The sequence below is a fragment of the Muscardinus avellanarius genome, assembly GCF_963383645.1.
Source record: "Muscardinus avellanarius genome assembly, chromosome: 1".
Taxonomy (NCBI): domain Eukaryota; kingdom Metazoa; phylum Chordata; class Mammalia; order Rodentia; family Gliridae; genus Muscardinus; species Muscardinus avellanarius.
This window is the reverse complement of record NC_137786.1, coordinates 162,244,864-162,389,042: the sequence shown is the minus strand read 5'-3', so window position 1 is coordinate 162,389,042 and position 144,179 is coordinate 162,244,864. Positions and strand designations below refer to the sequence as shown.

General features: G+C 38.8%; 3 protein-coding genes across 3 annotated transcripts; 1 reads left to right on the top strand and 2 right to left on the bottom strand.

The window, feature by feature from the left end:
- Positions 1-44,158: 44,158 nt before the first annotated feature.
- UBTFL1 (upstream binding transcription factor like 1) lies at positions 44,159-45,412 on the bottom strand (the record flags this gene model as incomplete). Its single annotated transcript, XM_080689153.1, has 1 exon — positions 44,159-45,412. The coding sequence occupies one exon, from the start codon at positions 45,410-45,412 to the stop codon at positions 44,159-44,161; it is 1,254 nt and encodes a 417-aa protein (XP_080545279.1).
- Positions 45,413-59,703: 14,291 nt separating this feature from the next.
- On the bottom strand, positions 59,704-85,750 carry LOC308258512 (tripartite motif-containing protein 43-like; the record flags this gene model as incomplete). The annotated part of the gene is made up of 8 exons (XM_080689141.1): positions 59,704-60,197; positions 60,595-60,692; positions 61,836-61,858; positions 62,488-62,718; positions 63,288-63,383; positions 64,683-65,097; positions 85,177-85,386; positions 85,599-85,750. The coding sequence occupies 8 exons, from the start codon at positions 85,748-85,750 to the stop codon at positions 59,704-59,706; spliced, it is 1,719 nt and encodes a 572-aa protein (XP_080545267.1).
- On the top strand, positions 85,740-132,330 carry NAALAD2 (N-acetylated alpha-linked acidic dipeptidase 2; the record flags this gene model as incomplete). Its single annotated transcript, XM_080711494.1, has 19 exons — positions 85,740-85,830; positions 86,561-86,672; positions 90,521-90,707; positions 92,658-92,759; positions 94,035-94,160; positions 99,029-99,215; positions 102,494-102,587; positions 104,287-104,385; positions 109,055-109,140; positions 109,403-109,522; positions 109,623-109,705; positions 110,788-110,851; positions 112,552-112,619; positions 116,612-116,703; positions 120,143-120,233; positions 123,025-123,289; positions 127,412-127,493; positions 128,866-128,958; positions 132,141-132,330. The coding sequence occupies exons 1-19, from the start codon at positions 85,749-85,751 to the stop codon at positions 132,328-132,330; spliced, it is 2,223 nt and encodes a 740-aa protein (XP_080567620.1). The 5' UTR covers positions 85,740-85,748.
- Positions 132,331-144,179: the final 11,849 nt, after the last annotated feature.

Sequence of the window (144,179 nt, the reverse complement as noted above, 5' to 3'; positions counted from 1 at the left end):
AAAATGAAGGACACTGGTGTTTCCCACTAAATAGTCGATAGCAGCCTCCTTATCTATTAAAATTCTTAAGATGTGGTCAATTTGTGACCTGTCCCTGATCATCCGGTTCATAGAAAATGAAAGGTCTAAGAGGGAAAGTGAAGAATTGTGAGAGGAAACTAAAAATGAGGGAACTTTGGGCAACATTAATAAAGCTCACCAAACCACATTCATAATCCAGGAAGACCCCTATGCAGCGCTGGGGTCTCTGAATATAGTGACGAAGTATTGGCGAAGTGGAGAAGAGATGAAAATGATCATCCACTTTGACACAGAAAAACAGAAACAGATCTTTAGAGTCAAGTCTCATGTCACTTCTTTCTGCCCAGGAATTTTTGCAAAATCCTACAATCCAATTCTGAGAGTTCCCTATGTTTACTTCCCAGTAATGTTTGCCAGCCATGAAAGTCTGAGCTCCCCATGAAGAAGTAGACTCTGAACTTGCAAGATGACGAGGCACATCTGGATCACTGTAGCTGTACTGCAAATTTCTCAGGTCTCTCAAAAGAAATACCTGATGCCTACAGGTCTCGGGGTCCAAGGTGATACACTCTGTGGTAAAAAGAAAACAGTGAGTTCAAGGACAGAGTGCAGAGAGTCAGAGAAAATGTGGTGATACAGCAGAAGTTGGAGTGATGTGATTGCTGGCTTCTGACATAGAAGAGGCCATCAGCCAAGGAACACGTATGGTCTCTGAAGCCAGAATCCTCTCTAATACATAAGAGTAGGAAGCGCGTCTGCCTCACAGCTGGGCCCAGCCCAGGCCTAGAGCTTCAATCAATGCTTGTTCAGCGAATGGATGAATTGCAATTTAGTTGACTTGCATGAATAGCAGAACCCCAAAGCACATAAAAAAAGAAGAAAAGAGACAGCCATTCTGTCTGTCTGGGGACTTTTACTCTCAGAGGTTCTGAAGAGGCTGCCACAAGCAAAAATTGACTACAGGTAGCAGAAACCAAGAAAACTCAAACTTTGGAGAAAAAGGAAGCACTGTGTTTTCTCTTCTGAACCAGGCAGGAAACAGATGGAAAAGTTAAAGATTTGTCTAAGTTTAAGTGCCCTTTTAAAATGCTATAGGGAGCTGGAGTAATGGCGTATACTTCTAATCCCAGTACTTGGGAGGGAGGCTATCACAGGAGCATCACAGATTTTAAGCCAGCCTAAACTACTTAGAATGATTCTGAGCAACTAGGCATGGTGGAAGACACTTGAACTCCCAGTCCTTGGGAGGCTGAGACAGGATCACAGGTTTGTGGCCTGCCTCAGCTACTTAGCAAGGCCTTCTGCAACTTAGTGAGATCCTGTTTCAAAATAAAGAATAAAAAATAGGGCTGGAGGTATAGCTCAGAAGTAGAATACACTCAGTTAAATCCCCAGCCCCACAGGAAGAAAGTTAGGAAGGAAGGAAGGAAGGAAGGAAGGAAGGAAGGAAGGAAGGAAGGAAGGAAGGAAGAGATTCTGAGCAACTCAGACCCTGCTTCAAAATAAAAAAGGAGTGTACCTCAGAGGTACAATGCCTCTGAGTTCAAAAATTAAACTAATTAAAATTAATTAATTTAAAATGCTGTAGGGCATAATGCAAAGCTTAACTCCTTCATTCACTTGTGCTGTGATTTACGATTTACGGCAAGATACATAAGAGCTGGGTGTCGTGGTATATGCCTGTAAGCCCAGTACTTGTGTGACTGAGACATGAGAACTGCAGGTTCATAGCGATTCTCAAAAACTTTGCAAGACTCTGTTTCAAAATAAAAAATTAAAAAGGTCTGGGGGATGTGGCTTCAAAGTAGAATGTCTGTGGATTCAATCCCTTGTGCCACACACAACACATACATACACACAAAAGGTAAAGTAAATGAGACTTAGGTTGTATGTATTTTTTAAAAATTGCGATGTAAAAGTTTAGAAGGACAAGAATGGTGGCTGTCTTCACAAATGGATTTCCACCTCACTTTGTTATAGTTCAAGCAATAATTATTAATTATTGATAATCTTTCTCTCAACTCTAAATCATTTAGTTCAGTTTCATGAGTCACTTGAAGCTGGTTTAGTCACACACTCTGAACAGAGTATATTACTGGAAAGAGGGAAGCCATTCAGCAAGGACTTCTTGTCCACTTGAATACATCTCTAATCACAAAAATAGGTGAAAGGACACTTTGAGAATATAGAAAGAAGATTTTAGGATCCGACTTTATTTTCATTAAGTCATTGAAAATTTGCAGACTCACTCATCAGATGCCAAGCAAACACCCAAAGGGTCCTTATTTTATGTAAGCCATCTCATTTCAACTTTCAGAAAACAAGATAAATATTGTAAAAAAAAAAAACATATTCGTATAGGGCATGGGATATAAAGCAATTTTCAGGAACTCATAAACAACTTGTTTACATGTGCCAGCATATAGCTTCAGAAACTTGTCTGGACATGTCAGCATAGGGCTCACACCAGCACTGCATGGTCACTGCTGCAGTTGATAACAGACCCTTGAACCATAAACTACCTTCTCGTCTCTGATGGACTTATGTCATCAATTCATTTGGATTACTAACAGAAGTCTAGCAGGTTTGATAAGCATGGATGAGCTCACCTAAGACACTGGGAAATGTCCAAAAAGTCATAAAAACACTGGCCTTCCTATGAGCAGTGCACTGAATTTTGCTTACGCCATGACAGTCTGCCTGTGTTTATGACTCCGATCCAGTGGCTTTCTCTATTGTCCTGCTCTTCTCTCTGGCCTGGTGGAGGATCACTGAGACTCCAAACTGCTCTATGCCTGGACCAACTCCTGAATTTCCTCTTCCATTCTTGGACTTAGTTCATTATTCTCTATACCCTGTTTGTTTGTATTATTTTGCTAATTAATTGAAGTGCTCTAAGTTTTAGAGTTTATGTGCTGTTTAGCAAATTTATTTGACCTAAATTGTTAGATTTATTAGTATAAAGTATATGTTTGATTCTCATTCACTGCTAACTGGATTTGGTAATGCAGCCACCCTGAAACCCACCTTAGCTCAACTTTACTAAGACAATTATCTGTCAAGTTCCTGCAGGCTATAACCTTTGAGTGTTGAATGAATCTTGTGGCAATGTGGAAAGACACAAATTGTGTGTGACATGACCTCTTGGTTTTAGGACCGTGCAGCCCATTGCTCACAACAATACTATTAATTACACTTAAATTATGATATTGTCACTGCTATCACCCTAAGTAGTGACTACTTTGCCTAAGCTTCACAATTTGCAAAATTGAGATGAGCCGTACCCAATTTGTGCATTTTTTAGAAGTGGTTTGCCTCTCAGAATACCGTACTTTGGCACCACTGAATCAGAATTCTGTTCCTCCCATTTCACAGCTGCTTCATGTGTGTGTGTGTGTGTGTGTGTGTGTGTGTGTGTGTGTGTGTGTATTACTAGGGATTGAACCTGCAGGCATTCTACATTAAAGCTATACCACCCAGACCTCCTTTGTATCTTTTATTTTGAAATAGGGTCTCTCTGCCGGGTGTGGTGGTGCACGCTTGTAATCCCCACGCTTGGGAGGAGGAGACAGGATATTGCAGGTTCGAAGCCAGCTGTACTGGCTTAACAGACCCTATTTCCAAATTTTAAAAAAGTATAAAAATTGGTCTGGGAGTGTAGCCCGGAGGTAGAAGGGTTTCCAGGAACCCCAGTACCACCAAAATAAATAAATAAATAAGCAAATAAATAAATAAATAAATAAATAAATAAATAAATGAAATAGGGTCTCACTAAGTTGCTGAGGCTGGACTCAAACCTGTGATTTTCCTGTCTCAGCCTCCCAAGTCCTGGGATTAGAGGCATGTGCCTCCCAGCTGCTACCCTTCTATGTCCCAGACTTATCCTTCATTTCCATTTAGTTTTACAGCCCTTTACAGCATGAATCATGAGTTCAATCTGCTTTATAGCTATCCATGTTTATACAGACATGTTTTATGTTTGTAATTTTGTAATTTCTCAAACACATTTCTGGAGAATTCAATATTTATGTCAACATTTAATTGGCTTAAGATATTCCTAAGAATCTGAACATCCAAATATGACCACACTTGAAAGGCACTGAACGAATACACAATCTTATATGATACCTTGAAAAATTAATAATTTATCATGACAGCCTTCCAGGTCTTTTCCTAATTGTATTTTCTTTTTGCTCATTGTTTTCTGTGATCATATAGCAAACTCCCACAATTATTAATACTAATGCATACAGTTATAAACCAGGTATATTGTCATGTGTTTATTGTCTCAACTACTTAGAAGTTGTGGTAGAAGGCTTATTTGAGCCCTGGGCTACATAGTGAGACCCCATCTTGAAAAAAATTGAAAAAGGCCACGTACAGTGTCATGAGCCCATAATCATATTACTTAGGAGGCTGAGACAGGAGGATGATAAGTTTGAGGCCAGTGTGGTAATTTAGAGAAACCCTGTTTTAAAATAAAAGACAAAACCAAGAGTAGTGGCACACGCTTATAATCCCAGCACTTGGGAGGCTGAGACAGAAGGATTGTGGTTTGCGGACAGCCTCAGTTACTTAGTGAGGCCCTTTGCAACTCAGTGAGACTCTGTTTCAAAATAGAGAATAAAAATAGAGCTGGTGGTGTCGCTTGGAGGTAGAATACCTCTGGATTTCATCCCCAGCACTGCAGTAAATAAAAAAATAAAAGACAAGACAAGCTGGTTTTGGTAGCACATGTCTATAATTTCAGTACTTGGGAGGCTGAGATAGGATGATTACAGGTTTGAGGCCAGTCTCGGCAACTTAGTAAGACCTTGTTTCTTGTAATCCCCATGTTTGGGAAGTGGAGACAGGAGGATCACTCAGGTTCGAAGCCAGTAAGAGACCCTGTCTCCAAATAAAATATAAAATAGGTCTGGGAGTGTAGCCTGGAGGTAGAAGAGGTCCATCCCCAGTACCACCAAAAAAATTAAAAAATAAAAGTTATAATAGGGCTGGGGGTGTGTCTCAGAGGTAGAATTCCCCTAGGTTCAATCCCCAGTACCAAATAAATAAATGATAAAAGATAAAAAGGGCTGGGGGTATAGCTTACAGATAGAATATCCCTGGATTCAATCCCTCGTACCACCATAAGTGAAAATGTAGGTAAAATTTAGAAAATACAAAGGTCATTATAAAAGTTTGATATTACCCTGCTTCTGTGTTCTCTGAAGAATAGTAAGAAGTGTCAACAGGGCATCTCGTGAGTGCGTTTACATAGGTAGGAAGTATCACTGCTGTCGCACTCAGAGTGCTTCCCTTACCTCTGAAGTAGTCCAGCCTTTCTGACATCCCAGTGATGGGCCAGGAGCTGAGCTGCGGGTTCAGCGGCTGGGGTATTAACTGCTTCACTTCCTCACTCCTGCAAAAGCAAAGGCCTCCTTGCCACCAGGCCCAAAGGTTTCATTAGCCCTCTACCACAATGTACTTCATCAGAACCTTCGCACCTACCTACCTACCTACCTTCCTTCCTCCTTCCCTCCCTCCCTCCCTTTCTCTCTCTCTCTCTCTCTCTCTCTCTCTCTCTCTCTCTCTCTCTTTCTTTCTTTCTTCATTCTTTGTTGTCTTGAGGACTGAACCCAGGGGAATTCTACCTCCAAGCTAAACTCCTAGCCTTTTCTATTTATTTTTATATTTTTATTTTGAAACAGGGTCTCTCTAGGTTGATGAAGGCCCTGGTAAATTGCTGGGGCTGGCCTCAAGTCTGAGATTCTCTTTCCTGTCTGAACCTCCCAGATACTGGAGTTACAGGCTTGTGCCACTGTCCCCACTACAGTTAGGTTTCATGTATATGAATTACTGTTAGTGAACTAGAAATACTACAGTTGTCACTGGGTTTTATAATCTTCTTCGCTGTCTTATTACCACAATTGTAGTAGAGCATGACATCTTGGTCCCTGCAGTGCCTGTGTCCATTTTTCTAGCTTCTCTAGGGGAGCCAGAGGAGGCACACAAACATTCTCACCTAATTCACTGAGATTCAAAAGTTGTCAGCTTCTTGGATCATGCCAATTGAAGCCTCAGCTCCACAGTAGGTTTCTCTCTTTTTTTTTTTTCATATACATTAGGAAATTTCCCTTTTTTCTCCTCTCCCATCCTCCTCACTTAGGATCCTCCTTATTTGCTCATCTAAGGTTTCTCCTTCATCTAGAGTTCCTTTTATGACTCATTTTTTTCCCATAGCTTCAGCATATTACAGCGAGTGGCTGATTTCTTATTTTTTGTGGCTAATTTCACTCAGCATCATGTTCTCCAGTTCCACCCATGATATCTTAGTAGGTTCCTCTTGATGAGTGACCCTTTCTCCTTTTCTCTTCACCCCACTAACTGCTAACCCTGAGATTATATGCTTTTCTCACAGAAGACTTAAGATAACTCTTGAACCATTAGGATTTTGAAAATTAGAGTGCGGTACCATGGCACATACCTCTAGTCCCGGTACTTGGGAGGCTGAATCAGGAGAATAACAGTTTTGAGGCTAGCCTTAGCGACTTAGTGTGACCCTTAGCAACTTAGGTAGATCCTCAGTAGCTTAGTGAGACCTTGTATAAAAATTTTAAAAAATTAAGAAGGGCTTGGTGTGTAGCTCAGAGGTAGAATGCCCCTGGGGATACTGGCTTTATCCCTAGCACCTAAGAAGAAAAAAATAAAAAACAGAGATCAGAAGAATAGTTGTCATATTGCAAGTTCTACATAAAGCTTTATAACTAAAAGCATCCCCAATCCTTCACTTTCACTTAAGGGGTGTCAGCATGAAGTCTGAGTGCCTTTTAGAAAGGGAAAACGGAATACAAGCAGAAAGTTCTGCTGAAAAGTGTGGGCCCATTTCAACAAAAAGCAAACAAAAAAACAAAACAGCTTGCTTACAAGTAAGCATAGTTACTACACAGTCTCTACTGTAGAGAAAGGCAAAATTACCTTCTCAGTATGTCTTCTACACCCTGCAAAGAGAGAGATAGGAATGGTTAGTTTTCTGTGCCAGATGGCTCTACTGTCCAGTATAGGCTGGGGATTAAGACAGGAAACTTCAAGATCTCTACTTTCTTTTTTTTTTTTTCTTGATAGAATAGTTATTTTTTTAACCTCATAAAGATGAGACGTAGCCTCTCATATGAATGCAGCTGATTAAATCATTCCCTTGATAAAATGTAAGATAACAAGCTGCTCTTAGGTTAACAAATAGGGAGTGAACAGGAAGCTGATGTGCTGGGTGTCCATCTAGAATGACACTAACAGTGGTCTCTCTAAAATATTATAAGAAGAGTACAGCTGAGCATGGTGTCACAAGCCTGTAATCCCAGCACTTGCAAGGCTAAGACAGAAGGATCAGAGATTTGTGGCCAGCCTCAATAATTTAGTGAGGTCTTTCATAATTTAGTGAGATCCTGTCTCAAAACAGAAGATAAAATTGAGCTCAGTAATATTGTTCAGAGGTAGAATGACCCTGGGTTCAATCCCAATCCCAAGCAACACACACACACACACACACACACACACACACACACACACAGAGAGAGAGAGAGAGAGAGAGAGAGAGAGAGAGAGAATGACTGACAGTGACAATGACTGAACAGTGTATAGGGTCCCAAATCCAGAGCTTCAAAACTCAAACAGTAAAACTTGTGATCTATTATTATTGATGCGATGGGAAACAAACTGTATTATCTCTTCACTTGCTGTTTTGTTACAGTTGGAAAGAAACTGTGGGTAGAGCAGAACAACTCTAGAAGTGGTTTTTCCTTGACCTGTTACTCAAAACTTTCTACACAGTTTCCCTTATCTTATACAAGGAAAGAGGGAGCCTGGGACTGTAGGATACTCCCACAGAAGCAAAATCTGCCACTACAAAATCAGGGGAGGAAATCTGGATTTTACAACTATACAGAAAAAAAAAAAACCCTCTAAAGTCAGAGGGTATTGATTTCAGCTAGTATGAAGGATCTTCAGGGCCAGCTGGTGTCCAGAACTCTTCCTCAGTTCTCACCTGGAGCAGGAGCTCATCGGGTTCATAGTAGAATTGCTTCAGTTTTTGATACATTCCATTCAGAAGTTTCCTCATCTTTGCCATTTTGGCTTTGCTTTCTTTCAGTTGGGGAAAAAACATCTTGCCTTCTTCTCTCAGTCTGTCCAAATGTCTTTGCTTTTCTTCACCAAGATATTGGTACACCTTGGGATATTCAGCCCAAATCATCAACATCCGCCTAGACAAAAAGATCTGTAGTGGCACTCGGTCATTAGTTCATGCATTTATGTAGTTTTATTCTTTCTTATGCCTTTTGCTATCTCTTAAATTTGAGACTACTGTTCTAACTATAGCTTCATGCCTTTCTTTTTCCCAGTAAACCTCAAACATACCTTTCCTTCCTTTCTCCTCTCTATCCTTTCCTCTCTTTCTGTCTATCTGTCTCTCTTTTAGGTACGGGGTGGATAGAACCCAAGGCCATTCTACCTTTAAGCTACATGCTCAGCCTCTCCTCTTTTATTTTGAAACAGGGTCTCACTGGTCTTGCTAAGTTGCTAAGGCTGACTTAGATCTGTTGATCCTCTTGTCTCAGCCTTCTAAGTACGGAGAATATAGCCATATACCACCACACTCAGCTTCTTCCATCTTCCTTCTTTTCCTCCTCTTTTGTGAAAAACTGTTTTAAGTCTAAAAAGTATTAGTTAAAAGATTAATGAGCTTTATTTTTTTTAGTATTAGGAATTGAACTCAGAGGCATTCTACCTTCTACCTTCGAGCTACACCTCCAGCCCAATATTTTATTTTTTATTTGGAAACAGAGTCTTACTAGGTTGATGAGTCTCACTACTTGCTGAAGCTGTCGGTGAACTCCAGATTCTCCTGTCTCAGCCTCCCAAGTACTGGGATTGCAAGTGTGTGCCACCATGCCCAGCTTTAATTCTTTATTTATTTTTATTTTTTTTATTTTTGATGGTACTAGGGTTCCTAGAAACCCTTCTACCTCCGAGCTACACTCCCAGACCAATTTTTATACTTTTTTATTTGAAAATAGGGTCTCTTAAGACAGCACAGCTGGCTTGGAACCTGTGTGATCCTCCTGTCTCTGCCTCCCAAGCATGGGGATTACAAGTGTGTGCCACCACACCCAGCGCTTTCATTCTTTATTTTGAAACAGGGTCTCATTGAGTTGCCAAGGGCCTCACTAATAGCTGAAGTTGGCTGGAATTTTGTTTTTGTTTTTGGTACTGGGGATGCTACAACACAGCGTCATTCTACCTCCGAGTTACATACCCAGCCCTATATTTTATTTTTTTAACAGGGTCTCACTGAGTTGCAAATGACCTCACTAAGTACCTGAGGCTGTCCTCAAACTGCAATCCTCCTGTCTCAGGCTCCTGAAAGCTAGGATTACAAGCATTCACCACCACACCTGGGTCTGTAGTCATAACTCTTAGTGGTATATAAGATGGTAGAGGCATATATGCACACATCATTCATTTAGCCCTTCCCCACTTCCCACCCAATTCCCTCCCCCTTCCCTCCGGTTCATGTTTGGTTTAGTGATTGACTTTGCTATGTTTGTGAATGTACAACATTTACATTAGGAAGTTTTCTGCTTCCCCCTCCCATCACCTTTAGTTAGGTCCCCTTATTTGCTCATCTATGGTGTCTGATTGCTTTGGCAAAAGACTGCTTTTCTTGAGGGAACTGAAGGTGGTGACCTTGATACATCTCTGCTATCTAAGCTACTTCACTCGCTTCTATAGCTGTTTCAGCTTGCTTTGCGGAAGATGGATGGGAAGCTGCCCTAAGAAGAAAGCTGAAGGCAGCGATCTCCAACACCCGTGCAAAACTGCCAGACAAAAACATACCTTCCAGCCGGGCGTGGTGGCGCACGCTTGTAATCCCCGCACTTGGGAGGCTGAGACAGGAGGATCGCACGGGTTCGAAACCAGCCTCAGCTACTTAGTGAGGCTTTCAGCAACTTAGTGAGACCCTGTTTCCAAATAAAATATAAAAAAGGTCTGGGAGTATAGCCCGGAGGTAGAAAGCTTCTGGGTTCCACCCTCCAGTACCACCCAAAAAAAAAAAAAAAATACCTTCCAAAACATTACTAACACAATGCTCTACTTCTATAGCTGGAGACAAGTAAGAACTTGATGCCCTGATTGTAACTTTGTAAGTATAAAAGGGAAAGCTAAGTTAAGCTCATTGAATTGGCTCTCTTGCCTTCTCCCCATTCACCTCTTTGAGGCCAGTGCTGTTTAGGTCTCCTTCAGAAATACTGGCAATCTTTGAGAATAAACATGAAGTTTAACTTACTGCTTCAGTGTCAGATACTCAATTCATAATTGTGAACCAATGAATGATACAATACAAAATCCTGAGGTTGGCATTCACATTGCAGACCTGGCCATTATTACATTTCTAGTTATAATTCTCATCACTAACTGCCTCATTCTTGTAGTAGCCAAGAAGATCTACTTACAGGTCCAATAACTTCATAGATTCTCTCAATTTTAGTTTTCTGGTTTCTCAAATCTTTCTGCCTACATACCCAGTATTTTCAAATTCTAACAACACATTAGCATCACATCACTCTTCTTTGAACAGCGTGTGTGTGTGTGTGTGTGTGTGTGTGTGCGCGCGCGTTACTGGGGATTGAACCTGGAGGCATTCTGAAACAGGGTTTTGCTAGGTTGCTAAGTGTCTCAATACCATGCTGAAAAAGGCCTTGAACCTGTGATTCTTCTGTATCAGCCTTCAAAGTATTTGGATTACAGGTGTGTAACTACCATGCCTAGCTTGAGCAGCATTTATTAATATTCTATGTCTACTGAGCTCCTGTAGAAGCAATTTTTTACCTTTATTCTAGCAATCTTTTATTTTATTTTATGAAAAAGTATTTTTGTCACTGTGGATTATTATAGGTAGATAATGCTTTATCCAGATAATCAGGGAAAAAATCTCTTAGGTACATATTAGATTCAGCCTGAAATCTCATGTTAAGAATTACATTACCCTGTAAAGAAGTATGTAGCTATGTTTTTGACCATCCCAATCAGGAGACATTGCTATTCAATTTAGGTGTTTCCCATGTAGCTTGCCCTGATATCTGCCCCAAGCTGATCCTGAAGAAAATGGGGCCAACACCTCACCTTCCATGTTTTGATTATGTAGATTTCTCTTGTTAGATTTCTCTGATTTTTCTGTTTCTTCTTCCAAATAGATTTCATTTGCATCAGAATTTTCTCCTGTAAATGAACTAGAAATGTGAGTTAAAGAAAAAAGCAAATATAGTTCATTTCAGATACATCAAAAATATATAGATGGATAGACATGAAGCAAAGAGGTAAAAGAATAGACATGTCAGTGCTTTTTCTTAAGAATCTGAATTATTAAATCTAAGAGACCCCTTAAATCAAAGGTAGAGTTCCTAAATTGGGCATAATGGTGAATGCCTATAATCTTAGCACTTGGGAGACAAAGACAAGAAGATAGCAGGCCTGAGGTCAGCCTCAGCAACTTAGCAAAACTCTGTCTCAAAATAAAAATTAAATAGTGCTGGGGAAGTGTGGTTTGGTGGTAGAATGTTCCTAGGTTCAATTCCTAGTACCAAAAAAAAAAAAAGGCAAAAGTAGAGTTCCTAAATTTAGAAAATGTGATCCCTTATTTGAGGTATCTGGGACTGAAATCCTATATAGCTCAGTCAATTCTCAGAAGTAAATATTGCTCCATACTTAATTTTGAAAGATTATTTCTTAGTTTTCCTTTGATAGCACAAGAAGATGTTGTCCAGTGTTTTTAATCTGCTGTCAGCTAATAATGGCTCTAGTAGCCGAGGACTGTCATAGCCACTAGAAACTTATCTTCACTGTTACTTATACTGAAATCCCTGAACCTTCATCCTGCTCAAATTCCTTATTCTTCCTCACTCTCACTCTGAAGAATTTAAACTTCAAGTGAACAGGGGAGCTTGTCTAGTTTCTTCATTGCCTCATCTGTAGAGCTGAGAACATGCCTTCATGGAGTTCAGTGAATCTTTCTGCTGACTGTATGAAAGAAAGGATCAAGGCACACCTGTCCTCTTTTATTTTTTGTGGTACACAGAATTGAGCCTCAGAACATTCTACCTCTGAGCTACATCCTTAGCTCTCCTTCATCATTATTACTATTTTTTATTTTGAAACAGAGTCTCACTAGGTTGATGAGAGTCTCATTTCTTGCTGAGGCTGTTCTCGAACCTGAGATTCTACTGTCTCAGTCTTCCAAGTACTAACATTACAGGTGTGAGCCACCACACCTGGCTTGTACCTGTTCTCACTGTCTGGAAAGTCCATGGTTCTCACAGTTTAGAGTGTGCCAGTTCAATTACTTACCCTGTAGTACTCAGCCACCTGATTTATTGGCCAGTGTCTGTGGGTGCTATGCTCTAGGGAAATAGAGCAGAATAGACACACCAGGCTATTGTCCCCTTCACAGACGAGGTTCATGATCATCAGGTGGATCCTACAGAGCGGCATCGCAGAATTTGGTAATTGGTAGCCGGCGCTTGCTGTGTCAGGAGGGACTGGGTTTGTAGATAAAATGACACTTTTGAAGTCCATTCGCTGTGAACTTGCCTGGCACACAGGACAGTGAGCAGGAACTTGGAGATTTTCCCATAAGAGGCAGAGACAGGGACTACAAAATTTGTGCTTGCACTCAAGGATGACAGGGTCTGTAAAACTGTCTATGCAGATACGACAGACGGGCCGATCTGGCACATGATATTTCATAGCAGAATCCATGTTTCTGAGAAGTAAAATGTAAAGGTTCTTCTTGAGTTCTGAACATATGAGCTGAGCTTAAGACTCCTCCCACTGACATATGCATGTGAGGTAGTGGGAAAGGCATTTTTGTTGTTGTTGTTTTGAGAGGTTTCTTTGGTGGGAGGGGGGTTGGTGATACCGAGGATTGAATCCAGGCACATTCTACTTCTGAGCTACAACCCAGCCCCATTTGTTATTCTTTATTTTGAAACAGGGTCTCACTAAGTTGCGGAGGGCCTCACTAAATAGCTGAATCTGGCTGCAAACCAGCAATCCTCCTGTCTCAGTCTTCCAAGTACTGGGATTACAAGCATGCACTACCACACCCAGCTATAACAGGCAATATTCTATACATGATAGAAGTGGTATGGCCAGACAACAGGGTTCTGTGCATGGATAACACTCAGTATTCCATGTTAACCCTGGCCTACAGCACCACTTTCAGATCTCTACTAGAAATCCAGTATTTTTCATATATGTTATCTTTTCTACAACAGTATAAAAATCACAGGCTCTGCGCTCATCCTTAGACACTAGAGATGGGTCCTCTTTTGTGCCAAACTACTAAGATTTCCCCATTGATTTCCCTCTGACTGGTTAGAAAAAGGTATGTACTATACTCATATGTGAAATCTAAAAACGTTGATCTTGGAGGGATCTCAGGTTTGTGGCCATCCTCAGAAACTTAGCAAGACCCTCCACAGTTTATTGAGACCTTATTTCCAAATAAAAATAAAATATGGTGTAGCACAGAGATAGAATGTTCCGGGGCTGAATTCCCAATACCACACACACACACACAGAGTTGATCTTATTGAAGCTGAGTAGAATGATATCTGCCAAAAATTAGGGTGGGGCCAGGAGGAAGAAAGGCCAGGGAGCGGGTGATGAATGAGTATACTAAGTTGCACTTGAAAAGGAATAAGAATATCTCATTGGTTATTACACATAAATAATGATAATGTACTCTATCTTCCAAAAGTCTAGAAAAAAAGATTTTGTTTTTACCATAAAGAAATGATAAGTGTTTGAGGAGACAGACATGTTTAATCTGATTTAAATATTACACAGTATATACATGTATCAAAACATAACATGGTAGCCGGGCATAGTGGCACACGCTTGTAATCCCAGCACTTGGGAGGCTGAGACAGGAGGATCGCACAGGTTCGAAGCCAGCCTCAGCTACTTAGTGAGGTTCTCAGCAGCTTAGTGACACCCTGTTTCCAAATAAAATATAAAATAGGTCTGGGAGTATACCCCAGAGGTAGAAGGACCTGGGTTCCACCCCCAGTACCACCAAAAAAAAATAATAATAACATGGCAATCCACACTTATGTATAATCATTGTTTCATGTATCAAATAAAAATTAATTTGGAGCTGGGAGTAGTGGTGCATGCTTCTAATCCCTGAATTTGGGAGGCTGAGACAGGAGGATCACACAGGTTCGAAGCCAGCCTCAGCTACTTAGTGAGGCTCTCAGCAACTTGGTGAGACCCTGTTTCCAAATAAAATATAAAATAGGTCTGGGAGTATAGCCCAGTTGCAGAAAGCCTCTGGGCTTTATCCTCACTACCACCAAAATAAATAAATAAATTTGGATTACATTAAAAATAAATGAGTAGCTTAAAAATACAACTGATTTCACATTGGATCTTCTCTCTCTCTTGTATGCTATCCCTTTCTCGATATATATAGAAGCAACCTTTTCAGTTAACTCTTTATATCTCTTAGCATTTCTCCCAAGGGAACACAAATTTGAGTTTATGCTGAAATATTAATAAATATTAAAATATTAACAGAAATTAGTTACATGTCACAGACTAAAGTAATTTAACAGGCAACTTATTTTCATTTTATGTTTTGTGATTTTTCTACAAGTAGCACAAACATGTGTATTTGGTTGTATTGGGAGAGTAAAACAGACAGTACATCTCTGTTGTGCGCTTTGAATGACCAATAGCAAAGCTTCCATCAGTAGAAGTGAAGCCCCCTGGAACCTGGCAAGGTATGCTAGGTGGGGGTGTCTCCAAGTACAGAGGGCAGTCCTCATTCCAGCTCTCTTTTTTTGAAAGCTTTGGAATAAGGACCAGCATCAAGGGTGCCACAAGTGAGACTTTTCCACATCAACATGTGAGGAGCTCTGGTCCCATTTCTTTCAGAGCAGGCAGAGTTGAGGCTGGGACTCTAATGAAAGGCTTTACCAAAGGCTCTGTAAAAACTACAGAGAAAGAAAAGCAAACAGTAACCAGAAGCCAGGTAACCTGGTGAACACGACTCACTTTTCTCACCTGCCAGTTGGTTTCACCTTGAAGAACCTGTTGTCTGATCTTGTCTGCCCCGTCTACCTGGACCCAAGGTTCTGTATCTATCAGGCCTCTCTAGACCCAGGAAGGGGAGGAGCTTCAAAAGGCTAAAGAAGCCTTTGCCTCCCGGCTGTGCTGCATTTACCTTCAGAGAAGGGCCCTTCTGAGATGAACTTCCAGGCTGATGAGTCACCTGGGGGCTACATCAGAATCACCTGCAAAGCTTGTTCATACACAGGTTGCTGGGCCTCAACCACATGAAGTCCTTACTTAATAGATCTGGGATGGAGCCAGTGATTTGCTGGTCTCTGAACCATACTTGAAAATTTTAACTCTAATTTAGCACCGTGCTCACTGAAATGGCACTCCTAGTTTGCATATGGATGGGTAACTCTTTTTTTATATTGGTATACCATGGTCTCACATCACAATGTGGATTGTGTTGACAATGGCATATATTCACACGGTAATTGGTGCCCCTTCCCCATTTCCATCCCTCCTGGGACTGAGTATCCAGGTTAACAATGTTATATTCACATGTATACACATAGTCACATGTAGCTTTTCCATTAATGAACCTCAGCTTTCTTTCTCCCCTCCCCTTCCTTTCTGCCTTTGCTGAAGTTTCTTCTCCATTATCTGGAGTCCTTCTGGTGTTCCAAATACTCCCTAGCTTGAGCATATTAGAGAGAACATACATCCCTTCTCTTTCTGTGCTTGGATAATATCATTAATATTAGGTATTTCTATCTTATCAGTGACATAATTGTGTTCTTTATTGCTGAGTATAATTCCTTTGTGTGTATTTCCCATAATTTTGCAATCCATTCATCTGTTGATGAACACCTACGTTGGTTCTATGTTTTGGCTATTGTGAATTTTGCTTCTATGAACATGGGTATGCATGTTACTGTAGTTCTCTGATTTCAACCTCTTTGGAAAGATACCCAGTAGTGCTGTAGCTGGATAGTATAGTTGATCCATTCTCAGTTTTCTAACAAACCCCCATACTGATCTCCATAGAAGCTGAACTATTTTGCTCTCCCACCAACAGCATAGAAGAGTTCCTGTTTCAGCGAGTGTCATCTTACAAAATTATCAAAATCTGTTTCTGAGAACCTTGGAAGTTTATAAAATCAAAGTTATTTATTAAGTACTGGGGATGAAACCCAGGGACATTCTACCTCTGAACTATATTCCCAGCCCTATTTTTTATTCTTTATTTTGAAACAGAGTCTCACTGAGTTGCAAAGGGCCTCACTAAGTAGCTGGGATTATAAAGGGCCTCCAAATGCTGGGATTACAAGCGTGTGTCATCATGACCAGATTTCAAAGTTATTTTTGTAATAACATTTATGTATTATTTTCCTTTTGCACCTTTTCTGTTTGTGTAGTATATAGGGATGTGTTACAGGGACTGCATAACATTACATCATGAAAGACTGAGGGGAGAAGCAGAAGTGTGAATCCAGATGTCTTCCATTAAGCTATGTAAGAATTTATAAGAATGTACAAAAGTGCCACCCTTTAAATTTCAAGAAACAAGACAATCAGGATATGGAAGAGATATCTATACTCCCATATTCATTGCAGCACCCTGCACATGAATCAAGCTATGGAACACAACTGGGTGACCATCCATGGATTAATGGATAAAGATGTGATATTTGTACACAATGAAAAATGACTCAGTCATAGTAAAGAATGAAATCCTGCTATTTGTAACAAAATGAATGAGCTTGGAGAACATTCTGTTAACTGAAAGAAGCCAAGTGCAGGAAGACAAATACCACATGTTTTCACTCCTATGTATAACCTCATAAAGTTTATCTTTACAAATAGAACAGAAGCACAGTCAGAAGAGCATGAGAAATGTCAGGGGAGGGGAACAGAGACATTGATTACCAAGTACAAAATACAGTTAGGTATGAAGAGTAAATTTTATTGTTCTCTATCACAGTAGGTGAATAGAAAATTTCTAAGAAGATTTTGAGCATTCCCAAGAAAAATTATATGTTGTATGTATATACTGAAGTATTTCTGTATTTCATATGCACGTAGGGTTATTAGTCATTTAAAATATTTAATACATATATATTGTTGCAGACAGGTACTGTGTAGTTGGTCATACAATAGTTGAGACTGTACTGAATTTGTGCAGATTTTATTTTCTACAGCGTAAAATAAATTTTATGTACCATTGAAATTACATTTGATATGAGGAATCAAAAGATAATTGAGTACACAAGAAAACTGCATAGGATATATGTAAATGCAACACCATTGTATAAGTGACTTGAGGCATCACCTGAATTTTGATAACTGCAGGGGTCCTGGAACCAACCATCTATTGGTCCTGAGGAACAATTGTGATGTAAACCTCAGTTCTGCTCAGTGGGCTTTATTATGTACCCACAATCCATTATTAGCCACTCTTTCACTCCTCATAATCTTTTTGTTCTGATATACAGTGAGATTATATTTTTGAGGATAGTCAGAATATCATGTTATTAAATATGATCTGTTCTGTAGTGAAATGCATTATTTCTGTTGAAGCAAACCATTTTTTCAACTTCATCTGTCATTAGACCTGTAGATCAGTTCCACTACTCATGGGTGCCATCACCCTTCCTTTTACTTTGCTCAACAATACAGTCCTAGACATTTTTTGTTGACTTAAAACAAAAAGCTCTCAAAATCACATAACAAACTCTGAGTATGTTTGTCTCCCATACCTCTAGTAATTAAATTAAATACAGGAATTTTCACCAGGCGTGGTGGCGCACGCTTGTAATCCTTGCTCTTGGGAACCTGAGACAGGAGGATCGCGCAGGTTCGAAGCCAGCCTCAGCTACTTGGTGAGGTTCTCAGCAACTTGGTGAGTTCGTTTCCAAATAAAATATAAAATATGTCTGAGAGTATATCCCGGAGGTGGAAGCCTCTGGGTTCCACCTCCAGCACCAAACACACACACAAAAATAATACAGGAATTTTCAACATTATGTATAAGATTATCTGTATCATCAGTGTGATAAAGGTACCTGTACAGGTATTTCTAGTTAGGTTTCTAATTTTTTTTCTGGGAGCTTCTATTTCTGAGCTATGCTCTCAGTTCTTTTTACTTTGAAGCAGGGTCTCTCTAAGTTATCATGTCCTGGCCTTGACCCTGCCGTTCTCCCATGTCAGCCTCCCAAGTGCTGAGATTACAGGCCCACATCATGGCTCCCCACTTATAAGGATGTATTGTTGCACCATTCCTTTAAGATATCTATGACCTAAGTCAATCTTCAACCTTATTCAAGTGGAATGTGGCTCCATTCTGTGCTTTCCAAAACAAAAAGTGAGTTGCACTGTCTCTTCCAGTATGTATGTGTTCAAGGTATCCATGTCTATGATGGTGTTATCACTGAAATTACTGAAATTTTTACAGATTTTCAGTCTTGTTATCTGTATACACCATTGTTACTTTATTAAGATCTGAGTCTATAGAGAGTTTCTCAGCTATAGAGAACGTACCAGTTTTTTGTTTGTTTATTTTGTTCTTACCTCTACTGGCTTAGAAATCAAGTAAAATGTTGGGTATGGTGACACACACAATTCCTTGTTTTGGGGAATCTGAGATGGGAAAATTGCAGGTTGGAGGCCAGCCTTAGCAATTCAAAATAAAAAATAAAAAAGGGCTTGAGGTGAAGCTTGGAAATAGAAAGTTCCTGGATTCAGTCCCTAGCACGTGTGTGCGCACGTGTGCACACACACACACACACACACACACACACACACACAGAGAATGAAAAGAAGAGAAAATAAAAGAAACAAAAGGTGAAGACTCAGTAAACTGGGCATGATGTCATACACCTGTAATCCCAGGACATGAGAAGATAAAACAGGAGGATCACAGGTACAAGGCCACCCTCAGCAACTTAATGAGACCCTTTAAAAAAATGGAACTGGCCGGGCATGGTAGCACACGCTTGTTATCCCTGCGCTTGGGAGGCAGAGACAGGAGACAGGTTCGAAGCCAGCCTCGCTGGCTTAAGATACCCTGTTTCCAAATAAAACTATAAAAAATAGGTGTCTGAGAGTGTAGCCCTGAGGTAGAAGGGTTTCCAGAAACCCCAGTACCACCAAAAAATAAAATAAAATAAAATAAAAAATATATTTAAAAAATGGAACTGAACATGGTGTCCCACACCTATAATCCTACTACTGGGGAGGCTAAGAAAGGAGGATCCAAGGTTTAAGGTCAGCCTTAGCAATTTAATGAGACACTATTTCTTTTTCTTTTCCTTTCTTTCTTTTTTGTTATGGTAAAGGGGATGAAACCCAGGGGCATTCTACCTTCAAACTACACCCCCATCCCTATTTTTTAGTCTTTTTATTTTTTGAAACAGGGTCTCACTAAGGGTCTTGCTAAGTAGCTGAGGCTGTCAATGAATTGCAATCCTCTGGTCTCTGCCTCCCAAATACTGAGATTACAAGCGTGCGCCTCCACACCCAGGTTGAGACACTATTTCTTGTCTGTCTGTGTGTGTGTGTGTGTGTGTGTGTGTGTGTGTGTGTGTGTGTGTTATTGGAGATTCAACTTAGTCCTCTAAGCTATACCTCCAGCCCTGTGTTACTTTTATTTTGAAATAGGGTCTCACTACTTTCTGAGGCTTTCCTCGTACCTACAATCCTCCTGTCTCAACCTCCCAAAAAGTGGGATTACAGACATGTGCCACTGCATCCAGCTAGTGAGACTCTATTTCAAAATAAAAAATCAAAATGGTGATATATCTCAGAGGTAGAATGCCCATGGATTCAATCCCCAAAACCACCCCCTTACACAAAAAGATTAAATTAAATAAGTAAATAATTTTTTTTACATGGGCTGTTGAGATGGGTGTGGTGGAACATACTTATAATCCCAGTCTTTGGGTGATTGAGACAGGATGATAGCAGGTTCCAAGCCAGACTCAGTAATTTAGTGTGATCTTGTTTCAAAATAAAAAATAAAAGAAGGGCTATATGTAGCTCTGAGGTAGAATGCCCCTGGGTTTAGTTCCCAGTAACAACACTGACCAAAAAAATTATTCAACAGTATTTATTTTAAAGTGAGTCCTTTTTTCTAATGAGGTGAAACAAATTTATGAACATAACATCAATACTTTAAAAATAGTACAAACGGTATGTTGTATAGCCATGGGCAGAATTAAAAAAATAAAAAACAAGATGGTTATAGAATGGCTTTCTCAGGAACCGGGATTCCTACATGTGGCCAGGTTTCTGACTTGTCGTTGATCAATTTGGGTCCAAGCAAAAGAAAGGTCTGATAGGAGAAGAGAAGGAGCAGGAGAGGAGGCTACAAATGAACGAACTAGTTTCCACATGAACAAAACTGACTTTGTCAAGGTCATAATCCAGGAACACCCCCACGTGCCCTACAGGCCTCTCCATGTACTGAGGGGACAGTGAGGGGTAGGTAAAAAGATGACACTCGTTGTCCTCTTTGACACAACACAGTAGAAAAATTCCCTCGGAGTCCGAGAGCATCTCATTCCTCATAGTCCATGAATCCTCACACAATCCAACGGCCCAGTTGCAACAATCTCCCACATCTACTTCCCAGTAATACTGTCCAGAGGTGAAGGGCTGGTGGCCCCAGGCCAGAGAACACTCAGATCTTGTAGGACAATGAGTGGCGTCTAGATGATACTGACCAAAGAGCGAACATCTGATGTCTTCTAGCAGGGAGATGTGACAAGTGTCTATTTCATTATCCCAAGAAACGTGTACTGCAGGAAGTAAAAAAAGAAAAAAAATATATATCACATATATAATCGCTCTAGTATATCACTAAAAAACATGGGTCAAGGGAGGAAGAATTCTAGAAATTTACTGGTGGTATATGTCTATGAGTTCATACGTATAAAAGCAAATACTTAACCTTAACCAGAGAAATGAAGGAAATTCAATAACTTTTGAAATATATAAAACAAGAATATTGTTAATTTGTGTTTCTTCCCCTGGAACATTTAAATTGTTGGGTCATTAAGAATTAAATGTCCTGAACAAAAACATTCTAGAATATTAATGATAATTATTATCCGAATATATAGCTATTCACCAACAAGCACACTAACTGAGTGTTGAAATGTACTGAATGTAAAGAGATTGATATGCATAATGGAAACAAGTTAACATTACACCTGAGCATGCTACAATCCATACAATTTTTAATATATTGCTGAGTGAGTAAGGATGTGTGTGTGTGATATATTCCTTTATTCTAAATGTTTACTAGATTTTTCACTTATATTTCCTATAATGGCAAACTATCTCAGGAAAAAAAGGGAGATATATATATATATATATATATATATATATATATATATATATAGCAATGGGAAAGATTTCCCATGAAACATTGATTGGGGGAGGATTTACTGGTGTTCCCCAAAGGCTGATGATTACCATGGAATACTCTGATCATGGTCTTCAGTCCAGCGACAGGCCAGCAGCTAAGCTTGGGGATCATCAGCTGCGGCAGGCACATCTGCACAGTCTCACTCCTAGAAAGAGAAAAAATCAGTGATTCTTTACACAAAGTTTCATCAAAATGGATTCATTTCTCTCCTTCTGAAGATGCTTCATCAAAATCCATATATTAGGATGCAGAGCTATGAATGGAATGCCACATAATAAGTATGCAGCCAACAATTAATTATCTCTTTTATGAAAATCCAGTGAAACCCACTCCAAGCCCACATCTTAACACTTGAATCTTAGGAGGCATCCCGACAATCATGAGGGCACCCTTCTCTTCTGTCTCAATCACAAGGCTCTAAAAAGTGGCCTGAAATGGAGAAGGACATTCAAAGAGGTCCCTCTGGCTTGTCACCTATAATGATCCTCAGGGAAATACTCAAAATAACCAGGAGCCAGGGCTTGAGGGGCGGGGCCTAGGCTGGGATCCTGCCTTGCCTAGCACAGACAGCCGCCTTTGCATTTGAAGTTGGAGCCTGCCACGTGCTACACGTGGAATCTGCAAACCACTGAGGACCTTGTTTTGGCTCCTTTATATCCTAACTTTACACTTGTGTGAAGTGTCTAACTCTCCACTGGATCCTGGCATCACTTTCAGCCACTACAGCAATGTCCTTCTGCTTGGAACATTAGATCAGAAGTGGTACTTTTCTTCATGTCACCTCCATAGAGTCCCTTCTGAATACTACCCCGCCCAACTCCATCTTAGACTAGAATGTCCTTTGTATCGTTGAGAAGGCAAGGCTGGATCTACTATGAAATAGTGAGGGTTGGTGATACAGACCTGTAAACCACAGTGCTTAGGAAGCTGAGGCAAGAGGATCTCAAGTGCACAGTCAGTCTGGGAAACTGAGACCCAGTCTCAAAATAAAATATAGAAAAGGCTAGGGTGTAGCTCAGTGGTAGAGCTAGAGTGCCACTGATCAAACCTCCAGTACAGCAACACACACACACACACACACACACACACACACACACACACACACGATAGAGATATTACTTTAATACATAAATTATGCTCCTGCTACAGTATCAAGACGATGACCACTACTATGATTCTCAATTCTTCTATGTAACTATGAATAAACTTACCTTTGCAATATGTCTTTAAAATTCTGTAAGAAGAAAAATGAGAGCATCTTAGTATCCAGAACAAAATTTATAATGCAGGTTTAATTTCTTAATTCTAACTATGGATAACCCCCAGGTTTATAGCAATTGGTATCAAAGACATGGGAATAGAAAGGGAAAATACATTTCATGGATTCCTAAATACCTAAATATCCAAATATCTTTAAACAAAACCCCAAATACCTTCAAAGACATTTCTGGTTTTGTTTTCAGTAATCCAATACATTTTTTAAAGACAATTTTCTGAGGTGCTAACTCCTATTTTCTCCACAAAGTTACTTATTTCTTCTAGATAAGGAAACCCTGACTTGGTCTCTATAGCTACCTGGACAGGCAGTAGCCATGCACAGCAGGAGAAAGTGTCTTTCCTAGAGTGGGATGGTAGGCACAGACCATGAGAGGGGTATTTCCCAGCTGCACCATGTCCCTCCCTCCTCAGTCCTTACCTGGTTCAGCTTCATGTCTGGTCTCTGGCACATTTCCTTCAGTTGCTCATACATTTCTCTTAGGAGTTGCCCTTTTAGAACCATCCTGTCTTGTTTTTCCTTGAGTTTTTGGTAAACCTCTCTGCTTTCCTTTTCCAACTGCTCCAAATGCTGTTGTTTATTATAGATGAAGTGACATGCCAACCAGTACTCAATACTGACTACCTTCTTCTGTGTATTCACATAATCCTGTAGGGACAAGATTCCCAGACCATGTGTTCAAGCTTGTTTTATCTATGGCTTATTTGCCATTGTTATGTCTTCTAAGACTTACCAAATTGCTAGTCATTAAACAAGATATTTATGAGCTCCTTTTTTAACCTTTCTTACTTGTGTTTCTTATTTTCCTCTTATTACTAACTGTATTGCACCAGAAATCAAAACCTTGCCTCCATCTACTTTCCTTCAAATATCCACGTTTATTAAAATAAGTCAATAAATTTACAATTATTAATTAATACATTTTAAAATTAATTAGTTACATGTTATACTGGACCTACCAGTATATACAGGTTATACTAAAACCACTTAACCTGTTTTAACTATCTTATCAGGCTGATTCTTCATTCTAAGAAAATAATAGTAACATTAATTTGCATGATAAAATCAGACCCTTTCTAAAGTTTTTAGTTTCAGATTTACAAACTGCATGCTCATCAGAACCTTACATTTATTGGTGTACCCTCTTCTTGCCCAATATTGCACACTCTCCTTCCTTCTTTCCTTCATTCCTTCCTCCTTCCTTCCACTTATAGTACTGGATATTGTATTTAGAGGCATTGTACCTCCAAGATATACCCCTAGATGCATTTATTTTTCATTTCAAAAAAGGGTATCCTTAAGTTGCTGAGGCTGGGCCCGAACCTGTGATCCTTCTGTCTCAGCCTCCCAAGTAACTGGGATTACAAATGTGTACCATCACACCCAACTGAGCACTCAATCTTTTCCTGTTTTCTCCACTGTATTTAAAGATCTTGTTTAACAACAGACTTCTAATGTTTCTTTTTTTGGTTTTCTTTTCTTAATTCTTCTCAAGTTTTAGACATGGCTTATTTATTTCTCCTGTTTTGAATCAAAACTAAATGTGCATATTCCTATTATTACTAATTAATTTTTATTATTAATAATCCTTCTGTCTATAAATCTCATATAATCCTGATTTCAATAAAAAAAATCTCCACAAAACATAACTTTCTCCTGTATTCCTTCTATCGACTTTTATTTACTTAAATTTTTTTTTTAACCAGGTCCTTTTCCCAGCCTGGCCCATAAATACAGGAATCTCTTGTTATTTTTCAATAAAAGCTTTATTTTTTTCTCTAAAAATTCTCATATGTGTTATTGTCTATTCTAATTCTTAAAACAAAATAGGTTGGTAATTGAGAAATAATCTTGCCAACATCGAATCTTGCCTTTGGCCTGCAATTACAATCATCTAATTGCCTATACATTTCTTCTTAAGTTACAGGAACTTAAAATGTAACATGTCTCAAGCCAATTATTTTATTCTAGGCAATCAAACGTTACCTCTTCCATTGCTAGCCTCAATAATACTCTAATTTAGAAGCAATGTGTCCTATTCTTTATTATATTCTTTCAACATTCCATATTATGCCAATCATTATTTTTAAATTTTTTCATGATAAAAATGTATCTTGAAACTTTTCACTGCCATTTATCTGTGGTCAGTTTGTTACTGCTCTTTTTTAAGACTACCAGTTATTTTCCATACAACTTGCTTTTTTGGTTTTAATTTTAGCCTTTCAATCAATTTTATTCTTTAATTACAGTATATTGATCTGCTTTTATTTCACCTTGTGCATCACTGGTGTCCAATTTATATTCATGAGGTAATATCTGATAAAACCCAAATTCCCCGGTAGGCACTGGCCCTTGTTACTTCTCCAACATCTCCTAGCACCACTCTCACAATATACACTGTAACATCAGCTGTGTGGAATTTCCAAAGTCCAATAGTTCTCTAAGACTCTACTTTTAAAGGCCAACAGATTTACTTTCCACACAGGCCCATATATTTATAAATTCAAATTTTTCTTGGCACCAAATTATTAATTACCCAAGAAAATATTCCTAAAAATGCAAATTGCTGTACTTCTATAAAATACTGTGTTCATCTTGTATACTAATTGTTTTTCATGGGGAGAATTTCTTTTTTTTTTTCATGCCTATTGCTTTATGGTATGACCTGGGATATAAATTTTGGTGCGTATTTTATAAGAGATTCTTTTAAAAGATTATGTTTATTTATACATAACTAACGGAATCTTTTTTTCCTATGGCTCCACCTGCTCATACAAGCCCAAATCAATGTACAAACTTCTTTGTACAAATTCTTATTGCATTATTTCTCTGTGTCCCAAGCTGAGGCTAAAGGAAACAGAGTCCCTTACTTACAACCCATTTTGGAGTGATGCTGCTCTGCCGGTTTAGATTTCTCTGGTTTTCTTCTATCTTCTCCCACAAAGACCTCATTTGCCTCAGGAGCTTTCTCTGTAATGGTGAATATTAGCAAAAGAGAAGATAATAGTTTAGATCCTGCCTGATGGAAGAAACAGTAATTTGAGGTAAATGAGTACTTAAGAGGTGAGGAGTCATTTCATCTCCATTGTAAACACAGACTGCAACATGTAAGAGAGTTTTGTAACCATAAACCAAGATCTTATCATCTGAATGATGTTCTGCCATTGAGGAAATGGACCAGTGTTTGGCCTACAGACCCATTTTTAGAAATGAATCTTGGCTTAGAATTAAATTGTCCTGGTATTTGTTCTTATTCTAGCTAGAAGATGAGTGTTTCTAAATAGACTTCCTTAAGACCAATTTTGGAATTTTGAGCATGGTGTCTACTGTCACTGCGATTAACAGGCTATTCACAAAGGTTTTACACTGACTTATTAGTTCCAACCATGACCAGCATCATCACAATCAATGCAAGCCATAAAATTTATAACCACAAACATTTAAATTCTTGGAGACTGAGAATGTTCTTCAAGAATTTACCCTAGTGCCTGCTTGTCACACAGTGCTCAGTGAGTGTCTGCCTCATGTGTTGCATTAGCAAAGCATCTTAATATCATCTTCTATTTCATGGTGTCTCTCTTAGTGGATTCCCGCCATGAAACTTCTTTTAGTCATCGCTTACCCGGTATAGCTCAGCCGTCCAATCGGTGGCGGAGTGTGTGTGAGCTCTGTGCTCCTTCAACCTGGAGCAGGACAAACACACTGGCTCTTTGGCCACTTCACAGAAGTAGTCCTTTTTTTTCAAATGTATTTCACATATCTGTTCTTGGGAACGTGGCAGGTGGGAGGCTCTTGCCCGTCTAGCAAGAAACACCCGTGTTTCCAAAACGAGATTGGTTTTCAGGTTTTTTTGCTGTGCTTTTTCTTTGCACAAAGGGCAGCTAGGAGGATGTTGGGCTTCCTTCCAGCAGGTACAGAGACAAGGCCTACAAAAGCTGTGCCCACAGCCTATGGTGACTGGGTCCATGAAATAGTCCTTGCAAATGGAACAGGTGAAATTATCCTGAAAGCTACTAGAATCCATGGTTCTGAGGAGAAAAAAGAAAAGGAGAAATTATTATTATTCCAAATTATTATTTTAGTATTAAGGATTGAACCCATGGTATTTTTCTCTGAGATACACCCTCAGCATTTTTTTTTTGGTTGTTTTTATTTTTAAATAGGGTCTTGATAAGTTCCTGAGGGACTTGCTAAGTTGTTGAAACTGGCTTCATACCAATAACCCTTGTCTCTGCCTCCCATGTACTGGGATTACAGATGTGTGCCACACACCTAACAGGAGAAAATCCTTTACTGAGGGCCTCCATGGAAAATATTTTCAATTCCCATGGCAAAACTACTATGCAAGGGAATTATTTAGTCCTTGTTGCTATCAATATTCTAGCTCATATAACCGGGCAGGGAGTGCATGGCACATGACACAGAGCCTGAGGAAGAAAGAGTCCTCAGGATCTTTAGCAAAGTTCGTTTATCAATCGTGGCCCTTCTCACCTTGCCTCCATCTCCCCAAACTATTCCAATTCTATGTATTTATGTCCTCTCCGTTAAGTGCACAGGAGACTCCGAAGTTCTAGTCCAATACTTAGCCACAGAAAGGGGGTAACACTCCACCTAAAAATTATTGTCTTTTCCAAATGATTTGTTATAACTGTAATTTGGCCCTGTTCTAGCCAATGAAACAATAAAGTCAGCCTACTAGAATCCTATGACAGGTTTGCTTCCTTCTGAAAGGAAACACAAGGAGGAGACAATGACTTTTCTTTCTCTGGACATAATTTGAATATATGGCTCAAAACTGTCACTTTATGATCAAGTATGCACTAGCTTAGTGACAAAGAAAATACCCTAAGTATGACAGAAACTGAAATATCTCATCTTTGGTATTGGATTGAGATATTAAATTAACCATCTCTGGTTCTGCAATATGTGTAAAAGGATGGACCCAATCTTCTCTCTCTCACCACATAAAAAATGGACCAAAGACCTAGATGTAAGATCTGAAACCATGAAAGCACTAGAAAAAAAAGAAAGCAAAAAACGACCTTAAAACATGAGTATAGGCGATGCTTTTTTAAAAACATTAAGACCACAGAAGCGCAGGAAAGAAAATAAAATATGAACAAATAAGATTATGTAAATCTAAGAAGTTTCTGCATAGCAATAGATGAAAACATGAATAGAAAAAATATTTGCAAAGTATTTATTTAAACATAATACCCAGAGTACAGAGAAGTATATACACAAAAACTCAGTAACAAAAACAAAAAATTGACTAAAAATTAGTGAAGTATATGAATACACATTTTTCAAAAATATGTAGTGACCAATAAGTATATAAAAATTCTCAATATCACTAATCATCAGGGAAATGTGAAATAGCTTCCCATTCCAGTTAGAATGCTGATATCATAAAGACAGAAAATAACAAATGCTGGTGAAGATGCAGAGAAAAGGAGAATCATACACTGGTTTATACTTGTATATAAATTCGTACATCCAGCCATGATGAAATAAGTTGTGAAGTCTCCTAAAAAACTTCAGACTACCATATGATCCAAGCAAGCCCATTCCTGGGGATAGATTCAGAGGAAATGACATCAGTAAACCAAAAAGATAGTATTTAATACTGCTATTCTGTGTGTGTGTGTGTCTGTGTGTGTGTGTGTGTGTGTGTGTGTGTGTGTGTGTGTGTGTGTGTTACTGGGGATTGAACCCAGGAGTATTTTATCTACACTCCCAGCCCTATTTTTTTATTATTATTTTTTTATTTTTTGAGGTACTGGGGATGGAACCTGGGGACATCCTACCTCTGAACTAAATAGGCCCCAACCCTATTTTTTATTCTTTATTTTGAAACAAGGTCTTACTGAGTTGCAAAAGGCCTCACTAAGTAGGAAAGCTGAGGCTGTCTGCAAACCTCGATCTTTCTGTCTCAGCCTCCCAAATGCTGGGATTACAAGTGTAAGCCACCACACCCAGCTTTTTATTCTTTATTTTTAAACAGAGTCTTACTAACTTTCAGAGGGCCTCAATAAGTAGCTGCTGGTTGCCTACCTGCAATCCTCCTGTCTCAGCCTCACAAGTACTGGGATTACAAATTTGTGCCACTACACCCAGCTCAATACTACTTTTTTAAATAGCCAAGGCATGGAAGCTATTAGCTGTCCAATAATAGGCAAATAAACAAGAAGTGAATTATACATATAATGGAATATAACTAAAACAGAAAAAGAATAAAATACTGACATTTGCATCAACATCTTTGGAACTGCAAGTCATTATGTGAACTAAGCCAGGAACAAAAATCAAACACTGCAAATTCTCACTCCTATGTGGAAGCTAAAATATTTGAATTTACAGAGGTAAATACTATAATAGTGATCTGGGTGTGGTAGCACACATCTATAATTCCAGTACTTAAGAGCCCAAAGCAGAAGAATCTCAGGTTCGAGGACAAGCTCAGCAATTTAAGGAGACCTTTAGAAATCTAGCAAGACCCTGTTTCAAAATTAAATAAATAAATAAATAGAAAGGACTTGAGTAGCTTGGAGGTAAAATGCCCCTAAGGTTCAATCTCCAGGACAGACTACAATAGCGGTTACAGAGGAAGAGGAGGGAGGAGAAAGGTAGAAAGGTACCAAAATACAGTTACACAGTACATAGAACTTCTAATGTTCTACAGCATACTAGAGTGATTATAGTATTCTACAATTTGTACATATATATATATTTATCACAGGCATGCACTACCATACCCAGAAATTTATATTTTATAAAGAATTGAAAGAAGCCAAATGTGGTGGCATACACCTGTAATTCCAGCATTTAGTAGACTGAGACATGAGGATTGCAAGTTTGAGGTCAGCCTCAAAAATTTAACAAAACTCTCAGCAACTTAGTTAGATCCTGTTTCAAATAAAACCTTTAAAAAGGGATTGGGCATGTATTTCGAAGGTGTAATGCACCTGTATTCAATCCCCAGTGTTTTCCCAAATTAACTAGAAGGGAGGAGTTTGAAGATTTGAAACACAAGTAAATGATAAATGTTTAAGGGAATAAAAATACTAATTTTGGCCAGGCGTGGTGGCGCACACCTGTAATCCCAGCACTTGGGAGGCGGAGATAGGAGGATCACGCTGGTTCGAAGTCAGCCTTGCTGTCTTAAGAGACCCTGTTTCCAAATAAAAACATAAAAATAGGTCTGGGAGTGTAGCCCGAAGGTAGAAGGGTTTCCAGGCACCCCAGTATCACCAAAACAAAAACAAAACAAACAAACAGCAAATATATATATATATATATATATATATATATATATATATAAATGTTATTCATTAAATAATTTGCTCAGACTTTATCTAAAATGGTCTCATATAGCCGGGCATGGTGGCGCATGCTTGTAATCCCGGTGCTTGAGAGGCTGAGATGGGAAGATCGCACAGGTTCGAAGCCAGCCTCAGCTACTTAGTGAGGATTTCAGCAAAACTTAGTGAGACCCTGTTTCCAAATAAAATATTAGAAAAAGGTCTGAGAGTATAACCTGGAGGTAGAAATCCTCTGGGTTCCACCCCCAGTACCACCAAAAATAAATAAATAAATAAATAAATAAATAAATAAAAATAAAATGGTCTCATATATGAGTATTAGTTTTCTGTAGCTTCTCTAGTTGCTAAACTAGAAAAGTGAAAGATTTTTTATTTTATTTTGGTACTGAGAATTGAATCCAGTCTACCTCTAAGCTACACCCCCATCTTTTTTGTTTTTATTTTTAAATAGATCTTGATAAGTTTCTGAGGCTGTTCTCAAACCTGTGATGTTCCTGTCTCAGCTTTCCAAGTACTGGAAATACAGGCATGTACTACCACAGCCTGAAAAAAAATTTTTTTTTTTGGTGTTATTAAGGGTGAAACCCAGAGTCTTTCTACCTCTGAGCTGTACTCTCAGACCTAATTTATACTTTATTTGGAAACAGGGCCTCACTAAGTAGCTGAGGCTGGCTTCAAACCTGTGCGATCCTCCTGTCTCAGCCTCCCAAGCGCGGGGATTACAAGCGTGCGCTACCAAGCCTGGCTGAAAAATTTTTTAAAAACACTCAACCTTATGTTGAGGGTTTTTTTTTTTTTTGTAGCATATTAAATAAACTATAATTTTGAGCCGGGCGTGGTGGCTCACGCTTGTAAACCCAGCATTCGGGAGGCTGAGCCCAAAGGATGGCGGTTCACGGACAGCCTCAGCTTCTTAGTGAGGCCCTCTGCAACTCAGCGAGACCCGGTTTCAAAATAAAGAATGAAAGCCGGGCGTGATGGCGCATGCTTGTAATCCCCGCGCTTGGGAGGCAGAGACAGGATGATCGCGCAGGTTCGAAGCCAGCCACGCGCGCTGGCTTAGGAGGCCCTGTTTCCAAATAAAAATGTAAAAATAGGTCTGGGAGTGTAGCCCGGAGGTAGAAGGGCTTCCAGGAACCCCAGTACCACCAAAAGAGAGAAAGAAAGAAAGAGAGAAAGGGCAGGGGTGAAGCTCAGAGGTCGAATGCCCCTGGGTTCCATCCCCAGACCCTCAAAAAAAAAAAAAAAGCTATAATTTTAGTATATATTGTAACTTGGTACACATGAATATACCTATGAGAAATATACAATTATCATATTTAGTGAGCCAGCTAAAAATTTTAACATATGGTAGCAGTCATAGCTTATCTTCTGAACTTTTGCAATATATTTCAGCCAGTTTATTAAAAAAAAAAATAGGGCAAGTGTGGTGGCATATACCTGTAATCATAGCAATTCAGGACGCTGAGACAGGAGGATCCCAAGAACATGGCAAGTCTAGGCAATTTAGCAAGACCCTCTCAAACTAAGAAATAAAAAGGGCTAGTTATATAGTTCAATAGTAGAGTGCCTCTGAGGTTGAAGTGTTGCAGGTTGAAGACCCGTGTGGGAAATTTAACAAGATCCTGTCTCAAAATAAAAAAAAATCAAAAGGGCTAGAGATATAGTTCAATGGTAGAGTGCCCTTGAGCTTAACTCCTAGTACCACAAACCAAAATCTAACTACCACAATAAATAGAGAGCAAAACAAAATACCATCTTAATTCTTAAGAAGTTAAAAAGAAATTAATATATAAAGTAAGTTTAAGTCAGGAAAAATACCTGACTACCAAACTACTTGAAAACAGATGAAGAAAGACAGAAAAGGCACAAGTTCTCATTTTTAAGTGATAATAGTAGATATTATTTTTTAATTAATTGTAGACTTACCTGTCAGTAGCGGTAGTGGTTTTTTCCATTGTTTTCTATGAAAAGTTTTGTTAAAATTAGTTCAACTGGGCAGTGGGGGCACACCTAAATCCCAGGGCTTGGGAGTTTGACACAGAAAGATTGAAGGTTCGAGATCAGCCTCAAAAACTTATTGAGGCTCTCAGAAGTGTAGGAAACTGCCTACAAACAAAAAATAAACAGGTCTGGAGCGTAACTCAGAGGTAGAATGTTCCGGTACTGAAAAACAAAAAACAAAAATGAACAAAAAAGAAAAGAAAAAGAAAATAAGCTTAAATGCTCCCCCAGCGGTTGAAATAAGCTTCCAATGTCTCAGGAGTCCGACCAAGTCCGAACACAGGAGCTCTGGAGAAGAAACTTGGTCCAATTGCGTGGTGCTTTATAGTCTACAAAGAGCACACCCTTTCTCCAAAGTGATTAAGTAACGGAGCTTCTTTTACTAAGTCACCCTAATCAGATTTTCAAGGTGAAAGACCCACCCTAGTTCAGTGATTGAACCTTTAACCTACTTAGTCCAATGACCACCTCCAATCTCTAACCAGAAGAATTCCTCAGTCCATGTAAACCATAAGTTTCTTCTACCTCCAACCCATACCCCCAGTCCTATTCTATTTTTATTTTGAAAAGAGTCTCACTAGGTTGATGAAAGTCTCTCTACATGTTGAGGCTTTCCTCAAACCTACAGTTCTGTTTCAGCTTCCCAAGTACTGGGATTGTAGGCGTGCACAACTACACCCTACTTCATTAGTTTCTTATATTTAAAAACAGTTGATAAACCAGGTGTGTGGGCGCTTGTAATCCCATCATTTGGAAGGCTAAGACAAAAGGATTGCGGTTCACAGACAGCCTCAGCTACTTAGTGAGGCCCTTTACAACTCAATGAGATCCTGTTTCAAAATAAAGAATAAAAAAATAGGGCTGGATGTGTGGCTTGAAGGTAGAATACCCCTGGGTTCCATCCCCAGTACCGCAATAAATAATTAAATAAATAAATGAAACTGCGTGTGCTGGTAGATGCTTATAACCACAGTAGTTGGAAGGAAAAAACACAAAATTTGTAGGTTAGAGGCCAGTCTCCACAATTTAGAGCCTTAGTGAGACCCTGCTTCAAAATAAAAAAATAATATTTAGCCGAGCGTGGTGGCGCATGCTCCGAATACCCGCGCTTGGGAGGCTGAGACAGGAGGATCACACAGGTTCAAAGCCAGCCTCAGCTACTTAGTGAGGCTCTCAGCAACTTACTGAGACCCTGTTTCCAAATAAAATATAAAATAGGACTCTGGTCCCAGCCCATCACACTTTATGCTGGAATCCTTGTGTTATACAGTGGACACTCACTCTACTAAGCTGTTCTTAAATTGGCCTTTTTCACTTTCCAATGAACTTTTGTTTCTCACTTTTGAAGTTTTCAAATCTACCACATGTTCTATTCTGTCCTGTGCTTCACCCTGAACATATTCTAGTATTCTACAGATCTTGTGGTGGTTTCTCTTTTATCTGTACCCCTGTTTATATTTTGGGAGGTAGGCTGCCAATTAGTTTTGTTAAAGACATTCCTTGTTCATGAGTTTTCATTTTGTCATCCTTGTTTTCTCTTCACTTTTATTTAAATATTTGAAAATAAGCCAGGCGTGGTGGCGCACGCTTGTAATCCCAGCATTCGGGAGGCTGAGACCAGAGAATCGCGATTCGATTCGAGACAGCCTCTGCTACTTAGTGAGGCCCTCTGCAACTCAGTAAGACCCGGTTTCAAAATAAAGAATTAAAAATAGGGCAGGGGTGTAGCTCGGAGGTCGAATGCCCCTGGGTTCCATCCCCAGACCCGCATAAATAAATAAATAAATAAATATTTGAAAATATTCTGAAAGTACACTGCACTAAGTTTCCATAATTCTCATATGTAACTTTGTTATATAAACTATGCCTCCAATCTGGATCTCCATGTTTTTAGCACTTTTAGTAGTTTTTTTGTTTGTTTTTGGTTTTGTTTTGACTCCTGATTTTATTATTCAGTTTCATCCATCTATAGGATATGGGTCCCAGGAACTTTTAGTAGTTTATCCAAGATGTACATGACTGGCCAGGACAAAGGAACTGAAGAAAAAGTTACCCAAAGAATCATTTCTCCTTCTCCACTGAAGTCTGGGCCATGCTCTTTTCTTTGTCTTAACATCATTTCCAACACCTCCTTTCCTATCTAGCATTTATTTTATCAACAAAAAATCTGGTAAGCCGGGTGTGGTGGCTCACCCTTGTAATCCCCGAGTTTGGGAGACAAAAACAGGAGGATCTCGCAGGTTTGAAGCTATCCTTGCTGGTTTAAGAGACCCTGCTTCCAAATAAAAATATAAAAATAGGTCTGGAAGTGTAGGTTTCCAGGAACCCCAGTACCACCAAAAAAAAAAAAAAAAAAAAAACTGTGTTAATTTTCTTTAAGATTATTTACATTTTAAAAAATGTGTTGCTCTTCCTAGCAATTTTTTTTTTTTGGGGGGGGGAGACTAGAATCTCCTATATATGTCCCAACAACACAATTTTTTTTCCCGGTACTGGGGATGGAACCCAAGGGCATTCTACCTCCGAACTACACTCCCAGCCCTATTTTTTATTCTTTATTTTGAAACAGGGTCTCACTGAGTTGCAAAGGGCCTCACTAAGTAGTTGAGGCTGTCAGGGAACCACAATCCTCATGTCTCAGCCTCCCAAATGCTTAGATTACAAGCGTGCTCCACAATGCCTGGCTTCCAAAAGCAGAATTTTTAACAAATATTTGCATTATTACTTTGGTTCTAAGTTGAGACCATATTCTAGAAGATCATAGTTCTTTATGGCATATACAGTACGGAGGAATTTCATTAATTTTATTTTTATTTTTATGTAATTTATCTTTTTATGTGTTATATATTACTTTAAGATATTTTGTTGAAATTAGGCAAAGAAAATGTGGCCAATGGACAGAAGAAAGAAAGAAGGAAAGAAAAGAGAAGAAGGAAGGAGAAGAAAGAAAGAAAGAAAGAAAGAGAGAAAGAAAATTTTGTGAATTTGTGAGACAAGCACTTTCTAGACAATAAGTCTAATTTTCCCTTATATCATACTAAATGTAATTTTATTTCTAGTTAATAAAGGAATGAATGAATAAAAAGATAAGCAAAACCCTAGTTATTTGAAATAATGCAATTCATTATAATTGCAAATTTAGAAGTTTAGACAACAGTTTTCCAATTACACTATTGTCAGTTTTTCTTAATGATTAATGTTTCCTCTTACTGAATCATTACATTCATTCATCAGGAATGTAATTTTTACATGCATCCCACCCATGAGGACAATGTTTAAAAAGCAGCTGGTATTGATAGAATTTAAAATTGCATTATTTAAAATCACAAACAGAGCTAAGCATGATTTTACAGGCCCATAATCTGAGTACTTGGGAAGCTTAGACAAAAGGATGGTAGGTTTGAGGACAGCCTCAGCAATTTAGCAATTTAACAAGACCCTGTTTCAAAATAAAAAGTAAAAAGATCTAGGGGTGTCTGAACATAACAGTGCACACCTATAATCCAAGTACTTGGGAGATTGAGGTGGGAGGATCATAGGTGTGAGGACAGCCTCAGCAACAGAGAGAAACTCTCAGCAATCTAGTGAGACCTGTTTCAATATAAGCTCTCCTGAATCAGAGGTAGAATATCTCTGAGTTGAATCTCCAGTATAACACACACACACACACACACACACACACACACACACACACACACATGCTGATGACATAGCTCAGTAGAATGTTCCTGGGTTCAACCCCAGTATGAAAAATAATTAAAAAATAAAACTAAAAGCAGAGCTCTAATTGATTTATTTAATCTCACTATCTAGCTTATTATCTTGGCCTTATACTACCTAGTGACTTATGTGTTCTTAATTAATATAATTTACTTATTTATTTTGTGGTACTGGGAATTAAGACATGGGGCAGTCTAACTCCAAGCTACACTCCTTGGCCCAATTATATTTTTTATAAGAATCTCACTACTTGATGAGACTGTCCTCGAATCTGCAATTCTCCCGTCTTACCCTCCCAGGTACTGGGATTACAAATGTGCACCACCATGCCCAGCTTATATGTTCTTATTTTAAAATAAAAAGAGCAAGTCTTGGGCTCAGAATGCAGCTCAGTAGAATGCAGCTCATTAGAATGATTGATTGACCAGCATGAATGAGGCCCTGGATTAGATCTTCAACAACACACACAATGAGAGAGATGGAAAAAGAGACAGGTAGGGGTGTGGGGAATGAATATCAGGTATTTAATACTAATTTCACAAAATTAATGTCAGAGAGGGAACCGAAGGTTGCAATCTGCTAAAGCATTTTTTTAAAATCAATTCAACATATCAGCCATATAAAAAAAAATATATATATATATATATATATATATATATATATATATATATATATATATATAAAAGCCGGGCATGGTGGCGCACACTTGTAATCCCAGCATTCGGGAGGCTGAGACAGGAGGATCACAGTTCGCGGACAGCTTCAGCTACTTAGTGAGGCACTCTGCAACTTAGTGAGACCCTGTTTCAAAATGAAGAATAAAAAATAGGGCAAGGGGGGTAGCTTGAAGGTCAAATGCCCCTGGGTTCTATTCACAAACCTGCAAAAAATATATATTAAAAAATATATATATATATATATATATATATATATATATATATATATATAATTTCCCAGAACAAATAAGAAAATAAAAGCATTCATTTACACACACACACACACACACACACACACACACACACACACACAATTTTCCCTCCAAGTCTAAAGGCAGTGAGACTATGAGTCATTTTAGAAATTTCAGTGTTGTGTATACTACTTCCATTTGGCTTATTAAATAAAAATTCAAAATATCTTTAGTTTTAATAAGATACAGAATGGGAGAAGAGCTGAGTTTTCATTGTATAAAATGTTACAAATATAAAATAAAGCTTTCAAAGATCTGTGTCTTTAAAACATTTGCATATTCTCTTAATTGCCAAAGTATATGCTGTCGGTGGCTAAGTTGTATTTTCTCCTTCACAAATCTGTCTTCTCTGTTTATTCTGTTTAACAATTGGCGAAGGCTACAAAAAATTAATTGTAACGAAAATTTGTTAAGTTCAACTGGAGCTTAGCAACCCTTCAACACCCTTCCTGGGGCCATGTTGATGATTGTTTGGAGAGAGCTGGTCACCTCTACTGTGCTCATTGGAGGAGAGGCTGAGAAAATCATGGAATATAGAATGCAAAGGAATGAGCAATTAGTCCTCTGTGGGACCATTGCAAAGGAAGACATTAAGTGGGCCAAGTAACTCTGAGCTCTCTTTATCCTTGGGGACTGACAAGTTCCTTAATTTTTGCTCAGCTGTCATCGGAGAAAGGGCACTTGGCCCTCCCCTGGCTCTTCCTGGTGCCATGTACATCACAGCACCAGGGGAACCCTTGTGCATTACCACGCAGTTCCTCTTCCCACTTTCTGCAAATGCAAGGAGGGTACAGGTTAATCCAGTCCAATTTCTGTGTGTATACGTTTTATAAATTTCCCTTTTGGGCTCTTTTCCCTTATCTACATTTTTTTCGATTATCTAGAGATGAGAGAGACATCTTTGTGCTTATTTAGTAAATGTCCTGTTTCCCATCAACTTCAGGTGTTATCTCTGTGGGGATACCCCAATACAAATCTAGATTATGAACTAAAAAAATAAGGGGTAGAGGTAGACTTGATATATTTGTAAGTACTACCTAAATAAAACATTTCTGCCTTAGAAAGATCGAAAGTGTTGCATGAACTTTAGTCATAGCATGACCAAATGAGTGCATTTCTAGTGGGCTATTTTCTTTCTTTAGTAAGGGATTTTTATTAAGAAACTTATTTTCTCAGTTTCCTTAATTGGTAAAGTTGCGTGTGATGTTCAATACGTGTCAACTTGAACTGGTAGAACCAGCTCAGCAGATTTCCTCCTGCAAAGGGATGGGCATCAGCCCATCCACTGAGGAGTTGCATAGGACAGAAGAAAGGATGGAAGAGTTTCCTCTTTTTTTTCTGCCCAATTGCTTGAGATTGGATGTCTCATGCAATTTTTCTGGATCTTGAACTGTGATATACACCATAATTTCTTCAGGTTTCAGGCCTAAAGACTCAGACTGAATTATACCACCAAGTTTTCCTGGTTACGGATTATGGGACTTCTCAGTCTCCGTAACTGTGTGAGCCCATTTCTCATAAAGGATCAATATCTTTATTTCACTCTCCCTCTATGTGAGTTCCATTCCCGTGTGTACATGTACATGTATGTATTAATACACTAAGGAAAGGTCACATAGATAGGTATTAAAAGGTAATTGAATTGCCGGGCGTGGTAGCACACGCTTGTAATCCCCGCGCTTGGCAGGCAGAGACAGGAGGATCACACAGGTTCGAAGCCAGCCGCGCTGGCTTAAGAGACCCTGTCTCCAAATAAAAATATAAAAATAGGTCTGGGAGGCCCCTGCCGAACTGCGCGTAGCAAGCCAGACCCCTGGAGAAACCGGACCCAGTAAGACGCTGGGTTCTGGGCGGGGGTCGCGGGCTGGGCACGCCAGATGGGGCCCGGGTCGCGGGACTCTGGGCCCCTGCCGAACTGCGCGTAGCACGCCAGACCCCTGGAGAAACCAGGCCCAGTAAGACGCTGGGTTCTGGGCAGGGGTCGCGCGCGGCGCACAAAAGCCGGGGCCTGGGTCGCGGGACCCTGAGCCCCGGGCCGAACTGCGCGTAGCACGCCAGACCCCTGGAGAAACCAGGCCCAGTAAGACGCTGGGTTCTGGGCGGGGGTCGCGGGCGGGGCACGCCTAATGGGGCCCGGGTCGCGGGACTCTGGGCCCCTGCCGAACTGCGCGTAGCACGCCAGGCCCCTGGAGAAACCGGACCCAGTAAGACGCTGGGTTCTGGGCGGGGGTCGCGGGCTGGGCATGCCAGATGGGGCCCGGGTCGCGGGACTCTGGGCCCCTGCCGAACTGCGCGTAGCACGCCAGACCCCTGGAGAAACCAGACCCAGTAAGACGCTGGGTTCTGGGCGGGGGTCGCGGGCTGGGCATGCCAGATGGGGCCCGGGTCGCGGGACTCTGGGCCCCTGCCGAACTGCGCGTAGCACGCCAGACCCCTGGAGAAACCAGACCCAGTAAGACGCTGGGTTCTGGGCTGGGGTCGCGGGCTGGGCACGCCAGATGGGGCCCGGGTCGCGGGACTCTGGGCCCCAGGCCGAACTGTGCATAGCACGCCAGACCCCTGGAGAAACCAGGCCAAGTAAGACGCTGGGTTCTGGGCTGGGGTCGCGGGCTGGGCACGCCAGATGGGGCCTGGGTCGCGGGACCCTGAGCCCCGGGCCGAACTGCGCGTAGCACGCCAGACCCCTGGAGAAACCAGGCCCAATAAGACGCTGGGTTCTGGGCGGGTCGAGCACAGGGCACGCCAGCTGGGGCCGGGATCCCGGGACTCTGGGTCCCGACCGAACTGCGAGTAGCACGCCAGACCCCTGGAGAAACCGGGCCCAGAACAGAAAAAGATAAAGAAAAATATCGGAGAGGTGGTAAGAAAGCCGTTATGGATGCCAGGACACTGGAGATGCAGACAAAACTTATCTAAATGCACTGGAACTTATGGAAAAATTCTCCGTGAAAGAGGACTGCTATTTCTCTATATTGTTAAGAATCTCAGACATCACATATAAGGAGAGAGTTTAGCGGAGACCAAGGAGAAATGCGGTGTTGAAAGAGTTCTTCGCGATGGTGGTGGAGACTTGTATTCAGGAGAAGCAGAAACCGGATCTTACCAACTTTATATTTTTTTGGAGAAATTACACCAAATGTCGAATGCTACCATCACGCATGCTTAGGAACACTGGACAACATTCAGAGTGGAAAAAGAGCCTGGGAAGGATTTGAAACGGTGGAGGCAGTGGCAATGCCAGTGGCCAATATTCGGGGGAGGCAGAGATATGATAAACTACAACTGGAACCTTTGAAATAATAACCACAGAGACAGTGATCGGAACCTGCTGAGGGGTTAGGCGGGCGCCGGGGCCAGTGGCCGACATCGGAGCTTGCTGTGAGGCAAGGCCACTACTGAGGCCTCCGTGGCCGGGATTGGAACCTGCAGAGGGGTTAGACCGATGCTGGGGCCAGCGAGGCCGGCATCGGAGCCTGCCTTGAGGCAAGGCCGGTACTGGGGCCTCGAGGCCAGGATAAGAGCCTGCCGAGGGGTTAGGCTGGTGCTGGAGCCAGCGAGGCCGGCATCGGAGCCTGCCGTGAGGCAAGGCCGGTACTGGGGCCTCCGAGGCCAGGATAAGAGCTTGCCGAGGGGTTAGGCCGGTGCTGGGGCCAACGAGGCCGGCAGCGGAGCCTGCCGTGAGGCATGACCAGTGCTGGGGCCTCCGAGGCCGGGATCGGAGCATGCCGAGGGGTTAGGCCGGTGCTGGGGCCAGCGAGGCCGGCATCGGAGCCTGCCGTGAGGTAAAGCCGGTACTGGGGCCTCCGAGGCCAGGATAAAAGCCTGCCGAGGGGTTAGGCCGGTGCTGGGGCCAGCGAGGCCGGCATCGGAGCCTGCCTTGAGGCATGACCAGTGCTGGGGCCTCCGAGGCCGGGATCGGAGCCTGCCAAGGGGTTAGGCCGGTGCTGGGGCCAGCGAGGCCGGCATCGGAGCCTGCCTTGAGGCATGACCAGTGCTGGGGCCTCCGAGGCCGGGATCGGAGCCTGTCAAGGGGTTAGGCCGGTGCTGGGGCCAGCGAGGCCGGCATCGGAGCCTGCCTTGAGGCAAGGCCGGTACTGGGGCCTCTGAGGCCAGGATAAGAGCCTGTCAAGGGGTTAGGCCGGTGCTGGGGCCAGTGAGGCCGGCATCGGAGCCTGCCATGAGGCATTACCAGTGTTGGGGCCTCCGAGGCCGGGATTGGAATCCTGCCAAGGGGTTAGACCGGTGCAGGGGCCAATGGCCAGCATCGGAGCCTGGCGTGAGGCAAGTTCACTCCTGCGGCCTCTAAGGTCGGGACCAAAGCCAGCTTAGGGGTTTGACCGGTTCAGGGGCCAGCGATACCAGAACTGGGTCCTCCCATGAGGCAAGGCCGCTGCGTGAGCCAGCGAGGTCTGGATCAGTCCACTGAGTAGCCAGGCCACTTCTGGGACCATCAAGAGTGAGATTGGTACTTGCAACGCAGCATGCACAGAGAAATATCGCAGAAAATATAAATCAGACGCTTCTCTTAATCAGCAATAACTAGGAGGAAAAGGGCAACAGGAAGAGGTTGAGCTATAGAAAGGGCCCTATAGTGAAGCAACTAATGTGACCAATCAGAGGGTATGTAATACTGGAGGACGGAGCCTCTTTAAAATGCAGGAGGTACATAAACAAATGTATCAAAGTAAATCACCAAAGAAGTGTGGGATGGAGGGAGGGGGAGGGAATGGGACGGGGGCTGGAGGAGGGCTAATTGGATGATGTGTGCTTGTATATCCTCTCAAGTCTTGTACTCCAATGTAATTGATATATGACTACAATGCACCAATTTAAAAAAATAAATTAAAAAAAATAAAATAAAATAAGAGCTAAAAAAAAAAAAAATAGGTCTGGGAGTGTAGCCCAGAGGTAGAAGGGTTTCCAGGAACCCCAATACCACCAAAAAAAAGGTACTTGACAAATTTGTAAATATTATGATTATACATAATGCAAGTACATAGTTAATTTTCTTTGTATTCTATCATTTATATCAAATGTATATATATCAGCAAAGTTTAGCAAAGTTTTCATGGTTACAAATCCAGAAAACATTAGCTTTTTTGGGTATTTTTGTGGTACTGGGGATGGAACCCAGGGGCTTTTCTACCTCTGGGCTGTACTCCCAGACCTATTTTTTACTTCATTTGGAAAAAGGGTCTCAACAAGTTCCTGAGAGCCTCACTCAGTAGCTGAGTCTGGTTTTGAACCTACATGATCTTCCTGTCTCAGCCTCGCAAGTGCTGAGATTACAATGTGAGCCACCACACCTGGCTCCAGAAAGCATTAGCTTTAAAATCAAAAGCAAGCCGGGCGTGGTGGCGCACTCTTGTAATCCCAGCATTTGGGAGGCTGAGACTAGAGGATCGCGGTTCGCAGACAGCCTCAACTACTTAGTGAGGTCCTCTGCAACTCAGTGAGACCCAGTTTCAAAATAAAGAATACAAAATAGGGCAAGGGGTGTAGCTCAGAGGTCATATGCCCCTGGGTTCCATCCCCAGACACGCAAAATAAACAAACAAACAAACAAATAAAATAAAAAGCAAGTCAAGAACATATAGCACTGCTATAATTTAAAATTGTTAACATATTTTATTCAACACTTTGAGAAACAGAAAGATATTGGAGGTACAGCAATTATAAAGATTGTCATTATTTTCTGAAAGTGTTCATATTGAAAAACATCTATAAATAATAATTCACTAAGACATTTAGAAAAATGATGTTCTTTACTTTTCAAAAAACTGAAGGGAAAAAAAAAGCCAGGTATGGTGGCGCATGCTTGTAATCCCAACATTTGGGAGGCTGAGACCGGAGGATCGCGGTGCGCAGACAGCCTCAGCTCAGCTACTGAGGGAAGCCCTCTGCAACTCAGTGAAACCCTGTTTCAAAAATAAAGAATAAAAATAGGGCAGGGGGTATAGCTTGGAGGTCAAATGCCTCTGGGTTCCATCCCCAGACCCGAAAAAAGAAAAAAAAAAACTGAAAAAAGTATTATGAAGTACTTAATGAAATAAACTGAGGAGATAAATATACATAACTAAATTTAAACATTACACAGTGTACACATCTACTTAAACAGAACAGAGTAACCTATTGATATGTTTAATTTTATGCATATGGACCACTTAAATACATAAAAGATATTTAATAACAAATTAAAACACTCAAAACTTAGTGGTTTGTATATGAAAATGATACAATCTCTGTGATGCTAATATTTATAAGAAAAATACAAGAATAAAATATTCTGGGGAAAATTATATTAAGGCCCTATATTTACATACATCTTCAAAAATACTAGTAACACAAAATATCAATGATTTTTTTATGTTGATGCATGAATTCAACTCAGAATCACAGAGATCTGTACTTATATATGAATGTATATGGTATATATATATATATATATATATATATATATACATATGTGTGCATCTAACTATCTATATAGCTATCCATCCTGAACATTAAGGGTAAGACTCATTTATCTGGGGCAGCAAGAAGAATTTGGTACTTCTGTCTAGGAAGAATTTACACCACTTGGAGAAAGTCATAATAGATTGATTCTGTGGAGAAGCTCATTCAAATTAAGTGAGTGATATATTTTTTCAATTACATTTTAAAGTAGTAACAAATCTCACCGAATGCTAAGAGCTAAGTATACTTATATAAAAAAAACTGCTGCCTCAATGACTTTGCCCACTTACAGGTGTGGGAATGGCCAAATTTTTTCCTTTAAGAAGTTGGGAGAGTGATACCAAAAAGAGGCCAACATTCTTTAGGCACATTCCCTACAATCCATCAAATACTCCTCACTCTGGATTGAATTCAAAAGTCCTGAGGGACAACTGCACAGAAGAAGAGCCACAGTCTAGTGTCGGGTATCCTCCTACCAACACCAGAAGGCAGAAAACAAAAGGAAAACTAACTTCAAGAATACTCAGTCTAGTCCGGTGTTTTCCCCAACGCCCAGATACCTCATTGCTTATTCTAAAGATTTTTATTATTGGCACTAGAGATAGAGCCAGGCAAAGTTGGCTAATACTATATTTACTCTTTCTGAGGGGTCTGCTTCTCAAGATTAGACACCTCATGCAGAGAGCACTGCTTCCAATTTCCTTCTCCCCTGCCTCCACCCTTTGTACTTCTGGAGGAAGAAAGAAGAGGGAGGGAAGTGAGCAAGGAAGTAAAAGGTCCAGGAAGGAGAGGTCACCCCCTCTGAAGGGGATGCCCTGGACTTAGGCTGGGAATTCTCTGACCACGACATAGCATAGGAAGAAAGCTCAGACAGACTCGAGGTCTGAGGAGTCCCCTGAGGAGCATGAGCTGGAGCTACTGCCCTCAGACCCACTATCTTCATCTTCCTCAGCACTGCTAGAGTCTGAGGAGGAGCTTTCTGCATTGTCCTCCCCATGCTCCTTCTTACTCTGGCTGGATCTGAATGAGGATTGATAGAGGACAGCTGGCCCCACCCAAACTGTCTCTGTAGCGACTGTCCTTGGAGCCTGTGGGCCCTGCTCCTCTCCACACTCTTCTTTCAGCCTCTTGGCTGGTGAGCATGGCAGATCTGTGCCCCGGGGGCTTGGGCCTCCTGTCCTAGTCATGTTCTTGCCTTTTCCGCAGGTCTTTTCTTTGTATTCAGCATATTCCTGAGGGGACAAGCTCTTGAGCCAGTGATCCAGGTCTACCCAGTACTGTTTCTGCAGCTCCTCAGCCTGGCTCCTGTACTGCTCCTTGAGGCTCTGTGGGACACGCTGCCAGCGCCTGGAAATCTCCACCATGCGCTCCTTCGAAGGCAAGACTTGCAGTTCCCGACTTGACCATAAATCCTGATGGAATTTGTGATATCCGTTCATGGGGGGCTTCTTGGGCTCTCCATTAAATTTTACCTTCTTGTACATGGTATCAGTTTTTGGAAGGGCTCTCACATTTTTAACATTTTTTTGTAACTTTGTGGGGGCTTTGGATTGGCACCTCTTTCGAACACCAGATTTCTTAGAGTCCTGGATGAGGTCAGGGTGTTCCTTTCTGAATTGCGCCACTTTTTCTTCATATTCCTTTTTCTCCTTCTGGAAATCCTGAAAATATTTCTGCCTTAAATCCTCTGGGAGCTGCTTATACTTCTCAGCCAGGACCTTGGTCAGCTCCTGGTTGCTCAGGTTAGGGTACATCTGGGAGTACTGGGGCCACTTTTCCTTGTAGAAGCGGATGTAAGCAGTCAGGGGCTTCTTTGGGAAGTCTGGAGGGTTCTTGACTATTTTGCCTTTAGATAAATCCTCAGCATGTTTCTTGGCTTTGACAAGTAATTCTTCCAATGTGTGGAACTTCCCCAATTTGCAAGAAATTTCCAACCATTTTTGTTTGCACATCTCTCCAGAAAAATGTTGAAAAGCTATTTTCTCCCAGTCCAGTTGTGACTGCGTCGCTGCATTCAGTCCAGCTTCCCTGTTGTTGGGCTGAATGTTATTCTTTATAGATTCCAGTAACCTGAGGATGTTTTGCTTGGACCAGCAGCCCTGGCTCTGAGGTGATGCCATTTTGACAATGATCTCTGAGCCACTCACAAGGTCTCAATAGTGCAAATGGCCCAACAAAAGCTCAGATTTCTTCCCCTCACAGCTGAGCAGACAAGAAGTTTGGCCTTTAGAATTTCCGCAGTGTGTGCTCTTCTGTATTTCAGAGAAAGAGAACAAAGTCACTCTGCTGCATTGGAATTAATGAGCAGGATCACACCGCCCTTTCAATATTTCTTTCATGTGAATAATTTATTCTTATTAATACAAATGGAGTATTGTCTACTTGGAAATAAAATTTCTACTTACCTTGTGTATATATACTGCACTGGGAGAATTCAAAATCTTCACTTCCCACTTCAGCCAGCCTCCTACCAAATCTCTGCAGAGCCAATCTGAAGCGGAACTGAGTAAGATGAATTTTGGGTTCCTCACTCAATAGGATTAAGAAAACACAAAGCCCTGAGGACAGAGTAGAAAGAAGAAATGGAAAGAGAAATGACGACAGGTTAAGGAATTTCACTCTGTAGTATCCCAAGTGTGGGAATCAGACTGAGAAGAGCCAGGACACCCAGACGTGCATCCCAGACACCTCTACTTTTCTTCCTATGGGTGGACCATGAATCTGTCGTAAACTATTGACTCAGAAGCTTCCAGACCCTACACATGGGAATAAATTCTTTCTAGTGAAACTCATTGTGTCTTCTTTCAAATAATTGTATTTGGCCTTAAATCCTCTTTAAGCCTTAAGAAAAATTGTGGCTCTTTCAGAAAGTCTCTCCATATCTATCAGTGGAGAAAACTTGAACCTGGGCTAGTGGTGCACACCTGGAATCCCAGTACTTTGGAGATTGAGATAGAAAGACTGCAGCTTCCAGGCCAGCCTCAGCAAGGTAGCGAGACATTTTATCAAAATAAAAAAGCCAGCACCCTGTGTACACCTGTAATCCCAGGACTTGGGAGGCTGTAACAAGAAGATTGGAGGTTCATGGCCAGCCTCAGCAATGTAGTGAGGCCCTGAGCAACTGATTGAGACCCTATTTCAAAATAAGAAAATAGTTCAGTATATATATATCAATATATATCAGGGTTATAATGCCTGTGGTTTCAACCCCCAGTACCACAAAAATAAAAAAAATAAACCAAGCATTTCTGAGTTCAGTGCCAATTGCCAAAAAACAAAACAAACAAACAAACAAACAAACTACTTTTGCAGGCATTAGGGTGTCTTACCAGCCAGGGCAGGGCTAAGTGAGAACAGAAACTTGTGATTCATTCACAAAACACTGATCTACAAAGAACCTGCACAGGGCACTGAAGGAAGAAACACATTTAAGAAGCATCTTAAAATTTCATTTCTCTCCTGGCCTCTTTCTTTCTGCACCATAGTCTCTTACAGACCTGGAAAACCATCCTAAAGTCCCCAGGATGTTCCATAAGAAGCCTGACAAACACTAGTCCCAGAAAGTCATACAGCTTAAGGACAAGGATCCTCTGTTACCATAAAAATCAACATGTAGCGCCGGGCGTGGTGACGCACGCTTGGAATCCCCGCGTTTGGGAGGCGGAAACAGGAGGATCGCGCAGGTTGGAAGCCAAAGTTGCTGGCTTAAGAAATCCTGTTTCAAAAAAAAAAATTATATATTAGGTGTCTGGGAGTGTATCCCGGAGGTAGAAGGGCTTCCAGGAACCCCAGTACCACCAAAAAAAAAAAAAAAAAGGAACGGGAAGCTAGTGGCCATGGTGGGCAGAGTGAGCTGATTTTCTTCAAAGACGCCAAAACCACAGGAGTGTGCCGAGCTTGAGTGTGTTGAGCCGACCTGCAGCCCCAAGAGGATGCTGGCCATAAAGACCCTCTCTCAAAGTAAAAATAGAAAGGGCTGGGGATGTTGCTTAGTGGTAGAACACTTACCTACCATTTGCAACACCCTGGGTTCAATCCCTGTTACCACCGACAATAAAAAAAAAAAAAAAAGGATGGTTGTTTTGAGAAGTATAGTATATAATTTTAAGCAATAAATGCAGTAAGATATATCGATTTTAACCAGTCACAGGGCAAATTATCTTAAATTTAAAAGCAGAAAAAATGATAGAAATATAGAGATGTCTGACAAACACACCACTGTATAAGGAGATTATCTTATGGGTAAATCAAGCAAACAAAAAATTTAGCAGAGCTGGGTGTGGTGGCCCATAACTATATTCCCAGTACCTAGGAGGCTGATACAAGAGGATCACAGGTTCAAGCCAGTCTCAGAAACTTAGAAAGACCCTATTTCCTGAAAATATAAATTAGTGTTGGGGTATAGCTCAGAGTTCAGTTGTGTCTGGGTCAACCCCAAGTACCATAAAACCACAAAGAATAAAATTAAAATAAAAAGTCATCAGAGACATCAGAGATTCACACTGCCCAGTTAAGAGCAAGCACCAACCCTATTTTATTTTTATTTTGAGAAAGAATAGTGCTAGTTTAATGAGTTTCACTAGTTGCTAAGGCTTTCCTTGAACCTGCGATCCTCCTTTCTCAGCCTCCCAAGCACTAGGATTACAGCTTTGCGCCACCACACCTAGCTGGACACAGATTTTAAATAAGATAATGACTATCAGTAGATTAATTTATTCCAGTCCTATAGTTTCATTATACTCTCTCTTACATATTTCCTCCCTCATCATTATTATGTATTTTGCTAACTAGGACCTTCAATATAGTAGTGAATGGAAGCAGAAATAGTGAATGTTCTTTTTTTTGTCTGTGTGGTACTGGGGATGGAAGCCGGGACATTCTACCTCTGAGCAACACCTCCAGCCCTATTTTTTATTCTTTTATTTTGGAACATGGTATCACTGAGTTGCAAAGGGCCTCACTAAATAGCAGCTGAGGCTGTCCTTGAACCGTTATCCTCAGCACTCAGGCTTCCAGGATTACAAGCATGTGCCACCATGCCCAGATGTTCTTATTCTTTTATGTGATTTTAAAGAGAATGGTTTTATGGTGCATGCTTGTAATTCCATTATTTGGGAGACTGAGACAAATGCCCATGGTTTTTGGACAGCCTCAGCTAATTAGTGAAGCCCTCTGCAATTTAGTGAGAACTTGTTTTAAAATAAAAAATTAAAAAAGGGCTGAGGGTGGGGCTCAGAATTAGAACACTTAAGGGTTCAATCCCAGTACCCAGTACCAAAAAAATAAAAAGAACATTTTTAAACAGGGTATGGGGATTCCGGCCTGTAATCCTAGTAATTAGGAAACTAAGACAAGAAAATCTTAGGTTTACTCAGCAATTTAGAGAAAGCCTGTTTCAAACAAAAAAATATACATAAAGGGCTTCTATTTCAGAAGTAGATTGACCCTGAATTCAATACCCACCTCCCTAAATAAGAGAGAGAAAAATAAGCCGGGCATGGTGGCGCACACTTGTAATCCCAGCATTCAGGAGGCTGAGACCTGGAGGATCCCGGTTCACGGACAGCCTCAGCTGCTTAGTGAGGACCTCTGCAATTCAGTGAGACCCGGTTTCAAAATAAAGAATAAAAAATAGGGCAGCTGGTGTATCTCAGAGGTCGAATGGGGTTCCATCCCCAGACCCGCAAAAAAATAAATAAATAAATAAATAAATAAATAAATAAAATAAATAAATAAAGAGAGAGAGAAAAATAGAGAGAAATGGTTATAAGAATTCTCCATTTAAGCCGGGTGTGGTGGCACACACTTGTAATCCCTGCGCTTGGGAAGCTGAGACAGGAGGACCCCACAGGTTCGAAGCCAGCCTCAGCTACTTAGTGAGGCTTTTAGCAACTTAGTGAGATTCTGTTTCCAAATAAAATATAAAATAGGTCTGGGAGTATAGCCTGGAGGTAGAAGGCCTCAGGGTTTCACCCCCAGTACCCCCCCCCAAAAAAAAGAATTCTCCATTTAGACTATGCGTCAAGTCATTAGAAGAAAATAGAACACAGGTAAGAAAATACATCAGATTAGTTTTACATTTCAAAGTAACTAAAAGAGTTTGAAGGTGGCAAGGCATGGTGGCCCACACTTGTAATGTCCATACTTGGAAAACAAAAGCAGAAAAATCACAGCTTCGAAACAAGTCTCAGCATTTTAGTGAGGCTGTCAGCAACTTAGTGAGACCCAGTTTCCAAATAATAAAATAAAAAGAGCTGGAGTTACAGCTCAGAGGTAGAATTTCACTGGCTTCAGTCTCCAGTACGTGCCCCCTCCACAGAGTTTGAAGGTTTCCAACACGGAAATAATATTTGAAAGCACAGAAGTTCTAATGACCCAGATTTTTGACATGTATGTCAAATCACAATACCATGTCCTATGCATACATACAATTAAGTACCAATAAAATTATTATAAAAATAATTTTTGAGATCTACAAAATAACAAACATTCACTTACCTTACTCCAGGTTTGCTTTTTTACTCTCACTCAATTCAGTGGCTTTTTATGTCATCTGAAGGCATTCCCACCTTGTAATCCCCACCCACCACGCCCTAATTACCTTAAAGTCCATCTTAGCATTATTACTCTAGCATTAACATTAATTTATATTCATTGAGCTGGGCGTAGTGGTGCACACTTGTAATCCCAAAGCTTGGGAAAAAAATCATAAATCATATATATATATATATATATATATATATATATATATATATGGGGGGGGGAGTATAGCCCGAAGGTAGAAAGCCCCTGGGTTCCACCCCCAGTACTACCAAAAAAAATTATATTCATTGTATGTTCCCTCAGTTTCCTTCTTTGTTCCAAACCACTAATCAAAATCGCAACTAAGATTCTTATATTTGTTCCCAGTTAAACTTTAGCTTTTATGAAATCAAGAATGTTGTTTATAGCTGTCTCCCAATACCTAGAAGTTCTTAAATAAGAGGCGAAATACTTCAGTACCACATTCAGGATTGTTACACTCCCCCCCCTCTCTCTTTTGGGGGTGGTCGTACTGGGGTTCCTGGAAACCCTCTACACTCTCAGACCTATTTTATACTTTTTTAAAAATTTGTAAACAGGGTCTCTTAAGCCAGCACGGCTAGCTTCGAACCTGCGTGATCCTTCTGACTCTGCCTCCCAAGCACGCGGATTACAAGCGTGCGCCACCACACCCAGCTTAATCTCTTTTTAAAAAATATTTAACAGACCTAAAACCGGGCGTGGTGCCACACGATTGTAATCCCAGTGCTTCGGAGGCTGAGACTAGATGATCGCACAGGTTTGAAGCCAGCCTCAGCTACTTAGTGAGGCTCTCAGCAACTTAATGAGACCCTGTTTCCAAGTAAAGTATAAAAAAAATAGGTCTGGGAGTATAGACCAAAGTTAGAAAAGCCCTTAGGTTCCACCCCAAGTACCACAAAACAAAACAACAACAAAAAATATTTGACAGACCTAAAGGCAGAGAGGATCAAGTCTCACTGGCAATAATGAAAACTTAAGGAATCATTCTCTAAATCAAATGCATTTAGATTATCATCGAGTTATTTCAGGGAATCCAATATTATTCTTCTAACAAAAACAAATTTAATGTTAAATAAAAATCACAAGAGGCCATCATTGTGGACTAAGCTTGTGCACTATGACAAAAACACCAGGATAAAAATTAAAAGGGAGGGGCTGAGGCTGGGATTCCCTGGTAGAGGGTGTGAAATCCTGGGTCAGATCAACAAAAACAAAACTAAAAATGGAGTCACCCCTCATCAAAGTGAACCAAACTGCTTAATCTGACTCCCTAGAATCATGACTAAAGGGAAAAAGCTCAAATTTCCACAAACACGTAAATTTCAAGGGCCATGATTAGAAGCTCCCTCTTTCTTAATCCTTATACTCTAAAAAGGCCAATTCTAAATAACCTGGTATTATCCAATAGCTTATTTTTCTATTCCTCTACATGTCTTGGAAGTAATTTGGAAGTAACTTGGAAGTAGTCAATGTGCTCTTAGTTTTGTTGCTGCTGTCTATGACCCTTTGCAATTCCAAAGTCCTATGTTCATCTCATTGGAACACTCATTCTCTACCTTATGAAATTCTAAAACTGAAAAACTAGTTAAAATTTTGACACCAAATTTGTGTAATTTTTTAACATTACCTTGCAATTAACATAGGAGCTTTTGGAATTGTCTGTTCTTTCCTACTGCTGTCTGATTTAAGTATTATTATTATTACTTGCACTGCTAGGGATTGAATGTTGGACGTCCTATGTCCTAGGCATGTGCTCTGCTAGGGAGTTATAAGCTTAGTCCCTACCCCAATGAAAAGAGAAAAAAGGAAAGAAAGAATGAGTTAGACTTCCCACATTAAATCAAAAGACACGCTTGTAGATTTCTGAGTCTTCAAAATTTGAGAGCATGATGTACATTTATAAACCTTTCAAAATCAATCACTAAGCCAAACATGAAAAGGAAAGAGGGGGCAGGGGATGGGGTGAAAATTGGGGGTGAGCTAAATGAGTGAGGTGTACATGCATGCCTCTACCATCTTGTACCCCATTAAGATGTGTGACAATACACCAATTAAAAAAAAAATAGAAAGGATTCGAATTCTCAAAAGCCAACATACAAGTTTGGGCTTGGTGACACCTACTGTAAATCACAGTATTTTGGAAGCTGAGACAGCAAGATCACAAGTTCAAGGTCAGCCTCAGCAACTTAGTAAGACTTTGTTTCAAAATAAAAATAAAAATAGAGCCGGGCGTGGTGGCACATGCTTATAATCCCAGCATTTGGGAGGCTGAGACCGGAGGATCACAGTTCGTGGACAGCCTCAACTACTGGGCTGGGAAAATCCATTCAATTGAGAGGGAACAAAAAACAAACCTGGAGTGATATAAGCAGAACATTTGAGGTTTCTTAGATCTCAAAATTATTTTGTAAACTGGGCGTGGTGGCGCACGCTTGTAATCCCAGCATTTGGGAGGCTGAGACCAGAGGATCACGGTTTGCGGACAGTCTCAGCTACTTAGTGAGGACCTCTGCAACTTAGTGAGACCCTGTTTCAAATTAAAAAGAATAAAAAATAAGGCAGGGGTTGTAGCTCAGAGGTCGAATGCCCCTGGGTTCCATCTCCAGACCCTCAAAAAAAAAAAAAAAGATTTTGTAACTATTTATAAATTCATATATAGTATTTGTACACATTTATGGGACAGAGTATTATAGTATGATATATTTATATAATATGCAATGATAAAATCACAGAATTAGCATTTTTAGGTCTTTAAAAACAGTCACTTCTATATTTTGAGGACCTTCATACTCTTCTGGTTATTTTGAAATACAGAATTAATCTGAAATATATTTTCCTACCTCTTCTATTTTTTTCTAATGATTTTTTGGCCCATGGTTTTTTGAAATGAGATAATCAACATAAACAGGTTAATGGTTAAAAAAATTTATTGTTGTATTATTGTGCATTGTAGTCATACATCTTAATGGAGTACAAGACGGTAGAGGCATACATGCACACATCACTCAATTAACCCTTAAGCAATTCCCACCCTATTCCCTCCCCCCTTTCTGTTTCTCCTGTTTGTCTTACTAATTGACTTTGATATGCTTATGAATGTACCTTAGGGAATTTCCCTCTTCCCCCTCCCCTTCAGTTAGGTCTACTTAACTTTTTTTTTTCTTTCCAGTCTTAAATAATTTTACTTTCTTCTCTCTCCCACATTTCCTCCCTCAACATTTTGATATATTGTGCTAGCTAGGACCTCCAGTACAGTAACGGAAGGAAGCAGGAATAGTGAATCCAATCTTCCTTTTTTTTTTAAGCGGGTCTGGGGATGGAACCCAGGGGAATTTGACGGCCAAGCTACATCCCCTGCCCTATTTTTTTTAATTCTTTATTTTGAAACAGGGTCTCACTGAGTTGCTTGCGGAGGGCCTCACTAAGTAGCTGAGGCTGTCCACGAACCATGATTCTCCAGTTTCAGCCTCCCGAATGCTGGGATTACAAGCGTGCACCACTATGCCGGGCTAATTATTCTTATATCTTATTTTATTTTATTTTATTTTGGTGGTACTGGAGGTGGAGCCCAGGGGCTTTCTACCTCAGAGCTATACTCCCAGACCTATTTTATATTTTATTTGGAAACAGGGTCTCAGTTGCTGAGAGCCTCATTAAGTAGCTGAGGCTGACTTCGAACCTGTGCGATCCTCCTGTCTAAGCCTCCCAAGCACGGGGATTACAAGTGTGCGCCACCACACCCAGCTTATATCTTATTTTAAAGAACATGGTTTTAAGGTGAGTGTGGGGATACATGCTTTTAATCCCAGTACTGAGGAGGTTAAGACAGGAAGATTCTGGGTTTGAAGCCAGGCTCAGAATATTTAGCAAGCCCTTGTTTTAATATAAAAGATAAAAAAGGCTGGAGTAGTAGCTAGGAGGTAGCATTTCCCTGAGTTCAATCCAGAATAGCCCTCCTACCTCCAAAAAGGAGAACCCCATTTACAATGACATTGGTTATATTTATTGTAGATTCACATACACACACACACACACACGCACACACACACACACACACACACATGTATATAACATTACACACACACTGGTTTCATAGTTAAGTATCACTAGTAGTCACTGGCACAGCTGGTCATTTGAGAACAGGATCAAATTCAGTTTGCTGTCGATGTTCCTAAATACTTTTTTTTTTTTTTTTTCAGGTCTGGGGATGGAACCCAGGGGCATTCAACCTCCAATCTACACCACTGCCCTATTTTTTATTCTTTATTTTGAAACCGGGTCTCACTGAGTTGCAAACCGTTATCCTCTGGTCTCCGCCTCCTGAATGCTGGTATTACAAGCATGCGCCACCACACCCAGCTCCTAAATATTAAAAAAAAACCCTAAATATATGTAAAAAAAAAAAGCTATAAAAGATTTAAAGGCATTTCAACTCCGTGGTGTGATTTTTTTTTTAATGGTGTTTTCTTAAGTAGAGTAATGTCTTGGGGCAGGTGTGTAAGGCGATGCAACCCTAGGACCCGACTGTGTCAGTGGGGACAGGCTGAGTGTGAGAAGCCTTCAGCGCCCCTGGCTGTGGACTCGATGGTGGCCTCTTTCAGGGAGCTGCATCACTAAAGCTGACCTTGGGACTGCAAGCCTAGAAAGCACACCATGGAGCAGGCGCTGAATGTGCTGCCTGGTGGTTGTCTGCACCTTTGAATGATGTTGTCTGCATCCTCTTTTGTTAGCAAGCAGAACACCTCAAAAGTAGGCTTGAGGGACCTAAGGAACTGAGATAAAAATCTGCTCAGGGTCCCTCCCTTGTTTTCGGGTGTCCCTTAATATTCTTCCGAAGAGCTGGGTGTCCGCATCTGTGTCCACAAAGAGCTTCAACTGGAACAGTTCTCACACCTGCTGGGAGCAAAAGGCCGGGATCCCTTCAAAGAGCACCAGGCCCACAGGGTGGACAGTGAGCACCTCCTCTGTTGGGAATGGGAGAAGAAGTCATATACAGGTGTCTGGGCCATCTTCCCTGCTGAGATGTCCTGGAGTGTATAGAAGATGAGCTCCTTGTCAAAGGCGTCTGGGTGGTCAAAATTGAGCTGGCCCTTCAGGGCTTCATCCTTCTGTTCTGAAGTGAGGACACGGTAGAAACCGTCCTGGCTGGCGATGACCACCTACTCCTGGCAACAGCCCGCCTTGTTCTGCCCCAGGAGCTGCAGGATCTTGGCCCACACAGAAGACTTGCCCCTGGCCAAACAGCCGCTGATGCGGATCAGGAAGGGCTCGTGGCCACAGGGGTGCTGGAGGCTGCACAGGGGCTGCAGGCTGCAGCCGGGCCTGGCTGGCTGCTGAGCTTCCTGGATCCGGATCAGTGGCCGGACACCTAGTGGCAAATATTGATTGTGAATATACAATTTATTGGATTAGGGTGTGGAGGCATACTACTCTAATCCCATCTACTTGGGAGGTTGAGGCAGGAGGATCAAAATTCTGGACCAGCCTGGGCAAGTCTGTAAGACTCTGACTCCACGCTTAAAAAAATACACTGTGATCTTTTTACTTGATAGTAGACTAAATATGTTTGAGAATAAAGTGTTGAATAACTATTGGATTTGATGTTTGACATTATTTTTATTTTATTTTATTGTTTTGAGGGTCTGGGAATGGAACTCAGAGGCATTTGACCTCTGAGCTACAGCCCTTGCCCAATTTTCTATTTATTTTTAAACAGGGTCTCATTGAGTTGCAGAGGACCTCACTAAGTAGCTGAAGCTGTCCGCAAACCGAGATCCTCCGGTCTCAGCCTCCCAAATGCTGGGAATTACAAGTGTGTACCACCACGCCCGGCTGATGTTTGACATTATTAACTGGGTAGTTCCAATTTCTGGTATCTCTGCTTGATTTCTTGTGTGTTTGACTTACCCAGAATATGAAGTTTCATGCCTTAATGCAACTTGGAGTTGTCATATATCTCTACATTTCTCTCCCTTTTTTACTTTTAATTTTTATTCTTTAATTTGAAACAGGGTCTCACTATGTTGCGGAGGGCCTCCTTAAGTAGCTGAGGCTGTCCGAGAACTGAAATCCTCAGGTCTCAGCCTCCCAAATGCTGGAATTACAAGTGTGCACCACCATGCCCAGCTCACTTTTAATTTTAGATTCCAATCTTTATTTATTTATTTATTTATTTATTTATTTATTTATTTATTTTGGGTGGTACTGGGGGTGGAACCCAGAAGCTTTCTACCTCCAGGCTATACTCCCAGACCATTTTTATACTTTATTTGGAAACAGGGTCTCACTAAGTTGCTGAAAGCCTCACTAAGTAGCTGAGGCTGGCTTCGAACCCGTGCGATCCTCCTGTCTCAGCCTCCCAAGCGCAGGGATTAAAAGCGTGTGCCACCACGCCCAGCTAGATTCCAACCTTTGACTGTAGCTAATGTTGCTCAACTTGGGACAAGTTAACGTTGGTTACTGCATCCTTCCTCGGATGAGTTTTCTCCTTTTCCCCTAGATTTGTTTCAAATATTACTATCCTTTCTACTATAAATTCATTTAAGTGGGTCTGGGGATGGACCCAGGGGCATTTGACTGCCAAGCTACATCCCCTGCCCTATTTTTTATTTTTTATTTTGAAACCGGGTCTCACTAAGTTGCAGAGGGCCTCACTAAATAGCTGAGGCTGTCCACGAACCGTGATCCTCTGGTCTCAGCCTCCCAAATCCTGCGATTACAAGCATGTGCCACCACACTTGGCTAAATTCATGGATTTTAAAGACAACAATGATGCCAGGAGCAGCTGGCCATGTCTATAATCTCAACTCTTTGGGAGTCTGAGACATGACAATTCAAAATTCAAGGCCAGCCTCAGCCACTTAGCAATAAAATGTATCATAGTAGCCAGTTAAGTCAATGGTAGTAGCACTTACCTGTAATCCCACTAATTAAGAGGCTGATATGGGAAGAGCTCAGGTTGGAGATCAGTATCAGTAATTTAGTGAGTACCTCAAAATTTTAGGAAGACACTACTTCAAAATAAAAAATAAAATAGTGCTGGGGTTAAAGCTAAGAAGTAGAATGCTCTGAGTTCACATATTAAAAATCTAGAGAGTCCAGCATGGTAACCTGTATCTGTAATCCCAATTCTTGGGACTTGAAGGATCTTAATAAAAGGCTTCCCAACAGAATCCCTGAAATGTAAAGAGTTGATTTTGTGCTTCTAACTTTAATTGTAAAATTCCTTTTAAAATTAAAATGTTTGCCCTGTGTGGTGTCACAGGCCTATAATCACAATACTTGGGAGGTTGAAACAGAAGGATTGAAAGTTCAAAACCAACCTTAGCAATTTAAAGAGGATAAAAATAACATAATAATAATAATAATAACAACAACAACAACAACAACAACAACAACAACACAAAGTGCTGAGGGATGGGAGGTGTAGCTCAGAAGTAGAGTGCCCTTCAGTTCAATCCCTAGTACCACACACTCACACTGTAATCTTAGTACGTGGGAAGATGAGACAGGAGTCACAGATTCTAGACCAGTCTCAGCAATTTAGCAAAATTTTCAGCAACCTAGCATGACTCAGTTTCAAAATACCAGTACCAAAGTACGTGCTATGTGTATGTATGGCATTATCACTCTGAACTATATTATGATGTGAGAATACAATGCACCCATAAAAACAAAATAAATAAAAATCAACAATATGCATGATATGATTGGCCTAGCCTTTTGTTTTTCTGCCTCAGTTTTTGAGGAAAATTAATAAATGAAAACTTATTCTCATAAAATCATAGAAATTCTTTTAGCATTTGGGAGGCTGCCTCAGCTACTACTTAGTGAGGCCCTCTGCAACTCATTGAGACCCTGTTTCAAAATAAATAATAAAAAATAGGGCTGGGGGTATAGCTTGGAGGTAGAATGCCCCTGGGTTCTAATCCAAGTACTGAAAAAAAATTATAGAAATTCTAGACAAATTTTAACTTAATGCTTATGTCTATTAAATAAAATGTTATTAGTCTGCTGGTTGGAACTGAGCTTTCCAGTTGTCCAAACTAAACTAAAATGGAGTGGCACACACTAAAATGGAGTCACACATACTCATGTTCCATGTCACTGAATCAAGCTATGTTGTTTATGTGAACTTTGGAGAAGGCAAGAGGGAGGTAATAGCCAAATGCCCAAACAGGCCAGTTTTAGAAAACGTGCTAAGGAACACTCTAAGTTGTATCCTTTACAAGGAAAAAATGTGATGTTAAAAAATCCACTGTGTCTTAACCATTTCCTTGTTTCTATTCAAACTACCTTATAAGAACAAACTGCTTTCTTACACCCACCACAGTAAGCACCTATTTCTTGTTTTGTTTCTGTACCTCTCTATTTTGAGATGAGATCAAATATATACATTGGAAATAAAAGACAATTAGTCACTTCACACAATTTGTTATTGCTTTTTTTAATAAATCAAAAATAAAATCTTAAATTCAAAAGTATTAGAGGGGCCAGGCAGAATGACACATCTCTGTGACTCAGGAGGCTGAGGTGTGAGGATCTCAAAATGAAAGCATGATAGGGATTAGAGAGGTAGCTCAGTGGTGGAGCACCTTGGGTTCCTTAAGAGCAAAACAAGTCAAAATCAATTTTCCTAGTAGGTTGTCCCCAGACCAAAACAAGTTCAGGGAACTGGAATCAAAGACAAGACCTGAGAGCATTTGTAGAAAAGAGAAATGAGATTTAGACACAATTTACTGATGAGAACTTAATTGGTTAATGGGTTAGAGTCTTTTACAATTAACTAAAACTCATATTAGGCTTAGCACAGTGGCTTAGTTCAAATAAATAGCCTCCCACAAATTTTATTTATGCAAAGATATGAATCAAAAACAGAGATATTGCAAAGGAAATTGTACCCAATATATATCAATTTCTCTGTCAATCTGTCTTACACACACACACACACACACACACACACACACACACACACACACATTAGGATCTTGATTAAAACAGTTTGTCCTGTTTCCTAACTGATACCATAGAAGGCTGTACACACAGAGTGTCTGTGAGACATGAACCCTCAGTTAGGTGTAATTAGGAATGTTACAGATGGTATAATTACATTTCATTCATTATTTCTTCTTTGTGTGTAGTAGTGGTTATGAATCCAGGGACATTCTTCCTCTGAGCTACATCCCTTATTATTTTTTATTTTGAAACAGTATTGCTAGGTTGCTTGCAAGTCCTGCTAAAATACTGAATCTGGTCTTGAACCTGCCATCCTCCCAGCTCAGCTCTAAAATACTGGGAATTCAGATGTGGGCAACCACGTTCAGCTCAATTTCCCCCTCTCAAGGTAAATTAATAGGATTTATTAGATCAAGAAGAGAAAATATTGTGAACTGACATAGGTGTCATGGATAACCACATCTTTCTAGACATACAAACTGTTGTGTTTATGTATTAGTTCTTCAATTGGGATCATAACCCATGTTTTTATCAAATATCACAAAGCAGGACAACAACTGCAGCATATATAATAGGTAGTGAGCAACTAAAGATGATTTTAGTTTAAAAAAACTGAACCAACAAAATTTGCATTTTGCCATATCTTAATATTTAATAACAGAAAGGTGTTACATGAAAATAGAAAACGATCGCTAAATACACTACAATAATAGAATGATGGTACATTAAAATGGAAAAATTCTTAATTACATTATATTTAAGAAAGAACGAGGTTACATTATAATAGAAAATGATAGCTAATTATAATTATTGATTTTTTTTTAATTGAGAAAGGCTCACTCAGATATGGGGTAAGCATTCAGCCCAAGGGATTCACCCAGGTTTCTGATCTTCATGTGCTACTAGTGAAAATAAATGGCCTAACAGGGAAGTCAAAGGAGCCAGAAGGGTACCTCCATATAAGGGAACTTTTGGCAACATTCAAGAAACTCACACTTCTACTCTCAAAATCAAGGAACACACCAATCCGGCCCACGGGTATCTCGATATAGTGAGGAGATATCGGGGAGGTAGTCAACAGGCTACAGTGAGCATCCTTTTTCACACAGAAAAGGAGAAATACGTTCTCAGATTCAATCAGAGCAAGGCTTTTCCTTGCCCTAGAATCTTCACAGACCCCTAGAGCCCAGTCCCAAGAGTGGTTCACATTAACCTCCCAGTAATGTTTTCCAGAGCTGAAGCCTTGGTCTCCCCAAGCAGCAAAGTAGCTGCATAGGCCAGAAATCAAGGATGTATCTTGATAGTCCTCTCCAAACAGCAAACTTCTCACACTGTCAAACAGCATGATATTTTGGTTTTTTATTTCATTGTTGAAACAAACGTCCACTGTGGAAAAAAAGAATATTCCAGTCAAAATCAGTTTTCTAATTCATCTTAGATGAGAGTCTGCTTAGAGTCATACAGAAAGAAACAGGCAGATATTAGTGACATGGTTCTGGTGAAGAAAAAAGATTATATTCAAGGACAAACTGTAAATCTTCAGAACATAACTAAACACCAAAACAAGAAGAAAAAATCTTCTAAATATCATAAATGATAAAGCTTACCTTTGCTGGTTATTTATCAAGACACCTAAAAAATCTAGAGACCTGGGCACTGCCAGAGTCCACTGCAACGTACCTGACCAATGTTAACCTTTCTCAGGGGGGAAAAAAATTTAAGATCTGGGTAAATGTGATCTCTAACAGTGATATTGTGGTATTCTAGTTAGACTAACACTCACCCCGGAAGCAGCTGAGGCTGTCAATTATTCCAGGGATGGGCTGAGCGCTGAGCCTTGGCCTCACAGGCTGGGGTATGGGCTGCACCACTGACTCACACCTGCAAGGAGAGAAGTGACACTGATCTCTCTGGCACCAAAGACTCCATCGGAGATTACAAGAAACAGTGTTTAGAGAAAAAAAAATCAGTATTTTCAAAATTCTTTTTTTTTTTTTTTTGGTGGTACTGGGGTTCCTGGAAGCCCTTCTACCTCCAGGCTACACTCCCAGACCTATTTTATATTTTTGAAACAGGGTCTCTTACGCCAGCGCGGCTGGCTTCGAACCTGCGCGATCCTCCTGTCTCTGCCTCCCAAGCGCGGGGATTACAAGCATGCGCCACCACGGCCGGCTTGAAAATTCTTTACCAAAGCATTTTATGTGACCAAGGTTTTGCCTTTGGTGAGTGCAAAGCCAAAGGGCACAGCAGAAGATAAGAAGATGGAGAAAATCTATACTATTTTCTGCATCACATTAAGAGAGGCCCAGAGTTATCTAAAAACCAACACTCTCCTCAAAGAAAGGCAGCATGGGGATCTTATTCTGAGAGCCTCTGTTTATTCATTTGAGGGGCAGGCCCAATCCTGAGCAGGCTAAGCTCAGGATGTACATTTCTGAACATGATTAGTTCAGATTCATGTTCAAGATGAAAAGATACCAAGGCACATTTCTAGGTATGCTCAGTGAAGAGTCATAGAAGCATTTGCTCCCCAAAGGTGCCTATATCTCTGGGCAGCTACTACTGATATTTAGTGTAACTCCACAATTATGAGACAAGATTGTTTTAGTCTTCACAAATCTGTTTAAATTTACTTCTTTGCCTATTTCACCTATCACCTGACAAAAAGTATTTCATGCATCTCCATATATTTATGACATAAAATCTGAAAAAAGGCAGCAAGAAATCATATTCAGTAAAACACAAATACACAAAGAGGAGGTACACTGACTTGATGAGTGCTGTTTTCATACTCAGAAACATGTTTACAGCCGTCATGGTACCTCATGCTACCCCATCCCCTTTAGAGCCCTCATGGTACCCCATCCCCTTTAGCCCTCATGGTACCCCAGCCCCTTTAGAGCCCTCATGGTACCCCATCCCCTTTAGCCCTCATGGTACCCCAGCCCCTTTAGAGCCCTCATGCTACCCCAGCCCCTTTAGAGCCCTCATGCTACCCCAGCTCACAGTGTTCATTACACTCACGTGCCAATTGTGTCTTCTAAATCCTGTTAAAGAGAGAGAGGAATGCTTAGATTTTATCAAAAAATAAAAGCTCAATTTCACCATATTTATATACTCTACCCATCCAGTATATGTATTAGAGACAGTTAAAAAATCATTTCCAGCCAGGTATGGTAGCACATACTTGTAATCCCAGCATTTGAGAGGCTGAGAAAGGAAGATTGCAGGTCACAGACAGCCTCAGCTACTTAGTGAGGCCCTTTGTAGTTCAGTGAGACATTCTTTCAAAATAAAAAATTAAAAAGAGGGCTAGAAGTATAGCTTGGAGGCAGAATGACCCGGGTTCCATCCCCAGTACATAAAAAAAAAAAAAAACCCAACATATTTCCACCAGGCGTGGTGGCGCATGCTTGTAATACCCACACTTGGGAGGCGGAGACAGGAGGATCGCGCAGGTTCAAAACCAGCCTTGCTGGCTTAAGAGACCCTGTTTCCAAAGGAAAAAATATATATAAAATAGGTCTGGGAGTGTAGCCCAGATAGAAGGGTTTCCAGGAATCCCAGTACTACCAAAATAAATATTTGCAATTGAGAAAAACCCATCAAAGTGCAGGAAATATAGAAACATATCTTTGGTACACATCTGTGGGCAAGGCATGTCCTTGGCTCTCACCTGCAGGAGCTCCATGTCTGGCTTGCGGCACAGTTTCATCAGTTCCTTATAGCTGGTCCTGAGGCGCTTCTTGTTTTGAACCATTTTGGTTTTCCTTTTCTTCAGTTGTTGGAAAATGCGCATGCCTTCTACTCTTAGTGTCTCTAAATGTTGATTTTCGTTCTTTTGGGTTAATGGAGAGAACATCCTGTAAGCTACCCTGGTCATCTTCTTTTGTAGACACATATACCACTGTAGGGACAAGAATTCCTCAATCATATTTCCAAGCCAACTGTATCCTGTTACACTTAATCATCAATTCCTTTAGACTCATATTTCTACTAATAGTTGCACTCAAACTCATATAATTCCCTTTCTCAGAAATTATAGATCCATTTTCTCTTCCCTTCATTTATTTTTCATTATTTACTATTTAAAAAGATATACCTTCCCTTTCTCCCTCAGACCAATTCAACACTTGGTGAGCTCTTTAAACAATCAGAGAAAAGCTTTTTTATGGATAATTCCTTTATATACTTTTTCAAACAAAAATACTGTGTGCATGCATTTGGAATTCATGGATGATTAATAGACACAATGCTTTAATCTGTTAGTAAACAGGTCTTTACTATCAACACCGCCTGCTCCAAAGCCAACCATTCTCTCTGAGCAACTGGTTGCACTGTAATCTCATTGCAGTAGACATTCAACAGATCATTCTAACATCTTAACGGCCCTGATTCCAACTGAAGTGACCAATAGATAAAGTCCCAGCTTCTCTGTCTCAAGCTGATTGGAGGGAAATGTGCTCTCATACTTACAACCCATTGTTTGAGCATTCTTCTCTCCTCACTCAAATTTCTCTGGTTTTCTTGGATCTTTTTCCATAAAGCTCTCATTTGCTTCAAATATTTCTCCTGTAAAACAACATAATTTGAGCACAGGATAAGAAAACAAGTTTTGGCTTCAGACCCACATTGAGGAAGAATAGCAAGGGTGTTAGGTAAAACTCTTATAGGTAGAGTACAGGTATCAATTTCCTATGTTTGCTATGAGTGCTAATCAATTTCAGGGGCTTTTGGACTGTGAAATCACAAAATATAATCCAGTTATCTAGGGAAATGGGCAAATAAGCAACTTTTTTTTTTTTTTTTTTTTTTTGCGGGTCTGGGGATGGAACCCAGAGGCATTTGACCTCCGAGCTACACCCCCTGCCCAATTTTTTATTTTGAAACAGGGTCTCACTGAGTTGCAGAGGGCCTCACTAAGTAGCTGAGGCTGTCCGTGAACCGCGATCCTCCAGGTCTCAGCCTCCCAAATGCTGGGATTACAAGCGTGCATCACCATGCCTGGCTGCAAGTTAACTTTTTGATAGTGTGAAAATTTGCATCAGAATATGGATATAATACTGATTTTTTGCTAATTCTTTTTTTTGTGTGTGGGTCTGGGGATCGAACCCAGAGGCATTTGACCTCTGAGTTACAGCCCTTGCCCTATATTGTATTTTTATTTTGAAACAGAGTCTCACTAAGTTGCAGAAGGCCTCACTAAGTAGTTGAGGCTGTCCACCATCCTCCATCTCGGCCTCCCAAATGCTGGGATTACAAGCATGCGCCACCACGCTCATCTGTTTTGCTAATTCTAATGTACTTTTTCTTACTTATTTTCCCATGTTAAGAAACACATATTCTATAGAAGCTTTTTGAATTTGCAGTCCCCTCAACCACTGTGCTGGCAATAGAACCCAGAGGCCCTGCACCCTAGGCAAGTGCTCCATCACTACACTACATAAAATACTAAATAAAGATGACATTATTCTTCTGTTGATACAGGGTCTTATTAATTTGCTTAAACTGGTCTTGAACTCATCATCCTTCTGCCTCAAACTCTCAAGTACCTGAGATCATAGTCATGTGCCAACACACCCGTTTGAATATGTAATTTTGTTAGATTGCCAACTCTTTATGATCATGAGTGTTTTCAGTACCTTGAGTATTATTACATTGTACAATCAATCACTCTAATGACAACATCATCACTTTCCCAGGCTCCACGAAGACAGCTATACTCAAACATTTTATTCACAATTCTATTCTTCATACTAGAACACTGCATGGCACTCAGTAGAGAATGATGGTTCTCATATCCCTCTAATCTTAGCTATTCTGCCCTCCTGTCTTCAGAGAGCATCACCTGTTCTCAGAGGTCTCACTCACCCGGTAGTCCTCTGCAGCCCCTTCAACAGGACGCAGCCTGTGAGCCTTGTGCTCCTGTGAGCTGCAGCAGAGAGCACACAGCAGGCTCTTGTCCTCTTCACAGAACATCTTTTTTGGCTGTTTGTGGGTCACACATTCACATCCCTTGGAGTTCAGTAAGTGTTTCAAACTGATTTTTCTGCCAAAGGACACCAGATTCTTCAAACGGATACTGGTTTGGAAGTCTCTCTGCTGTGACGGCTCCCTGCACACAGGGCAATGGGCAGAAGTTTGGGCTTCTTTCCAGGCGAGGCAGAGACAGGGCCAGCAAAAGCTGTGCCCACAGTCTATGGTGACTGGGTCTATGAAGTAGTCCAGACAGATGAAGCAGGTGAGTTCTTCCTGGAAGGCTTGTGTCATGACTGTGCCCATCTTCCTGAGGGAAGAAAATCAGAATAAGCTCATTTTCTACCATGCGGAAACAAAGGAATCAGCACTAATTTGGTCAAGTTGAGACCTAAGATATAACATCTGTCTATAGACAGATAATATGTATTATCTCTTTTATAGATATACAGCTGTATGTATTCCATGTTCACAGCAGAAGGTAACACACTTTATGCACAAAAAATACAATATTTTACATGAAATTTTGGAATTTATAGCAAGTACAAAACTGCAGGTATCTGAAAAGTAAATACTTCCTGAGTTCTTAATTCTTTTCCTTTGTTTTATAGCATTGAGAACTGAACTCTGGGGCAATCAACTTCTAACCTATACTCCCAGCCTTCTTTATTATTATTTTATTTTGATTAGGCTATTGCTAGGTTGCTGAGAATTTTGCTAAGTTGATGAAGCTGGTTGAGAACTTGTGACCCTCCTATCTCAGCCTCTCAAATACTGAGGTTATAGGTATGCACTACCACACCCATCTTGAGTACTTGTAAAAACTAGGATCAGCTACAGAATACATTAAATATTGAACTAAAAGTAATCACCAAGTTAGTTGCAAGGTATATACCAAGACAACAAAATAGCAGCCTAATCATTTCTAATTAAGCAACTGGCATCATTTGATAGAATGGAAACTCTGTTTGATGATAACTTACAATTCACATAATTTGCTTGTCTAGTTTGGATAACTATCAGAAACTCCTCTTTCTTACATCATATACTCACCTGAAGAATATGTCTGTGGTCTCCCAGTGCAAGTCCTCTCAGGGATCAAAGCCTCTCAGCCTGGGAGCAGCAGCCTTCAGAAGTCTCTCCAGTCCCAAAGACCTCTAGGTTCTGGAATGAGTGAGCTTGGCCCCTGGAGGACTCTTTTATCCTTCCAGGAGACCACGCCCATTTCATCAAATGATTGCATTTCCTGGAGCTTGTGATAGGGTGCTCCAAGATTCGTCAAAATGGAGGAAAAGATTGGCTCAACTCCTTACCTAATCTCATAAACAAATTTATATAAATTTCCTCTCAGCTACACCCTTAATTGCCCAGGGTGTGGAGGTGGCAAAATCCTATAATCTCAGTAGGTGGGAGGCTGAAATAGGGGGATTGAAAGTTCCAGCCCAGCCTAGACAATTTAGCAAGGCCTTCTGGCAATTTAGTAAGATTTTGTTTCAGTGAAAAAATAAAAAGGCCTGGGGGTAGAATGCCCCTGGGTTCAATCCCCAGTCCTCAAAAGAAAACAGAACAAAACACAAATTTTTGGAGTGCTTTTATTTGTTTCTTATAAATCATATAAAAGAGGATGTGATTAATTTATGTGCTTACTAAATGTTTTAGAGTTGGGAAATGTTTTGCTCAAGATTTACTTTAACTTTTTTCTGTTATATGGAATGTGGTACAGTTATTAGTTTCTTTTTGTACTTTTTTTTTTTTTTTACTGGGATTAAACCCATTTATTTTTGTCCTTTAATATAAGGAGACCTTCGGCCCAACTCCACATTGGAGATTTTGCCAGGCCTCACATTCACCCGAGCTCAGGAATATTCAAATTTAATATTTAACTTAATTTGTTTACTTATTTATTTATGATATTAAGGACTGAAGACAAGAGAATTCTTCTGAGGCACATCCCCAGCTCTACTTTTTTATTTTGAAACAGGATTCTCTAGGTTGATGAGTCTTACTACATGTTGAAGCTATCTGGAACCTATAGTCCTCCTGTTTCAGCCTCCTAAATAGTGGGATTACAGAAGTACACCACCATGACCAGCTTAGTTTTCTATTTAGAATGATCTTCTGCACATAAAAAAATTAAAGGTTTATATATTCTACTTTAAAATGTTTTTGTGTTTGTTGTACTCAGGATTGAACCCAGGGATATTTTACCTCAGCAAGTAATAAGACTTTCATCAACCAAACAAGACCCTGTTTCCAAAAAAGAAATAAAACTGGTCTGAAAGTATATCTCAGATGTCGGATACCTTTGGGTTCAATGCTCCGTACCACAAAAAAAAAAAAAAAAAAAAAAAAAAAAAAATAGGGGGCATCATGGTGTAAAGAAAATACAATTATAGGATCAAAATGAATAAAATGAATCTACTGATATTTGTTGGACATGAGATTATTTCATAGAGCCCAGCATTGCAATTCCAGCTCTGCAGAAGATATCAATTCCAAAGCTATCCTCAGAGAGTTAGGGAGACGCTGTCTCAAAAGATAAAAGGAGCTTGAAATAGACCTCACTGGTAAAACATCTTCTGAGTTCAATAATTATCTTCTGAGTTCAATCCCAAGGGGTGAAAAGAAAACTTGTCATTTTTTAATAAATTTTTATTGGTGCTTTGTAGTCATACATCTCAATGGGGGTAAAAAAAAAAAAAAAAAAAAACTTGTGGAGATATACATGCACACATCAGCCAATCGGCCCCTACCCAATCCCTAACCCTTCCCTCCCCCTACCTACTACCCATGTTTGGCTTCCTGACACAGTTCATCATTGCTGAACTGTAGAATCAGCCAAGTTGTCCTTCAATGAATGAGTGGATTTCAAAACTATGGAATATGTATACAATGGAATTTTGCTCAGCCATAAGGGAGAACAAAATTATGGCATTTACAGTGAAATGTCACAAAAAAATAAGAAATCAGATGCTTTTCTTAATGTGCAAATTATTAGGGAGAAATGGGTAACAGGAGGAACTCTAGATGAAGAAGGGACCCTACAGAGGAGCAATGAAGGTGACATATCTGAGGGGATAAGAGGGAGGATAAGGGAAACTCTTTAAAGAAAACTTGTTTTATACCTAAATCAATAATTGTGTGTGTGTGTGTGTGTGTGTGTGTGTGTGTGTGTGTGTGATACTTGAGACTGAACCCAGAGAAATTCTACCTCCATGCTACACCTTCAGCCTTTTTAATTTTTTATTTTCATTCTTGCTAAGTTACTAAGTGCCTTGCTTAATCAGAGGCTGACCTCCAAACCAGTGATCCTTCTGTCTCAGCCTCCCAGTACAGTACTGGGATTATAGGATCACCTTACTGGGCTCCATATACACTTTTTTAGTCTTTGATTATAATATAACATTTTATCCAATAGTCTGTATTTTTTGTTTCTTTTCTTCCTTTTTTCTGTTTTCTTTTTCTCTTTCTTCTGTACTGGGTTTTAAATTGAAGGCCTTGCTTATCCTAGGTAATCACTTCATATCACACCCCTTTTTATTTTATTTTGAAACAGGGTCTACCAGCGTTTCCCAGGCTGGACTCAAATATGCACTCTTGCCTTAACTTTCCAAGGACCTAGAATTACAGGCCTTGGCAATTGTATCAAGATCTTGTTCATTTCTTTGTTTGGTACAGGGAATTGAACCCAGGGATTTTTTTTTTTTTTTTTTTTTTTTTTTTGTAGTACTGGGGTTCCTGGAAACCCTTCTACCTCCGGGCTACACTCCCAGACCTATTTTTATATTTTTATTTGGAAACAGGGTCTTTTAAACCAGAGAGGCTGGTTTAGAACCTGCGCTATCCTCCTGTCTCTGCCTCTCTAGCACAGGGATTACAAGCATGAGCCACCACGCCCAGCTAACCCAGGGATTTTCTACTGCTGAACTAAACCCCCAGGTGAACAGGATCTCACTAAATTGCTAAGGCTACTCTGGAACTTCAGATCTTTTTATTTGAGCCTGGCAAGTACTGGGATTAAAGGTATGTTCCAGCCGGGTGGTGCAAGCTTGTAATCTCAGCATTTGGGAGGCTGAGATAGGAGAATTGTGTTTGAAGACAGCTACTTACTGAGGCATCTGCAACTGAGACCCTGTTTCAAAATAAAGAATAAAGCCAGGCGTGGTGGCCCACGCTTGGGAGGCTGAGACAGGAGATTGCACAGGTTTGAAGCTAGCCTCAGCTACTTAGTGAGGCTCTCAGCAACTTAATGAGACTCTATTTCCAAATAATATATAAAATAGGTCTGGGAATATAGCCTGGAGGTAGAAAAGCCCCTGGGTTCCATTCCCAGTACCACCAAAAAAAAAAGGATAGCTCAGAGGTACAATGCCTCTGAGTTCCATCCCAGTACTACAAAAAGTAAAAATAAAAGAACAAAATACTTTTTTTTTTTTTTTTTTTTTTTTGGGGTCTGGGAATGGAACCCAGGTTCATTCGACCTCCGAGCTACACCTCCTGCCCTATTTTTTATTTTTTATTTTGAAACTGGGTCTCACTGAGTTGCAAAGGGCCTCGCTAAGTAGCTGCGGCTGTCCGCAAACCGCGATCCTCCGGTCTCAGCCTTCCGAATGCTGGGATTACAAGCGTGCGCCACCACACCCGGCAAGAACAAAATACTTAAAAAAAAAAAATAAAATGCATGTTCCACCACCCCCAGCTCTCCGTATCAAATTAAAAAATGTTTCAAGGGGCTGGAGTAGTAGTTTGGTGACAAAACAGTTGACTAACATCTATTACCCAGGGCTCTGGGTTCAATCCCCTGTAAAGAGAAACAACAACAACAAAAAGAACTGATAAGAGAAAGAAAAAGCTGGACATGGTGGTACACACTTGTAATCCCAGTACTTGGGAAGCTGAGACAGGAAGATCACAGGTTCATAGCCAGCCTCCGCAATTTAGTGAGGCTCTCAGCAGCTTAGCGAGACCCTGTTTCCAAATAAAAAATAAAAATAAGCTGGGCGTGGTGGCGCACGCTTGTAATACCTGCACTTGAGAGGCTGAGACAGGAGGATCTCACGGGTTTGAAGCCAGCCTCAGCTACTTAGTGAGGCTCTCAGCAACTTAGTGAGACCCTGTTTGCAAATAAAATATAAAAAAAGGTCTGGGAGTATAGCCCGGAGGTAGAAAGCCTCTGGGTTCCACCCCCAGTACCACCAAATAAATAAATAAATAAATAAATAAATAAATAAATAAATAAAATAAATAAATAAAAATAAAAATAGGTCTAGGGGTATAGCGAAGGTAGAATGCATCTGGGTTCAATCCCCAGCAGTGAAGAGAGAGAGAGAGGCTTGGTTGATTGTACAAATAAATGGAATTGGTGCAGATGTAGAACAAGTGGACAGCACTGGACACATTCTAGGGCAGTCTCAGCTACTTAGTGAGGCCACTTAGCATCTTAGTGAGACCCTGTTTCAAAATAAAGAATAAAAAATAGGGCTGAGAGCGTAGCGCGGAGGTAGAATGCCCCTAGGTTCAATCCTCAGTACTGGAAAAAAAATTTAAATGTTTTTATACAGATTAATCTAATATTGGCTTAGTGAGATCTTATAGCTAAATTTGAGTTGCCCTTAAGGGATGATAGTGGTTTCCTCAGAAGAAGTACTGTTTTGTTTTGTGGTAGTGGGAATGGAACCCAGGGGCTTTCTACCTCTGAGCTACACTCCCAGACCTATTTTTTTATATTTTATTTGGAAACAGGATCTCAAAGTTGCTAAGAGCCTCACTAAGTAGCTGGCTTCAAAACTGCTCAATCTTCCTGTCTCAGCCTCTTAAGTACTGGGATTACAAGTGTGCACTGCCGCACCCAGGTAGAAGTACTGTTTTTTGTTTTGTTTTTTTTAAATAATATCACCAGTACACTGGCCAACACACTGAAAAGAATTTTAGTCTATGCCATAAACATGGCAGACTGCCAATCCTAGTTTAACTTTTTAAATATGGATAAACCTCAAATACTGAGGATAATGTGGCATTGAAGTTAGTTACAGAGGAGAGGAGAAAAATAGAATTTTATTTACGAATAAAATGGGGCGACTTTTTAAAACTTCTATAAAATGGTGTAGATGTATGTGTGTATATACATATATTTTAAAATATTTAGAAGAATCAGAGAAAGTAACTAGAAAAAAAAAAAGGGAGATGATTCAGGTAAGAGAGTAAATAATTGCTGTAAGAGCCCTGAGAAAGCACCACAGGCTGACAGCTTGGGACCCATTAGAGATCTTAACTTTGTTTATTTATTAATTTACACTGGGGACGGAAACCATCAGCATTCTACCTCAAAGTTATATTCCAAGCCTTTTTTTATTTTTTTGAAGAACTGAGGGTGGAACCCAGAGACATTCTACCTCCAAATGACACCCCCAGTCCTACTTTTTTATTCTTTATTTTGAAATAGGGTATCACTGAGTTGCAAAGGGCCTAAGTAGCTGAGGCTGGTTGCAAACCACGATCCTCCTGTCTCAGCATCCCTAATGCTGGGATTACAAGCGTGTGCCACCACACCCAGCTCCAAACACTTTTTATTTTTTACTCTGAAGCAGGATCTCACAAAGTTGCTCAAGGTCTCACTAATGGCTGAAGCTGACCTCAAATATGCCACCCTCCTAACTCAGCCACCCAAGTACTGGGATTACAGGCATGCACTAGCATACCAGGTTGAGATCTTAATTTAAACAGGGAAAGAGGCAAGGAGCATAGAGGAAGGATGATAGAAAGGATTACTAAACACTCACACTTTGCTGGTTTGAGACAGGAAATTTATGAAGTACTTGCTCCTTGTTAAGGAAATCATACTGGGAGTTTGACATTTTCTATTGAGAGTAAGGACACGCAATCATTACCTCTGAAGGACGAGGCGGACTTAAGGAAGATGATGATCAAAGCTCAGCATCAGAAGTGGCACCTGTTTCTCCTGGAGGAGGAGCAACTCTATCTGGAGAGGCTGGACAGAAAAACAGAGGAGATTTTTGAGCGAGTCAAGGACAGTAAAGTTGAGATGAGGTGACACAAAGAAAGCATTAAAAAAAAAAACCTCAAGCTGACTGAGGAGAGCCACCACCCTGACAGGGAGCTGATGCAGGTGAGGAGGGAGGGTCGTCCTCACACAGGAAGCCCTTTCTGGGCAGGGTAGCCATGACATTGGGATGTCATCTGTGTACATAAGCTGCGTGGTGCATGCGCCTTCAGTCCTGTTATTACATTTGTCCTATCACTTGTTTCTGCATATTCTGGTAATTGTCAGAGATTTTTCCATTCTAGAAAATAACATAGGACAAAACTCCCTTTCCTGTCTTCAAGACTACTCTTCACACAGATGACCTAAAATCTCAGTGATCAGAGGAAAGGTAACTTTGTTGAAGGCAATATTTATTTGGTGACTCCCAAGTCCAAGATCACGCTCTGTTGTTCCACCCAAAAGCAACTGAGACTTTGTCTTCACCCGGGCAAGACATGTAGAATTGGTAATCACTTTCAAAGTGCAGGCTCTTTCTGGGCTCTTTTCTTCTCCATGCACGAGGAAGTCTTTCATGTTTAGTTCAGATGCTATTAACAGAGCCTCAGGTGGTTCATTAGAGGGAAATAAAAATATGCATTTTTTTGTGGTACTGGGGTTCCTGGAAACCCTTCTACCTACAGGCTACACTCTCAGACATATATATATATATATATATATATATATATATATATATATATATATATATATATTTTTTTTTTTTTTTTTTTTTAAACAGGGTCTCTTATGCCAGGGCAGCTGCCTTCGAACCTGCATGGTCCTCCTGCCTCTGCCTCCCAAGCGCAGGGATTACAAGCATGTGCCACCACGCTAGGTGCAAAAATATGCATTATTTTAAAAAAGACAAGCAACAGTACCCGAGATGTAGAAGGGAAGTATTCTCCTTGTTAATATTATCTTTTAAAAAAAATCACTATTTCTTTTCTCCTCTTTCACTATCTCTTTTATCCCCTTTCAGTCCTTGGGGAATATACTTGCAACGTTAGTTTTTAAGTTATCTCCAATTTCTGAGAAGGATAGTTTCTTGTTAAAAAAATGAATGTATATTCTTGGAGTTATTCATATTTTTCTATAGATATTTTGTTTTGAAAGAGGCTCAGAGGCATTATGTTTCTTGGTCTCAGGAATGACCTTTTCATGGAGTTGAATTAAAATATACCTAGGAATGATTTGTATCCCCCACTCCCTCCATCCTCTGGGGTCTCATCCCAATAAAACTTAATAAGGATATTTATATTTACTTTTATTTATTTTTATTTTTTATTTTGGTGGAACTGGGGTTCCTGGAAGCCCTTCTACCTCCGGGCTACACTCCCAGACCTATTTTATACTTTTTTATTTGGAAACAGGGTCTCTTAAGCCAGTCCGGCTGGCTTCGAACCTGCGTGATCCTCCTGTCTCTGCCTCCCAAGCACGGGATTACAGGCGTGAGCCACCACGCCCGGCCCATAAGGAGATTTTAAATAAGGTATCCCAGAGAACGTCCTTGATCTAGAGAGTTAGAATGTGAAAAAGACCAGGAAAAAACCAAGATGCCTCAAGGTTGGAAAGGAGATGGCAGCTGTGTCCAGTGAATGCAGATGACCAGACTTCCCTAGCACAGCTCCGCCCAGGAGAGGCAGAACTCAGAGGAAGCCTGACCCTGGCCCCTCAGGGTCAGGCTGCCCAGCTGAACTAGTTTCCTTGATAGACAGAAGGAATCATAGAGAAGAGTCTGGCTCTGGGAACATTTCGTTTTAGATGCTGACTGTATCAGTGACTTCTGCTGCCTGAAGTCCCAAAGGTTTTGTCTTAACTTTTTCCTCTTTGTAAGATACCAAAATCATTGCATCACCCAAGGGAGAATAAGTAATAGAGAAAGGAAATGACACTTAATCATTTTAAAAATTAGAAAATGTTGGAGAAGAATGAGTAGATTGGATTTTGATACAGTAAGTTGGAGAAAAGGTGACATTTCTTATATCCTCAAGAAGATAGAATAAAAATATACATTATTAGCCCAAAATTGAAGGACTCTGATGAAATATCTTGGATTTAAAACTAATGTTTTTGTAATAATTATGTAATCAGTCTTTGGCCTAGAAATCTATCTGATGTCAATCTTCACAGGACTAGGTTGGTGCAGATACAGAGGCCCCAGTCAGTGAGCCCAGAGCTCCTTTCCCTGCACATAACTGGAGTCCTGTTCCTACTGAACCTGTTCAGAGGTAAGGGGTAGCCTTCCAACAGCAAGGCCTCATTTTATTTAGTGGGTCCCTAAAGATGATTTATCTCTTATTTTAATTTTTCGGACTCGAAGATGGTACTTGATTTTTCTAATTTTTTTTTTATTGGTGCATTGTAGTCATACATGTAAATGAGATACAAGTTAGTAGAGACATAATGCACACATCACTCATTTAATCCTTCCCCACTTCCCAACCCACTCCCTCCCCTTTCCCTCCTTCTCATGTTTGTCTTAGTAATTAACTTTGATATGTTTGTGAATGTACACGGTGTACATTAGGAAATTTCTCTTTTTCCCTCTCACATCCCCCTCAGTTAGGTCAACTTATTTGCTCATCTATGGTTTCTCCTTCTTGTTTGAGAATTTCTCCTATAACTCTTTTCCTCCCTAGCTTCTATGTATTAGGGAGAGCTTCATTTTTTTATTTTTTGTGACGGATTAATCTCACTCAGCATAATGTTTTCAGTTCCAACCATTTTTCTGCAAATGATGTAATTTTGTTCTTCTTTATGGCGGAGTAAAATTCCACTCTTTAAATGTCCCATAGTTTTGTAATCCATATGTTGATGGATATTTTAGAGGTTTCATAATTTGGCAGTTATGAGTCGTGTAGCTATGATCATAGATGTGCACGCATTCGTTTCGTAGTTTGGTTTCCATTCTTTTGGGTGGATTCTCAGAAGTGATATTGCTGGATCATATGGTAGGTTTGTTCCCATTCTTCTGGGGACCCTTCATACTCTTTTTCAAACTACTTGCACTCATTTTTAATCTCACCAACAATGTATTAGAGTTCCTACTTCTCCACATCCTCACCGACATTTGTTATTGTTTTAATGATTGCCATTGTAATTGGAGTTAGGTAAAATTTCAGGGTAGTTTTGATTTGCATCTCTCTGATTGCTAATGATGTTGAACATTTTTTCATGCATTTGTTGGCTATTTGAATTTCTCCTTTCATGAAGTGTCTATTTAGTTCACTTGCCAATTTTTTGATGGGGTAATATGTTTTCCTAGCGGTGAGTTTCTAGAGTTCTCCGTACATTCTAGAAATTAGTCCTCTATCTGAAGAATAGTTGGTAAAAATCTTCTCCCATTCTGTCAACTCTCTGTTGAGGTTCTTGATATTTCCTTTGCTGTATAGAAGCTCTTCAGTTTAATGCAATGCTACGTACTGATCTGCCTTTTAGTTTCTTGTGCCTTTGGATGTTGTTAAGAAAGTTTTTATCTGTGCCTATATGTTGCAGTGTTGGGCCTATGCCCTCTTTGAGGAGTAGCAAAGTTTCTGGTCTAATTTCCAAGTCTTTGATCCATTTTGAATTGACTCTTATGCAGGGAGAGAAAGTGGGATTTATTTCTATCATTCTACATATGGCTAACCAGTTTTTCCAACACCATTTCTTGAAGAAGCTATCTTTTTTCCATTGAATGTTTTTTTGCCCCTTTGTCAAAAATCATGTGTGGATTTGTTTCTGAGTCTTTTATGCTTCTCCATTGGTCTGTGTCTGGTGTGTGTGTGTGTGTGTGTGTGTGTGTGTGTGTGTGTGTGCGTGCTAGTGTCATGCTGTTTTTATTACTATGGCTTTAGGTTGAAGTCAAGTATTGTGATGCCTCCTACATGGTTCTGGTTGCTGAGAACTACTTTGGCTATTCTGGGTTTTTTCTTGTTCCAAATGAATTTTAAGAACTGACTTTTCTATGCATGTGAGAAATGACCTTGGTGATTTAATGGGTATTGCATTGAATTTGTAGGTCACTTTTGGAAGAATGGCCATTTTGATGATATTTATTCTGCCTATCCAAGAACACTGAAGATCTTTTCATCTCCTCAGTCTTCTTCAATTTATTTTTCAATATTTTATAATTTTCTTCTTAGAAGTCTTTTACTTTTAAGTTTATTCCTAATTATTATTTTTTGAGTGTGGGCTATCATGAGTGAAAGTGTTTTCTGGATTTCTTTTTTAGTGGATTTTATGGTTGGCATACATGAAACCTTCTGATTATTATTTTTTTTTGGTGGTACTCGGGATAGAACCCAGGGGCCTTCTACCTCCAGGCTACGCTCCCAGACCTATTTTATATTTTTTATTTGGAAACAGGGTCTCTTAAGCCAGCTAAGGCTGGCTTCAAACCTATCCTGCTGTCTCAGCCTCCCAAGCGCAGGGATTACAAGTGTGCGCCATCACGCCTGGCAGCTTCTGAGTTTTTAAGGTTGATTTTGTATTCAGACACTTGGCTGAATTTTGGTTGAGTTTCTTGGGTCTTCTAAGTATAGTATCATCTGCAAATAGTGATAGTTTTAGTTCTTCTTTTCTTATTTGTACTCCTTTAATTTTTTAGAAACTTTTGTATCTTCTTTTCCGAACTAATGCAAAAAAGATGAATATTTTAGTTCTGATACAGGTAGTGGAGGAGAAGAAAGAGTATTTATGTCATGTGGGATTTCTGTTTTGTTTTATTGTTTGGTTTTTGTGACACTGGGGATTGAACCTAAGGATGTTTTACCTCTGAACTATATCCTTATCCCAATTTTATTTGTTTTTTTTTATTTTGCTACAGGACATTATCAATCCAACAACCTAAGCATCCCTCAAATTTATTCAAGTTGCTGAGAGACTGAGAGACTTGCCAAGTTGCTAAGACTATTCTAGAACCTGCCATCCTCCTGTGTCAGCTCCTAAGTACTGGGATTAAAAGTGTGAGCCACCATGCCCTACAAATATTGTGGTTCTTAAGAGATATAATGCTTGCTTCTCAGAATATCAGTCAATATCTTGTGTTACATCAATTTATGCTAATGTTGAATGTCTATAAATGATATTGATAGAAAGTGGTAGTGCAGCCGGGCGTGGTGGCGCACGCTTGTAATCCCTGCGCTTGGGAGGCAGAGACAGGAGGATCGCACAGGTTTGAAGCCAGCCACGCTGGTTTAAGAGACTCTGTTTCCAAATAAAAATATAAAAAATAGGTCTAGGAGTGTAGTCCAGATGTAGAAGGGTTTCTAGGAACCCCAGTACAACCAAAAAAAAAAAAAAAAAAAAGAAGGTGGTAGAGCAATCCTATATTCCCAGTACTTGGGAGGTTGAGACAGGAAGTTTGTTAGTTTGAAACCAGCCTTGGCAATTAAACATGACCCTGTTTCAAAATAAAAAAATTAAGAGTAACCGGGAGTGGTGGCGCACGCTTGTAATCCCCGCCCTTGGGAGGCTGAGACAGGAGGATCGCACAGGTTCGAAGCCAGCCTCAGCTACTTAGTGAGGCTTTCAGCAACTTAGTGAGATCCTGTTTCCAAATAAAATATAAAAAAAGGTCTGGGAGTATAGCCCGGAGGTAGAAAGCCTCTGGGTTCCACCCCCAGTACCACAAAAAAAAAAGAAAGAAATTAAGAGTGACTGAGGTGTAGTGCAGTGATAGAACTCCCTTGAGTTTAATCTCCAGTACCAAGAAAAAAAGTTATTGGTTGTTTCTAATTTGTTGTAAAGACCAAATTTATCATCCATTGGGCAAATACTGTATTTTCTTATATAATCAGAGTTTTGGCCAATGAAACAAAAGACTAAATTTTCCCTACAGAGAATATTAAAAAAGAATTTTTTTTTTGTGGGTCTGGGGATAGAAGGAACCCAGGGGCATTCGACCTCTGAGCTACACCCCCTGCCCTATTTTTTATTACTTATTTTGAAACAGGGTCTCACTGAGTTGCAGAGGGCCTCACTAAGTAGCTGAGGTTGTCTGCGAACCGCGATCCTCCTGTCTCAGCCTCCCAAATGCTGGGATTACAAGCGTGCACCACCACGCCCGGCTCCTACAGAGAATATTTTTAATATTATCAGATGGATTCCAAAATAACAGATACGTAAGTCATCTGTGGACATGGCTCAACCAGGTTAGGCCCATGCTAGAAAATAAGTCTAGAGCAGATAGCTGAAACCTAAATTAGGATGTCTAGAGACTAAACACACAATGTAAAGTCTGATCATTTTTTTTTCAGAAACAGCTAAAGGACACATATGCTGATTTCCATAAAATTGTTTAATGTTTTAAAATATAACAGACACAGCTTATATCGTAATGAATACCCAGAACATAGCAAAGTGATACCTATTTGTTAATGGTACTAAAGGCAAAGAACCCAAGAAGAGTTTTCTAGTAAAGCAGAAGAGCTAGGTGTGTCTTGAAAAAATAGCTCTAGGGTAGTCATTAAATCACTGCTTCATATAGTACATTATATGTCCAGTTTATTTTTTTTCCTCTGTGATTTGAAGATTTCCATATGCTGTAGAGGTCCTTGTAACTCTTCTTTATACACGAGTGTATCTGAACTCTTCTTAGCACTCTGCATTTCCTTAGTGTAGGGTCAAATGAGAGCGCCGAATCCTCTAACCACTAGACCACCAGGGAAGTGTAGGATCAAATGAAATGACTTGTCCCTCAGAATATGGAAATACAATTTGCTGATCTCTTGTCCACTGAAGCCTTCCCTTGGTCTTGGTTTCTCATGGAAAGTGAGATTAATTTAGGTGTGGTGACATATATCTGCACTGGAGCTAGTCAGGAACCTGAGGCAGGAGGATTGCAATTTCTAGGCCAGCCTAAGCAACTTAAAGAGACCCTGTCTCAAAATAATTTTATTTTATTTTTAACAATAGGGTGGGGGTTGTAGTTCACTGGTAGAGTGTTTCCCTAGCATTATGGGACCTTGGATTCAGTCTGTGGGAAAGAAAGAAAGAAAGAAAAGAAAGGAAGGAAGAAAGGAAGGAAGGAAAGAAGAAAGGAAGAAAGGAAGGAAGGAAGGAGAGATGGGAGGAAAAAAATTATAAAGGTGAGGTTTCATGAGGATTCTTTGGTAATTTCCTACAGCTGAGGGAGCTGCCATCTGGGACCTCATGTCAGGTTAGTCTATATGTATCAGGTCTGTGCACATACTGTAACTTACGGAATATAATCATTGTTTAGGTATAAAATGAAATACCCACATTGAACATATACATGTATTTGTTGAATTTTATTTAATAATAAATTATGTAATCACCATAAATATAAACTCAGAGAAGTTTTTATCACCTTGAAAAGAAACTTAGTACTTGTTAACATTTGCTCCCTATAAGTTCACTCCCATACCTAAAAATATCGTATTAATTTTGGTCTTTATAGTTTGAGTATTATAGAAATTTTGTACAAATAAAATATAATCTGTGGCTTTTTGTTTCTTCCATTTAACATAAAGCTCATCTCCATTGCAGTATGTTTTATCCATATATTTGAGTCAGGTAGAAGAATGGAGTTTGTATCTTGGCTTTCTAAGGAAAAGGAAGGGTGTTTAGTTTTTCCTAAAATCTGACCTAGTTGGATAGATCCAAATAAAAGACATGTTTCTAAACATAAACAAATAAAAGATGTTATGTTTCTCTAAATCCTAGTCATTCATCACATCTCAGCTTGAAGCTTTTTCAGGAAAGTTCTTCCTGATTCCATAAACCAGGGGTAATTCCTCTTAAAATACACTCTGAAAATACTATACAATCTCATAATATTCACTACTCTCCATTTGTGTATTTTACTTTTTCTTAAGATTATACCTATAAACAAGCTCATACTGTATTTTTCCTTTTATATATGGTTTATTTCACCTAGCATGATGTACTCCAGGACCCAAATCAGTTTTATAAAATAGAAAAGACTTTGAGAAGTAAGAAAGCTTCTGATGATTAGAGATTTACTTTTGCTGTGGTTGGATAACCTGCCTGTGTTTGGAAACAGACAGCCTGATGTGCTATTGGTCTTTGGGGTGCCAGAGAATACTCAGTGAGCCAGCTCCTTCACATCTCCTGGGGCCACATCACAATTCTTTACCTACTCTTGTCTCTTTATTCCTTGGTCTTTATTTTACCCCTTTTCCAAGTATAAATCAGTCTTTTATAACTTTGTTATTTGAGCATCTGAAAACTTCTTTTACTTGCTAATAGCCCTGCTTGTCTGGCTCTAAGTAAAAGGTATTTTGCATGAATGGTGGGACAGTGATAAGAAGGACTGACAAATGACTGGCAGCATTGCTCACAATGGTCTATAACTCAAAAGGGAATTCCCACTGAACTGCAGTTGTTGGCAATGCAGTTTAGGGAAATATGGAATTGATATTTATTATGGATATGGTTTGAAGAATAGAAATTATGTACCTATTGTTATAAATTAAACTGTTCTTGGTCAGTCTAACTCATTAAAGAGTAAGTATATAACAGAGTCAGAACTGAGCAGGCATGGTAGAACACATGGGCATTCCCAGGACTTGGAAGGCCAAGACAGGAGGGTCCTAGGTTAGAAGACAACCACTTAGTGAGGTGCTGTTTCAAAACTAAATTGGGGGCCGAGTGTGTTGGGACACACCTGTAATCCCAGTGCTTAGAAGACTGAGATAGGAAGATCAGCAATTTAGTAAGAACTTGTTTTAAAATAAAAAATGTAAAGTGCTGGGGGGGCGTGTAGCTGGGAAGTAGAATGCCCCTGGGTACAACCTCTAGTATAACAAATAAATAAATAAATAAATAAATAAATAAATAAGTAAGTAAATAAGTAAATAAGTAAATAAATAAGCAAGCTGGGATTATAGGTTTTCATCTCCAAGACCACAAAAATAAAATAAATAAAAAGGGTAGGAATGCAGAAGATCAGAGGTAAAATGTTTCTGGGTTCAATTCCAGAAAGGAAAAAGAAAGAAAGAAAGAAAGAAAGAAAGAAAGAAAGAAAGAAAGAAAGAAAGAAAGAAAGAAAGAAAGAGAGAAATAGCTCAGAGGTTGAACACGCTTGGGTTCAATCCCTAGTACCATAAAAAAAAAAGAATTTAGAAGGATGCAGTTAAAAACAAATGATATGGAAGGAAAATAGGAATTGTGGCTGTGAATGAATCGAATGGAAGAGAGTATCTGAAGAAAGAGCAGCAGGGCTGCGGATCCTGCACTGTTAGTCAACACACCTACCCACATACAAGGGCTGAAGGCCGTATTAATGATGAGGGATGAGCAAGGCTGAGCAGGACAATCTGGTTTAATAATAATTGCAAGTTTCTACTCTTAGACCTATTTTCCCCATTTTTTCTATCTCCTAATTCTGGTGGCCACCATTCTACTGTCCATTTCTGTATTTTACTTTTTCTTAAACAATCTGATTTAAAGACCAAATCATGTAACTTACCCATGTCAAGATTCCAAGTGGAATGCCAGCCTGGTGGTGGGCACATTCCAGGTTTGTGGGAGGGCCTGGGCAGCGTCCTCTCTCTGTGTTATACTTTAATCTGGTGGCTTTCCCAATTTCTACACATGTTGAGTAGAGTAATTGTGACATCAGAAAGAAATTATCCAATCATGGTTTCTGCTTTTCCTCTAAAATTTCTTTCACTTTTATTACTCTTTTCTCTCTACCTATACTTCTTCCTAGTTCTCACCTCTCACACACTCTAGAACTTTTTGTATACTGCTTTTGTACAGTATACCAGCATTTTAACATTTTTTTTAATATTTATAACCTTTTGGGGGCCCAGAATCTTAGAAAGACTCAATTGGAATATATCTTGTCATGAATGCTAGCTGTCAAGACATCAGTCATTTACTCTGTTGAAAAGAGAGAGCTGCTGTCGGGATGATTGTATCATGTGTGTCTATTATCAGCGCTGTAGTAATGTCCCCTTGTGACGTCATTAGGTGTAATGTCTACAAGCAGTGAGCATTTTGGTGATACCTTCCTATGAAGGATGAGGAAACATCTCTCAAACAAAACACAAAATTTGTGACTCAAAGGCTGGTGAGATTGTGGGTTTGGATAAATATTTAGCCACTTTTCCATCAAGCTAAACATTATTTTTATTAAGATTTAATTATTAGAATATATATTAAGAAATTTATTTATTTTGCTTTTTGGGGGTACTATGTATTGAACCAGGAGCATTGTACCTACAAATACCCTCAGCCCTTTTTATTTTTTTTTAAACAGAGTCTCATTAAGTTCCTGAGGGTCGCGCTAAGTTGCCAAGGCTATATTGAACCTGTTATTCTCCTGTCTCAGACTCCCACCTACTGGATTAGAGGTGTGCACCACTTACCAGGCAAACTCATTTCTTTGGGTTCTGAATTGAACGTGGGGGCACTCTACCTCTGAGTTAAACTCCCAGCTTGTTCTATTTATTTTATTCTTTATTTTGAGGCCAGCCTCAGCCAAACTGCTCATACTCCCAAATACTGGGATTATAGGTGTGTGCCACTGCACCTGAGTTACTGCTTCATTAGCACATATGCCATGCTGGTTTCAAACTTAGCAGTAACCCATTTGTAGGAACTTGCATTTTTAGAGTTCCAAGACTGTTCTTTCGTGATGTGAGAAGTGGAGAGGGCATCAGGGTTATATAAGAGAAAATTGATGGGGAATAGTGAAAATGATGTTTTATAATGTTAGAGGCTCACTGAGTCATGAGCAGGTCAAGTTGTTTTATTACAAGATTGGTTTTCCAGTAGAACGATTTTATGATGGTTATGCTAGCACATGCCTGTAATCATAGTATGTGAGAGTCTGAGCCAGGAGGCTCACAGGTTTGAGGGTAGCCTCAGCAACATAGTGAGACTCTCAGAAACCTAATGTTTAAAAAAAAGAACTTAGAAAAGAGATGGGGTGCAATGCACAGATAGAATGATTCTGTGTTCAATCCCCAGTAACACAACACACACACACACACACACACACACACACACACACACACACACACAATTTTTATATATCTTTTCATCTTGGAAAGAAAAATTGAAAAGGGTTAGCATAAATCAACAAGTATGCTTTGTTAGGTATGTTATGCAAGATATGAATATCTGCCAAGATGCTTTTATTTCTGACAGCAGTCTTCTGTTTGAAGGCTAATGAAGAAGGAATTTTGCATGCTTGCAGCTTCTGTATTAATAAAAGGCCAAAGACCTGTTGAAACAGATATAGGGGTTTTCCACAATGGATCCTCAAGACATAGATTGCAGATGCCGCCTGACTAGACATCGGCAGCGGTCATATTTGAGGTAAAACTACATCTTCCTGGGGTTTGCTATATTTAATTATCTATTCAATATCTGATCCTTTGTTATATCGCAGGCTTAGTAGAGATGAGGGAGTTGTATCCTCAGAGCTTGGCACTTAATGGCCTGCTAGAGCTTCCACACACATTGACCGAGTATTCTGGAAGATGAATCCTGTTGGCAAACTGCTAGAGAATGCGTCAGCTTCTATTAGTCAATCTTCACTTATCTGTCAAAATTAAGAAAAAAACATAAAAAACAAATTTTCACAAATAAGTGTCTTAATCACTAGTTTCCATTTTCTCTTTCTGACAAATCTTTTGTAGAGGATTTTTTTCCTTTTTTTTTTTTTTTTTTTTTTTTTGTTTTTCGGTACTGGAGATGGAAACCAGAGGCAATTTACCTCCGAACTACAGTTGTTGTAGAGATGATTTTTTTGTGCCTTCTTAAAGACTTGAATCTATAACAGAAGTCCCATATGTAGTTTATAGAAAAATCCAAGAGTCTAAAAATTACATAATTCTGTAAATGTTCATGGAAAAAACAAATAACATTTTATATTGTTTTGGCATAGAGGAGATCTTTGTTCTAATTGTTAGACACTGAATAGTCATTTAAAGTTCTATATTCTTTAGTAATAAAACAGATAAGATAAAACACTTCCCTGGGTGCTCTAGGGAAGTGTTTTTTAAACCATGTTTGAAAAATGCAGTTACTTCTCTCACTATTGAACCTTTTGAATAGTTAATATTGTATTTTATTTTATCTGTGGTGCTGGAAATTGAACCCAGGGGCATTCTACCTCTGAGCTACACTCTCAGTCCTATTTTTTATTCTTTATTTTGAAACAGATCTTACTAAGTTGCAGATGGCTTCACTAAATAGCAGAGGCTGGCTGCGAACTTGCAATCCTTCTGTCTCAGCCTCCCAAGTACTGGGATTATAAGTGTGTGCCACCACATTTGGCAAACATTTTCTTTTTTTAATCACTGTATGGGATGCTTTTTAACCATGCTAGAGGGATATTATTTTGTTATAAAATATCTTTCTAAAGATGTTAATCTCTAAAGTAGAAAACATTAGTGACATCAGTTGAGAAATGTCCAAAGGGCTAGCTATTGAATTAGCTAAATTTAATAGGATTTAAACAATATGAAAATATTTAAAACTCAATTGTTTGAATAGGATTTTTTGAAGATTTAAAGAAGTTTATTAAAAAGATAGAAATACAGAACATAGTTCAGCCCCATGCCAGAATGGCATGGGGGGGTGGGGGTTGGTTCGAGCCAATTTACCACCTCAGGATATTTGTTTGGAAGTTAGATTTTAGGAATTCTACAAAAGTTTCAAGAGAAAATCATTATGTCAGTAAACAATTACATTAAATTAAATAAATCATATACTGCCTACAGCCTGTTAGAAGCAAAGAATAATGTTTTACCTAAAGTCCTCAGGATTCCAGACAATATAGCAAAGATTGAGCATGATCCTTGTGGTATCATCCCCTTCAAAGTCCACTTAGCAATTTTGCTTTGGCTGAAAACATTTTTTAAAATCAGTTATGAGAAATCACTTGTAACCTGATTGAAGTAGTGCCCACCTGTAATTCCGGTACTCAGGAGGCAGAGATGGATTGGAGGTTCATACCCAACCTCAGTGACTTAGTAAGATCCTCTACAACTTAATGAGACCCTGTTTCAGAATAAAAAAATAAAATAGGGCTGAGAGTATAGCTCAGCATTAGAACACCCCTGGGTTGAGTCCCCAGTACCAAGTAAATAAAAATTAAATAAGTCAATTGAAAATTGCTAAAATTTTCCAATGGGATGAAATGAATAGATGCAGACTTTTTTTATACAAATGTTTAAACACCTTTAAAAATGCATTATAAATGCAATAGAAGGACAAGGATGGGGTGGGGTGGGGGATGACATTTGCTAAAACCCACTGTCAGGAACTATGCAAGGCCCTTTCAGTGCTTCTCTAATTTGAACCTAGCCAACAATATTCCAGTGGGGTATGTAAAAATCTCCCTTAAAGGAGAGGACACAGAGTTACAGGAGTTTGGAGACATAGTCCAACAGGTGAGAGGGAACATAAGAACTCACTGGCATCATTGTTGATGGTGTTGTATAGTTGAGGTTGGAGTGGGCGACTGTGCGGTATGCCAGACCTGAAATTTCTCCTGAGTTTGACCAGCTGGAACTTGGGTCAGAATCTGGAAGCAGAGTGAGTGACCAGCAGGAGAAGAGCACTTTATGCACTTTGCTGAAAAAGTCGAGAATTCTTGAGTGGGGGCAGCAGAGGAGTTAATCCAGTTCTTTAAGAAACAATGAGAAATGATTTCTGCAGCTCCCACAGCCCAGGGGGTTTGCAGAATGCAAGTTCCTGGCCAAAAGGAAGAACGCCTCCTCCTTCCTTCCAAGGTTCCCAGGGACCCTGGATGTTAGGAGGAGCTGGGCTCTCCCACGATTTTTCACGGTCTCTGAACTGAATAGGGAGGGCAGAGCAGGGCTTTGTGAAGGTCAGTGGTGTCCAGACCTGCCCCAACCCCGCGCTCACCACTCTCTGTTCCCTGCAGCCCCAAGGCCTTCGAGGACAACTGGCAACCCAGCCTTAGAGCAGAAGCCATGGCGAGATCCAGGGCCCGTCTGTACCTTTGGATGTGCCTGGCTGCAGCGCTGGCATCTTTCATGGTGGGCTTTATGGTGGGTAAGTGTACAAAACTCCTAACGTAGCTTCAGGGGTCCTCCTCCACCCCGCAGCCTCCTCTCTACAGACATGAAGGAAGAAAGCTTGGCATTGGAGGGATTGGGTTGTGCATGGGCTTCCCAGCCAGATTAACTCTGGGTGTGGAGAATTCAGTGAATTTCTGCAAAACTAGAAATAAATAGAATGTATGGAATGTGACTAAAATTCATAATTTTTTTTTTTTTTTGCTCCATGAGTTCAGGCTACTTTTATGGGCTGTTGGAAAGACCATTTAGGGTTGTCACTATCCGAAGGGATAAAAGACAGGCTTTCCAAGTCAAGAGTCAAAACTACCAACTATTGTGAACCGAGTCCAGCAAAGAACTGCCTTTCCTTTTCATTTAAGTAAATATGTTTAGAAATACCCCTGTGTGTCAACACAGTCACCAATTGGATACCCAGAGGAGAATAAGACAAACCCTGCTTCAGCGATGCACCGCCTGAGAGAAAAGAAGTCACATTGCTCAAGTAGAGTTTGTTTTAACCAACTCAGAATTATACACTGGAATTTAAAAGTTTTCTCTCTTTCACATGAATCTGAATTTTTAAACTCACTGTTATCCATTTGTTAAGTATGAATTTTTTTTTCCTTTTTCTTGGGTTCTATTTTTAATCAGGTTAGAGTAATTGTGTGTGTGTGTGTGTGTGTGTGTGTGTGTGTGTGTGTGTGTGTGTGTGTGTTTCCTCTCAGGCTGGTTTATTAAGTCTCTCAAAGAAACAACCACTGCATCTCGCCAGTATCCAAGTATACGGCAGAAACTGGTATCAGAAATGAAAGCTGAAAACATTAAATCTTTTCTTCGGTAAGTTTGCTTTGCATTTTTTATTCTAAAAATAGTGTTTAAGATTTTATTATTATATAGTCCAATGTATACTAAAACTGGTTATATCCGGTTGGGCAATCTTTTATGTGTACAATAGTTATTGCTCATTAATTTATGGTTGTTTAAAATGCTCCTTTAAACCACTCTTAGGGTGAAATCCACAGGCTGTTACTGAAGTAGGTCATTCTTCCCAAACTTTGTCCTCCCAAAACATATCTGATTGGCCTATTGAGAGATGTTTCAGCTTCCTGTAACTTTGGACTGGGACTGAATGCTATTCTTTGTTCCTCCTTATGGACCTCATCAGTAGCCTGGATTTAACCATCCTTATTTTTACACATGGTATACAGTAAGGTCTGCTGACTCAGTGATTTAGTGGAAAAATCAGCATTCATTCTGTCTGCCACAAGTTAAGCCTTTACCCATTTTGCAAATATAAACTGTTGTTCACAAATAGAAAAAAATGAAAGCAAGAATGATCAGTAAAAGTTCCCCAGCTTCTCAGCATGAAAAAGAGTGATATTTGGGGTAATGAATATGAACTTCTTGAAGGTGATTACCATTTTGGTGTTAACATTTTGGTGTTAAGACTCTTTCAAAGGAACACCAGTGTTAAAAATCAGATTAATTGAAATATGTTTGCCAGGCGTGGTGGCGCACGCTTGTAATCCCCGCGCTTGGGAGACGGAGACAGGAGGATCACGCAGGTTCGAAGCCAACCTCGCCGGCTTAAGAGACCCTGTTTCCAAATAAAAATATAAAATAGGTCCGGGAGTGTAGCCCGGAGGTAGAAGGGTTTCCAGGAACCCCAGTACCACCAAAAACAAACAAAAGAAATATGTTACATGAAATACACTACTTCCCTACAACATCTACAATTGGAGAGATTTTGTTTGTTTGTTTGTTTGTTTGTTTGTTTGTTTTGGTGGCACTGGGGCTCCTGGAAACCCTTCTACCTTCAGGCTACACTCTCGGACCTTTTTTATACTTTTTTAAATTTGGAAGCAAGGTTGCTTAAGCCAGTGTGGCTGGCTTCAGACCTGCACGATCCTCCTGTCTCCGCCTCCCAAGCGCGGTGATTACAAGCCTGCGCCACCAAGCCCAGCTTGGAGAGTTTTTCAGATAGATATTAGTATCAAGAAAACATCGTTTCAATCAAGATGCTAATTTCTTCATACTCTCTGCAGTTTCTTGCTTCCTTCACCTCTAGTTCTAGAAAATCATTGATAAGTTTATGTCACTACAAATTTTATTTCCCTTTCTTAGATTTTTATATAAATGGAATAAGATAGCATGTGCTGTGTTTTGTCTGGATTTTTTTTTCACTCCGAATAATAAATTTGAGATTCATCCAGGCTGTTGCACCATGTATCAATAGTTCTTTTTCTTAACCACTGAGTAGTATTTCATTGAATGGATCTACTACAATGTGTTGTGGAGAGAGACAATTAAATTGCTCTTAGATTTTTTACCATTGTGAATAAAGCTTATATGAACACATTTACAAGTATTTATGTGAATGTTTTAAATTTTTTAATAATTGGATTGGATAATAAACAGGTGTGTGTGTGTGTGTGTGTGTGTGTGTGTGTGTTTTGCTGGAAATCAAGGACTTTAAACATGCTAGTCTAGTGCTCATCCATTGAGCTGCACCCAGAACTACAACCGAAAGGCTGTTTAGCTCTTGAGAAAAAGCCAAAGAGATTTTAAATGTGGTTGTAGCATTTTCTATCAGTGTACATGTTCTAATTGCTCTACATTCTGGCCAATGCTTAACATTGTCTTTTGATTTAGTTTTAACCAATCTAATTGGTGAGCAGTGGTATCTTATTGTGGTTTCAATTTGTGTGTGTGTGTGTGTGTGTGTGTGTGTGTGTGTGTGTGTGTTTGCTTTTGCATTGTGGTACTAGGGACTGAACCCAGGGGCATTCTACCTCCAAGCTATACTCCTAGCCCTATTTTTATTTATTTTTTATTTAGAAACATTCTTTTTGCTGAGGCTGTCCTTGAACCTGTGATCCTTCTGTGTCATCCTACTAAATACTGGGATTACAAACATACAACATGTATGTAATTGTTTAACATTACTAACAATGTTAAACATCTTTTCATATATTTATTGGATATTTGCCTATTTTAATTTATAAAGTTTTTCTCCAAATATTTTAATAACATATTCTGGAGATAAGTCTCATTGGACATATACATTATAAATACTTTTTTCTGTTACTGGTTTTTTTTTCACAATGAAGTTTTTGAAGGCCAGAATTTTTTTTTTTTTTTTTTTTTTTTTTTTTTTGTACTGGAGTGGAACCCAGGGGCTTTTCTAACTCCAGGTTATACTCCCAGCCCTATGTTATACTTTATTTGGAAACAGGGTCTCACTAAGTTGCTGAGAGCCTCACTAAGTAGCTGAGGCTGGCTTCAAACCTGTGTGATCCTCTTGTCTCAGCCTTCTAAGTGCTGGGATTACAACCATGTGCCACCATGCCCAGTGAAGGTCAGAAATTTTTAATCTTAATAAAATCCATTGGATCAATTACTTTTTGTTTTATGTTTCCTACTTTTGTGTATAAATTTGTCTATGAGTAGATTTTTCTTCAATTATTTTCTAGAAGTTTTATAATTGGGTTTAGCACAGTTAGGTAAATGACCCACTAAATTTTTATGTATGGTATGATCTAAGGGTTGATAATATTGTTAAATATAAATATTTAATTATTTCTGCAAAATTACTTGAAAAAGTTTTCTTTCCTTTTTTAGGGAGGTTTTGTTCATCATTTCTTGAAATATTTTTCTGTATCTTCTTCTCAAACTCCAGCTAAACCATATAGCCAGGTGTAGTGGCATACATCTCTAATCCTAGTATGTGGAGCTGAGGCAGGAGGATCACAGGTTTAACTATAGTTTCAGATTGCAGCCACTGCGTTTATTAGCTGTGAAATTGTGAGCAAATTATTCACTCACTCCCTCAGTACCCTTGTTTGCCAAATGGGAACAAAGGAAGAAGAGTTATGTGAATTAAGTAAGGTAATACATGTTAAAGTGCCAGTAGTGTGCTTAATATGCAATAGACTTACAGACATTTTTTTCTATACTAGGGATGGAACCCAGAGAATTCTACTTCTGAGTGACACCCCAGCCCTAGTTTTTTATTCTTTATTTTTGGAACAGGTCTAACTGAGTTGTGAAGGGCCTCACTGAGTAGCTGAGGGTGTCCACGAACCATGATCCTCCTGTTTCCGCCTCCCGAATGCTGGGATTACAAGCATGCGCCACCATACTTGGCTCGCAATAGACTTTTACACCCAGAGACAAGATAGCATTGACCACATTCAGTTCGATAAGTTTGTATTTCCTTGGTAACAGGCAAGAACTAAGCAGTGGAGAATATAAAATAAAACTGCACAGAAATTTACCTCAATATGATAAGTAAGCAACAACCAATTGTGACAGTTTGTGCCTATAATCCCAGTACTTGTGAGGCTGAGACAGGAGGATCAAAGGTTCTAGGAGAGTCTCAGCAACTTAGCAAGACCCTGTTTCAAAATAAATAATAAAAATTAAAAAAATAAATAAATAAAAAATAAAAAGGCCAGAGGGTGTATCTCAGAGGTAGAATGTACCTGGGTTCAATCTCCATGACTCACACACACAAATGTGGCATGTCTAGAAATTGATAAATCTAGCTGTGGTTTTAAAAATCTCTGATATAAAATTGATAACCTCATGCTTAAAGGATGAGAAATGCATCTAGAAGAGGTCTTGCACACGTTGTCTGAATGAATTCTTTAACTCTCACTTGTTTTGTTTCCTTCTCATTTTAGTTCTTTTACAAAACTTCCTCATCTGGCAGGAACAGAACAAAATTTGCTGCTTGCCAAGAAAATCCAAACCCAGTGGAAGCAATTTGGCCTAGATTCAGCCAGCTTGGTTCATTATGACGTTCTCCTATCTTACCCAAATGAGTCAAATGCTAACTATATATCAATTGTGGATGAACATGGACTTGAGGTGACAGAGGGTTGTTGGTACTTCTCAAATTTTATAATCCTACACTTTTATATGGATTGGAATGTAGGGCTGAGTAAAAATAGAAATTTGTTGACATAGAATGGAATGTAGGGTCAAATAAGAATAGAAAATTATTAATAGTGCAATAGAAAGTCAAGGGTCATAAGTTTTCTCATATGTGGAAGCTAGATCAAAAATAAGAAACAAAAGGAACATCAGATAAATGAGAAGATAAATCAGTAGTATACTGAAAGGGAATTGACAGAGGGAGATGAGGAGGGGAAAATGAGGATTAAGGAAAGGAACAGTTCAAACTTGATTACATCTACACAACAAGGTCTCACTACACTCTCACCAGCATGTATAGGGAGAAAGGAAGGGGAGCAGGGTCAGGGGTATATGGAGGGTTTACACCAACTGCTGTGTGCGTGTATACTCGTATCACTTTAAATATCATTATGATGTACAATTACATTGCACCAATAACATACAGAAGTGGGGCACTACAACTCATATTTTGTGCAAGAGTTAATAAAACTTAAATTATTCTTTATCTGCTACGTGTTAGGCATGGTGCTAGGTCTTCAGGCCACAATGAAGGTTGGGATGCAGTTCCTTTGCTTAAGTAGGGCGAGGCAGGCAATGAGATAGAGTATTTAAAATCATTATGGTAAATGTCATGAAGAGCCTAGCTAGAGTTCTTTTATATACACAGAAATGGGTCACCTCCAGGAGTTAGAGAAGTCTTCTTTAAAGTGTTGACATATAAGTCATAAAATAGTGTAAGAGGTTAACTACAAGAAAAAGCAAGGTAAGAGAATTGGAGGCAGAAAAAAATACTGGCGAAGAGTTGGAAAAATATACGAGTTTAACATTATTAGTAAAATTTAAGATTTTCTGTATTTCCAGAGTGTGACAATGGGCATGTTGGTGCACACCTATGATCTCAGTACTAGAGACCCTGAGACAGAAGGACCTTAGATTGGAGACCAGCCTCAGCAACTAAGCAAGACCCTGTTTAAAAGGGGAGGTGGGGGCTGGAGTGTAGTTTGGTGGTAAAATGTCTCTGGGTTTAATCCCCAGTACCCTTCTCCTTCCCTATACCCGCCCCCAAAAGTGTGAAATACAAACTAGGCTGTAAGAGATAAACCAGAAGATATGTTCTGAAGACAGGTCATAGAAAGGATCATATGCTGTTCTTAGGAGCTTAGATTTCTACTTTAGGAGGCAAAGGATATGGACAAAAAGGCATTTAAGATAGGTGGGGCCCCAGGTGCAACTTTAAGACAATAGCAATATTTTGCAGTGAAGTGTGGTGGCACATGCCTATAATCCCAGTAGCTGGGAGGCTGAGACAGGAGGATCACAGGTTCAAGGCCAGCCTCAGTGGCTTAGGGAGACTCCTAGCGATATTTTATATATTTAATATTTATTTATATTTATATATATTTATATATAATATATATTTGTTTATATTTATATACTAATATTTATATATTTTATAGATTTTATATATTATCCTTTTCTTAACTTTTTAGTGAAGCTAGAGGGTGCAGAGTCAGAGCAGACTGATGGGTGGGGGAAGATGAATTCAAATTTCACATCTTGAGTTTGGACACCAAATAAATAAATAACCACTGGGCTCCATATATAAATTTGAAAAAGTGGGCATCATAAGTATATTAGCTGTTGGCAAAATTTTGATAGTGCAATCTCACAAGAAAGGGATGTAGAACAAGGCAACAGTGAGTTAGGGATGGAAAATGTGGAACATTTAAATGAAGATGAGAGAAAAAGGACCAAGGCATTATCAGAAGAGAAACATCACACATGCTCCCTCTGTGACTGAGCTCCAGGATACTCATTTTATGTGTGTGCTTGGAGCAGAATTAATTATAACTTCATAATAACCTGGAATCTCCTAACTTGCCGTGTTTAATTTCTTGCTAGATTTTCAAAACATCTTATCATGAACCTCCACCAGAAGGATATGAGAATGTTACAAATATTGTACCACCGTACAATGCCTTCTCAGCCCAAGGAATGCCAGAGGTAAAATAAGAGTTTTTTTTTTATTCAAGACATTGAACCCCTTCTCTGTTGTATAAAAACCTGGGTAGAGGGAAAAAACCAAAGGAGTTACATGGATATCATACATGCTTATCTCTAGTCTGATGTTCAGTACTGAAACAAATGAAAAATAATGATGAGAGGTGGTAGAGAAAGAGAGGGAGGGAAAGAGAGAGAGGGAGAGAGAGGGAGAGAGAGGGAGGGAGAGAGAGAGAGAGGGAGAGAGAGGGAGAGAGAGGGAGAGAGAGGGAGAGGGAGAGGGAGAGGGAGAGGGAGAGGGAGAGGGAGAGGGAGAGGGAGAGAGAGGAGAGAGAGAGGGGGAGAGAGAGAGAGAGAGAGAGAGAGAGAGAGAGAGAGAGAGAGAGAGAGAGAGAGAGAGAGAGAGAGAGAGAGGGAGAGAGAGGGAGAGAGAGGGAGAGGGAGAGGGGGGGGAGAGAGAAGGAGGGAGAGGGAGAGGGAGAGGGAGAGAGAGAGAGAGAGGGGGGGGGGGAGAGAGGGAGGGAGAGGGAGAGGGAGAGGGAGAGGGAAAGGAGAGAGAGAGAGAGAGAGAGAGAGAGAGAGAGAGAGAGAGAGAGAGAGAGAGAGAGAGAGAGAGAGAGTCGAACAGGGGGGCCAGGCACCAGGGCCATGGTGGCACATGCCTGTAATCCCAGTACTTGGGAGGCTGAGTTAGGAGGCCAGGCTCTGCAACTAAGTGAAACCCTCAGCAACTTAGACTCTGTTTAAAACAGTATGGGTGTAGGAGGTAGAATGCCTCTCAACACCTAGTAACATGCACACACATACAGAGAGAGAGAGAGAGAGAGAGAGAGAGAGAGAGAGAGAGAGAGAGAGAGAGGAGAGGGAGAGAGAGAGAGAAATAGATAATTTTATAAGTTTTTTTTCCATTGTTTATAATCTAAATTTTTATAGGTTAAGGGATCTGTTTTGATAGTTCATATCACAAAAGTACTTAATGTCATGGTTTGAAATTAAACATAGTTGTAATTTTTAAATTACATTTATTCTAGCTCCTGTGGCTGGGTATACACTGATAATTTCTTCAAAAAGATAACACACCGTTTCAAATATGTTTGATATATTATCCTTTTCTTAACTTTTTAGGACTGTGAAAACTTTTCTGAAGACATCTACAGAATTCCATAGAAATTTTTATTAATACCACATAAAGAAAGAAAACTGCTGATGCAGTTTTGTGGAACAAACTTTTATTTTTAATTTTCTCCTTAGCAGTATTTACTTTTCTTTTCTCTCTAGGGAGAGCTGGTGTACGTGAACTATGCTCGCACTGAAGATTTTTTCAAACTAGAAAGAGAACTGAACCTTAACTGCTCTGGGAAGATTGTTATTGCAAGATATGGGAAAATCTTCAGAGGAAACAAAGTAGGTTTTTCCTTTTTTTTCTAGAGGAAAGAAGAGAGGATACAGTCTGTAAATATAAATGCCTGGCTTGCTTTACAGTTTCTAAAATTGCTTTAAATATTTTTTGCTATTTGTCGTAAATGCAGACAGTTGTATTTTTATTACCTCACATATTTCATATTTAGACAGAAAATGAGTTATATTACAAAACTTTAATTGAAGTAAATAAAACTTTAATTGAAGTATTATATAAGCCCCAAAACCAGAAATCTCCCTTGCTTTATCCAATTTAATTGCTCAAAATTAATCTCTCTCTCTCTCTCTCTCTCTCTCTCTCTCTCTCTCTCTCTCTCTCTGTGGTACTGGGGATCAAACTCAGGGGCGTTGTACCTACCTCTGAGCTACTACTTCCTCAGTCCTTTTAGTTTTTGTGTTGTGTTGTGGGGGGGGTTACTGGAGATGGAACCCGGGGGCATTCTACCTCCAAGCTACACCCCCAGCCCTATTTTTTATTCTTTATTTTGTAACAGGGTCTCACTGAGTTGCAAAGGGCCTCACTAAGTAGTAGCTGAGGCTGTCCATGAACTGCGATCCTCCCGTTTCAGCCTCCCAAATGTTGGGATTACAAACTTGCACCACCAGGCCCAGCTTTAGTTTTGGTTTTGGGGACAGGGTCTTTTTAGGTTGCTGAGCACCTCACTAAGTTGCTGAAGCTGGCCTAAAACCTGCCATCCTTCTATCTCAGCCTCCCAAGTACTAGGATTACAGGCCTGTACCAGCACACCATGCCCATAATCAGTCTTAGGAGTTCTTTTCACACTTAATTCTGTAAAGTATAAATATGTGTGTGTGTGTGTGTGTGTGTGTGTGTGTGTGTGTGTGTGTGTGTATATATATATATATATATATATTTTTTTTTTTTTTACTATTTTTTTGTGATACAGGAGATGGAACCCAAAAGCATTCTACCTCAGATTTATACCCGCAGCCCCATTTTTTCTGTGTGTGTGTATGTGGTACTGGGGTTCCTGGAAACCCTTCTACCTCTGGGCTACACTCCCAGACCTATTTTTTATATTTTTATTTGGAGACAGGGTCTCTTAAGCCAGCGAGGCTGGCTTCAAACCTGCGTGATCCTCCTGTCTCTGCCTCCCAAGCACAGGGATTACAAGCGTGCGCTACCACGCCTGGCTATATTCTTTATTTTTTAATAATTTATTTGGAAACAGGGTCTCACTAAGTTGCTGAGAGCCTCACTAAGTAGCTGAGGCTGGCTTCAAACCTGTGTGATCCTCCTGTCTTAGCCTGCCAAGTGCAGGGATTCCAAGCGCGCACCACCACACCTGGCTTTATTCTTTATTTTGAAACAGGATTTCACTGAGTTGCAAAGAGCCTCACTATGTAGCTGAGACTGTCCACATATCATGATCCTCCTGTCTCAGCCTCCAAAATGCTGGGATTACTGGCATGTGACATCATGCTGGCTACTATTTTTTTTTTTTTTTTTTGGTGGTACTGAGGGAGGAACCCAGAGGCCTTCTACCTCTGGGCTATACCCCCAGACCATTTTTATATTTTATTTGGAAACAGGGTCTCACTGAGTTGCTGAAAGCCTCACTAAGTAGCTGAGGCTGGCTTCGAACCTGTGCGATCCTCCTGTCTCAGCCTCCCAAGCACAGGGATTACAGGCATGCGCCACCACGCCCAGCTTGGCTACTATTTTTTTTTTTTAACAAAGAGGTAATTATACACTGTATATTAAATAACATTGTTTTCACTCAACTCTAATTTATAGGTATTCTTCCGCTTCAACACACTGAGAGTTGTATAATATAGTTGTTAAAAGTATTAGAACAAGCTGTGTGTCACACACCTATAATTCAAGTACTTCAGAGACCAAGGCAGGAGATTCAGAGGTTCAAGGACCACAGCCTCAGAAAGTAGTGAGATTCTCATCAACCTAGTGAGACCCTGTTGGCACATGTCTGTAATCTCAGTAGTTGGGAGGCTGAGACAGGAGTATCACAAGTTTGAGGACAGCCTCAGAAAGTAGTAAGACTCTCATAAACCTAGAAAGAATCTATTTCAAAATAAAAATTTAAAAAAATAGGTCTGGGGTTGTAGCTCAGAAGTAGAATACCCTTGAGTTCAATCCCCAGTACCAGAAAAATAAAATAAAATAAAAGTAAACATAAAGTAGGGCCGGATGTAACTTGGAGGTAGAATACTCCTGGGTTCACTCCCCAGCACCACAAAAAAAGAAAAAGAGAAAGGAAAGGAAAGGAAAGGAAGGAAGGAAGGAAGGGAGGGAGGGAGGAAGGAAGGAAGGAAGGAAGGAAGGAAAGAAGAAAGAAAGAGAAAAATAGTATTGGAGCCTAAATAACGTTTTAAGAAATAAAAGAAAGAAAATAAAACTGTAAAGAGTATTGGAGCCTAGGTTCATGTCACCTGGGTCTGGTCTAATTTGGGCTCCTGTTATCTAGATCAAGTTGGTTAATCTCTATGCCAAAGTTTGCTCATATACAAAATGAAAATTCTGATAATAGCAACAATCTCAATGAGGCTTACTAGGAGTAAATGACTTTGCTATTTATTTATTTATTTATTTATTTATTTATTTATTTATTTATTTATTTATTTATGGTACTGGAGTTCCCGGAAACTCTTCTACCTCTGGGCTACACTCCCAGACCTATTTTATATTTTTATTTGGAAACAGGGTCTTAAGCCATCGAGGCTGGATTTGAACCTGCGCGATCTTCCTGTCTCTGCCTCCCAAGCGTGGGGATTACAAGTGTGTGCCACCACGCCCGGCCGTGTCTTTTAAAACAGGTAGTGAGCTGGGTGTGGTGGCTCATGCTTGTAATCCCAGCATTTGGAAGGCTGAGACAGGAGAATCGCAGTTTGTAGACAGCCTCAGCTATTACTTAGTGAGGCCCACTGCAACTCAGTGAGACCCTGTTTCAAAATAAAGAATAAAAAATTGGGCTAGGGGTGTAGCTCAGAGGTAGAATGCCCCTGGGTTCCATCCCCAGTACTGCAAAACAAAAGCAAACCAGGGTAGTGGCTGGTATTAGTGATTTCTATATCATGGATTCTTACAGACATCACTAATTTAAATGGAGACATACTATTTTGCAGGATTAATAAGGAATTTATTTAAACATTTCCCTGATGAAGGGTGCTTGTCTTGTCTTGAATTTATTACTACTCAAAAATAAGTTCATTGTGAGTTCTCTTGACCATATGTAATACTTCAAACACTGGGGTGGAGGTTTTTGTGGTATGGATTCCTAGGAATGGAGTCACTGAATCATACATAGCGTCTGTTCTCTCAAAATTTTGACAGACATAATGAAATTGCCCTTCCAAACAGTTGTGATATGTACTTCCACCAATAAAACAAATGGTGTTCTGAACATTGGAAAATGTTTTAGTAAATCAAGACTGAAAGTAATTTACTTTTGGCTACAATACTTTTAGTAACGAAGAATTCAGGATCTCACAGGGTCAGGTTGGATTGCTTGAAATATATCTACCAAAACAGTTTGGGAAGTTTCTCACAAAACTATGCCTATCCTGAATACAATTTTAATGATTAAATGATTAAAATTATAAAACCACAAATCAGTTTTATTACAGCAACATTTGCAAAGTGCTTATTCTATGATGTTCAAGGTTTTGGAGGCAGATAATTAAAAGTGAATGAGGCATGACTTATGTTCTCAATAATACCCTTAGTCTAGTAGAGGAGAGAGAGAGGTAAAAGTATATTTATTTTAGGTACTAGGGATTGAACCCAAGGGTGTCTATCACTAAGTTATGCCCCCAGCTCTTTTGATTTTTAATTTTGGAACAGGGTCTTGCTAAAATGCTGAGGCAGGTATCAAACCTACAACCCTCCTGCCTCAGCTTCCCAAGTACTGGGATTATACTAGGATCTGCCCTGTAACAAAAAGATATATACAAAAAAAGAAGTACAGCTACTATGGAGATCAGTGCAGAGATTTCTTAGAAAACTGGGAATAGATCCACCATATGATCCGGCTCTACCACTCCTGGGTATTTGTCCAAAGGGGTTGAAATCAGAGAACTACAATAACATATGCATACCCACGTTCATAGCAGCACAATTCGTAAAAGCCAAAATATGGAACCTAGGTCTCCATCAACATATAAATGGATTGCAAAATTATGGGAAATACACACAATATAATTCTACTCAGCTATAAAGAAGAAGAAAACCATGTCATCCCCCTACAAGAAGATGAAAAGACCTGGAGAACATTATGTTAAGTGAGATCAGCCAAGCACAGAAAGAGAAGGGACATATGCTTTCTCTAATATGCTTGAACTATCCCATTGGGGATACCAGGGGGACTCCAGATAATGGAGGGGAAACCTCAGCAAAGCTAGAATGGAAGGAGAGGAGAGGAAGAAGGCTGAGGTTGATTAATGGAGAAGCTACATCTGAATATGTGTGAAAGTATGAATGTAGCATAGTCAACCTGGACACTCGTTGTTGGGAGGGGGAAAGGGGAAGCAGGGGGAAGAGGGCACCAAGCAGTGTCTAAATGTATGTCATTTTAATATGTTCCACTAAAAATAAAAAAGAAGTACAAAGAAGAAAGGAAACATTAATCTTGGAGGTTTAGGAAAAATAGAAACATTTCATAGAAGAGGTGATCCTTTGTTCTGGATATTTCAGGAATAGAGTCATTTCTGTTAGGCCTACAAAGAAGGGAATGCGTTTGTTAAAGTAAAGCAAACTGATTAGGTAATGGCTTGATCATTAACAGTATCTATATTAACATCATTAAACTACTTTTTATATGAATAAAGCAGTCAATTGCAGCTTCTTTCCCATGGGATGCATGTCGTTGCTGCAGGTTAAGAATGCCATGCTGGCTGGAGCCCTAGGAATCATCTTGTACTCAGACCCAGCTGATTACTTCGCCCCTGGGGTGCAACCATATCCCAAAGGATGGAACCTTCCTGGAACTGGAGCCCAGAGAGGAAATGTGTTAAATTTGAATGGTGCTGGTGACCCACTCACTCCAGGTTACCCAGCTAAAGGTATAATGGATAAGCCTGTTATTCCGCTGTTTTTAATCAAAATAGTGCTTGCTCTTTTATTTAAACAGCATAATAGCAACCATCTATAGAATAATTAAAACTAAAATTGCATGCATTTATATCATTTTAGATTATTAATGCTAGAAAATAAAAGTCATTTCCTTTATAGAATTATAGTTTAAAATATTCGTGAAGTGTAGGCATGTGAACAGACAGTTGATAGTCTCCCACTACTTTTGGTAGAGAAGAAACCTCATAAACCAAAGTAATATTGTTATTCACTAATTAGAATTTAGGTTTTATAAATTACCTAGGGATTTTATGCCTCATTATATTATGCTTTTCTATTTTAAAACATTAAGTTTTTAAACTGTCATTTTATTTTTATTTATTTATTTGGCACTATGAATTGAACTCAGAGGCATTCAATCTTTGCACTATACCTTCAGCCCTATTTATGTATGTATGTATGTATTCATTCATTCATTCATTCTGGTACCAGGCATTGAAGATTTAACCCAGGGGCATTTCACTTCTGTGCTACATCCTCAATCTCCTCCTCCTCCTCCTTCCTCCACCTTCTGCTCCTCCTCCTCCTTCTTTTTAATTTTGAAACAGAGTCTCTCTAAGTTACTGAGGCTGACCTCAAACTCTCCATCCTCCTATCTCAGCACTCCAAGTACTGAATTTATAGGCATGCACCACAATGCTCAGCTCCCCTTCATATATATATATATATATATATATATGTATGTATGTATGTATGTATGTATGTATGTTGGGTTTTCTTTTCTTTCTTTCTTTCTTTTTTTTTTTTTTTTTTTTTGCGGGTCTGGGGATGGAACCCAGAGGCATTTGACTTCCGAGCTACAACCTCTGCCCAAATTTTTTATTCTTTATTTTGAAACTGGGTCTCACTGAGTTGCAAAGGGCCTCACTGAGTAGCTGAAGCTGTCCATGAACCGCAATCCTCTGGTCTCAGCCTCCAGAATGCTGGAATTACAAGCGTGTGCCACCACACCCGGCTCTTATTTTTATTTTGAAACAGGATTTCCCTAAGGTGCTGAAGGTCTTACAAAGTTGGAAAAGCTGGCCTTGAACCTATGATTCTCCTGTCTTAGCCTCCCAAGTACCAGGATAAAATCATGCAGCACCACACCTGGATAATAGTAATTTTTTTTTTTTTCGGGTCTGGGGATGGAACCCAGGGGCATTCAACCTCCAAGCTACACCCCCTGTCCTATTTTTTTATTCTTTATTTTGAAACCAGGTCTCCCTGAGTTGCAGAGGGCCTCACTAAGTAGCTGAAGCTGTCCAACAACCGCGATCCTCCGGTCTCAGCCTCCCGAATGCTGGGATTACAAGCGTGCGCCACCATGCCCGGCTTGGTTAATAGTAATTTTTAAATGTAAAATGTGAAAAGTTTTGAGGTGCTTGAAACTATTTTCAATCATGATAATGAACGTATCCATTACCCTCAAGACATTTTCTCTCATTCCTGTATTTCTATCTGCTCCACTCTTTTTGTCTCCTTAATACTCATTCCTAGGCACCCGTTGATGTGCTTTCTAGAAGCATAACTATTTTGAGACCCATCCATGTCTGTATCAATAGTTTGTTTCTGACTAATACTACATTAGCTGACTATACCATAGTTGGCTTATCCATTGATGGACATTTAGATTGTTTTAGTTTGGGAACTTTTTCTAATAAAGGTGCTATGAACAATTGTAAAAATCTTTGTAAGTATGTAAATGTTTATTTCTCTTGAGCATATACATGGAAGCAGAATGTCTTAATAAGATAATAGATGATGCTTAACTTAAAACATTTTCAAGCTGGGTGGAATGACACACACCTCTAATCCTAGCTGAGATAGGAGGATCGTAGGCCCAAGGACTCAGCAACTTAGGGAGACCCTGTTTCTAATTAAAAAAAAAAAAAAGAGGAGTGGGCTGGGGATGCAGCTCAGATATGAAGTGCCTTTGGGTTCAATCTCCAGTAATGCATGTGCACACACACACAAACATACACAAACACATACACACATGCATACACACACAATTATTTTCAAACTGTTTTTCCAAAGTGGATATTCCACTTTGTATTCTAAAAGCAAGTACAAGCAATCCAGTTGCTATGTTCATGCCAACAGTTAGTGTGGAAGTGGTTTTTAATTCTACCTTTTAATAGACGTGTCTAAATCTTCCAAGTAACAACTTCTTTTTTTTTAGTTATTGTCAATTCTTGGTCCTTCCTATGTGAATTTTAGAACTAGGTTTCTAATATCCACCACATAACTTCCTATGAGTTTTAGAAAGAATGAAATCTAAAGACCAATATGGGGAGAATTGATAACTTAAAATTTTTTAATCTTCTGATCCATAAACAAGGTACAACTTTAATTTCTTTCAGTAAATGTCTCACTTTATGAATTGTGCACATCTATCAGATTTATCCATAGTATTTATAGCTTTATACTATTATAAATTACATTTTAAGTCTCAATTCCAATTGCTCATTACTAGCAAATAGAAATACTACTGTATTTATGGAAAATACATAAAATTTTATCCCACACACTTACTAAACTCACCAATTATTCTTAAATTTTTTGTCAATTCCATCCAAGATTTTTCTTGTAGTACTGGAGATTGAACCCAGAGGTCTTCTACCACAGGGCTATACCCCCGGATATTTTGTCTCATTTTGTTTTGTTTTGTTTTGTTTTTTTCTTTAAAAAAGGTCTTGCTGGGTTGCTGAGTTATCTTGCTAAATTGAGCGGGCATTCTTGAACCTATGATCCTCCTGCCTCAGCCTCCCAAGTGTTTACACTTGGTGTTACAGGTGTGTACCACCATACCATGCACCAGAACAATGTCGAACATAACTTTTATAGCGGACTTCCTTGCTTTGTTTCTTTTCTAGTGGGGAAAGCATCCAGTCTTTCTATTAGAAGAGTTGCTTTACTTTTTTGAAGGGGTGCTGGAGAACAAAGTCAGGAACTTTCCCATGCTCGGCAGGTGTTCTACCAGTAGGCTACATACTCAGCCCTATGTTTATTTTATTTTGATACAGGTTCTCCCTGAGTTACCAAGGCTGGCCTCAAACTTGGTGATCCTCCTGCCTCAGCCCCTGCAGTAGCCGGCATTATAGGTGTAATCCTCAGGATTGAAAGAAAGAAAAAGAATAACAAAACTATAATAGTATAAGAAGATATATTTTTAAATCTTACTATTATCTTTCAATTATTTTTATTTATGTACTTTATTTTGCAGAGTATGCCTTCAGACTTAATGTTGAAAATGGAGTTGGAATCCCTAAAATCCCTGTACATCCTATTGGATATAAAGATGCAGAAGTATTATTAAGGTATACGTTTTTAGTTGAATAAAAGAGTAAGATATTTTGCTCTGAGGGGTCTATTTTCTAATTTAAAACTAATGCAAGCCAATTAGTCAAAAGTATTACTTTATTTTCCCATGAGTTTATTGAGTAAGAAATAATAATTAAACATTGCTTTGTTTGCTACAAATGGAATTCTCAAATGAAAAATTTTGTCCAAAGGTACAAAGGATTACTGACTTAAGGTTATTTCAAGTAGTTGGATTTTCTTAGCTATTTATTAGATATTTATACCTGACCTCTAATATTTTTTGTTTGTTTGTTTTTTATGTGTGTGTATGTGTGTGTGTTACTTGAAATGGAACTCAGGGGCCCTCTACCTTCAGGATACACTCCCAGACCTATTTTATATTTTTATTTGGAAACAGGGTCTCACTAAGTTGCTGAGAGCCTCACTAAGTAGCTGAGGCTGGCTTCAAACCTGTGCGATCCTCATAGTTTAGCCTCCCAAATACTGGGATTACAGTGTGAGCCACCACACCCAGCTAACCTCCAGTCTTAAAATACGTTCACGTGTGGACATGATTAACTGATCTTGGACCAGTTACTCATTCTCAGATTGAGTTTTCTTCTCTGCAAAATGAGAATAGAAATGTTTCTTCCTAATAGGGTTGTTATGCTATCATAATTGTTAACACAGCATCTAGAATATGGTAAACTCTTGATTACTGTTTGCTGTTACTGTGTTTTATAACTGATGTTTTTAAAAATAGTTTCCAATTCAAGCCGGGCGTGGTGGCGCACGCTTGTAATCCCCACACTTGAGAGGCTGAGACAGGAGGATTGCACGGGTTCGAAGCCAGCCTCAGCTACTTAGTGAGGCTCTCAGCAACTTAGTGAGACCCTGTTTCCAAATAAAATATTTTAAAAAAAGGTCTTGGAGTATATCACAGAGGTAGAAAGCCTCTGGGTTCTACCCCAATACCACCAAAAAATATTTTCCAATTTCCATTTTTTAAATGTCTGTACCAGAACAATCCAATAATTGTTTTATGAGTGTTCACTGTGCAATCAAGAGCTTCTTTTTAAATATCCTTTCATTGGTACATGCTAATTATACATCATAATGAGATTCAGAGTGATAGAAACATATATGCGCGCAGCACTTAGTACGTTTCCCTCTGGATCCACCTCGCTCTCTCCTCTTTCCCTCTCTTCCCCTCTACCTGTCATTGACATTGGCATTCATGATTTCATAAACGTACATAGCATTATTTAAGCTGTAACCTTCATTAAATCTCCTTCTCCCTCCTTCCTCCCCTAAGCACCCTCCATCTCTCCACTGGAGTCACTACTTCTTTCTCTAAACTTCTTTACACGCTAATTTCTTCTTAACAGTTATGGGTTTTCTTTGTGTTGAATTTCGTTACTGTTTTTCCACGTAAATAATGAAAGTCGGGAAGTAAGGAGGCTTTTGCTTCCCATCTGGCTTCTCCGTGTTATAGTTCATCTCCTGAGCTCTCGCCGTGAACCCATCACATATTTATCAACCGCAGTGATGACGCTCACACTCTAATGTAAGCTCCACGAGGGAGATTTTCGACCCGCGGCTCAGTAGATAGTTCTTAGCTGTAGAGCACAGCGCTGTCTTGTCATTAGCATCTTGACTTTTCTTAGCAGTCATGATGTTCAGCTTTTCTCTGCCGTCTCTTTTTTCTCTTGACAGCCACTTGGGAGGGGCTGCGCCACCGGATGGCAGCTGGAAGGGAGCTCTGAATGTCGGTTACAATATTGGACCAGGATTTGCAGGGAGGGATTCTTTCGGGTAATTTGTATTTACCTTAATATCTTGAGAAAGATTTTTCATTTTACATTTCCATACAATCATGTTAAGATATTTGTTCTAAAGATATTTATAACTGATGTTTCCTTAAATATTTTATTTACATCTTTTTGTCATTGCTGCTGCTGAACATTTACTCATTTGGTATCAATTTAACAGTTCTTACAGAATGAACTATTGAATTCTTCCAATAGTGATTACCAACATTAGTTTCAGAATCTCAAAAATTAGCACATTTGAATTATAGGCTGATATTTCAAATAGTTTTTTTATTTTCTTTTGGTGGTACTGGGGTTTCTAAAATGTTTTTTAACCTCCCCTTTCACCTAGAGTTTTTTTTTTTTTAACGGCCCCCCTAATGGCTTATAAAATGCTATACATGTGAAACATTAGGTTAAGGGAGGGGAAGAGGAGAACAGAAAAAGGAGCCAACACTTGTTAATCATTTACTGAGTTGTTTAAATGAGTTTAAGGAGTAAATCATGTAGCTATTATAAATCACAATAAGACTTATAAGTGTGTGTGTGTGTGTGTGTGTGTGTGTGTGTGTGTGTGTGTTTTACTGGGGAATTAACCCAGGGGTGTTCTACATCTGAGCTACAACCCAGCCCTATTTTTTTTTTTAATTTGAAACAAGATCTGGCTAAATTGCGGAGGCTGGCCTTGATCCTGCCGCTCCTCCTATCTCAGCCTCCCTAGTATTGGGATTACAGGCATGTGCCACCATGTTCAGTTAATTATCACTGTTTTTAATACATAAAAACATTATTGTAGAAGAAAACATAAAATATATGTCTATTGATTTTAGTCTTACAGAGAATAAAAGGTTTTTAATGGGTCAGTGCAGGCCAAAAAATGCCAGCTGCAGAGAGCTTATGGAACAGCAGGGCCTCATCAGAACTTGAAAGTGAAACATTGATAAATCAGAAAAGCCATATTAGCCGGGTGTGGTGGCTCACACTTGTAATCCCCGCACTTGGGAGGCAGAGACAGGAGGATTGCGCAGGTTCGAAGCCAGCCCCGCTGGCTTAAGAGACCCTGTTTCCAAAAATAAAAAAGTATAAAATAGGTCTGGGAGTGTAGCCCGTAGGTAGAAGGGCTTCCAGGAACCCCAGTACCACAAAAAAAGAAAAAGAAAAAGAAAAGAAAGAAAGAAAGAAAGAAAGAAAGGCCATTGGAGATTTTATTAAAACAAAATTATTAAATCTGTCTTGTTTACTAAGTTTACCATACCTATATAAACTTTGATTCTTAATGTCTTTTCATTACTGAAATTCTTCTTATTTTTTGGTACTAGGGATTGAACCCAGGGGCATTCTACCTCCGAGTTGTACATCTAGTTCTATTTTTTATTCTTCATTTTGAAACAGGGTCTCACTGAGTTGCAAAGGGCCTCACTAAGCAGTAGCTGAGGCTGTCTGCGAACTGTGATCCTCCTGTCTCAGCCTCCCAAATGCTGGGATTATAAGCGTTGTTGCCACCGTGCCTGGCTAATATTTTATTTTAAAACAAGGTCTCACACAGTTGGCAAGGCTGACTTTGAACTTGCTGTCCTCCTGTCTCAACCTCCCCAGTACTAGGATTACAGACATGTTCAACTACATTCAGCTCAGGGTTCCTTTAAGAAATCTATTATCTAATTTATGTATACCCCCTGGAGAAAAGAAAACATAACACACACAATGAAAGATAAATGATTCTCTGAATTACGAGCAGAAGTATATAAAAACATGCAAGAATATAGGTTCAAGTCTATAATTTCAGGCATAGTTCAGGAATAAATAAGAACATTAAAAAATCCCAAATCTAGATATCAAAAAGGTGTTCATTTTCTCTATGGGCATAAACTTCTTGATTGATTTGAGTTAAAAATAAACAACAATAAAAATTTTTATTGTCTAAAATCCAGATTATCTCTTATCTTTCATTCTGCAGAAAACTTGCTAATCCATTGGGAGCAATTACTAAATGATAAGACAGAAAGATTTCTCAGCCTTTGCTGCTACAAATGAAGACTTTATCACTCTACTCTAAACTAAGAAGAAACACAAGTAAAACACAAAATCAGTAGTGAAAAAGTGAAGCTAGACTTAGGAAGTTTCATCAGTTGGGATTTATCTCTGAAAGCCAAAAAAGATTGGAAGAATGGGTTTAAACTGACCATATCTGGTTCTACAAGCTAAATCCATGGCACTTATCTGAGGAATCATTAAAATAATAATGGATAATTTTAAAAAGTCACATAAGTATAGAGTTAACATATAAAAATTGTAGATTTTACTACGATTTAGTGAAGAAACCCAGAGAGATGTAAAAATTATTTCAAAGGAAAATTCAAAGACCAAAACAGTCAGCTCATCAGGAATGCCAAAATGAATATTATTTATATTATTATCATATTTCTACAAGTTAGATTCTGTCTTTACTGGGTTGAAAAATAATCTAGACAAAGACAATGAAAGACAGAGGTAACCCTGATGAGGGAGCCAGGGTCTTTTTCCCACATCGGAGTATATTCATTCATTTTACAGTTATTTACTGAGCAGTTATTGTACCCCAGACACCATTCTGGGTCCTGGGAATTCAGCAGTGAACAATAAAGGCAAAAAATTTCTTCCCTATGGAGCTTACATTTTAGAGTTTATTTTATTCAGAACACATTAGTTTCATAGGACAAACATCAATATTCTTTTAGACAACCTGGAGAGGGCAAAGATACTAAAAACCTGAAAAAAATATGAACATTGAAGTTTTAGATTACCTGTTTTGAGGATCTGAACAGAGACCCTATGTTTATTTTTATGTTTAGACTAAGAGATGTTTCTCCTCAATTCTTATTTGTTTCATTATACTTTACTTGATTTTCTTAATAACATTTGACATAATATCAATTAATTGGGATTTTTTTTACTAGTCATAGATCTTAGGCTCAGAATTTTAGAAACATACTAAACAATGTTTCTGCATTTTATTGTTGTTGTTAGTGTTGGGTTTTGAACCCAGGGCCTTGCTCATACTAAGAATATGTACTACCACTGAGCTATATCCCCATTTCTCTGTTTTAATTTTTAGCTCAGTAGCAAAAATAAAATTTTTCCTTAATGCCTTAAAATGTGAAATCTCAACCAATGATTAGTTTTCTCTCAAAGGCGCTTTTAGTTGACTGTTTCATGTAGATTAATTATGCATTCAGAAACACAAAATGCTTTTAGTGGGGGCAGAATCTGCACTTAATACAGTTTGGCAGCTTCACTGTTCTTCCATTCAAAACTAATAACAAATAAAACTGAATCCCTCCATCCTCAGGACAAACAAAGGCTTACTTTGTTTTCTTGTGAAAGAGTGATTCCACGTTTTCCCATGTCATTCTGGATTCATAAAACATGAGTGAAATATTTTTTTTCATTTCTGGCTGAGCTTGATTATGTTTTGCCTTGTTTTCTAATTTGATTAGTTCATATTCATGAAGCTCAGCCCAAATCAGAATCAACAATGAGAGTCTGGAAAAGTTCCATCATGAAGTTGAGCTTTTTAGCAGGAGCTTCCCAAATTCTCACTTAATAATATAATTCATCATAGCTCTTACAGGCAGCACTCAGGCAGCTCCTTAACAGTGTACCTAAGACTGCATCCATAGGCTTGAAGAAAGCTATTGAAAAGCAAGAATTAATTAACATAGTCATGCATGGATTAATAAAAAGGTGTATTCTGAGAAATGCATCATTCTGATATCATCACTGCTTGAACACTAGAGATCATTCACACAGGCCTAGATGTGTACACCAAACTCTTTTTTTTTTTTTTTTGGTGGTACTGGGGTTCCTGGAAACCCTTCTACATCTGGGCTACACTCCCAGACCTATATATTTTTATATATTTTTATTTGGAAACAGGGTCTCCTAAGCCAGCGAGGCTGGCTTCGAACCTGCACGATCCTCCTGTCTCCGCCTCCCAAATGCGGGGATTACAAGTGTGCGCCACTACATCCGGCTACACCAAAGTCTTGACATGGCCTCTAGAGGCAATCAAGAGATTCAGTAAACACATCAGGTGTATGAGGATACTGATGGTGTAACATGATAGAGACTGACAGTAAACATTTTTTACCAAGTAAGTAGAAGGTATACACTATCAATGAAGATTGAAAAGTAGAGTATTATGTAGGGCACATAATTGTATGAGATATATTTATGTCTATAACACACACATATATGTGTATCTATCATTGAACTTCACCCCCAGCCCTTTTTATTTTTTATTTTGAAATACGGTGTGGCCAAATTGCTGAGGTTGGCTTTGAACTTGCAGGTTGGAGATCTAAGCAACTCATAGAGAGGCCCTTTGCAACTTAGCAAAAAAAAAAAAATGTTTCAAAATAAAAATTAAAAATGGCTGGGGGTATAGTTCAGAGTTAGAATGCGTCTGGGTTCAGGTACATGCTTAAGTACTAGGAGTAAATTGTCATAAAGTCTGCAACTTCCTTTCAAATAATTGAACAAAATTAGCAGTGATTTAATTTAGGTGACATGTATATAAATTCATTGTCCTGTTGTATAATTTTGGGCAGATTTGAGAATTTTCATAAAAAAGTTGGAAGAAAAATATAAATATTTATATTATATGAAGTAATTAATTCCTTTTGGCCTTCTAGAAAAGTCAGAATGCATGTTCACAACATTAATAAGATTACAAGAATTTACAACGTAATTGGAACTATTAGAGGATCTGTGGAACCTGGTGAGTCTTCAAATTCTTTTAAATACCTTGCTTTTTTCAAAGATTAAGAGTAAAAAGATAAATTTCAGTCAACAATTAATATATTTTAGACTTATTTGCAATTAACAAGTTGGGGGAAAACTGCATAATTTTAAAAGGTTTTACTTTATAGCGTTGTTTCCAATGGAGGAAACTCAAGAAGGAGGAAGCTTAATTAAAACATAAATTACAAGTATTTATCATGTATTCAAAGTTGAAGTTTGTTTGAATATATTCCTTTCAGACAGGTATGTTATTCTGGGAGGTCACCGGGATTCCTGGGTCTTTGGAGGTATTGACCCAACCACTGGGACTGCAGCTTTGCAAGAGATTGCCCAGAGTTTTGGAAAACTGATAAAGAGAGGTAAAGAACATTTCTTGGCAGGTGGTGATAGAGAAGTGGCATGCTTCCCTTCTATTTTTAGGCAGGTGTACTTAACCCTGCATGTTAACAATGATTACAGGCTGGAGACCTAGGAGAACAATCATTTTTGCGAACTGGGATGCAGAAGAATTTGGACTGCTGGGTTCCACGGAATGGGCTGAGGTAAATAAGACAAGGAAAGTTCTTATAAGTTTCTTAGTCAATGAGGAACATAAGACAGTAAGCAAGAGAAAGAGAAAGGGCTCTCTCCATATATCCCCATGCTGTGAGATTACTCTGTGTGTGATTTGTCTTTACTGGATCTGTATATTGTTTTGTTTTGTTTTGTTTCGGTTTTTTTTTTTTTTTTTTTTTTTGGTACTGGGGTTTCTGGAAGCCCTTCTACCTCTGGGCTACACTCCCAGACCTACTTTTTATATTTTTATTTGGAAACAGGGTCTCTTAAACCAGCGCTCCTGGCTTCGAACCTGCGCGATCCTCCTGTGTCCGCCTCCCAAGCGCGAGGATTACAAGCGTGCGCCACCACGCCCGGCTTTACTGGATCTCTGTACATGTGTGTCTAGGAGAGTTTTAATTTTGTACTGATCTGTCCTTCTTTTCTTCCTTCTAACTTTTCTGTCATCTGCTTTCTAAATTTTCACTTTATATATTTTTATGAATATGAATAAATGGAAATTTTCTATTTTTCACTTTTAAAATGATAACCTTACTTGGGCATCCACACTGGGTGGTTCTGACACTTCAGCAGGTGAAGATTCTGTTATCAGAGACATCTGATCATACAGAATCCCAGGATGCAGATTTCAGTGCCTTCCTTTAGCGGTTAGCAGTCAGGAGGTCTGGGCTAGAATCGCAGAATCTAGGTGTCTCATCCCTAAATGTTCTGCTGTAGGGAATCAAAAAAATCACATTTAATCTTTTCTTTTTTGGGGGGAGGCACTTTCTGAAATGACTTAAAATAATAGCTAATGCTTCAAAATAACCTTTCTTGTTTTAACTGCGTTAATGCTGTCAACCAGTTATTTGCATTTTTTTTTAGAATCAGTGGTCAGTGGACTGCTGGGTTCCACGGAATGGGCTGAGGCAAATAAGACAAGGAAAGGTCTTATAGTAGGCATAGGTAGGCATAGTATTTGATTCATAAAGATATTTGAAGACCACTTTTTTACAGAATTGTTTTGCTTATCTTATTTTTTTCCACAATAATAAAAATTTGCAAATTAACAACTTTGCTTCAACTATAGGAAAATGCAAAAATACTCCAGGAGAGAAGCATTGCTTATATTAACTCAGATTCATCTATAGAAGGTAAATTTTATTTCAATTTGAAGTATAATGTTCAAAAAGTAAATTTTTAAAAAGTATTGTTTATTTATTTTCATTAAGCACTGTACCATCCTTAAGTCTATAAAGTTCAACTCATTATCTATATCAGATATTCTGTTCAGAAATGATTCCTTGGTAATAAATTTTCCATTTTACCAAAGAAAAATGATTCATATCAATTAATATGAATAAAAATATTGTTCCTAATTTCTTTAGCATACTTGCCATTTGTTTATCTAATACTACTTAATACTCTAGTATTAACCACATTATTCCTATAAAAATATTAAAAGAGATTCTGCTACAATAGTTTCTATATAAAAACATTTTCTTGAAAAATAAGGAAAAAAAGCCAGGCATGCTCGTCACACCTGTAATCCCTAATTTGGGAGGCTAGGACTGGAGCACCACAGGTTTGAGGACAGCCTTAGCAATTTATTAAGACTTTCAGCAACCTAGCAAGACCTTGTTACAAAATAAAAAACAGAGAGTGTTAGGCATCTAGCTCAGAGATAGAATGCCCTTAGGTTCAATTCTCAGTGGCAATAGTAAAAAAAAAAAAAAAAAAAAAAAAACAGAAAAAGAACCAATTGTGGTAGCATATGTTTGTAATCCCAGTACTTAGAAGATTGAGACAAAAGAATTACAAGTCTGAGGCCAATCTCAGCTACTTAGAAAGACCTTCAGCAATTTAGTAAGACCCTGTTTCAAAATTAAAATAATAAAGCCAGGCTTGGTGGTGCGCTCTTGTAATCCCAGCATTCAGGAGGCTGAGACTGGAGGATCCCGGTTAGCCTCAGCTACTTAGTGAGGCCCTCTGCAACTTAGTGAGACCCTGTTTCAAAATAAAGAATAAAAAATAGGGCAGGGGATGTAGCTCAGAGGTCAGATGCCTCTGGGTTCCATCCCCAGACCTGCAAAAAAAAAAAAAAAAAAAAAAATTAAAACAATAATATAAAAACAGTTGAGAGGGATGTATCTTGGAGATAGAAAACTCCTAGATTCCATCCCCAGTACCAAGAAAAAAAAAGATTGCTTGTATTTATTGAAATGAATTTGAAGTAAGCAAAAACTATAAACTTTCTTCTGAGTTTGACATATACTCATCCCAAGGTTTTTGTTGCATTTTGATTGTTTTTAGATGAATGTCAGAGCATATATATATACTCTTCTCTAAAATCTTGATATACACTATCAAAATTAATGTGAAAATAATGAGGCAGGCCTGGTGGCACATGCCTGTAATTCTAGTACTTGGGAGGCTGAGACAGAAAGTTGCAGGTTCGAGGCTAGCCTCAGGAACTTTAGTGAGACCCGTGGCAACTTAACAAAACTCTCAACAACTTAGTGAGACCCTGTTTCAAACTATAAAATAAAAATAGTTGAGGAGTTCCCGAAGAGCTATTATAGAGATAAGGGTTTTGCTGCTGTGGGAGGGAGCTACTGCCTCTGCCCCCATACTGGTGCCCCAAAGCCCACCCATTTTTTTCTTCATCTTAAAATATATGCCACAGCCTTTTGGTTCTGGAGAAACATTTCAACCCTATTTTATTCCATGAAAATGATTGATTTAAAACTGTTATAGCTTGTCTAAAATTAGAAAATAAAGTTAGAATTAAACACTAATGGGCTTTTATCTAGAAATGTAAAATAATACTCTTTGTGTTTTATTTATTTTTCAGGCAATTATACTCTCCGAGTTGACTGTACACCCCTTCTTTATCAGTTGGTGTATAAACTAACAAAAGAGGTATATTAAGAGATCTACATTTTCTGATACATGGATAAATGACTAAAACACGCCCCCCAAATAGTAGCACTTTATTCTTATTTTATTCTCATTTTTATTTTTGTGGTGCAGAGGATTGAACTGAGGAACATTCTTCCTCTAAACTACACCCCCAGCTCAATTCCATTTTTTTTCTTATTTGGAAGCAGGACGTTGCTAATTTGCCGAGGCTGGCTTTGAACCTTCAGTCCTCTTTCTCATCTTCCCAAGTACTGAAATTACAGGTGTGCCCTATGATACGGGCTATAGCACTTCAGTTTTAAAATGCTGACAAAGTATAGTTGACTCATATAAATAACTTGTAAAAGCAAATATTTTATACACAATTCACTATGTGACATAACTATGAAGATGATATTGCCTGTCTCTGTTCTAGTAATCATTCCTAATAATAGGAATACTATAATAATAATATATACTATACTATATATAGTATATATATATAATATAATATATAATATACTATAATAATATATAATAATACTAATAGGATACATACTTGTCATGTATAGAGTCTCTACAATTAATCAGTCTGAGGCATTTTGTTATAGTGGAAAAATCATTAAGCTGGAATAGAAAAGGCTTGGGTTCAAATTTTGCATTTGCTAGCAACTTCTAATTTTGCTAAAAAAAAAATTCATTGAGTGGTTACTTCGTGTCTGGACCTGTGAGTTGAGGTGGCAGCAACAATGATAAAAAGTCCAAGGCCAGCATGACGGTCTATGCTTGTAATCTCAGCATTCGGGAGGCTGAGACAGAAGGATCGTGGTTCAAGGACAGTCTTAGCTACTTAGTGAGGCCCTTTGCAACGCAGTGAGACCCTGTTTCAAAATAAAGAATAAAAAATAGGGCTAGGGGTGTAGCTCGAAGGTAGAATGCCCCTGGGTTATATCCCTAGAAACACACACACACACACACACACACACACACACACACACACACACACAAGTACACAAGGCCACTGAATAGAAAACTGGGCAGGACACAGACTCACCATGTTGCCCAGGCTGGATTTTAACTCTGGGCTCAGGCCATCCTCCCATCTCCTCCTCTTCTGTAACTGGAACTACAGGCACACCACTGCGCTTAGCCACCAAACTGTTTCTGATGGACGACTGTGCATAGGCTGATAAACTACCATTTCATCTACACTAAGAAAAAGAGCAAGTGACAATTTTCGAGTCCTGCTATTACTGTGGCAGGAGATGAATTCATCACTGTTACCTTCTGCATGAAGGTGGGGAGAAGTTTCGTGCCTCAGAATAGATGGGATGAGATTGAAGCAGGTAAAGTGTTCAAATCCATGGGCCAGCGCCTGACAGCTTGATTAGATGCTCTTAAATTTCACTGCCATTTTCTTACACAGGCCTCTTGCATCTTCATCTCTGATTTGAGTCTGCTTATAACACTCTACTCTATTCTTTTGCATGGTGTGTCATAGTTTAGCAGTGCATTATTATTTGGTTAGTGTGTGTATCCTGTATCCTCCAATAGATTGCAGGGTTGAAGAGGGTAGAAATTATGTCTTCCCTCCTCCATTTATACTCTAAATTGAGCTCTCAGTAATTTTTTTTTTTTTTTTTTTGGTGTTACTAGGGGTGGAACCCAGAGGCTTTCTACCTCCGGGCTATACTCCCAGACCTTTTTTATATTTTATTTGGAAACAGGGTCTCACTAAGTTGCTGAGAGCCTCACTAAGTAGCTGAGGCTGGCTTCGAACCCGTGCGATCCTTCTGTCTCAGCTCTCAGTAAATATTTGTAGAACTTTTTTATGATTAATGGCACCGAATTGGGAACAACCAAGACGGTATCAGAAGAGAATACATTTAGATTAAGATAGGTGCCATTTCCCCCACTGTGCTACTAGGAAGAAGAATACGGTTTCAGGAAGAGAAGCAATAGATCACATTATAATGCTTTCAGAGTTTCGTAAATAGGGCCTGCCTTGGGTCTATTTTTTTTTTTAATAACACAGAGCTATGAACAAGCAAATGACATATAGCCAGAAGATGTAGTGATTTGGATTTATAATAGACCTATTTGACTACAGCACTAAACCCCACAGTGCTCTTCTTAGAGCAAACAGGGAAAGATTTTTGGGGGAGGAGGGTAATGGGGATTGAACCCACAGGAATTCTGCCTCCGAGTTATACCTCCAGCTCTATTTTTTTATTCTTCATTTTGAAACAGTGTCTCACTAAATTGAAGACGGCCTCACAAGTTGCTGAGGCTGGCTGCAAACCACAATCCTCCTGTCTCAGCCTCCCAAGTACTGGGATCATAAGTGTGAGCCACCACGCCTGGCAAAAGTTTTTAAAATTTGAGTAATGTATTTATTTATTGGTGCTGGGGATACCTGAATTCAGGGCATCCTACCTCCAAGCTACACTCCCTGCCCTATAATTTTCTTACTTGGAAATACAGCCTTGCTAGATTGCTGAGGTTGTCCTCAAACCTGTGACTCTCCTCTCTCAGCCTCTCATGTACTGGCACTGCAGTATGCCTGGTTCTGAGTAACATACAATGAACAGAAATGTACTGACTAAGTTCTGGAGGCTAGAAAGTTAATGGTCAGGAGGCTGGCACCTCCTGAGGGCCTTCTCATTGTGTCAAAATACGGCAAAAGGCTTCACAAGGCAAGAGAGTATGAGAATGTGCAAACTCAGGTCTTTCTCTCTCTGTCTCTGTCTCTCTCTGTCTCTCTGTCTCTGTCTCTCTCTCTGTCTCTCTCTCTCTCTCTCTCATTTGTTTGTTTATTTATTTATTTATTTATTTATTTATTTATTTATTTGCGGGTCTGAGGATGGAACCCAGGGGCATTCGACCTCCGAGCTACACCCCCTGCCCTATTTTTTATTCTTTGAAACCAGATCTCACTGAGTTGCAGCGGGCCTCACTAAGCTGAGGCTGTCGACGAACCACGATCCTCTGGTCTCAGCATCCTGAATGCTGAGATTACAAGTGTACGCCACCATTCCCGGCTTCTTTTTTCTCTTCTTTTAAAGCCACTAATCCTATCCTGAGGGTCTCCACCCTCATAATCTCATCTAATCCTAATTAGCTCCCAAAGATCACACTTAAAAGAACCATCCACAGATGAGAGTTTGATGGTGCACATTTGTAACCCCAGTACTTGGGAGGCTGAGACAGGAGGATCTCATGTTCAAAGCCAGTGTGTGGTAGCATTGTGAGACACTGGAGTCAATTCCCTGTAAAACACACACACACACACACACACACACACACACACACACACACACACACACACCATCCCCATATAAATGTAGATATAGCAGTTTCAACAAAACTTTTGGGGACACATTCAAACAATAGCAGAATACAATGAAAATGTTTGTGTATATAAACACAGAATCTCTTAAATTTTTCAAACAGATATCTGAGGTTATGTACTTTTTAATCCACAAAATTCTTGCTTTGTCTAGACATAGACTTTCTAAAATAACAGTATTCATTAAAACTTCCCTCTTTCCTGAAAAAGCAGGGCTTACTTACATTAACAATTTCAAGTTCAGCTTAGTACCTGTATCACCTCTAATTCCCTAAGGCCTTTGTAGATGATCTTGGATAAGAGAAATTAAAGTAAATGTTATATCTAGAGTTTCCTCTAATGTCTTTCCACTAAAAGAAATCCGAGGCTCTAAACACTAGTGTGATGATATTTATAAAACAAAATTAAAACTCTATTAAATAGTTTACTAAATTAAGTAAAAAATATACCTTGGGTAAAATTACCAACGAGTAGGTATAAATAAACAAAAAATCTGTACTAGTATTATCCTTTTCTTGCCGTTTGCAAAGATATTTTTCTACAAATGAATGTAATATATACGTGCACATATAGTTAGTGGAATTTGATGCCAACTGGTATATGGTTTGATATTGGCTTGAATATTTGTGCTTCTGCTTCTAATCTCCAGTATTGATCTTTCTAGATCTCCAGTCCTGATGATGGTTTTGAGAATAAATCACTTTATGAAAGCTGGTTGGAAAAAGACCCTTCACCTGAAAATAAAGATTTTCCTAGGTTAAGTTATTTATATGCATCTTTTTACCATAGGATAATTTTTCAGGGGCAGAGGATACTGGGGATTAAACTGAGTGGTGTCCTGCCTTCAAGCTATATCTTCAGTCCATTTTTATTTTTTTATTTGGAAGCAGGATCTTGCTAAGGCTGGCCTTGAACCTGCAATCCTCCTGTCTTGGCCTTCTGAGTGCTAAGATTACAGGCATGTGCCACCATACCCAGCTTAACATAGGATAAATTATTAATTCCCCTTTGATCCTTGCTTCTCCAAACATGTCGCTCTCAAGTAGGTACATCATCAATAATTTGAGTGATGTTAATAAAGATTTTTTTCTGTTCAATCATTTGTTTTTTTAACCAGGCAGCACAAAGAAGTCATTTAATCTACAAAATAGAACCAATGGCTCTGGCTTTGCAAATCTTCAGCCAAAATGCCTTTTGCTACATTTTTCATTTATATATAAAATTTTATTCAGATATATAGTAGATGCACTAATAAATAATATATTTTCTCATGATAATGATGAAGAAAAAACAAATGATGGGTTATTTGCCTATACATTTACAAAGGGGCCTTATCAGTAACCACTGAAGTGTGTGTTTATCAGTGATAAATTGATTTTACATACATATTTGTTATTTTACTTATATTGGTGAATTAGTCTTACATCATTATATAGTTCTTAGTGATATTGACATATTTATTTTTATAACTTCTCATCAATGCCACTGCAACTTCTTTTTGCAAATAAATATAAAATTTATTTTATATTTACTTGTTTTATCCTACAATGCTATTTATAGTTCTAGCAGGTAAGATGAGGGGAGCAGTTTATAGTTTCTTTCCATATTATACAAGTTTCATATGCTTGTTCAACACAAACAGTAGAATATAAGAGATATTTTAAGACTGGGCAAGGTGGCGCATGCTTGTAATCCCAGAATTTGGGAGATTGAGACAGGAGGATCATAGGTTCAAGGCCAGCCTCAGCTACTTAGTGAGGCCCTTTGGAACTCAGTGAGACCCTGTTTCCCAATAAAGAATAGGAAATAGGGGTGGAGATATAGCTGGGAGATAGAATGTCTCTGGGTTCCATCCCCAGTACCACACACAGACAAAAGAGATAGTTTAAAAACATCCAAGGCCTCAATTCAAAAACATGCCTAATCATCTAATAATTGGAAAGCATATAGTTTATATTCTTAATGCATATATAATTTCATATTCTGCTTTAATGAAAAAAGTCATAGTCTGACTTACTATTATGTCACAAAATTTCTGATGTCATATAATATAGGTATCTATGTATGTATGTCTATATATATATGTATAGTGATTTTTTAATTAAATGCAAATAAATATATTGTAATTAGGTTTGTTTCTGAAATGAAAAAAAGATACACTTAGGTTGTTCATTATCTAAAATACACATTTCCTTTTGGCAATTTTTAAAATTAAATTTTAGTTCTTCAGGCTGTGCCCATGGCTTCATTGCTTTCCCTCTAAATAAATACCATAAATGTTGAAAATATGGAAGACAGGAGGTTGCAGTTTGAGATGGGTTCTGCCCAACTCTGATTGTATTCAGTGCACATTTGTAGGTTTATTACAACAGTTTTCCAGTAGATGATAGGAAAGTGTCTTCAGGGTTGTTAACCCTTTTCTAGTTTTTTTTTTTTTTAACTTTTTAAAAATCCAACTTCAGAAAATTATCAGACTAGATTAGAACCTTACTTGTACTTGATACATTATATACTGGATTTCTATTAAAAAGGCAGTTGGAAGCCGGGCGTGGTGGCGCACGCTTGTAATCCCAGTACTTGGGAGGTTGAGACAAAAGGATAACAGGTTCACAGCCAGCCTCAGCTATTTAGTGAGGCCCTCCGCAACTTAGTGAGACCCTGTTTCAAAACAAAGAATAAAAAACAGCCGGGCGTGGTGGTACACCCTTGTAATCCCAGCATTTGGGAGGATGAGACCAGAGGATGAAGGTTCGTGGACAGCCTCAGCTACTTAGTAAGGCCCTCCGCAACTTAGTGAGACCCTGTTTCAAAATAAAGAATAAAAAATAGGGCAGGGGGTGTAGCTTGGAGGTCAAATGCCCCTGGGTTCCATTCCCAGACCCGCCAAAAAAAATAATAATAATAAAAAAATAGAGCTGAGAGTGTAGCTCAGAGGTTGAATGTTCCTGGGTTTAATCCCCAGTAATGTAAAAAAGAAAGAGGGGGGCTGGGGTGTACCTCGGAAGTAGAATGCCCCTGGGTTCAATCCCCAGTACTGCAAAAAAAAAAAAAAAATGCCAGTTGGAATATGGCCTCACAAACCAAGGGTATACAAGGGTATATACAAAAGGGAAGTGATAATGGGGCAGTAGCTGTTTCCTTCCAATTCTTTTGATTGTCCATGTTCTGTGGAGATTTATAAGTTCACATTTAACACAGATAAAAGGTCCAATCTTTTTTTTTTTTTTTTTTTTTTTTTTTTTGGTGGTACTGGGGATTGAACCCAGGAACATTCTCCCTCTGAGCTACATTCTTTGCCCTTTTTAATTTTGTTTTTATTATGTACTTATTTTTGGTACTGGGGATTCAACTCAGGGGCATTCTACCTCTGAGAGGCACCTTCATCCTTTTTTATTTTTTATTTTGAGACAGGGTTTTGCTAAGTTGTTGAGGCTGCTATCAAAACCTGCATCCCAGCCGGGCGTGGTGGTGCATGCTTGTAGTCCCCTGCTTGGGAGGCAGAGATAGGAGGATCGCATAGGTTCAAAGCCAGCCGCGCTGGCTTAAGAGACCCTGTTTCTTAATTAAAAAACTAAAAAATAGGTCTGGGAGTGTAGCCCAAAGGTAGAAGGGCTTCCAGAAACCCCAGTACCACCAAAAACTAAAACAAAAACAAAAAAAACCCTGCATCCTGCCGGGTGTGGTGGCGTACGCTTGTAATCCCAGCATTCGGGAGGCTGAGACCTGGAGAATCGCGGTTCGCGGACAGCCTCAGCTACTTAGTGAGGCCCTCTGCAACTCAGTGAGACCCAGTTTCAAAATAAAGAATAAAATATAGGGCAGGGGGTGTAGCTCAGAAGTCAAATGCCCCTGGGTTCCATCCCCAGACCCGCAAAAAAAAAAAAAAAAAAAAAAAAAAAAAAAAAAAAAAAAAAAATCCTTCTGTCTCAGCCTCCCAAGTAATGGAATCACAGGCATGCACCACCACACCCAGCTTGTTTTAGATTTTTGAAAGAGGGTCTCAATAAATTACTATGTACTGACCTCAGATCAACCAATGATCCTCCTGTCTCAGCTTCCTTTTTCTTAATTTTATAAAATATGTGCCATGTCATTCTATGTCTTTGGGCAGGACTTACTGTTCCATCTATTTAATTTTTATTGTTTATTTATTTATACATGTATATATGTGTATTTATTCATATTCAACATCTAGAATCAACAAGCTGGGATCTGGAAGTGATTTTGAAGCTTATTTTCAGAGACTTGGAATTGCTTCAGGCAGAGCTCGATACACTAAGAATAGGGTAAGCCAATTTATCTTTTTAAATATATAGTATATTTGTGTCAGCTTTCTGTTACTCTAACAAAATACCTGGAGTAAGCAACTCATGAAGAGAGAAGGTTACTTTGGCACATAGTTTCAGCAGTTTCAGCCCTTCATCAGTTGGCCCGTTGCTTCTGGGCCTGGGATGAGGCAGCACATTGTGGTGGGGACATATGGTAGAGGAGGATGCCCACCTCATGGCAGCTGGGAAGAAAGAGAGAGACAGAAAGCAGCAGGGTTGCCGCTGTGGGCAGGACCCACATGACTCAAGACTTCTTACAAGGACCACTCCTTAAAAGGTCTACCATAACTGGGCATGGTGGTATATGTCTGTAATCCCAGTACTTGGGAGGCTGAAACAGAAGGATCATGGGTTCAAGACCTGCCTCAGCAACTTAGTGAGACTCTGTCTCAAAAAAAAAATAGGCCGGGCATGGTGGCGCACACTTGTAATCCCCGCATCTAGAAGGCGGGACTATATATACTAGCATTCAGAAGGCATAAACTTTATATACTAATGTTTATCACATTTGATACAGTTGACCCTTGAACAAAATGGGTTTGAAATGCATGGGTACACTTTTATTATTATTATTATTATTATTATTATTATTATTATTATTAGCAGTACTGGGTATTGAACCCAGGGGCCCTTTATCTCCGAGCTAAACCCCCAGCCCTATTTTTTATTCTTCATTTTGAAATAGGGTCTCAAGAGTTGTGGAGGGCCTCACTAAGTAGCTGAGACTGGCCATGAACCTGTGGTCCTCCTGTCTCAGCCTCCCAAAAACTGGGATTACAAGAGTGCACCACCACACCCAGTTTATATGCAGTTTTCTTTTTTAGATTTTCTACAATTAAAAAAACTTACAGATGAACACTGTACGTATATATGTTTATGTATGTATGTGTGTGCCTAATTATATATACACATACAGTTTTAGTCTTTCATCATTTGGCCCATTATATATATTATATATACACTTTATATAGTTAGGCATGTAATAAAAGCATAAGATATATGTAGGCAATAGTCCAATAGTCCATTTTATCATTTACCACCATGAAATATACACAGATTTACTATCAAAAATTTTGCACACAAACACTTAGCTATACATGGTGCTGTTTTCAGTAGAGAGAAATGTAAATACAGGTAAGAATGCAGTATTAAGTCATAACTTCATAAAATTAATTATAGTACACACCAAAACTATTATAGCAAATTTTCGGCCACATTGTGTCGTTATTGTAGTGAGGCCTTGCTGTGAGTGTTCATTTGAAATGACATGTGACACCACTCATCTCTGTGCCAGGAGTTCCTCTCTCCAGTAAGCTGAGTAACAGTGGAAGTGTTGTCTCAGCCGGGCGTGGTGATGCATGCTTGTAATCCCAGCATTCAGGAGGCTGAGACCAGAGGATTGAGGTTTGCGGACAGCCTCAGCTACTTAGTGCGGCCCTCCGCAACTCAATGAGACCCAGTTTCAAAATAAAGAATAAAAACTAGGGCAGGGGTGTAGTTTTGAGGTCGAATGCCCCTGGGTTCCATCCCTAGACCCGCAAAAAAAAAGTGTTTTCTTGTGACTCTTGAAGTTTTTATCATGTAACGTTTATAATAGAATATAATATAGAAAGCATGTATTGTTTGTTTTGGTGAAGCTTCCATTTAGCAGCAAGCTATTAGTCTTAGGGGAATCCCAAATCATATAATTAAGTTTTGGGGGAGTCATAAGTTATACATGAATTTTGAGGTATCAGTGTGGGAATGGGGCCAGTGAACCTAACCTCAATGCTGTTCCAGGGTTACTGGTACAGAAGAGGAGTGCTTTAACTCTTTTTCAAGATCTTTTTACTGTTACACTTTGTCATAAATATTGAACAAAGTTATATAGCTTCTAAGACCACTGTAGATGAGAAAAGATAATTAGATGGAAAGAGTAGTGATACTAAACACAGTGAGAATTATAGTGCTATAACAAGGTAGCAGATGGTAAAAATTAAAATTAAGAATACACAGACCTAAGAACTAGAAATTTTAGGTAAAATATTACCTTGTAATAATTAATGCCCATTATAGCAGTTCTTAATTGTGCAATAAAGGTTAAGTTGCATTTGGTTATGTACTCTTTGGGAAGGAAGGGGAGGTACTTAAACACACCACCCTTCAGCTATATTGGTACTTAGCTGCCACGCACCTCTCATTCCCAATTGATAGATAATTTTGAACGGTGCTGATGTGCCATCTGAATATGTATTCCTTGATTTTGGTTATCAGAAATGCAATAAAGTACGCCGGGCGTGGTGGCACAGGCTTGTAATCCCTGCACTTGGAAGGCTGAGACAGGAGGATTGCACAGGTTCAAAGCCAGCCTCAGCTACTTAGTGAGGCTCTTAGCAACTTAGTGAGACCCTGTTTCCAAATAAAATATAAAATGGGTCTGGAGTATAGCCTGGAGGTAGAAAGCCTCTGGGTTCCACCCCCAGTACCACCAAAACAACAACAACAACAAAAAAAAAGAAATGCAATAAAGAAACTTTTCAAGAAGCAATATTTTAAATGGTTACATGAATTATAAAATGAATAAGTGTAAAATCTTAAAACAGTGAATTTTTGGTTGTAGTGTTTCAGTTAATTGAATTTTCACTTCTTTGCTTCATTCTGGTAAAATTTAGGGTGTCAAATATTCTTCTGTAGTCATTTTTTGATTCTATGAAACATTTTAGCTTAAATATTTAATGTTTGTTTATTCTTACCCTCTCTCCCTTTTTAGAAAACAGATAAGTACAGCAGCTACCCTGTATACCACACAATTTATGAGACATTTGAATTGGTAGAGAAGTTTTATGATCCCACGTTTAGAAAACAGCTTTCTGTGGCTCAGTTACGAGGAGCACTGGTCTATGAGCTTGCGGACTCTACAATCATTCCTTTCAATATTCAAGATTATGCGACAGCTTTGCAAAATTATGCAAATAGTATATATAATTTATCTAAGAAACATGATCAACAATCGAGAAAACATGGAGTATCATTTGGTAAGACATTTTATAATCTCTAAGGTAGATCTTTAAAATGCTATCTCCTAGTATGACCAATACATACTGTGTCATTCTAGAATTAGCTATAGTTACTCTTCTGCCATATTTACTAATTCTTTTAGACAAAAACTTTTAAATGAACACCTATATTTAAGAAGTTGACTTAATCTTATATGTCTATATAAGTCTTATATGTCTATATAAGATGAGTCCATTATGGCTGAGCCAGAGCTACAAACTTAGGGTTTATAAACGTTTCTTCTATATGCGGCCTTTAATAAACATTTTTACTTTAGCCAGGTGTAGTGATGCATGCCTATAATACTGGTGGTTGGAAGGCTTAGACAGGAGAATCACAGGTTCAAGGCTAGCTTCAGCTATTTAGTGATACCTTCAGCAACTTAGTGAGACCTTGTTTTAAAAAATAAAGTAAAATAGACCTGGGGGTATATTTTGGAAATAGAATGCTCCTGGATTCAATAGCCAGTACTAAACAAAGGAAAAAACAGTTCCCAAAACATTATTACTTTCACAGGAACAAATGAGGAAAATGCAACAAGATTACAAAAAGATGAAAAAGTAGAGAAAATCACCAGTTCTGCTACACATATGTATTATTATTACTGCACATATCAATTAGTTTGTTTTCATGAGTTTTTTTTTCACATAGTTATAAGCAGTCTTTCTTTTTATAAGTGTGGGGTAGTGCATGGCTATAATCCCAGGACTTGGGAAGCCAAGACAGAATGCTTGCAGTTCAAGGACGGCCTCAGAAACTTAGAGAGACCCTATTTCAAAATAAAATGGGGCTGGGGATATGGTTCAGAAGCAGAATGCCCCTGCCCGAGTTCAATCCTCAGTACCAAAAAAAAAGTGGGGATAAAATATAATATTGTATAGTAGTATAGAGTATTGGATCCAGAAGCAGTCTGCCTGACTCAGATCCTGGCTTGATCACTGAGTTTCTGTGAACTTTGGAAAGTTACTTAACTTCTCTTTGTGCCAGTTTTCTTATAAGTTTATAACGATAAAATGCAAGACTATGTTTCAGATTCTTTTGGAGGAAGGTCGGTGGCCAACACTTAGTGCTTAGTAAATGTTGCATATTATTACTGTTTTACTGAAGACATCTTTTATGATTTGGGGAGTACATTTTCTTAGTATACACCAAAATTATTAAATATGTACTGTGTATTAAGTACTGTGTTATTCCTGGGAGATATTTTATGTATAAGACATGGTCAAAGTCTACAAGGAGCTTAACATCTCATGTGGGGAAGATGAAGACAATATGCAGAGGGTCTGTTATTAGAGGGGCCCTAGAGAGTAACTGCAAAATCAAAGATAGTTCTAGAGTGGTTATTTATGATGTTAAATATTATTACGTATGTACTAGTAATATTTATGAAGTTATACAGGACAGGAGGTACTTTGATCTAGAAATAAAATGAGGCAAAGAAAATTTAGAAACTTGTGGTCACATAAATGATTGGGGGCATGTCGGCGTGATGGTGGAAATGAGGAGAGATGGAATGGGAGAGATAAGCAACGTCTAGAGCAAGATGGACATTCATGTTTTTGTTGCTATGTGGCATCCCGTTACCTTTACAAACACCTTGACTTCCTTTGGGTGAATTACCTCTTGTCAGTTTGTGTAAGTCAGGTTTCAGCTAAGAAACAGAAACTGCACAAGTTCAGTGAAAGAACTCTGTTTATGCCAGGTTAATTTCTCCACTGGTCTGATCTGTTCATGCCTTTCTATGCCATATTTTCAAATTTCCCATCGCTATTGGTGGCTGGCTGTCCATCAGATAAACCGTTCTCGCCGTATCTCCCCTCTGGTTTCGAGCTCTGCTCTGAATCCCTGGAGATCGTGATGGGCTTGGCCGCTGAAAATCTTAGCTCGTCTTCACGCCGAGAGAACTGCTGAATTACATCCAACTGGACTGCAACTGGTCGCTTCAGCTCCTTTGCTTTTCCTCCCTAGAGTCTGGTTCTGTGAGGCAAGATGGGGTCAGCTCAGCCGCCGCCGCGGCAGGCCAATTTCTTTTCTGCTTCTCTGGTTGTTCTAGTCTTCTTTTTTTCTGTCTCTTGTATTTACAGCTTTTATTTCTCTATTGATAGTATTTTCTATTTTTGACCCTTTGGAGATTGAGTATTAGCAGTACTCATAGAAACTGCTTTACTCGGTCGCCATCTTCCGGTAGTCCTAATCTTAACAATGGTATTTCTTCTTTTGGTATGCCACACTTCCTTCACGACTGAAATTCTTCATTTAGTGTTGGGCACAAAAACCCAGTACCTCAGAAAGTAGCTGAGGCTGGCTTCAAACCTGTGCGATCCTCCTGTCTCAGCCTCCCAAGTATGAGGATTACAAGCGTGCGTCACTATGCCTGGCTATCCCAGCCCTTTTTAAAAATTTTTTTGAAACAAGTTTATCACTAGGTTGCTGAGAGTCTTGCTAAGTTGCTGAGGCTGTCCTCAAACCTGTGATTCTTAAGACTCACCTCCCAAGCACTGGGATTATAGGCATGCACCACAAAGCTCAGTTGCCTCCAGGTCTTTAACTCCTAGTCTCCAATAATTGTGCTTTCTTAGACCCCTACCACTTTCTGGAAAATTGGCTTTGTCAAAGTCATGTCACTTAAAACTAGGGGGCACATTCCAGTTCTTGTCTTTTTTTTTTTTTTTTTTACTATATTTGAAACTTAGGATTCTTTCTTCAACACTCTTTTCCCTTAGCTTCCATCACATTTATTACTAGATCAATAGACTTAAAAATGATTTAAAAAACCAAGCAAAGCTAAAAGTAAGAGAATATAGGACTAAAAATGTCTTCTTTGAAAAAAAAATACTGAATGTACTTATATTGACGCTATGGCTTACAAGCTTTGTGACTTTTCAGAAATAGCATGGCCTGAGCATCAATTCTTTCTTTGTAAAATGAATATAATACATCCCATGTAACCTGCATTACAGAATTGATGCAAGCAGCAAACCAGTAGCATGTGTTAGAATGTTAAATGTTAAGCCCTGCCTAAACAACGTGGAAAACAATAAGCAGGGCTTTTGCAATAAAAAAATTTTAATGCACTGAGAATGTAATCACTTTTCTTAAAAACTTTGTGAACTAGATGGGCGTGGTGGCACATGCTTATAATGCCAGTACGTAGGAGGCTGAGACAGGAGGATTGCAGAGTTGTAGTCAATCTCACCTACTTAGTGAGGCCCTCTGTAACTTAGTGAAATCCTGTCTCAAAACAAAGAATAAAAAAATAGGGCTGGGGGTGTAGCTTAGAGGTTGACTGCCCCTGGGTTCCACCTCCAGTACTTAAAAAAAAAAACAAACAACAACAAAAAAGAAATAAAGAAACTTTGTGAACCAAAGAAAGTCTTAATAAAAATAAACCTAATCCTCTTTCTCAAAGTCTGGATATATCAGTTTGTCACAAATTGCCTATGAACAAGGTCTTAAATATGCTATTTGAAAATAAGGATGAGAGCAGGGTGTGGGGGTGCACACCCATAACCTCAGTATTTGGGAAGCTGAGATAGGGAGAACACAAGTTCAAGGCCAGCTTCAGCAATTTAATGAGGCCCTTAGTAGCTTAGTGACACCCTGTTTCAAAAATTAAAATTAAAATAGGGTTGGGAATATAGCCTGGAGGTAGAATGCCCCTGGCTGGGTTCAGTTCCCCCCAACAAAAGGAAAAAACAAACAGAATTGGTATTGGTTTAATACTGTAATAATTACAGGGATTTATAGCTATATTCAGTATCTTGTATGTAGTACTTATCCTAGTAAATATGTATTGATAAATAAGTGATGAGTTTCTGATAAATTCGATCAAAGAATTAATTTATGTCCTACACTTATAAAGGTAATTTCCTTAAGAACCAATTTAATCATTGTCAACCAATAGTTTCAATGATATTTTCGAATACTTTTCATGAGTCTACAAGAAGGGTCAATAGAAAATGGTTTAGGCACTATTCAGTCACCTCAGTTTGGACTGGAGAGGGCTGAAAAATGAACTTCTGAAGTATGAATTTCAGACCATGACTCTGAAATATGAGTAGCTGATGCTCACTAATTTCACTTTTATTTTTCAAAAACAGACTCTTTATTTTCTGCTGTGAAAAACTTTTCAGAGGCTGCATCAGATTTTCATAGAAGACTTACACAGGTTGATCTTAATAAGTAAGTTTCAGGGTGCCTACTGTTTTGAAAATCTATATGGTTGCAAGAATAAGCTGTTTTAGGCCATGTAAACATTCAGCTATAAATTGTTTCTATTCAGATAATAGTCTTCAAATTAACAGCATCACCAACACTGTGTAAGAAAGGTAGAAATCAGAGCCTACTTAAAACATACCAAATTAGAATTCTATTTTTTAACAAGACATCTTTCTCAGGTGATTTATACTAAAATTCAAGTTGGGAGGGGCAGGTTGCTGCTTTGAATGGCTGACAAAGAACTCATTCCAAGACAAAGTTCAGAGAAATATCTTTAGAACTTTGCATGATGATATTTCTAACCATCATCTATGGGTTTAAGTTCACCTGTAATATAGTTCATTACAGTCCTTGTCCAATACTCTTATGCATCAGTTTAGAAATTTTTTTTATTGATACTGTTTTATGCCTCATATAAATTTCTTGCCACTTTTAGCTTGAAACTATTTTAAAAGTTGTATGCAAAAAGTAAAAGACATAAATTGCTCCACAGTCTAGTCCATGACCCACTGCTATTTTCAGATTTATTCAGAAAGCAGAAAACTATGTCTGTCATTTTGGGGAACGTCTCTTTTCCTTTGGGCTGTAGGAGAGCCCATGGAACTTGTTTGTTTCCCCCCAAAACAGTCTGAAGATCCTAAGTGTGAGGTTGAATGTATTAAAAGACTTCACCCTCTGTGCGCGGGCATCTCCTGCCTCACTCGCTGCCTCGAAAGCCTTCCTTCATTCTGCTTTGCTCCTTCCTCCACAGAAGGGCAGAGCGACTTATCAGTAACAACTCAAAAGTGCACTCTGTGACTTTCCTGAGAAGGAAACTACTACCTTATTGAGAAATAAAAACAAAAAAAGAAAAAAATAGTCCTTCAGTTCTTTTTGATCATTTTGTGGCCTTGAAAAAAACAAGCTGTTTTTAGTAGCATTTGCTCTCTAATATAAACGTCAGAAAGACGACTGCTGTTACATGCAGTTCACCATGTAAAGCAATACTGCTAACAAACTAATAAGAATTTTGTTAAACTAATGATTTTTGTTTATTTTTCATGCCTTATCTTTAATATTTTTAAAATATGGTTTCATGGCAAGTTTTATGTGACTCCAGGTGTGGTAGCCCATGCTTGTAATGCCAGCACTTGGGAGGCAGAGACAGGAGGAGCACAGGTTTTCAGCCAGCCGCAGCTACTTAGTGAGGCCTTCTGCAAGTTAGTGAGACCCTGTTTCAAAATAAAGAATAAAAAATAGGACTGGGAGTATTGCTCAGAGGTAGAATGCCCCTGTATTCAATCCCTAGTACCACACAAACAAAAAAGTTCTCATTGTGTATTTCTTGTTCTCAAAGTCCCGTTGCAGTGAGAATTATGAATGACCAATTGATGCTCCTGGAAAGAGCATTCATTGATCCTCTTGGTTTACCAGGGAGGCAGTTCTACAGGTAAGGAACAACAGGTGATTTGCCAAATGGAACCAAATGCTTCACTATGACACACACATAAAAGCATACCCAAAGTCTGCTTTCATCTAACATTATTAGATCAGTGGAAGGTAAGTAATATACTGGAAGGAGATATGGGTAAGATTAGGTATCCAATAATAGTGTAACAATATCAAAACTAAATTGCATACTGTTTATTGCTTTTCTATATATGCAGATTGTAAATTATATCTGAAGAGCTCTTATAACAAAATCTTCAAAGCCATAGAATTTTATTTTGTGTAGTACTAGGATTGAACTCAGGCATTCTACCTCTGAGCTACACTCCTAAACCACGTGATTTCTGTTGTCGTTGTTTTAAAACAGTGTCTTATCAGGTTGCTCAGTCTTATCTTGCTATGTTGCTGAGGTTGTCCTTGAATCTGGGATCTTCATGTCTCAGCCTCCCAAGTACTGGGATTACAGGTGTGTGCCAACAAACCGTAGAATTTTAAGGGAGATCTCAGAGCTTGTTTAGTTTAATCATCTATAATTTATTTTTAGCTCTCAGTAAGTGGTGGTGCAGCATCTGTTTCAGTCTTCTAGTGATGGGACACTCGATGCATCATGAGAAAGTCCATATTAGAGACCATCTAATTATTAAATTTTTTCATAAAGTTCTGAAATCTATTATCTTGTAATGTTTCTCTCTCTCTCTCTCTCTCTCTCTCTCTCTCTCTCTCTCTCTCTCTCCCTCCCTCCCTCCCTCCCTCCCTCCCTCCCTCCCTGTTCTGTTCTCTAAAATCAAATGCAATGAGTCTAGCTCTATTTTCATATAATATTTTAGAATTTTAAAGATGACTTCCCTACTCCTCTAAAGATAGATTCTGTTTTTCTTTCTGTATCTCTGTCTTAGCTTCTTTCAACATTGTGGCTGCATATCTCTGGATAGTTTCTATCTTCTCAAGGTCCTTTGCAAACTGTTATTTCTTGATGGAAATTAGAAAGATGCTAGAATTTAAAGTTAGAAACATGTGATCAAGTTCATTTACAGATGTGTGATTTAGTGTAAGTTGTTTCTAAGGTGGAATTTTCATCTGAACTAACATGATGATAATTGCTGTTTTTCAAGGCTATCATAAAATTATGTGCATAAAATCATCCTAGTGTTATTTCTCTCAACGTTAATGACTAGTATTACTAATAAAGCAATCACAAGCAAATGACTTTAGGGCCCAGCTCTACCTTATAGTAAGTGGAATCAGGGAAAAGAATTTCTTTAAACCTCAGACTCTTCAGCTGTAAATGGAGATTATAATTCCTTTCAACTCACAGGCCTGTAGATTTAAGGCATGTGAAAGATTTACCTCAAAGTGGTAGGCACTCAGTAATAAATTACAAATATGAACCTAAATGTTTATTTATTGATATAAATGAAATGAATGAGTTAAGTATTTATAAAAACAAAAAGTTAAAAGCAATATCTATAGTTTTCTCATGAGGGTTATTAGTGTTTCTACATTAATTTTATTATTTATAATAAAAAATCCATATTTTATAAATATAAATAATTAAGACTCTGTAAAGGCATGTAGAATAAAAGGACAGTGCTCCTTCAGCATTCCTTCTTATACCCAAACCCAGTCAATCCTATTTCTTCAGAGAAAATCAGTGTTAACAGTTTAGTGTAAAATTTTAACACATTTATATATATTTACATGTGTCTATGAAATATGTGTATATTTACATATAACTACATCTATATGTATGTGTAAGCTTATGTACATGTATTTATGTATAAATTTATGTATAAATTTACTTACAATACATTCATATATTATTTATATTTATATATATAAATTATGCATACAAAATATTTTATACAAACATGGAAATATTTAAATTTACATAAATGGAATCATACATTATTTTTGAACTTATCTTTTATCTTTAATCTCTCTTAGAAGCTAGGGGTGGTGGCACGTGCCTATAATTCCAGTACTTGGGAGGCTGAGACAGGAGGATTGCAGATTTGAGGCCAACCTTATCAACTTAGCAAGAATCTTAGCAACTTAAGAGACCTTGTTTCCAACTGAGGGGGATGAGAGAAATTCCCTAATGTACATGACATACATTCCCAAACATATCAAAGTCAATCACTAAGCCAAACATGAAGAGGGAGGGGGAGGGATTGGGGTGGGAATTGGAGAAGGGCTAAATGATGTGTGCATGTATGCCTACCATCTTGTGCTCCATTAAGGTGTATGACTACAATGAACCAGTAAAAAAATAAAATAAATTAAATAAAAAACTAAAAGGGTTAGCTCAGCAGTAGAACACTTCTAGGTTTCATCTCCAGTATCATAAAAACAAAAAGCATCTCTCTTAAAGACCTTTTTATGTCAATTTATATAGTTTTAGCTCTGACTTATTTTCTGTTCCATTGTATGACTTACATTTACAGTTTCAACTACTTTTTATTGAGATTTTAATTACGTGGCTTTTTTCTCCTAATTATTACTACTATGAAATATGTCCATAAGATGTTCTCATGTATTACTTGAACATTATTATTTGTATTTATAAAATTTTGATGTTTTATTACAAATAATAAAATTGACATATATATGCTAATAACCCTCAAGAGAAAACTATAGATATTACTTTTAACTTTTTGTTTTTATACATACTTAATTGACTGTCCTGTGAGGTGAGAGGAATTATAATCTCCACTTACAGCTGAAGAATCTGAGATTTAAAGAAATTATTAATTTCTCTATAGTGGATCTGGGACTTCAGGATCTAAGAGCAAACACATCTTAAAAATATGATGAAGTTGCGGTCTTCCTGGATTCTTTTTCTCTCTCCCCCTCTTGTCTGTCTGTCTGTCTGTCTCTCTTTCTTTCCTACCGGCCCCTCCAACAAATCTCTTGGCTACAAAAAAAAATATGATAAAGTTGCTACAAATTGCCCTCCAAAATGATTTTACCATATTTAAAAAGTATATTTTGAATTATTTCAATATTAAGACTGTATTATAGGCAGTTCACACTGCTATGTTGCAGTCTACTGCAGTGGTGGAGAAATGTTTTCCCTTCATAACTGTAATGTTTACTTTTTTCCCAATAACTTCTAGAAAAATTAATCCAGCTACCTAGAATTTTTCAGTTGTTTTAAATAATCATTACTTTTCTTCTTTTTAGGCATATCATCTTTGCTCCAAGTAGTCATAACAAATATGCTGGAGAATCATTTCCTGGGATTTATGATGCTATGTTTGATATAAAAAATAAAGCAAACCCTCATTTGGCCTGGACAGAAGTAAAAAAACACATTTCTATTGCAGCTTTTACAATTCAAGCAGCAGCAGGGACACTGAAAGAAGTGTTCTAGGAAAGTATCAGTCCCGTGGCTCACTATTAATAGTGCTGCTGACAGACTGAGGATTAAATTCATCTTACTTTTTGATGATTCATGAAGCCAGAGTGTTCTAAAATCTCAATTTTCATGTCAAGAGTTTAGACATCCACCTTGTTCATGGCAAAGATTCTTATTTTTTTGGCTGTTGTGTGTGTATTCAGAGAGACTGAAAATGAGAACAAGACAAATGTCCATCAGCAGACCAATGGATAAATTGTGGTATGTCCACAACTGAATACTATTTAGCAATAAAAATAAAAAACTATTAATAAGTGCAATATTACTGGCAGACACTATTGAGTAAAAGCTAGGACATAAGATGTACATAAGGCAAAATTATTTATATGAAGAAGTGTCAAAATTAATTCATGGTGCTCAAAATCAGAGAGAAATCAGTGAGTGGCAAGTGGTAGGCAGAAAAAGACGGCTGCAAAGATGCATGAGGAGGCTTTCTTGGGTAAATGAGAGCTCTCTTTATCTTGAGGTGAGTTACATAGATGTACACAGCTGACAAACTTCATCAATTTGTAAACCTAAAATATGTATGAAAATTATTTACCAATAAATTTGACTACAAAACAAATAAAATTCTGGTTGAGAAAACAGGATAGTACATCCTATGAAATCACCAGGGAGTGCAAATGGTCAGATAAAGTCAATGATAGCTATACTTTGGTAGGGTGTGGTGGTACATGCCTGTGATCTCAGTACTTTGGGGGTTGAGACAAAAGGATCATGGGTTTAAGGCCAGCCTCACCATTTCAGGGAGACCCTGTTTCAAAATTAAAAAGTCCAGGAGTGTAGCTCAGAGGTACAATGCTCTGGGCTCAATCCCAAGATCCCAAGCAACACACACACACACACACACACACACACACACACACACACACACTTTATACTTTTGATCATTTCAACTGTACTGAATAAACATATAAATCTGGTAGGTGAGGAGATAGTTGCCCAAAGTCTTGACATCTTAAATTCTACAAAGCATATCAGCATCGATAATATTTAATGCAGAGCCATAGAATAACAGAATTATAGGTGAATTGATTAAAGCTTCAGTAAGCTTGGTTGTTCAGCTACTTTACCAGAGTTGGGAATTAAGAATAAGCAAAGTTTATATAGGCAGAAACACTAACCCAAATAAGCGACAGACAGCTCAAAGTTTGACAGAGAGCAAAACTACTCCTGCCACCCTTGTTCCAACACCACCAACACATATTACTTAATATGAGTAGGGGTATTTAGAATTGAGACAGACATTTCTTATAGAACTCTCTGACTCCCCATAAGTGGAGTCAGAGTAATATTGCATAATCAAGATAGATTCTATATAGTTCAATTTATTCTCCTTAAAGAGGCAACAAGATGTATGACTACAATGTATCAACAAAAAAATTAAAACTCAACAATAAATTTTCTGCTCAAAAAGGCAGTATTTTATTAATAAGTGTAAATACATTTATAAAGTATATATCTTTTTTTTTTTGCGGGTCTGGAGAGGGAACCCAGGGGCATTTTACCTCTGAGCTACACTCCCTGCCCTATTTTTATTTTTTATTGTGAAACCGGGTCTCACTAAGTTGCAGAGGGCCTCACTAAGTAGCTGAGGCTGTCCGCAAACCGCGATCCTCTGGTCTCAGCCTCCCGGATGCTGGGATTACAAGCGTGCGACACCACGCCTGGCTTTATAAGTTATATCTTTTGTGAAAATAAATTGTTTTCTTAAATCCAGAGAGTTAACCTCACTACCAAACTATACTTAGTTTAGTAACAATGAGGTTCATAGAGAAGTAATTACTCTAACTTTTGCCATGAAGCACCGTGTCATAGAAAAAGTACCAGGTTAAGATCTGTGAGTCACATCTCTACCATTGCAGTGAGTGAACCAGTACATAGTTTGGGGCATCAGTTACTTCAAACTTATAACACTTCTAACACTTCTAAAGGAGACAAAACACTGAAGTTTATAAATCTTTTACTGTTTGTTATTCCTACTGGCAACCTTCTTGAAGAAAGACATGGGCTGCCAAAATAGCATACGTATTTTGAGATATGAGGTTGGGGTAAAATTGTAATCTTTGTGACTCGGTGTCTTATCACTGGTAAGTTATTTTTGTCACTATTAGTCAACAGCTGGTTATTATTTTAGTGATGGAACAGTGATTATGTGGCATGCATTATAATCAGTTCATAACAATGGATATAGGACATATGGTATCCCTTGTTCAGCACACACATGCTAGAATATTTTTAAAACTTTCTTTTCATTGAGCATTTAATCAGTATTTCCCTTTCATCTGACTCCTTGCTCCAAGTCCTGAGTAAAGGATTACTTCTCCTAAGGATACATGAGAAATAAAAACAAAGAAATGCTTTACTCTAGTGTATTGCCTGCGTTAGGTTTTTTTGTTTGTTTTGTTTTGTTTTGTTTTGTTTTTTGGTGGTACATGGGAATGGAACTCCAGGGGCCTTCTACTTCTGGGCTACACTCCCAGACCTATTTCATATTTTATTTGGAAACGGTCTCACTAAGTTGCTAAGAGCCTCACTCAGTAGCTGAGGCTGGCTTTGAATCCTCCTGTCTCAGCTTCCCAAGTACTGGGATTACAAAAGTGGTGGCACTTGCTTGTAATCCCAGCATTTGGGAGGCTGAGAGAGAGGGATTGCAGTTCAAGGGCAGCCTCAGCTACTACTACTTAGTGAGGCCCTTTGCAACTCATTGACACCCTGTTTCAAAAATAAAGAATAAAATGTAGGGCTGTGGGTGTCACTCAGAGATAGAATGCCCCTGGGTTCTATCCCCAGTACCTCCCCTCCCCCCAAAAAATAGGACTGGGAATGTAGCTCAGAGTAGAATGCCCTGGATTCCATCCCCAGTACTGAAAAAATAAATAAAAACTCTGGGCGTGGTGGCGCACGCTTGTAATCCCCGCACTTGGGAGGCAGAGACAGGAGGATTACGCAGGTTTGAAGCCAGCTGTGCACGCTGGCTTAGGAGATCCTGTTTCCAAATAAAAATGTAAAAATAGGTCTGGGAGTGTAGCCCAGAGGTAGATGGACTTCCAGGAACCCCAGTACCACCAAAAAAAAAAAAAAAAAAAGAAAAAAAAAAGAAAAAAAAAAGAAAAAAAGAAAAGAAAAAAGAAAAATTAAAAAAGGACAGTAAGCAATAAGCATGTGAAGTGTGGTATGTGTAAATACTTTTAGAAATTCTAAAAATCTGATCTATAAAGTTGAACAGAACAAAATATATGACAAGGATGTTTACTGAAGTATTTTTTATCATAGTAAAGTAAGGAACAGAATTTCAATGAGGAATTGGCTATCTTATAATCATAAAAATGACTACATTTCTCAATAATTTGGTAATTTGTCTATAACTTATTGCAAGAAAAAGGAAACATCTTAATATGCAGGTATCAACAAAATATCAACAATACATGCTTTGGGGGTGGTAGACTTTTAGGTAAGCTGAACTTTGTATTTTTCTGAATTGCTTGATTTTTTATATCAATATATTCTTTTTCTAATGGATGAAATCAATTTTTTGTTTTCATTGAACAGAAAAAAGTATATGGTGTTCTGGGATACAATTTGGATATAGTTTATAAATGTTAATCTTTTATTTTTGTAATTTACCAGTTTTATTCTGAGGATATAAATAATACTTAAATATGCATATGTTGTCCATCTTAATATTTTTATTATTTAGTAAAAGCTTCCAAATATATTAATGAATTGAATTTTAGGTATAGATATGAATTTGGGGTAAAAATAGTAATCTTAGAATAATTACAATATTGGATAAGATCTTTAGCTTTTAACTTGTCATTGCATTATTTTTGTTGTTGTTGTTTTTTTTTTTTTTTTTTTTTTTTTTTTTTTTTTTTTTTTTTGTCATACTGGGGTTTCTGGAAGGCCTTTTCTGGGCTCCACTCCCAGACAGACAGACAGACACACACACACACACACACACACACACACATATATATATATATATATATATATATATATATATATATATATATATATAGTTTTGGGGGGGATGCTACTGGGGTTCCTGGAAGCCCTTCTACCTCCAGGCTACACTCCCAGACCTATTTTTTATACTTTTTTATTATTGGAAACAGTGTCTTTTATTTATTTATTTACTTTGAAGATTTAAAGAAGTTTATTAAAAAGATAGAAATTCAGAAAATAGTTACAGCCCCATGCCAGAATGGCGTGAAGGGGGAGGGTGACCCTCCCAAAAAACAGGGCCTTTTAAACCAGCACAGCTGGCTTCAAACCTGCAGGATCCTCCTGTCCGCCTCCCAAGCGCGGGGATTACAAGTGTGCACCACCACGCCTGGCTTTTTATATATTTTTTTAAATTTGGAAACAGGGTCTCTTAAACCAGTGAAGCTGGCTTCGAACCTGCTCCATTCTTCTTTCTCTGCCCCCCAAACTCAGGGAAAGCGTGCGCCACCACACCCAGCTTTGTCATTGCTTTTAATCATTTGCCCTTTTTTCTCTATCTTTTCTGTTTTTCAGTCTCTCTTGCCTCAACCTCCCCCAAAGCTGGGATTATAAGTGTGTACCACCACACCTGTCTTTCCTCTATTCTTCAATAGTTCTTAAATTCAGATAAGCCTATCTTTCACTTAAATGATACTTATTTTTAGATCACCCATTTCTTCCCCTCTAATACAATTACACTGATTTAGCCAGAATAACCTTCCTACATAGGATCATGTCATTCACTATTTAAAAACTCTTCAATAGGGACTTCCACTTCCAGGGATGTTGAGGTAACTAGCAGGTAATTGCTCATTTACAGGAAAAAAGGGACTGACTGCAAAATATGTATAGAAATACCAAAGAGCTGTGGAAACACTAAAGACTAGATGTATTAAAGGTCTTATTACCACCTTGTTTCTAGGGGACATTTGAAATTCTAGGCATGGGCTAAATTTCAGGCTTGGAACTTTTCTAGGGGACAATCAGCAGAGATTTTGGTGGCTATATGTACCACAATGTACTAGAACCTAAAGGTGTTACAAACTCGACACTAAGAAGCTGCTTAGTAGCTGGAGCAAGGGGGGAAAACTAGGGATTGTAGCCATTTTTTGGACAGGTCAATGCCATCCCTCCACTTCAGGCTTTTTTTTTTTTTTAACACCCTAGTCTTTCTTCACTAGGCCTTCTATTTGGTTGACTATGGCATCTATCTTTGAAGATATTTTTTCATAAAGTTTACCAAACATGTTCCACAGCAACTCTTAACAGGTATATTTTTAGCACATTTTTATTTTTTATTTTAAAATTTTTGGTAGTGCTGGGGGTGGAACCCAGGGACTTTCTACCTCTGGGTTATACTCCCAGACCTATTTAATATTTTTATTTGGAAACAGGGTCTAAGTTGCTGAGAGCCTCACTAAGTAGCTGAGACTTACTTCCAACCTATGCGATCCTCCTGTCTCAGCCTCCCAAGCGCGGGGATTACAAGTGTGCGCCAGCACGCCAGGCCTAGCATATTTTTAATCACCTAATTTTCCAGCATTCTTAGAAGCAGAGACTATGTATTTGATTAGTTTTCTTCAGCACTTGGGAATGATCAGAATGTTTTTGAAGGAAACAAAATTATTAAGCAAAGGGATGGTTACAATAGTGAAGAGAATTTTATCTTACTAAAATCAAAACAATTTAAGATTTTATGATAAAACACAAGTATGTAGAAAGTGGATCATGATTCATACTTAAGATCTTTGGGAGAAATGATCTGTAACTCTCCAGTTCTGTATGTGGCTCTTCATTAAAACGCTCTAAAAGTTCAAAACATTTTCTTAAACTTAAGAAAATTATCTTTTCCTCATGTGATCAGACTTTGTATTACTTTTTTCCCCATTACAATGACTACAAATTATATATATACCTTTTAATTACACCTAAGAATACAGAGATATAGACAAATTTACTCAGAGTCCAGAAGATCAAGTCAAGGTTATTTTTGTGCCTAGGCCTTTAGAACATTGCCTTCAAGGGACAGATTCAAAGCCATTGCCTTTTTTCTTTCACTTGGTCGTTCAGATGCAAAATCCATCCCTAATTTTTATTAACTGCTCATTGGTCCTTTATAACTTTTTATTAATAAACAGCTCTACTGTAAAAACTGAAAGCACTATATCTATTTAGCTAAGAAAGGCAGGAGTAAACACAAATAAGCAAATAACAGTTCTGATTCTGTAGTTTGCATACTGGCTTAGATGTCTTTAGTGTCATGGTTCAAAAGTTTGACTTCAGAGTCAAGATCCCGTGTGTGTGATACTTGGAATTGAACCCAGGGCATTGTACCTCCGTGCTGAATCCCCAGCCTTACTTTTAAATTTTTAAACAGGGTCTTGCTAGGTTGATGTCTCGCTACTTGCTGAGGCTGTCGTCAAACCTGCAATCCTGTCTCATCCACCCAAGTACTAGGATTACAAGAATGTACTACCATGCTTAACTCTGAGTTTCTAATTTAAAAATTGAATTTCACCATTTTCTGTGACCTGAGGCAATTTATGCAGCATTCTTTACCTGTAAATATGGCAAATAATATCTAGTATAATCATGTAGATGTTCTGAAGAATAAAATGCTACCATAAGTGCAAAGTGATTAACACATCCTAATTGTGCAAAGAAAAATCCGTAGGTAAAAAAAAAACAAACTCTATAATCATTTTCTATAGCTTCAAGTTGCTTCTTGTTAACAAACTTTCCAAATTTTTAGCCTAAACCATGAATAGAATTTTCAGTGTTCTTTACTCTCTTCAAGAGAACATAAAGTTCTGTAATTAGAGATGTCTTTTCATGAAGGATTTTAATGACATGAAAATGGGTTTAGGATTCCACCCATCGAGGTATCTTCCGAATCTGGTAGCTGAGCAAGTCACTTTTAAGGTATGTGCCCTTGGACTGAGAAAGACACTTTTGTTCTATGGTTTTCCTTTCTCCAAACTTTTAAGTTCAATTTTAAGACACTAAACAAATCCCTGATGAGAGAAATGCTACAAAATATCCAAACAGTACTCAAAACTGTCAAAATCAAAGGGAACCAAAGGAGATATAATGAACAAATATAGAACACTTATACATTCAGTAAAAAATAAATCAGAATATATGAATTTTAGTTGATAATAATTGGTTTATTAATTTTGAATAAATCTTGGTTAAGTTAAATAGAATGTACACATAAATCAACCTTGTAAGTTGTTAGTAATAGGGTAAATTGGGAGTTACGTATGTAGTTCAGTGGTGGAGTGTAGCAAGCACAAGGCCCTGGGCTCAATCTCTTGTGGTATATATGAAAATTTTCTGTAATATCTCTGTATTTTTCCTTACAAATCCCAAACTGCTCCAAAGTAAAAGTTTATTTAAGAGACAGTTGGTAAAGGGAAAAATAATGTAAGCCTAATCTGACTACCATGCTAACAGTGGCTTTATAATTGTATTGCACATCAGAACAATCTGTGAACTATTCTGCATTTTTGGATCTTTCAGTTTCTGATTAGTAGGTCAGTCTGGGATCAACTTAAAAAGTTCCAGACACTTCAAATTTTGTAATTGTTTTAACCAGGTTTCACATTAAAAGGGAAAATGATAAACTGATGCTAATTACAACTTTTCACATTAATTACCATTTACAAGATATACATCACTATCAAAATAGCAATAGAAACACATTTTTTTGCATTGAAGATTCTAAGACTTTTCTGGACAATCTTCAGAGAAACTAGACTCTAATAGTTGTCAAATTATGAGTGATAGATTTTTGACAGGCTATTATATTTCTAAAACATGTTTATCAAAAAGATAGCCCCAGATGACTAACATAATGTTGCTAATATTTCATGCTATACGATGTTTGATATTCCCTATTCATTCAACTTAGAAAAAGCAGCAGACTAGTGTTTAAAAAAAATACGAAACACAGCCAGCCTGTCAAGTCTGAAATCTACTTGCCAACTCACTAGGCTTGAACTGAGTAAATTACTCAAACAGTGCTATAAATCAATTTCTTCATGTGAAATATAAGAATAGAATCAATCTATTTCAGGGTAGTCATGACGATTAGTTCATATTCATTTACATTCTTAAACAGTGATTGGCCTACTGCCACATAACCAATATTTTCAACAGCGAACCAATATGCCTAGTATATTAGAAAATGGAAAATGGTGGGCCAAAACCTCAATTGCCAAGGTTACATACAACCTGTAAAGAGATATAAGCAACAATAATACAAGTAAATAAATAATACATTACTATTCTCATCTGATGTCTTTGTTGGAAGGGAAGAAAGCATGCCACTTAGGTTTTTTTTTTTTTACATGTTTAATCACTCATTTAATTAGCAAAATCCTTAAAATAGGTAATCTAACATTCTAGTTATCTGAATAGGTTTATATGCTTAGCAGGATGATATAATAATTTGTCTTATCATTTTAAAATAACAAAAATATTTTGGAGATTGAATGCAGGGGCATTCTAACTCAAGTCATACACCAGTCCCTTATTTAGTTTTGAAGTAGAGTCTTGCAAAGCTACTGAGGCTGGCCTTAAATCTAAAACCCTTCAAGTTCAGCCTCCCAGGTGCTGAGATTTAGTGTATGCCACCCACCTGGCTTTTATTTCATTTTAATGTAAATTAGTCTCACTAAATTGGAAAATTAATGCTACAGGATTCTATAGTTAATTTAAAAAGACAAGCCATACATGTACAAGATGAATTCAAGTTTTTAGTAGTGAAAAAAAGCAGGGAAAACAACTTCCCACCTATCAAACAAAAGAAATAAAACAAAGATTAAGCTCTAAAATAGACACCAAATTTCATAAATTTGTTTTCCAAAGTTTATTTATTGTGGGTATATTCAAGATAAACATTTTAAGGTTTGGATTTTTTTTTTAAAGTGGGTGTTGGCCAAGCGTGGTGGTGCATGGCTGTAATCCCCGCGCTTGGGAGGCGGAAACAGGATTGCGCACGTTCGAAGCCAGCCATGCTGGCTTAAGAGACCCTGTTTCCAAATAAAAAAGTATAAAAACAGGTTTGGGAGTGTACAGAGGTAGAAGGGTTTCCAGGTACCCCAGTACCACCAAATAAATAAATAAATAAAAACAAATAAATAAATAAAGTGGGTGTTGGAGGAACTGGTGTTCAAAGTCTTTTAAAATATTTGCAAGAATGCTTTAAGAGACTCTTAAAGGTTGAAGAATTATGTAAAGAACTACAATCTCTGGCATAAAATAAAAATTATAAAGCAGAACCAGTCCTTTGCTACTTATAGTTACACCAAGAAATGATATCACTAACCTTAAATCTTTGTAATTTGCTTATTTGCCAGCTTAAATCATTTTTACAGGATGTCTCAGAAATAGGTCTTTAAAAGTTTTACTAAAAATAGATGATTAAAATGGAATGTTCTATTTTTAAGAGAATTGTACCAAGATTCATTTCTTAGTTGTATGACTGTCCTACTGATAAGTTAAATAAGATTTTCACATAGGAAGATTAATATATGATACAAAAAACTTGTAATTCTTATAAAAAAGAAAGCTCCACTTCCTAGGACATCACTTCTTTATACTAGTAAAGAAAAAGGCATACTAAGGCAAGAAAAAGCACTTTTAAGCCAGGTATAGTGGCTCTAAATTGGCTTATAATCCCAATACTTGGGAGACTGAGACAAGATTGCAGGATTGAGGACAACCTCAACAAGTAGAAAGACTCTCATTAACCTAGCCAGACCATTTCCAAACAAAAATTAAACAGGTTCCATCTCTAGCAACACATACACATAACACTTTGGGATTCCCCTACTGAGATGTTACCAAGCTTTGCTTTGCTATAGTAACTGCTTTGAATGCTAAGAAAAAGACTAGTTAATTTTTATTAACTTATTTTGGCAAGTTGATACCAAAGTAAAACATATCTATGATGGTGTCTTCCTTTATACATAAGCCTAAGGTAAATATTATTATTTTTTGGCAGTACTGGGGATGGCACCAAGGGAGCATCCTACCTCCAAGTAACAACCCCAGTCCTATTTTTAATTCTTTATTTTGAAACAGGGTCTCACTGAGTTGCAAAGGGCCTCTAACTGCGATCCTTCCTGTCTCAGCCTCCCAAATGCTGGGATTAAAAGAATGTGCCACCATGCCCGGCTCACTTTAATTTTTATCTGGGATACACAGAGGTTCTTAGAAATAAGTCACCATTGTGCTTAGTTTACATAGCTGTCTTAAAACATCAGTATTTGTAACAACTATGCCTGAGGTTAAAATATTTCATCTGTTTAGGTTATTACAAATTAAGAAGAAAGAGCCTTAAGATGGAAGCAGTAAAAAGGCACAATCACCATTAATTTGAATCAAACTTAAGTATGAATTACTTTGCCAAAACAAGTAAGTTCCATGCCTATACGTGAATCCAGGTTTCTAATAAGAAAAAAAACTTTTCTCATTCAGTATTAGAACACTTAGGAACTCTATTTAGATTGGATTTTTACTTTTGAAGATTTCTTGTCATGTTATAATGTCAAAAAAGGCTGATTGCCAAATTTTTCTTCTTTATGATTGCTACAGAGGTAGGCCTTTACATAATTATGTAACTAATACATCTAATAGTCATTTGCTAAGAGTAGAATGACAAATCCTTTATTGGCTAAAACAGTACTTTTTTTTGGCGGGTCTGGGGATGGAACCCAGGGGCATTCGACCTCTGAGCTACACCCCCTGCCCTATTTTTTATTCTTTATTTTGAAACCTGGTCTCACTGAGTTGCAGAGGGACTCACTAAGTAGCTGACGCTGTCCAAGAACCGCAATCCTCTGGTCTCAGCCTCCGGAATGCTGGGATTACAAGCATGCGCCACCACGCCTGGCAAAAACAGTAGTCTTACACATTTTTTTTGGTACTCAGGATAGAACCCAGGGGCATTCGACCTCTGAGCTGCAACCAGCTCTATTTTTCTTGAAACAAGGTCTTGCTAAGTTGCTGAAAGTCTAAGTTGCTGAGGCTCACTGTGAACCTAATCCTTCTGTCTTAGTCTTCTAAGTACCAAGATTACAGGTGTGCGTCAACACTCCTGACACAAAGTTTTCTTTTAAGAATTCTATTACAAGCCGGTCATGGTGGCGCACGCTTTTAATCCCTGCGGTTGGAAGGCTGAGACAAGAGGATCGTACAGTTCAAAGCCAGCCTCAGCTACTTAGTGAGGCTCTCAGCAACTTAGTGAGACCTTGTTTCCAAATAAAATATAAAATAGGTCTGGGAGTATAGACTGGAGGTAGAAAGCCTCTGGGTTCCACCCCCAGTACCACCAAAAAAAAAAAAAAAAAAAAAAAAAAAAAAACTATTACTATCAAGAAGATACTCAGATACTCAAGGGGTTTGGGAAATAAACCTTTCATCTTACTCTGTAAGTCTGATTAACTAAATTTATTAAGTTTTGTAAGATCTTCAATTTCATAACATTACTTAAATTTTTTTCTTGTACTCTGCATTACCACAAAATAATGATCTGCTAATGGGTCCAATATGAATCAACATTTGGAGCATATTACACCTATATTTAACAAAGTACAATATATAGTTAACACCTTGTTACTAAAGTTGTTAAGCTCCACACAAAAACCTTAGAAAGAAACTCAGCCAGGCGTGGTGGCGCATGCTTGTAATCCCAGCATTTGGGAGGCTGAGACAGGAGGATTGCGATTCATGGACAGCCTTAGCTACTCAGTGAGGCCCTCTGCAACTCAGTGAGACCCGGTTTCAAAATAAAGAATAAAAAATAGGGC